The 144,179-nt window shown below is 37.0% G+C and overlaps 3 protein-coding genes and 1 long non-coding RNA gene across 4 annotated transcripts; 3 read left to right on the top strand and 1 right to left on the bottom strand.

Annotated features, from left to right (window-relative positions):
- Positions 1-15,729: 15,729 nt before the first annotated feature.
- Positions 15,730-23,244, bottom strand: LOC108671080 (transcription activator MSS11-like). The gene is made up of 4 exons (XM_018158559.2): positions 23,029-23,244; positions 20,058-21,625; positions 19,439-19,677; positions 15,730-17,358 (listed from the first exon to the last, which is right to left on the bottom strand). The coding sequence occupies exons 1-4, from the start codon at positions 23,099-23,101 to the stop codon at positions 16,455-16,457; spliced, it is 2,784 nt and encodes a 927-aa protein (XP_018014048.1). The 5' UTR covers positions 23,102-23,244; the 3' UTR covers positions 15,730-16,454.
- Positions 23,245-31,999: 8,755 nt separating this feature from the next.
- Positions 32,000-41,942, top strand: LOC108671076 (mucin-2-like). The gene is made up of 4 exons (XM_018158557.2): positions 32,000-32,483; positions 32,932-33,110; positions 39,618-39,893; positions 41,826-41,942. The coding sequence occupies exons 1-4, from the start codon at positions 32,000-32,002 to the stop codon at positions 41,940-41,942; spliced, it is 1,056 nt and encodes a 351-aa protein (XP_018014046.2).
- A 964-nt stretch (positions 41,943-42,906) lies between these two features.
- On the top strand, positions 42,907-52,760 carry LOC125178198. The gene is made up of 3 exons (XR_007156821.1): positions 42,907-42,925; positions 48,992-49,119; positions 52,517-52,760. It is a non-coding gene; the product is annotated as an uncharacterized LOC125178198 (long non-coding RNA).
- A 4,698-nt stretch (positions 52,761-57,458) lies between these two features.
- Positions 57,459-110,347, top strand: LOC108671075 (uncharacterized transmembrane protein DDB_G0289901-like). Its single transcript, XM_018158556.1, has 3 exons — positions 57,459-58,239; positions 58,840-59,016; positions 109,281-110,347. The coding sequence occupies exons 1-3, from the start codon at positions 57,459-57,461 to the stop codon at positions 110,345-110,347; spliced, it is 2,025 nt and encodes a 674-aa protein (XP_018014045.1).
- Positions 110,348-144,179: the final 33,832 nt, after the last annotated feature.

The raw sequence follows: 144,179 nt of genomic DNA, 5'->3' as shown, positions 1-144,179 counted from the left end.
AAGTTTTCAGTCTTTACGTTGCAACAAAGACATGAAAAGCGTGATTGTTACACCGTCTTTATTCTTTACGTTAGAATAGAAGTTTTCAGTCTTTACGTTGCAACAAAGACATAAAGAGCGTGCTGGTGAGGCCGTCTTCGTTCTCTGTGGAGTGTATCGAAGTGAGGCCTGCGTTGGCTCAGGACAAACGGACCGCTTCCTGTGTCTCGGTCCTCAGCGCAACCCGAGCCTCTTTAAAGTAACGCCACCTTGATACGCGCCCTGCGACATGCGACCTGTTTGCGCTGGGAAAGACGCCCTCACAGAATAATATTAGCGAGGAACTTTCAAGGTCGGACAACAAACAAAAATACATTGACTTGGTTTATAATAACGCTTAACGATCAATATTTGCTGCACGAGATCGATATTTGCTGCAGTCATATGTGATGAATTGTAGTGACTTCGTTGAATGAAAGAATTTCAAATTTTCTTTCAAAAATTTATGAACACAGCATGAATTTCAAAATATTGCGTGGATACTACACTTTAAACTTTTTTTTTCGAGCTTTACGAAGCTCCATTTCACTCAACGAAGAGAATTTCGAGCCTCGCTTGAAAACATTCAAATTGTTATAAAATATAAGACATTTGGCCGCTTTGATACATTTTTGTCTTGAGAGCTTCAGCCAAAGAGAAATTTACTCAAGTTATAAAATATTTATTAGAGATTTTGTATACAAACGGATATTCATCTGTGACCCTCATTGCATATCATTGCGTCCAAAAGCGTCGTACACCAGATCCTTGAAGCAACCTTTACTTGTCGCATGTATCAACCTCTCTTCATATAAGTGTCTCCGCTTGCTTTTAAGCTCTGCTTAAATCAAGTAAAAGTCCAACTTCTTGCCGCGACTTAACAAGCTGTGTCTCCTCAAGCTACTGTGTAACTTTTCAAAGAGCAATTGAACTGTCGGGACCGCAAACAAACGATGACTAAACTTGAGATGGTCCATTTCGCTGCTACCACGGTCTTTGCCTGCATGATCTGCCTGGCGTGTAAAGGCAATAGGCTTCAGAGCATGCAATACCGAACGTTCATGGTATTCTTTTCATGTGAAGTTTTCAGACTTCAGAGCATGCACTACCGAATTTACATGGTATTCTTTTCATGTGAAGTTTTCAGACTTCAGAGCATGCACTACCGAACTTTCCTGCTATTCTTTTACAACACTTCTCTTTAACTTCACTTCTTGTTTGTCTGTCTGTCTGTCTGTCTGTCTGTCTGTCTGTCTGCTACAAATCTTGTAATCAAAATTTGATACACTTCTACTTATCCTATCGATCAAAAATTTTGCCCACTTGTGTAAAGTTGGAGACAATGCATGAATCGAATGTCAAAATAAATGATTTTAGAAAATAATTTTTTTTTTCAATATTAAAAAAATTGAAAAAATAATTTTGTCTCCTACAAATCTTATAACTGATATTTGACACACTTTTACCTGTCTAATTGAGCTGAAATTTTGCACACTGGTGTGAAATCAGAGGCAATGCACGAATCAATTAACAGAATAAATAATTTTGAGAAAAAAATTATATATTAAAAAAAATTTATGTATATTTGAAAAATTGAAAAGGTAATTTTTGTAATTTTCGAAAATTAGATGAGAAATTCATCGTACATCTGTAAGATTGAAGATACTGGATTCTTTGGAAGTGTTGTCTTTAAAAAGTAGTTTTTAAACGTATATTATTCATGTGAAGTTTTAAGACTTCAGAGTATGCAGTCTCGAACTCTCATGACATTCTTTTCATGTGAAGTTTTCAGACTTCAGAGCATGCACTACCGAACTTTCCTGGTATTATCTTTATTTGAAGGTCTCAGACTTCAGGAGCATGCAGTGTAAAACATCATGGTATTTTTTTCATTTGAAGGTTTCAGAACTTGGGCATGCAGTGTGAAACTTTCATGATATTCTGTTTTCAGACTTCAGAGCATGCAGTGCGAAGGCTCCATGGCATTCTTGTAACTTGATGTTTTCAGACTTCATAGCATGCAGTTTAAAACCTTCATGATCATTGATCTCATTTTTATTTGAAGGCTTCAGACTTCAGAAGTACGCAGTAGGAAATTCTCCTGTACAAACTGTAGAAAGGAGAATGAAGGCTGATAACTGCAATTATTGACTGTAGCTGGTACAATAACTGCTGTGTCTCCTTCAAAATCTAAAATATGATAGTTGATACTCGTAGCATTGAATGTTTTATTGCTTTAATTTTGATAACTGCTACTAATTTTTTTTTTGTTGTTATGCTCGTACTCGCACGCAGTAATTTGAAAAGCGCGACTAGCAAATAAAAACAAATGAAAAATAAGACTTCCTCGAGTGAATAGATCCAAATTAAGTGGGTACTATAATCATTAAATAATTTAGGCTTCTATTCAGGCAGCTTATCCTTTAACTCCTAAATTAAAAAAAATGTGTGTAACTAGACAGCGCTCGGAGTGTTCCGTTTAAAAATTCTATAGATAATATTATGATTACATATTCAACGCTCCATTGAATATTATCTCAAACTTGGCTTCATTATATTCGGTACTTCAGAGCAGCGTAACTTATTTTCTAACTCTGTATTTCAGAGCAGCATTGCGTAATTTTTTACTCAGTTCTTCAGCGCTGATTAGAGAACTTTCTTACTCGGCACTTCAGTGCCGCGTAGGGTAAAGTTTTAAATCCAGACAGCCGCTCAACACTGCAGCACAAAGAGCCCGGCGGGAAAAGCAGCAATTCGTGGACCGTTCGTGAGAACATAACTTGTTCACTCGTAATAGAAGAAGGCAGAGTGGAGGGCTCTTGGGAGCAATAAGTCTACGGAGTAAAATGCCACTCATTCGCACTTTGCGACTTGGCTGCTCTTGAGGTGTTGCACGAATGAGCCTCGAGTCGTGTTGTTAAGGCATGATGGCTGTTGTCAGCATCACAAGTGCTCGGATCAACGCTGCAAAAACTAATTTGCTTTTTATGGAGTGGTAGTAATTTGTGAAATTTTTACGCCAGTAATTTTTGATAATAAAAAGTTTCTCTCGGCGCGAGAGCAAAAATAAGCGGGGAATAATGCCCAAGAAATTTTCCGATGCAAATTTATTTTTTTTTTCAAATTTTAATTGTCGAAGCCTGGGCTTTGTGGCTGAGTTATTCAATGAAAGTAAACTTTTCAACCTCATAAATGAACTTCGAGAATTTTGTCAGAGCGTCTGTAGCAGGACGAGAAAGAAACTAAAGGAATAGTAATAATTTTATATGAAAATATTTGTCAAATTTGTAACAGAAAGTTTACTTGTTCATATTTCTTGGTGAAATCGTACAGAAATGGAGAAATCAACCGGAAGCAAAAATTGACGATTTAATCTAAGATTTCAACAGAGTACTCAAACAATCATAAAAAATCATATTATGAAGCGACAATGAGTTCTAGTGAACAATAACATAAAACATCAATCAGTACTAAATGACAATAACAAGGCTATGTACAAATAGAATAGAATTACAAGGCTATGTACAAATAGAATAGAATAGAATTAAACGAGTGCGAAGGTGCATGGAATTAACTGGTATAAACCACAACGAGTTCAAAGAAATAACATCAGTCATCTAAAAGGAGTACCATCCAGTACACAACACACAACACGCAGCACCAACAAGAAAAAAAATAGCACACATCCTGGAGCATCGTAACAGCAAGCAGCCGTCATCCAGCAGCTCAGCGAGATGTGCGCTCATAACAAAAGTCAAGGCGTTGCAGTAAAGTCGGCGAGGCGGGAATTGGGCGCCTTTAATTTGCCTGTATTAGCATGAAGAAACAATAAGCGCAGTCTTGCCAGCCAAGCCCCCATCCTAATTAATGTTGCTTGCCATTTTACTGGCAGTCCACGTGTGCCGACGCACTTGATTTTTGATGAAGCATCTCAAGCTAAGCAATCGAGTCATGACTGGCCACGGTGCAAGCTGTGCAGGAGTCTTGGCTGGCCACGGTGCAAGCTGTGCGAGGAGTCTTGACTGGCCACGGTGCAATGCTGTGCGAGGAGTCTTGACTGCCCACGGTGCAAGCTGTGCGAGGAGTCTTGACTGGCCGCGGTGCAAGCTGTGCAAGAGTCTTGGCTGGCCACGGTGCAAGCTGTGCGAGGAGTCTTGGCTGGCCACGGTGCAAGCTGTGCGAGGAGTCTTGACTGGCCACGGTGCAAGCTGTGCAGGAGTCTTGACTGGCCACGGTGCAAGCTGTGCAGGAGTCTTGACTGGCAACGGTGCAAGCTGTGCAGGAGTCTTGACTGGCCACGGTGCAAGCTGTGCAGGAGTCTTGACTGGCCACGGTGCAAGCTGTGCAGGAGTCTTGACTGGCCACGGTGCAAGCTGTGCAGGAGTCTTGGCTGGCCACGGTGCAAGCTGTGCAGGAGTCTTGACTGGCCACAGTGCAAGCTGTGTGAGGAGGCTTGACTGGCCACGAGGCAGGGGAGGTTTTATTAATCACGGTGCTAGCCATGCGTAGAATTTTATTCGGTCACAGTGCAAAATTTATGAGGAGCCTCAACTGCCTCTAAATACATTCAAACATCATGTATTACTTTGTAATCGGTCAGCTACGAAAGATAGTAAAGTTTAGTTTACCGGCGCTGGCGACTCTGATAGAGTACGTTCTTATTAGCCGTACTGCTTATATGAAGAGTCGTTCAGTATATAGCCAAGATGAAATGAACGAGAATTCTTGACGACGAATGACGGTTCAGATTTGTATAGCCATTTTAACATAGGTATCTCAGTTTCGTTATTCACGTATATTTTAGTATGCGCTAATGAACTTAACTACTTAACTTAGCCGACCGTATACGAAATGAGATATAACTTTATTATTTCTCCAACATTAACTTATATTAGCACTTACGTTAGATTGAATAGTTTCTATGGCATAAATTCGCTAATTCAGGGAAAAGTGACACAACGTACAAACGTTGAATGCTTAAACGTTGATAGAGGGAGCGCGGCTTACGCATCACTCATGCGAAAATTAAATTCGTTGCTTTACGTTGTCCAAAAATTACGAGCTCTTCATGTTCAATCGCGAAAATTTATCCATTATAAGGTTAGGAATTATTGATTTCGTAAACGAAGTTATTTCAAAATTGGTACAGTTTTGACATGAAACGCTCGGCCGTTGTGATCTTTCACATATGAAAAAGTAAAAATAATGGAAAAACAATAATTACTCATATTAAAAAAATTCAACGAAGGTTTTCAATGGGGATTTTGTATTACTGGCTAAATCCCTTAAGTACCTGAAAACAAAAAAAATCGCGTCTTCAAGGACCAAAACTCAATTAAACTTCACTCACAATGCTAAGTTTGAGCAGAAAGTTCAGCTGGATTGAGCACTAATCTTTTTCCAGTCATTTTACTGATACAAGAAGCGAGTGTCGACAACTACAGATTATGGGTCTAGATTACTGGTTCGAGGAACTTTCTTCGTCCTTTGAGACACGACATTCATCATACAATCCAAAGTTCCGTAATGGCCGCGCAGAATAATTTGCTCGAACGTCCGGTGACGGAGGAAAGAAATTCTTACAACTCTTAATGGCTCGACCTGAAGTATAAAGAGTGTAAGTCACGTCGGTGGGAGAAGTTTAACGCTTGGGACAAGTATTATCACATATTTTAGTCTACCTATAAACACAAGAATCCCATATTTAGACTTGAATGACTTAAAGAAGGTTTGTTTAATCGGTTTCATTTTCAATTTTAATTTTACGAGTTTTAGCCGCAATAATCATACAGCTTCCAGCTTTGCTTTGAATTATTACTTTGATTCACTCGCTTTCATGCCCAGGCAGATATTAGATGAAAATTCTAGGGTCGTTGATATTTTTTTGCACGCTGAAGCGTTTGTTGAACACCAGCAATAAGCGTTTATTCCTTCATCAATCACAATTTTAATTGTTACTGCAATCGCATTCTTATCGGTATGTTATTAAAATGCTTGTAATTACAATTTTGGCGGCATGAAATCTCCGACTTTAAATAGAAAATTCAATTACAAACAATAAAACGTACAATTGACCTGAACAAAACGAAAGTTCGTGCAACTAGCGCCAGTTAAAAAAATGTAACTCAGTACTCACTGCAGTGAGTGACACAGGTCACATTTTCTCGTCGACTAAACATGAAGTCATGGACGGATGGACGGACAGTCGGACGGACGGACGTACATGGCGAGCACAATAGTGCATTTTTTCCATAAATGAGAAAATGCGCTAAAAACTATAAAATAATCTTTCGCCAGTTTCGGCCACATCGTAAAGATGTCCAGGAGACGAGGCATCATCGTTCAAGAGCTTCCGCCTTCAAGATCAAAAGAACCGAAGACAAATTCTGACGCAGTCGAGTACAATCCAGGATGATGTGAGCCGCTGCTCTTCCATCCTCAAGGTAAAACATTCTGACGGCTAAAATTATACAGAAGATAAAAGAAGGAATTTAAAAGCAAAGAAAACGCCAAGAAAATTCACCATATCGATATTGAAAACGTTTCGGAGTCCAGCTCCATCATCAGTTCGACTAAACTAAAAATGAATAAAATCACTTTAAAAGTCAAAATTGAAAGACAGACATAAAACCTAAACAAGATGGTCTTGTTTAGGTTTTATGTCTGTCTTTCAATTTTGACTTTTAAAGTGATTTTATTCATTTTTAGTTTAGTCGAACTGATGATGGAGCTGGACTCCGAAACGTTTTCAATATCGATATGGTGAATTTTCTTGGCGTTTTCTTTGCTTTTAAATTCCTTGTGAACTTGCGATATAAGCAGACTGATGATATAAGTACTTATAGAAGATAAAAGAATTTCAATTTCGAATCATTATTCTACGTACTATAAATTCAGTTGCATATGTTATGGGAGTGAAGTTTACAAACATGTAAAATACTGGTATTCATGAGATTATAGAAGTAATAGTTTTTGAGTAAAAGAGGGCACATGTTGATGCAGCCTTTTGTAAAAATATTAAGGCACAAATTGGATGGAAATTACTTGCCATAATTTAGATATGAAAGTATGGGACACATAAATCATCAAATGCTTTTTTTCCTTCTAGTTCATGCGTGATTTTGTAATATTATTTCAATTTTAAGAACTATTAATCATGGCATGATCATTGTTTGAACTCTCATAATTCGTGACTACGCCCAATTACTGAACTTGGGAAGCCCCAAAATCGCCCCAAAATAAAAAATCCTATATATTTGCCCTTAATCCTAAATTATCCTACATATTTGCCCCTAAAAAAATCCCACCTTATCCATTATTTTTATTCTCTTCCGCATACAACTTAGGTTCTTAGGTACATCTTGGGATTTAGCGGAAATAATTCAAAGTTTTGTATGAGCTTGCAGGACTAAGCATGAAAGGAAGCCTGGCTCGCCCTCAAGTTCAGCGAGAACGTTTCTGGACTGCGAGGGCCTTTGATGTTCGAACGAAGATGTTTGTAAGGGAATATTTTCGAGGATTTGAACTGCAGATTTGAGTTGCTTGATCTTCTCAAGATTTCTGTTTGGAAAACCAAACGAAGAAGACAAGTATCTTCAGAGAACAAGCGGCTATACTTGAGCAGACTCGTAATTTTGTGCTCGTGTTTGCTTAGAGAAGCTATTTGGTTTTGATGTTACTTTTAATTCAAATATAGAATTATATGCTTGGAAAATTGTCATTTCTTATCATGAATGAATTGATTTTTTTGAGAGAGCTAGAAATAATATCAGTTTAAATAATGAGCTTGACTAAGCATGTCACCAAGTCCTGAATTTGAAAGTTTTCACTTTCCGTTCGGAGTGAAGGTGATCACAAACTATATCAGAGGTAACATGTACATTATTCGTATGTGTGCCTTCAGTGCCCAAGATTCCTTTATGTATCAATGAGGATTATCTGATAACGCTGCAGTCACTTTCTTGGCGAGTATATGTGTAAATAAAATGATATCAATATACAGTTGTCAATAGATGACACGACGTAAAATCAACGACGGTTTTATTAACAATTTGAGAGTTTGATTCTGCACATCACAAATACGACAAAATGTAATTCCTGCATTAAAATAACAGCGTCGTCATGCTGCATGGCAGCGGGCAATTATGAATTAAAAGGCATTTCAGTCATGTCATCCCACATGAATTTGATAGCGCAAAATACCACATTTTAATGTTTAATTTAATTTTAATGTAATGCCATATTTGTATATATTTGCAATTTTGTAAAAATAGCATGATAGTTTCAATTGCTAACAATGGGCAATTTCAACATTTACACATCAACAGAAATAGGATTGTACAATATGTGAATACACATATGAAAGTACTAATTAAAAATAATCTAATAATTCATTCTTTGTATACTTACAACCTGAAAAATTGTTCTGTATCTGTGAAAAGCGACAGAAACGTGACCAGTTCATGTAGATATAAATTAGAGGTATTTCAAAATCCATCTAATACAGTATTTTGGATACGTTACGACAATCTTGTATTTATTGAATACATGAGACCGTCATTGACAAAAAATGAGATTTATTGAACTTTCCCTTACAATTTTGCACAACACAATTATCGAACGTTCACTTATAATTTTGCACAACATAATTATCGAACGTTCACTTATAATTTTGCACAACATAATTATCGAACGTTCACTTATAATTTTGCACAACATAATTATCGAACGTTCCCTCATAATTTTGAACAATTTTGTACATTTTTATAACGACTGTAAAATTTTACAAGACCAAGGAATTTCCATTTCCAAGAATTTTTCAATTTTCCTGAAGGCATTCAGTGTAAATGCCTTTCAGAAATTTCAGACCTATCACACTATTTTTATAATGGCATAAAAATTATTCTGGCCTTCAAAGTCTCGTATCTAAAGTGAAAAACATTTTCGCATCTATGGAGGCATTGAGTCACACGTTTGAATAGGTAGAGAGATTACGCATTAATAAATAGGGAGGATTTCTCATGTTCAAAGTTGTAGAAATGAGCATGCATGAGAAAAAGAAAGCCTCAAGTATGAAAAGATTTAAAGTCATATATGAACAAAGCGAGAGAAAGTTGCGCGTGTAAAAAAGTTCAACATCGCATGTCTAAATGGTGGAGAATATTCTCGTTTAAATGTGAAGAATTTTAGATTTCAACCGCAACAAACATGCAGCCAGAAGAAAGTAAAGTTTAACTTGGTTCACTAAAACAATAAAAGTATTACTTAGAACTAGGGTTCAGGATTATCCATTAATCAGGCTTAGGATTAACCATCAATTAGGTTTAGAATTACCCGTTGATTAGGGGCTTGGCTAGCAAGACTGCGCTTCTTCTCCAAACCTAAACCTCTAAATTAAAATATTTAACAGCCCCAAATGTCATTTTAGTAGTAGAAGTTTGAAACTGTTTTTTCGTAACCTGCATGAATGGACTGTTTTTAATAGGCCCAACTGAACCCCATTGAAGTTCTGGTGTGAAATTACATGTTGTGGCTTTAAATGACTGCAAGTATAGCTACCAAGAGATATTGATTGGTCACTGGGTTGAAAAGCAGGATTAAAGTTTTCTAAATATGCTTTTTACACCTAGTTGTTGTTTTTATATTCTTTTTAAGGAAAATGTGTTCGTTCACAGTTTTTCTAGTATCACATCTGCCTGTTGTGATATTCGTTCGTCTACAATGTTTTGAAACAGTGTAATTGGTTTCTATTCACCGTAGAATTGTCTAAAATCAATGAACGATAAATAAATTGAAAAAATTTAGCTTTAGGTATTAGTTACTAAAAAATACTGTGTTAATGTTATTGGCTACAATTATTATAGTCTTTTAATTTTTTATATTCATGAACTGTATTTGTGCCTCTTTAAATTTGAAGTCAAATACTTCCGATGAGACACCATCTTTGATCTTCACGAGACTAAAAATTTAAATTGTAGGTAATGAGGGGAAAAATCTACGGAACATGAATTTCAAATTTAAGTATCTCCCAACACGTGTGTTCATATGCAACTTGATTTGATTTGAAGTCTCAAATTCAAGATCAAATTCATCTTCTCCAATATTATGCTAAACCCTCTTTTTATTGTTCACCTCCATGAGCTCCATGTAAAACTGAGGCATTTATCATGAAGCAAAGCTTTTGCGCAAACTGGTATTCTTATAATAAAAAATATGACCTAAAAATATCGGAAAAAATTTCGTTTTCTATGCTGAGGTCGGCGAAAGGCTTGAGCTTTACTGGAGTCTGCCATTAAGACGCAGCAGTTCTCCTTAGCAGACCAACCCCTATTACCCCCCACTACTAAGGCCCCCTCACTCTCTCTTCTGTCCCTCACTCTCTCTTCTGTCCCTCACTCTCTCTGTTGTCCCTCACTCTCTCTCCTGTCCCTCACTCTCTCTTCTGTCCCTCACTCTCTCTCCTGTCCCTCACTCTCTCTCCTATCCCTCACTCTCTCTCCTGTCCCTCACTCTCTCTCCTGTCCCTCACTCTCTCTCCTGTCCCTCATTCTCTCTCCTGTCCCTCACTCTCTCTCCTGTCCTCACTCTCTCTCATGTCCCTCACTCTCTCTCTCCTGTCCCTCACTCTCTCTCCTGTTTTTCACTTTCTCTCGTTACCCCTATCCATCTTATCTTTCTCTTATCATGTATCATCGGCTTTTCTTTTTATTTATTAAATTCTTTCTTCTATTTTTTATTCTGTATCCCATATTGCGTAAACCGTTAGATTTATGATAAACACAAAAACTTGAAGTAAAAAGTTGGACCTCACTTAGAATAGCTTTATTTATTTATTTCCTTTTTGCAATTCTTCTAATATGCTACAAGTCATCCTTCTATGCATAACCACGTATATTTTATCCATAGTTTTCAATAATTTTTACCTATTCTTGCTTCATTCAATCGCCTCATTCTGTTCTCAGGTCTTCACTACACAATATATAATGGTTCAGTGCATGCACATAATGTATGTAATATAATTTAATATTATTGTATATAATATAAGGGTTCACTGCAAGCATATAATTTATGTAATATAATTTAATATTATTGTATATAATATAATGGTTCACTGCATGCATATAATGTAAGTAATATAATTTAATATTATTGTATATAATATAATGGCTCACTACAAGCATATAATTTATATAAAATAATTTAATATTATTGTATATAATATAATGGTTCTCTGCAAGCATATATATAGCGTCACCGCCGACCACCGGGTTCATCCCAGTTCGGGTTGCCGCCGTCGCCGGGATTGACCCTATTAATCATGAGGCGTGTTGGCGCTCTCACCCCCGGGGGGACGGGGAGGGGAGGGGAAGTGGGGAGAAAAGGGAGGTGGGAGAATAAAGAGGGGAGGAGTGGAAGTGAAGAGGGGAAGAAAGGGTTGTGGGAAGAGCTAGATGGAGAGGAGAGAAGGGAAGAATGGGGGTGAAGCGTTGAGGAAGAGTTGAGGGAAGAGAGAGAGGGTAAAGAAGGGAAAAGTGGAAGTGAAGCGTCGAGAAAGGGTTGGGGGAAGAGAGATAGGGTAAAGAAGGGAAGAGTGAGAGATGAAGCGTTGAGAGGGAGTCGAGGGAAAAGAGGGAGGGTAAAGAAGGGAAGAGTGAGTGGTAAAGCGTTGAGAGGGAGTTGAGGGGAGAGAGGGAGAGTAAAGAATGATGCTGTATAAAGATTGAAAGGAAGAGTGAGAAGAGGGATTGGAATGAATGGGTAAAATATGTGCATACAATGTAAGCGAAGCAGCATGGTTCGATTGAGGCGAGGAGCTAGAAAAGGAACTAGAAAGGAAGAAATGGCATTGAGGCGAAAAAATTGCAAAACAGTGGAAACTTTTATTCTGGTTCGTATGAACATTGGAGAAGAAGGCTGAAAACAGCCAAATTAATCGGAAAACCATTAATGCTTTGGTGAAACTCATAGTTAAGATTATTTAAATATTCACAAATTTTTCACCTATGAACCTGAAAAAAGTTGCCTTATTCATTAGGCATTACTGAAAAGTCAATGGCACAAAAATTTTCTAACATTTTGCAAATGGTGCGCCTATTGATATGATCCCCATTTTTTCATGTTATCTTACAATCAAAAATATATAGTCCAGGCCCTTACATTGCTTCAGGAGCTCTATAAATCAGTGTCATGAATAAGATAGAACTTCTCAATAAAACTAAATATTTTATTTACGCCTCGATTCTGTATTCAAGAAAGAAACTTTTATGAAATCTGGAGTTGACGAAAACAAAGAGTCGTTGAGTTGTTGGCAGAGTGTGGCACAAACACTTCAAGAAGCTCAAAACCCTTCCTAGGGATATGGATTTTTCAAAAACCTGGATTTTTAGCAAAAGATCTAGGTTACATGTAAGAAATATTAAAGATGTTTTAAGGTTAAAACTTGAGTTTATTGCAGTAGTTATTTGCCGGATTTTCGGCACAAAGTATTTAGGTTACACGGAAGAAAAATTACGGATATCCCAGGATTATAACGTTAGTGTAAGAGTATTTCAGTTATTCTTTGCTAGATTTTTGCAGATGATTAAAGTTACATTCGAGAACTCTTCAAGGTTTTTCAAGATTAATAGGTCAGTTTATTACCGCGAAAAAATATGAATGGAGAGAATAAGCTTGGTCTGAGTTGATATAGATTTTTTAATAAAGCCTGATTTTTGGCAATATATGTATATTACTTAAGAAATATTTTAAAATATCAGAGAAATTAATTAATACGTTAGTGAATTTAAGTGCATTTGAGTGTATAAATCTGGACGAAATCTTGGATCCTAGTGTTATAGTTTTCTGGAAAAGCCTGCATGGTTAGGCAGGGGAGTTTACTGGTTTCACTAAGAACAAGAACATGAACAACGAACACGAAGGAAGGCTCCGAAGGAATAGGAAGGCTCCGAAGGAATCACAAAATTTGACGAGTTAAATCCTTGTGGAAATTAATGCAAACAAAATTTGTGCTCACATTGCGCCAGTTTTTGTGTACCTGATCAACTTTTGCGCTTGTGAAGGTAACGATCAGAAACGAAGCACCATGACATGAATGTTCAGTAGAACGTGTAGAAAATCAAAGAAAAATTAATAAAGGCACAAATTAATTTAAGAGAGTTACAAAACCATTTCCAAAAATCTGCGCAACAAATGATTCGAAAGATATGTCAGAGAACCGAATCCACGAGTCAAGAATATAATCGATTTAATACTATTTTGATAGGTGTCTTAAATACGATCAGTTTCATATAATATATTTTTACATTGTTTATTTATAATTTATTAGCTATCCTAGGAATTTTGGCTTCTTTTGATGTGTGTTTCTTTTTATTTGGACGACTAGCCTCACTGTTTTCGGTCACTTAATCAGCTTCTTTTAACTCAGACACAAGAAATGTTCAATATTTTAAGAAGAAATACGAAAAGTTATTTCACACTAATTACCGTGAGTCCGTTATTACTTCACAATACTTAACAGATTTCGTATTATCCATTCCTTATTTTGTCAAGAGATACTTTCAATTCATCACCGGATCATTCATTCTTTTAATATCATTCGAATCTTTGTCAGTTACAAGCGTCTTTCCTCGCTGCTGTCAGTCTGGCAGTGTCAGCAGTGCTGACAGGCTGGCAGTGTCAGCAATACTGACAGGCAGGCAGTGTCAGCAGTTCTGACAGGCTGGTAGTGTCAGCAATACTGACAGGCTGGCAGTGTCAGCAATACTGACAGGCAGGCAGTGTCAGCAATACTGAGACTGTCTCTTATACACATCTAGATGTGTATAAGAGACAGCCTGTACGCACTCCACTCGCTAACTCGTTATGCGCACTTCACTCGCTAACTCGTTATGCGCACTCCACTCGCTAACTCGCTATACGCACTCCACTCTCTAACTCGCTATACGCACTCCACTCGCTAACTCGCTATACGCACTCCACTCGCTAACTCGCTATACGCACTCCACTCGCTAACTCGCTATACGCACTCCACTCTCTAACTCGCTGTACGCACTCCACTCGCTAACTCGTTATGCGCACTCCACTCGCTAACTCGCTATACGCACTCCACTCGCTAACTCGTTATGCGCACTCCACTCTCTAACCCGTTATACGCACTCCACTCACTAACTTGTTATATGCACTCCACTCGTTAACCCGTTATGCGCACTCCACTCGCTAACTCGCTATACGCACTCCACTCGTTAACCCGTTATGCGCACTCCACTCACTAACCCGTTACACGCACTCCACTCACTAACCCGTTATGCGCACTCCACTCAAACCATGACTCACGACATAACTCATCATAACTCACTGTAGCCGTGCTCCGTAAACTCATCTAATCCTGAGCACTCGAGAGCAAACTGGGGCTTGATCCTTTACAAGTCTCGCGGGAATTACAACAAGATGAGCTTCACTATTATTGAGGCAATACGAGCGCCCTCTGCCGTTCGCTCATGCTCGACAACAGTCATTCCTAGGACAATAATTATAACCGACGTCGAGCCTCTATGAAATGTCGCGTAAATCTTCCATTCAGATAAATTAATTCCTTATCTTATTTTGTTTTTATGTTGTCTGAATGTAAATAGAGTCGTTTGCCAGGAATGGAGGTGTTTGAAGGTGAGTTTTAAATAATAGTGGGGTTTAATAGTTGAATCCTTATCTGCATCTCACTAATCGACTTTAAGTAATTAAATGTCCAGGAGTTAAGACAATTTTTTTTCTGATTCCAAAATGTTCGCTTTCCTCACAATACGTTCAAGGCCTTATCCATTAACATTACAGTGTTCTTTCTTACAAACATGTTGACATAAAATTCATTTGCACCCACTTTGTATTATTAAATACTATCATTATCTATAGTATATTCCCTTCATCATTACCTATACTAGGCGAGATAAAAGACGTGTGTTGGAAATGCAATTTATATATCAGAGATATCCTGACAAAACCTAAATGCGTTTAAAGAGCGATTAAGAATGCTGGGTTAATTTCTTTGGAATTCAATAAGGCAGAATCATTGACGCGCTCCAAGCTTTTCTTCTGCAATTCAAGAATTCCACAAATATTAAGTCAGCCTTTGAATAGTTTAATGGAGCCGAGACTTGCGAGGAGCATTCCGCGTAGGTCGATTTTTTTAGAAGTCAATTCCAAAAGGTTCCATCTGATAAATTTATTTTCTACAATTTTTCCGACTAACCAGTGAATTTAGTCGTGTTTAAAGTGAGCTGCACAGAGTCCGTTTAAATGTTAATTTATGATCAAAAAACTAAAATTCAACTAACCCTGAAAGTATTAAACCAAGAAATTATGCTGAATAGTTAATTACAATTTTATGCGAACATTTACACGTCACGCGGTAATTGAGTCGTCAGCTGTAAGACAACGGTTGTAAGAGTTTTACCTCGCTTCATAATTGGTCTGAAGGAAACAAAAAGAAGTTATAAAATATTTTTTATATTTTAATGAGAATGGATTTGCCTATTTATTGTGTAATACAAATTAAATATTGAACAAGATATTGAAGCCTTATTTCATACTTAATTAGGTAATGGTTTCACCTTAGGTTTATTGCTGCGCGTTTGCTATGTATACTGTTGTTAAATGGGACCCTCCCACTGTTTTTGTTTATTTAGAAAATTTGATGTTCCAAAAATTCCATATAAGATAATTATGAAATATAAAATAAATTAGTCAAAATAAATAAGTTACAATTTATTTTGGGCAGAAACCGCCTATCAATGTCAATGAAATTGAACTTCGAAATTCAAAACAAATAACAGTCAGTTGCATTCAAATCAACAAGCATCATAATTTTTTTTGAATGGTTGAAAGTCAAAATTTTGTCACAAAACTCATTTTTTTTATTCCTCAATAACTGTAATACTATGTAGTGTATGTAGTGTAATACTATGTAGTGTAGTAGTGCCAATGCACGAAAAGATATTTAAATCTTCCTCTATTTCGCGCGTTAGATGATCGATCCTAATTAATACAACTACGATAGACAGTGTTGAGAATGTCGGGGTCTTCATATGGAAAAAATTTAAAATCACTTTTTAGGAATATGTTTTATACCGTGATAATTTATAAATGGGAATATAGTAATCAACTTTTCTCATATCAGGTTCAATTTGAAATTAAAAAAAATCGACTGCATAAGCAGATTTTATCTTGCTGCAAATGGACTTTAATAATAATTAGACGCCTGCTTCATCTGGCCTTGGTAGTCTTTTCTTTTGCGTCAGAACAATATATCATAACAATATATCTCGTCAGAAACAATATATGTTTGGGTGCAGGAAATAAGACACTAAAAATGAAACAATAGGAACAAAAGGAGAAGTAACCTTAAACTACTTTTGTACAAATATACCTACCATTATACTTATAATCTATCTTAAGCTACGAGTCGTTCGGAAATTGCTCGGTCCACCGTCGAAAAAATCGTCCAGCGATTCCGGCACTTCATCTGGCCACGGCCACCTGGAATGCGTAGACTCCAGCCCTCGGGGTTCCACTGGAATTTGAAGTTCCAGGGAAGCGCTTTCTTCATGGTTTTCAATTTGAAGTGATTTGCTAACCGACTTGCTGACTGGCTCATGGAACGGGTTGAAGAAACGAGTACTGACAGAAGATGATGGCAAACGTTGTACAGGTTGATTCACCAGGTTGAACCTCTCCTGTGGGGTACCACTGGAGTCCAGAGAGGGGTAAGGGTTGTAGTCTTCTCGACCTGTAAACTTTACGAGAAATGCATGGGGCGCTTGAAAATTCCTAAATTCGTTTCCAGTTATTAGTCGTTCTGATAAATTCTGTGGTTCTACCTGAGAAAAACCTACTTTGGCCAAAGGGGTCCTTGTGTCCCTAATGATGGGAGTCAAACTTTCTGCGGAAATACCTGCGGTGTTACTAGAATTGTTGATTGTCGGAATTCCATCTCGATTAGAGGAGTTTCTTGAGGAATTTTTCTTTGTTTCATCACTGAAAACTCCAACGAAGGCCGCCCAGACGTTGCCCTCTACTTCATCCGTTTGCTTCTTGGGTTCTTTGGGATACACCCTCTCGCCCTCCATGGTATTTATCAGGTATAGGTTCTTGCCATCTCGGACAAGTTCTTCGACCACTAGCACCGCGTTCTTATCCTTAAGAGCTCTCACATTTTGTTGAACCTCCTGACTCTGGAAAAGACGGAGCGCGGACGGGGATTCCGAGATATCCGGTCGTGTAGCGGATGGCGGAAGAGTTGTGCGTTCGTCCGGAACAAAGACGACGTTCACGATGTAGTTGCCGGGTAGCCTGCGTGACAAGACACGACACATCAGGACCAAGAAACAACGAGGTTAGGTTCGTGTTAAATAAATACATTTTGGCTATGATTCGTTCCCTATATAGGCCTAAAATTGTGGTGAAAATATTAGAGCGAGATTTACGAGTTCGTAACTTTAAGGTATTAGTATATAAACTATATGTATATAAAATAGGTATGTAGGCCTATCAAATAGGTATTTGAACCCATATAAAAAGAGTTTAAATAACTCGCGGAAATGAGGTGTAATTGCTTGCAAAAACTTAAACAATTAAAAACCTGTTAACTAAATATCGTATAAAATTTATATAGAGCTTAAAAAAGAATGAATTAAATTGAAAAAAAAATCAAACGCCTTCTTCAGAAAACCTTGCCGCAATTTTGATTCCCAAAAAAACTTGCCAATACTATTAATAACTACTCTAATACTGGCTTTCTTCCCTTTTAAAGTAATTCACTAAATTGTCTAACTCGCGTGTTCGGCAACAGTGATAAAGTTTTTTTCTGACAACGAAGTCCAGTCAGTGACATTCGCCTCCCGAAATTCTCGGTAATTTTGAGTCACAAAAAATCTCTAACTCTCCTTAGACTGACCGCAATGGTGCAATTGAACTTAAAACTGCCTCTAATTAAAGGTCCCTTCAACGCAAGCGGCTACCAAGCTTTTAGCCGCTCTTTACATTTGCTTCTTTGTTAATTTTGGAGGACAATGCTGTCCTTCGTGGACGACAGCATTGTCTCTTTGCTTGTAATTTGCTTAAGATGCACAGCTAGTGAACGCAAGTATGAATTACGCTGTGATTACCAGCCGTCCCATGAATTATATTCGTGCAACGCTAAGATATAAATTTAAATACGTTGCCAGTCGTCTTGCAGCCCTTCATTACGGTGACTGTAATTACGAATTAGGCCTTTAGAAATGCCTACCTGAGAAAGGGTGCTACCCTCTAGTCATAAAATTAACTAATTATTCGCTATAATCAAGAAAGTTTGTTTTAATGAAGTGAAAATTAAAGCATCCAACTAATATATGTACCAAGAACAAGGATAAACATATCCTGCAGAAGGAAAATATTTCTCGAAGGGGAACGTAACTTTTAATGTAATATCAAAAGGTACTCATATGTAATTATATTGATTTCTCAGTTGAAGGGAAAAAATTTAATGTTTATTCAAAAAGTACTCATATTTAATTACGTTGATATCTCAGTGGAACGAAACACTTTTAATGTATGTTTAAAAGGTACTCTTATCTAATCATGTTGATATCCCAATGGAACGAAACACCAATCCTGCTTATCATGACTGGAATGTAACTTAATTAAGTAACAGGTCGACCTGTCTTCACATTTACTTTTGCATCATGTTGCCGTTGACGATAGTAATATCCATGTATTTAACCAGATTATTTTAATTCATTTAACAACTATGCGATTATCAATTCGTCTCGTAATATTATGTGGTACTTAAGACATTCTCAGAATTCTATTCGAAAATCATGATACTCTCAGAATACTATATAAAACTCAGGATATTCTCTAATTCCTATGAGACAATCAAAATTTTTTCAGCATGCTATGCGATGCAATGAATACTTTAGCATACTGTAAGATTGAAAGAATACTTCAGCATTCAATGCGATGCAAAGAAAACTTCAGCATGCTATGCGATGCGAAGAATACTTCAGCATACTGTGCGATGCAAAGAAAACTTCAGCATGCTATGCGATGCGAAGAATACTTCAGCATGCCTTGAGATGGAAAAAATACTTCAGCAAAATATGCGATGCGAAGAATACTTCAGCATGCTTTGAGATGCAGAGAATACTTCAGCATACTTTGCGATGCGAAGAATAATTCAGCATACTATGCGATTCTCAAGACACTCTCAGAATACAATGCTATATTAAGGAAACTCTGAGAATACTTTGCTATACTCAGGATACTTTGAGAATACTTTGCTATACTCAGGAAACTCTGAGAATACTTTGCTATACTCAGGATGCTCCGAGAATGCTAGTCAATACTTTCTAATGTGATGATTAGTACATTGAATACAACTTGAAGATACCTGATTTTTCTGACAACGAAAGATCCTTCGCGCTGGGGAAACCGAACTGTCGCCTGCAGCAGCTGACCAACACCGCTGATGTTGTTGTTAGTTGTGGTGGTGATGGTGTTGGTGTTGTTGGTGATGGTGGTGTTGTTGGTGGTGATTGTTATGGAAGGGCTTGATACCTGAGGGTCGGGGAGGGCGAGGAGACGAGAGGGAGATGGCAGGCGAGGGGGGAATACGATTGACAGACGCTCCTGAAATAAATTATAGGATTCTATTATGAAATTTTTTAATCAGGGCTGATGATGATAAACTAATAACTTTTTCTTAGTGTGTGGTGCAGGTTGAATAAGTAGTTAGACAATTAGGCAAATAGTCTACAACAATTTAGAGTTAGATTCAAAGTACATCTTTCAATTTGGGTTTATGTATTAACACACAGTTGAGAAACATCTCATCAGAGGCTAAAATTCAAATAACTCATATTCAATTGAAACAAGTGTCAAGCACAAACTAACAAAAATGGTTAGCTTTTTTGCGATTTCCGTGTTATTGTACGAAAATATCATAAGAGATAATTAAAATAATGCTAGAGCAAAGAACCCTTTTAAATGCATGCAAATTATTCATATACCGCTGAAACGGCGTTTAGCGAAACTTCGGATGACGTTGATACTGTCTCCGGTGAGGGGTCTGTAGTGCTGATAGCCGTAGTGCGTTGTGCTGGCCGTTGGCGCTGTTCTTGAAGTTGTTGACGTTGTGCTTGTTCTTGCAGACGCCGCCGTAGTTCTAGGAGTTGAGAATTAGTTCTGTTGATCTCTTTATCTGTTTTGGGGGTTTTCTGACGTTGTAGCCTTGCAACAAGCTCTAGGTGCCTCTGGCGAATAATGTCTTCGGGCTTGGTTCCACTCTGGCTACTTGTACTATGGGTCCCTGCATTCTGAGTTGCAGAGCTTAAGGTTTCGTCAACCTCGGCACCCGCATTCTGGGTCTCAACGCTCAGAGGCCCTGGAGTCTGAGTACTTATGCGGGATGCATCAGCTTCGAGATGAACAGCTGGCTGATTTAACGGTGGTCCCTGTTGCTGCTGCAAGATTTTCTGCTTCTCTTGCAATTGCTGTTCTTGTAATTTTTGTTGTTGCTGGAGGAGGACCCGTTGCACACGTTGTTGGATGCGCTGCTGTTCTTCTGCCACTTTCTGCTGTATGGCGATACGTTGCTGCTCTTCTCTTTCTCTAATGAGTTTCTTGATCTCTAAATGTTTTTTCAGCTCCTGCTGTTGGATCGCAGCCTCGAATTGGTCCTGCAGCCTTTGTTGCAGCCGCTCCTGCAGTTGTTGCTGATGTAGCTGCTGTTTTAATATTTGCTGTTGGAGTTGAATCTGAGGTGGATTGATGACGCGAATCAAAGACTCGCTAATTGAGTTATGAGGATCGAGTAGAATGGATGAATTTTCAGTTTCCGAATCATGAACCTGATCTCGGTTTCTGGAAGTTGTGTTGTTATTTCTTGTTCCAGCGAGTGTCTCGAATATTTGAGCGAACTCGGTTCTACTCGTCAATGATGACCAAAGTTTTTTAATTCCTTCAGCTCGTTCATTGGATTCGAGAGGTAACTGGGAGATGTCTATGGGAAGAGGACGGATAGGAATCGTTATCAATCCGTTCCTAACTGCAGGGTTGACGAGAGCTCGCTCCTCATTGCGGTTGCCAGAGTTTTGAAAACCCCTGAAACCTGAAACTTCAGCGTCTAACGATGAATAGGAAGATACGAGAGGTTCATTGTCAATTGTCAGGTGATTAGACGTAGGGGTTGTTACTGTCACCGGTCTACCTAGCTGACGCGGTATGGTGAAATGGGCAATACCCAAACTCTTCTGAACCACTCTTTGTGGATCAACTGAAGAAATTGGGTTTCGGTTTCTGCCGGAGGTTTCCGGATTGGAAATTGAGATGGGAACCGCAATTGCCGGATTATCTGCAGGAATACTTGATAACGGAACAGCGACATTGCCTCTTTGGTTGATGGCCTCCAGCGTTTCTGGACCTGTTGACGAGAAAGCTATTCTTGGTGAACCAGATTCTGCTTGGGGGCTGGCAGCTCGCGCTTCGTCAGCGGAAGATAGAAAAGGCTCGAACGGATTGAAGGGAAGTTCCAATGCAGTTGAAGGGCTTCTGACTCGGCGCCAAACCCATCGGTCGCCTGCGGAAAAGATGGTAAATTATCAAAGAAAACTCTGCCAATGAGCGCATCAATATCACATTTTTACTTCTCCATCAATGTCAATCAAACGTTTATCTCATTTTACGTATAGCTATGATGTTCTTTGCACTTATCCAAAAGTACATTTTTGAAATGGAAACACCTTCATATCCACACGAATAAATATAATCTCCCTTTTTTAATTTCCGAAAGCACTGACGCACTTGCCGAAAATTTTACGTTTTACTTATTGGGCTATTAAGGTACAAATTTTAACTCCAAAATAATTTTGATCCATGACTTTCTACCTAATATCTGGCTTACTTTATTGGAAGAAAAAAATCTGGATTTTGTAGTTGAAGGATACCCACTAGTAGGCATTCACGTAGAAAAGAACTCTTAAAAGTCAAGCGAGTTTTGCCGCCGCTTTCCTCTTTGAAAGTTTTGAGGGACTTTACAATGAACTTCTCAAAGAATGCCAAAAATGCAAGCTTAACAAGATTTGCCGAAAATTAGGAAATTCTCTCAAAGCTTAATTTTTTACTATACACAAAGGAAAACTTGAGAAAAATGCTTTCCAGAAAATTGGAACCGCGATCAAAGCCATACGAATAAAAATGGCAGAAACTATAGGAGAGCGACCAAAAGTTGAGAGTCTGATGAGTTCTTTGAGAGTAAGAACTTGTTTTGCTCAACTTGAGGGAAACGAGGGGATTTAAGACGAATTTTTGAGCCGTCCCGTTAGAGGGAAGACTTGCAAACGCCACCTCGGTCTTTAAGTTCCGTGCGCCTCAAAAAATTCAAATAAAACTCTTGGAGGTCATCCGGGATAAAAGACGCCTTTTGCGATCACATAAAAAAATGAGCCTTTTATATTCTGAGTTTTATGCTGGGAGGCCTGCAGAGGCGGTAAAAGGCTTAGTTTTTTGTCGCATTGACTCAAGGCAAATCACAAAGTCCATTTTTCACTGCATAATTTAAAAGTTCGTCAATTTTTTATTCGTACTAAGCACTCCAGGAAATATTTGCTAAAAAGTAGTTATTTGAAATAAAAAAAATTCTAAATAATTATAATCAGGCGAATACATATTAAATAAATTTATAATTCTCTTACTTTTTATTTGTTCAAAAAACGTGAACGTTATTTTTCGCTGTCCCCTAATTGGTCACAGTATATTTCATTACCTATACTGATGTGCTATATGAGTAACGTCATCACTTAAAAAATGCACGCATAAACAGAATGAAAACATTTGTGACTCATTCCAACTCAGCGTATGAAACTAATAAACAAAAAAAAAACATATTTTTATTCAAAATGAAAAAATTTAAATTTGTAGTCAAAGATTATATTAAAGTTTTATCTATTTTTAACATGAATATGAGGTTAATCTAAAACTCACCTTGAGCTGACGATTGCGATGATGCGAAGACACAGCCAATCAGAAGCCAGCAAATCGTCGTCAATCCATGCATACTTCGTAACTTTTATTGTTAACGCTCAATATCATAGATTCGGATGCAGAATTTTTAGACAAATAATTTCACATATCTGCTGATACTTATTACGAGAACACATAACATATATGCCTGATGTCCTACTATTACATTTATTATCTGAAAAAGAGAAAGTCATTAATGGGAATGAATTTAATATAAAGTAGATTAAATGGCGCGTGCCACTGAATAATGCCATGGCGAGTGGCCACGTAGCGCAGCCATAGCATGACGCCATGGCGTATGCCACACGATGAGGTGCATGTAGCCACTGCCTGAAGCTGCAGCGTGTAGCCACTGCCTGAAGCTGCAGCGTGTAGCTACTGCCTGAAGGTGCAGCGTGTAGCTACTGCCTGAAGGTGCAGCGTGTAGCCACTGCCTGAAGCTGCAGCGTGTAGTCACTGTCTGAAGCCACCGCGTGTTGCTTTCACTGTAATAAAAATAACAATTAATTAACGAGCAATGAATTCACTCGTACTTGAAACTTCCTGAGAAAGTCAATTAAAAATATGCAAATATGTAAAGATAAAAATATCTCTTTACTCTCGTTAATCCAGATTTTCTTCAATTATTGACTTTATTTAATAACCTGAATGTTTCTGGAAAAATTTGGAAATATTTGAATGGCATAACATTGCAATAAACAATTGAATTAACAACGTATATGTTATGATGGAAATAAAAATAAATCTTATTCTGTTTGGGCTATGAAACAAAATTTTCAATCACTTCGAGTGAAATATTATGTCGATAATTTTTTGTTTAGGTTAAATAAAAACTGCATTTTTAAAGGCAGGAAGACTTATACTGGCCGTCAGTAAGCAAGCCCATTTTTTTACTCCAACCGATGTTTTGTGTTTGGAAGAAAAATTTTGCATTTGAAGAATTTGAGAAATTGTGTACCTCTCTTGTTCGTTATAATAAGAAAAAACAGCTCAGGCAGTAACACCTATTCATGTGCATTAAAAAGTCAATTTGTGTAAACGCGTTGTTTGCATCGCTGCTCCGACCAAACAAAATATACAAAAAATTTAACTCGGTACTCATTGCAGTGAGTGACAGAGAGCGCATTTTCTCGTCGACGAAAACTTGAGGTCACGGACGGACAGACGGACAGACAGACAGACGGACATGGCGAGCACAATAGTAATTTTTTTCCATAAATCAGAAAGTGCGCTAAAAAAAGCCTTTTTGCGCTTCCCATTTTCAATTTTCATGTTTAGTTCTACAACAATTTAGCGAGTTCACAGCACAGTCAGCACAAGGTGGGCACGATAACGTCAATGTTCTGACCATTAAAAAGCCTTGAATTTGCTTAATTCTTTCTCCCGGTCTTCTCAACACTCTCGAGTTCATAACAAGACCTTGGCACTGTCGTAACAGCTCGACATCGTCGAATTATCGGACCATTTACGTGTCGTTATCGCCGAGACAAGCGCGCCGAGAATCACAATGCCGACTTCGGTCTTGTAGACATGCGTCCATTCTTTTTCTGGGGCCCAGCCAGACGCCCCTGGCAAAGGCCTCTGTCAAAGGCCCCTGCCATAGGCGTGCGCTATAGAGGCCAAAACTAGAGAAAGACTTACGCCAGAGGCCTACACTAGAATACTGCAGTAGAGACTTACTCTAAACGTCCACTCTAGAGGCCTACACTAAAGACCTACTTTAAGTGTTCATGCTAGAGGCTTACACGGAGGCTTACGCTAGTGGCCAAGGCCTATGTTAGAGGGTTGCACTAGAGGCTTACGCTAGAGGCATGCAGCAGAGGCCTGAGCTGAAGGCCTCTTCAGAAATCAACTCTGCAGTGCAGCCTGTGGTCACAATTAACGTTATTTGGGCATTACCAAAAGTTCCATATTGTGACTTGTTAAAGCTTCAAATTTGAACGCTGCCATAAATAACAGTGAAGATGTGTATGCTTTTTCGTTTCGAAAGAATTTCACAAAAGTTTGAAGGTACAACGATGAGAAAAATTGAGGCAGCCTTCGCGGGAAAGAAATTTTTTATTATTTGCGCAATTATTTGAGAAATTAATTATCAATGGAAAATTTATGATGCGAAATTTTTTCGGCTTTTAACAATTTCATAAACTATTGAATTACTTTCCTTGAATTCATTCTAGCTCTCCGGAGTACAAAAATTATATACTCGACATAAATAGAAATATGAACTCGGTATAAATCCACATTACGTTGATCCATTTTACGTTGTTTAACTGGAAGTACTAAAGCATATTCAGGCATTGAATTAAGCAAATGCCCGGCTCACTTTAAGCAGTTCACAGCGCGGACTGCATTAAACACTCGTCGTATCTCAAGCAAATACATCAAAACCTGTTAATCTCCTTTCCAGCTCGCAAGTAATTAGTTCACTCAGGTTTAAGATAGCAGATCAGTTTTAAGGAAAGCATCCATCTTACTGATCACGCGTGCACTTTTCGTTCGGACTTGCCAATTACGCTAATCTTGTTGTGATCTTCCCTAATAAATTTTAACTCCGATTCCATTAGATGCACAGGCAAAGGATTTCACTTTCTGTCCGCGCTGAAACTCCGTCCGTTTCACGGGAGGAGACCGCGTTCGAAGCCCTGTAAGTAAACCGAGTTTTTCTTCGCTGTGGATAGAAAGTCTGTGGGTTGAATTGCAAATGATGTGAAGGTTGTGAGCTGAAATCACTGTCTTATTATCACTAATGGACGTTTTTGGGTAAAAATTACGGAATTCAAGCTTCATTTCTCGGAGAACTGTTTGAAAATTAAACTACAATCCTTGTTCGATGAATAAATTTATGCGGGCATGAAAGCATGATCCACTTAATTATACAGAATATAATCAAGTTTTAAATAGTTCTTTCTTTCCGATAAAAGTAATCATGGAATGAAATTATGACCCGATTTATAATCTCTCAATTTAAAACTAAATTTGGTGGTCTCATCTCTGAAGTCATCATACGATTAAATTTACTATTTTTTGTAATTACTCACAATATATACATTTCTAGGCTGCGAGTGTAAAAGTATGGAATAATTTTATTTCTGTATTTGTATTGTCTGTGAATGGAAATTTAAAATGGATGTGCAAGAGATACAATTTCCTAACCAAAATCAGACCGCGGCCACGAGCGAGGCGCTGAGATAAGAAGCGATCGGATCCCTTAAAAGTGTCTTGGCAAAAGAGACCAGCGCTGTGCGTCTAATGAAGCGTGCACGACGCATCTAATAAGAAGAGACAGAAAGATTTCATTAACACGATAATTGAAGTGGACTCGACACAAAGAACTCAAAATTCCGTGCAAGGGGAACTGCAATAAAAAATAAGATGCACGCCGAGCAAAATAAGGCACAGCGACATGGAATAAATTAGACAAGAGTAAGGGTAATGCTATGATTAAAAGCGAATCGCGGAAAATCCAAAAGGAAAACCTTCTGGGTTGTATTTATATAGGAAATGAGAACTATCCGCGATAACTCACAAGCTTATAACCGTCGTAAAGAACAGAGAAAGGAATATTCCTTCTTAAACTCTTTTCTAATTAAGGCTGCTATTAGGTGTTGCAATGGACCTATTTTTACGTATAGCATCAATAATAGGATTGTATTTTAAGCCAACTCTTGAAAAACGCCAAAAAACTCGCGCAAAGTTTCGTACCCCATAAACTTTTACCCAGGTATTCAATTCACTTTTTTATTGACATTGATGTTTCCTAAAAGTCAAGAAGTCACTACGTGAACGAAAAGAACTCATTAAACTCTCATGGAAATATTTGCCAGAAATTTTATACGATGATTCTTAAATCAGCTCATTCCATTCAATGAATGAGAAAATTTCCGTTTGAAATCAAAGCTCAAAGCAGAACACATGCGTAGTTCCAGTTTCAGTGTATAAAGCAGTTTGGAAGGAACACAAGTTTTGTATGAAAGTTGTATGTAAAGTAAGAAAATGATTAGTGTTATCATTTTAGATATTTGCGGCCAAATAACGAAGACAATCAGACATTTTATTCCAACCAGTAATTAGAATCACTTTCTCCACCACCTCAATTGTGGTATTTTCCAATCAAGGGTAAAAAACTTCCGATTCTAACTAAACAATACAGGGCAAATGGCGACGAATATATGAGCAAATTCTGTGTTAAAGTCATAATTATCGAGATGTACAAGAAATTAAAAATAAAATAAACAGTGGAAGTAACATTGTAGAGATGCGGATCAGTAACTAGAACAACAACAACATTCAAAACATGCGTAACCACTCAAATTAAGGAAGGTTACTTCATAAAATCTGAGAAATAAAAACTTCCGCAATATAAAATATCACCTCACAAAATATCGAAAGTAACAACAAAGAATATGAGGATCCATAACATCAATAACAACTTAAAACTAATATGTAATCACATGCACGTAATAACTAGAATGACAACGAAAGCATTCAAGTTAATTGTCACAGTTTCTACTTACCACATAACTACAAAAAAATAGCTAGTACAGCACCAAAAACTTTCAAAAGATATGTAACCACACAAAGTATCTAGGTATAGATGGCATCAGTAGAAATATTATAACAATAGAACCAATGAGCACAACAAAGTTCAGTTGTGCTTCGCTATTCTACCCTCTAAGTTTGGTCATTTTATACTCCACCATCGCATCTCATCCCTTCTTTGGATGAGGGAAGTTTTGCGAGGGCATTTAATGCAATGCGCAAATGAGATGACGCTTGTAGTAGAAAAAATACCCTCTGAGGAAAGAACTGAGGTGCAGCGGAGGAAGATCGGGCCATTATCGCGACCAATATCCAATAATAACATTAATGGTAGGTACTATAAAGAATAATAGTGCATGTGACAACATGCATGAACTTGAAAATTATTTATAATCATTTGGTTCACATGATTATACGTTACTTTATTTGAAATGGCCGATCGTCTAAGACAATCTATATAATTGTGTCTTCGCGTGTTATAGTTTTACTCATAAACATCACATGCATACAAATAAATGAATCAGGTTACAATGTATTCGCTTTTTTTCATTCGTAGTTGGGATAATGAACTTTCATAAAAATTCATCATTGATTTTAAATTATTTAAAATTATTTTTGAATTATTGTAATTATTATGAATGTGTCAATAAAATGTCTAATTAAAGTTGCACATGAGTTAACACACGTAATGTGCTGAGTTACGAATATAATCAGGCCGGTTATTTCACTAAAAATTGTTAATGATCGTTATGAGGTATCACTTATATATGGCAGATAAAACAAACATGCTTAATACTAATTTTGTTATGGCCTTACGTAATAAATTGTACATTTTAAGAATTGCCAACGTTTTCCTATCGCTTGTGCTACACTCATCCCTCTTTCGTATATCGATTTTTGCTGCTAATTACACCATACTTGCACAGCATAGTTCTCCCCCTGCATCTGTTCTTATTTCGTTCGTGTTTTTATGCCTTCCCTCCATCGTCTCAATTCGCCCGTACGCTATATACGCATGACAAGGCTTTGGCTCCCACTTAAATCTTATACATTAAATTTTGAGTCATTTTATTTTAATTTCAGTTCAAGATTAGAGGATGCATGTAAGTGTTCCAACTAGATCTGTTGAACGGTATTCAAGATGAAAGTTTATTCAAAACGTCAATAAATTATTTTTTATCGGGTAACTCGATACTATTTATGTTGAATCTATTTTATAATATATTCGTTTATTAATTTACGCTTCTGATGATTGCAATGTTGCTTACCTGAGAGTTTATTGCATAGCTAAATTAGAGGGCCTACTTCGAGCAATGTATTTCGGTAAGACAATATTTGTAACAAACAAAATGTTTGTAACCAACAAAATGTTTGTAACAAGCAAAATGTTTGTAGCAAGCAAAATGTTTGTAGCAAGCAAAATGTTTGTAACAAACAGAATATTTGTAACAAACAAAAATGTTTGTAAAAGTTAAGTTATAAGTTACATATGAAGGAACTGAACTGTCCGTAAAATATCATCAAAACCTTGCCCAGTTATATACATTGAAAATTTCGTCATGGCCTATAAGGCTTTACGGCCTTTTTTGTTTCAAGTATTCAAGTAAGATCAAGAACCAGGACATTGTTATAACCAGCCAATAATCGACATAAGTTTCACTTATCATCCATTTTCGTGCTGTTATAAAAACCTCTCCCTCTGGTCCCGGTTTTCAATAATTTTTACTTGTAACTTACAAATTCCTTTCAAAGTCCTTTCTTCTGTGCTGGTTAATTACGTTCCTTCTTCTATTTAGTCAACAAAGTGTTTCAATATATAATTATTAATTTTGTCCTATGTGAATATTTTCCTCACCCTTTCTTTCTGTCTCCACAACGTAGCGCTTTCACCGCTCTCACGAAATCCACCCATCCTCCAACCCTTCTCCTGCTCCCCCCCCCCAAGTCTTATCACCCTCTCCACCTCTCTCCCCCTGCTCCTAAAATACTCGTATCCTTCACCCATACTACTCCCCCAAATCAAATCCCTTTCCCACCCCCCAAATTTGCCCCCAAATCATGTCCTCTTCACCCTCACCTGCTCCCCAAGTTAAGTCACCCTCTCCACAGACTCTGCTTCTTCAAATAATGCCTCTCCTTCCCACATATTCCCACAAATAATTTCCCTCCCCCATCCTGCTCCCCAAAATCATTTCCTCCCTCTCCCTTCCCCCTTAAAATGCTCCCTGAAATCTTGCCCCTCCCCCCCTCCCCACACACGTCACACACAGCGCCGTCTGTGCGACGTATCAGTTTACTGCGGTGCTTACAAGGGTGGGAGAAATATATAGTTTGAACATATATACTTTGAAATATATACTAAACCTTCTATATGTTCACTGGATGTGCATAGTACTTAGTTAGTTGTTCCTCTATTTTTTGGGTTGGCGTTCTTTTTTATTGTTTTGTAAATCATTATTTATAAATTGACCTTCAGCATGTATGTGAAAGTATGTACGTCTCATTAGTTTGATCTCATTCAGTGGGTGCAGTTCTCATTCATTTAGCCTCGTTCACTGGGCGCACTTCTCATTCATTTATTCTTATTCACATGGTGAAAATTTATTAATTTTTTCTCCTGTAAAGTTTTTTTTTACAATATGCATCAAGACACTAAGTCTGTTTTTCTTGAAAATATTCCAGTTCAATAATTTGTTGATAGTATTTCTCTGTCTAGGATACCAAACTGCTCCCTGAAATCTCCCTCTTACCCTCTTTTATCACTTCTCCCTCGCCGTCTTCGCAAGCGTTTCTCAGTTCGACTTTTTTCAGCCAAAGCTCGATTTGGCGCGCGATCTTTTGGCGCTCGCAAGCGTCGCATTTTTGCGCGGCGCGAGCCTGAGAATCAGTTTTGGTGCTTTTTTGAATGATAAGGCAATGGTGTTCTTGAACTGTTGAACTATTGTTCCACTGTTGTTGAGCTGGTGAGCTCAAGTTGAACTCTTGTTGAATTGTTGAACTCTTGTTGAACTGTTGAACTCTTGTTGAACTGTTGAACTCTTGTTGAACTGTTGAATTCTTGTTGAACTGTTAAACTCTTGTTCGACTGTTGAACTCTTGTTAAACTGTTGAACTCTTGTTGAACTGTTGAACTCTTGTTGAACTGTTGAACTCTTGTTGAACTGTTGAACTCTTGTTGAACTGTTGAACTCTTGATGAACTTTTGAACTCTTGTTGAACTGTTGCACTACTGTTGAGCTGTTGAACTGAGGTTGAAGTGTGTAACTGCAGTTGAACGGTTGAACAATTGCTGTTACTTTGCTGAAATGTTTTTGAACTGTTAACCAACTGTTGAACTGTTGAACTGCTGTTGAACTGTTGAGCTGTTGTGGAACTGTTGAACTCCTGTTGAACTGTTGAACTCTTGTTGAACTGTTGAACTCTTGGTGCGTTTTTGAATGACAACACAATAGTGTTGTTGAACTGTTGAACTCTTGCTGAACTGTTAAGCTGTTGAACGGCGGTTGGAGTGTGTAAATGCAGGTAAACAGTTGAACATCTGCTGTTAATTTTCTGAACTGCTGTTGAATTGTTGACCCACTCTTGAACAGTTGTGCTGTTATTGAATTGTTGAACCGCTCTTAAACTGTTCAACTGTTGTTGAATTGCTGGTGAGCTGCTGAACTGTTGATGAACTGTTCGACTGTGGTTCAGCTGGTAAACTGTTTAACTGATACTGAATTGTTGAACTTCGGCAAAACTTCATAATTGCGCTGTTGAACTGCAGTTTAGCTGTTTCCGAACTGTTGAACTGCAGTTGATCTGTTGAACTACGCTTGAATGCCGTTTTGAGCTGTTTAACTGTTGAACTGCAGCTGAACTTTGAACTGCATTTTAGCTGTTTTTAACTTTTGGGCTACAGTTGAGCTGTCTTTCAGTTGTTCAACTGCTCTTGAATTGTATAACTGCTGTTGAGCTGTGTTTGAGTAGCTTAACTGCTGTTGTTTTGCTGTTCATGCACTTCTTCCTGAATTTTTCTACTTTACGAGCACTGATTTGATTTTCATGTTTTTATTATGGTATCTATTATGCGTAATGCCCGGTTGTCGTTTAAACTCCTTCAGTTTCCTTGCACATCCTTCCCACTACCAAGAATATCAACATTCCGACAATATTATTTCTTGTAGCCTTCACCAATTTTCCTCATTTCTTGCTTCACCCAGCCCACTCCTCATTCACTTCTTCCCCATACCTCTCATTCCTTTTCTCATCCCTCTCTTCCCACTCTAGCAGCTCCTTTCCTCCTTATGCTTCTATTCCCATCCTTCATACCTCCCATTCCACCCCTCTTGCTCCAACTCCCCCATGCTCCCAACTTCCCCCCCCCCCCCCGCGGCACAATATCGACCCTGGCATGCTGCTCCCTACAGGCGTCTGCGAGAACCTAGGCTCCCATTTCTCAAGGCCTCCCTCCAGACAGCCTCCCGTCACACCCTTCACACCCCTCACTCCCTTCACACCCCTCATTCCCTTCACACCTCTTACACCCTTCACACCCCACATTCCCTTCACACTCCTCACGCCCTTCACACTTCTCACTCCCTTCATACCCCTCACTTTCTTCACACCCCACATTCCCTTCACACCCCTCACTCCTTTCACACCCCACATTCCCTTCACACCCCTGACTCCTTTCACACCCCTCACTCTCTTCACACCCCACATACCCTTCACACCACTCATTCCCTTTACTCCCCTCACTCCCTTCACACCGCTCACTCCCTTCACATTACTCCCACCAATCATACCAATTCTTTCCTCAAAAATTTCTCTCCATGCAACGTCGCTCACTCCGTCACCTTTCATATCATGCATTTCTCAACACCCTATCATATTACGTCAGTTTTAATAATTTTATAGATTATTTCTTCCATTTAGCGATAAAGACTGGTGAGAAAACTTACTGAACTTGTATAAATTTTTGTCCACTCGCATACTATGCTTCACTTGTTTCCTTCTTTATGCATTTTTTCTTTACTATTCTCGGGGACTTTTTCCCTCTTTTTTAACAGCCGTCCCTTCGTACATCCTCCCTGCTTTCTTTACTTATATTCTTCTACCAGCCTTTTCATCGTCCTGTCAACTCTCCGTTTTTTCTCTACATCTCATTTCTTAACTTTCATTTCTAAACTCTCCTACCCGGTTTCCCTTCATCCTTTTTATCTGCGCATTCGATTTCGTCTTTCCTCATTCCCTTTTCTCTTAGTCATCGATTTCACCTTCCTTCTTTTCTCATCCTTCTGTTCACCCCACGTTCTTCTCATTCTCTACTCCCCTCTCTTTGAGCCTTATTTTCTTCCATCTTCTCCCTCCTTCTCTTCTCCCTCTCCCTTTTTTCCCCTCGTCCCTTTCCCCTCGTCCCCGACTACCAAATCCCACGGGCGCTGGGCCTCCATCTTGGCGCGGCAGCCGATAACGGCAAACTGCCAACCTGCCTCCTGATGCCTCATGCACTGCAGCTCACAGTAACTACAGCTGACAGTAACTGCAGATCACAGTAACTGCAACTCACAGTAACTGCAGATAGCAGTAAATGCAGCTAGCAGTAACTGCAGCTGACAGTAACTGCAGCTCATAGTAATTAAATGTAGCTAGCAGTAACTGCAGCTCACAGTAACTGCAGATAGCAGTAACTACAGCTCACAGCAACTGCAGCTGACAATAACCGCCGATGATTTTTTATGCATCAGGTAATTCGCGAATCTGAAATATAGTTTAAATTTCTTTAAACTGCTGCATTTGGTATCGGCAGTTATTTATAACTGTTATAGATAATAAGTGTTGCTGATAATAACAGCCGCTTGTATTTCGTGAAAGTGACATAATTGAAATTTCATACCACTCGCAGTAACGGTTGCAAATTACTTGCAGTTGATCATAACTGTTACAGTTACATTTACTGGAAGTGATATGCAAATGGAAAATGGGATATGCCAATTAAAACGTATTGAAACAAACGGCAAACAGCTCGTACATTAACTCCGCTGAACAGTAAGATATTTGAAATAATTTTTAAGATACTATCTCATGGAGTGACCAAAAATTCCAACTCATAATCAATACTTATCCATTAAGTTAATGGGAATGGATATTAATCATATAAATGCTTAACTGAAGCAGGATATATTTTAAAGTTTTGATGAGTATTTTTAAATTTTTTCCAGCTTTGTTGCCAGCATATGGCTCTTGACTTCGGGCCGCGTAAATCTCCCAGGATGAACAAATGTAGCCTCATTAACAAAATAAAATTTGCAGACTGATTATAAAATAGTTACTGATTAGAATAATAAAACTTTAAGAAAAATGTTGAACAGATTGGGACTTATAAACGAAATATTCGCTTAGTGTGTATTTCATGAATATAAATCAAATTTAGACGAATAGAAAAAATTATGAAACTTGTAGAATTACGATGAAGAAAAATTAGAGAAGATGATAACTAGAAGAAAAATAATTTACTTTCATACTATTTTTTTGGAAGCAAAAGGATGAGAAGAATTATAACAAATAACCAATAAACATATTTACCGTTGACGAACAAATTACTTTTTCTGAAAATCATGAAACTTATGCAATAATGATGAAGAAGTTTAGACTGATGAAAATGGTGAAACTTGTTGAATTTTGACAAACAAATTTGAACTAATGAAAAAAAAGAAACATGCAGAGTTACTATAAAAGCCAACTTTGACTGATAAAAAAAAAAAAACTTCTTCGTTATGATTAACAAATTTAAAAATTGAAATAATAAATCTCGAATAATTATGATGAACACATTTAGACTGAATAATGATGTTGATGACTTATGATGATCAAATATAAACTGCTTCAAATATTTATACTGCTAATATGTGAGTTCTACGTTTGAAAACTTTGTTGTTACTGGTACGCTTAATAGTTGAAAACTTGTTATAAAATATTCTAATTTTTTAATAAAAAATAAAATTTCTAATAAAAAATCTAAATAAAACAGAGTCTGAATAATGAAAACATGACTTAAAATAAAGAATATGAACTGTATTCTGATTAAATTTCTCGATAAAAATAATTAAACTTTTTACATTCAAACGAAAATTTTGTATTGAGTGTTCATGATCATTTTGAATAATATCCTTACATCTTACGGGATGAACTGGTCAATTTCAAGATAAAACTTATTTCATATGTATAATTATTGCATGTATACCACTTCTACTTCCATAAAAAGTACAAAATTATCAACCCCATAAAGTTCGCTACATAATTTTTGCAATTTAAAATGCAGGAATTCGCTCGACTTTGCAATTCAAATAGGATCAAATTTTTGCAAGATGCGCAACATTGCTGAGGCTCATCTTTGATACGCATATTCTTGTTGGAATTTGAAGGCACAAAGAATAAAATTATGCACGGAAAGTTTTTTTTTATTATTTTCAAAACAACCGTGAGAAAACTTCTGGAATTTTAGTTAGCGCTGCTTTTTTGTGTTCAACTCGATCAGGAGGTTGTGTGATATTCATATGAAAATGACATAAATTTGAATACTAGATGAGTTAGTCATGCAGGTATGTGATGGGATGTGAATTCAGATCTCAGTTACATTCAGGTATGCATAATTAGGATGAATTCGCTTCCGAATGAATTATTATTTGGTAAGAGAGAAATGCATAATATTTTTTTTTTGTTTTGACAATATCAGATAAAATTCATTCAAATTTAATAACCCCGCCAGCAACTGAGCTCTGAACATTTAAATATTTTAATTTAAAATATTCCCTATACAATCTCAAATGAAGTTGTACAGAGAACAAATGAATATTTGAGTCATATACCGATAAGTTACTTATTATATGCTCTCTTAAGAAGGAGAATTTTTAATATATCATGAATTTTTTATTATACGTATGAGGAATCGAATTTGCGCCAGCGAGTTGAATAATATGTTTATGGGACATAATAAAATAACTCTAGAAGAGATATTATTTGTTTTGGCAACTATATGCAAAAATTAACAAGTATTAGTAAGCAGTAGAAGTAAGTAGAAAATATTAAAAAGTTGTAGCTTTTTTTAGAAAGTTGTAGTTTTTATTTTAAAGTTTTAGCTTTCAGTAGAAATTTGAAGTTTTTATTAGCAAGTGGCAGCTTTTATTAGAAAGTTGTAGCTTCTATTGGAAAATTGCAGCTTATATTAGAAAGTTGTAGCTTTTATTAGACAGTTGTAACTTTTATTGGAAAGTTGTAGCTTTTATTGGAAAGTTGTAGCTTTTATTAGAAAGTTGTAGCTTTTATTAGAAAGTAGTAGCTTCTATTGGAAAGTTGTAGCTTCTATTAGATAGTTGTAGCTTTTATTAGAAAGTTGTAGCTTCAGTAAGAAAACAGGTATAAGTGAAATTTCATATGAACACAAATCACCTGATTAATTATTATAATCATGTAATTATAACGGAAACAGTTTAAAGTTTAACTCGATTTTCTTCTTAAGTTTTTCCCAGTAGGAGAATATAATTGCATTCTATAATTATAATAGAATTATATTATTTATAATTCTATTCTATTTATTTATTATATTATTATATTATAGAATTATATATAAATTATCTATAATATTATAGAATAGAAGATTATATTTTAGAATGTTAAAACTTAGCCATCATATCGAACGTTCTAAGCAGTTTTCAAGTTCCAAATTAGATCCTGAGGCAAAAAAATGTTAAGGTTTTAACACATGAAGAGACAAATAAAAAACAAATTAAAAATTAAAATAATATTTTTATCTCGTACAGAGTTTCTTTGGACAGAGCTAAATTTTTTTAACACTGCCAAACATACTGGCGTTGAAAATATACGTAGTGGAAATCTTAATATGTTTAAGATATTTTCTTCATTACGATAAGAAATTTGTAATAAAAATGCCCATAATGTAATGGTAATTGTAACAAAATAATGTGTTATCGTGACATGTGTTATCGTGAAGAATTTATACTAAAATGTCAATTCCAAAATAAGAATGAGAGTATACGTTCCATATTATAAGTAAATGAATACTTATAATATAGTATAGGAAATGAATAGTAAATGAATATAGTGTAAATACTTCAAGCACGATACAATTATATTTTGGTACACTATGAATTTTTACGAATAAATTACTTTTTTTAAATGTTCATGAAGTGAATATTTATTCATAAGATTGTACAATGAGTAATAAATTTTAGATAATTTTAGTCATGATTTCGTTAGATTTTTAAAACAAACGTGGTTCGAATTTATTTAATAGAATCATTTCGAGGATCCAGGATTTTTTTTTGGATTTTTGGAAATTTAGAAAAATCTGTACAATTTCCAATAAATTCAAGGTAATAAAATCCATGAAAAATATGGTAAAAAAAACTTATCGTGGGAATTCATTCATTTTTTCAGTAGCGTTTTTTGGTATATAAACCACACAATTAATGTGATTACAAATTTAGAAAAATTAGTCATGAGAATGTTACGGGTGAAAAAATTATGAAACTATAATTATCAGTGTGTTATGGGCCAAGTTGAAGGAAATTTGATCAATTTTCTTCAAAGATTTGATGAAATAAGGATGATTCGTTCTAAGACTATGCCGTATCGATTATATTTGTTCGTGGGTTCTCAATTAATTTAATTTCACTGCAGTGCTTCGTTTCAGACAATTTTTAATGAGAATAGACAAAACCAAATGGTGAAAATAATAATTTCATTCAATTTTATACCTTTTCCCTTTCAACCATCGATTCTTTTAGCCTTGTTCCCTAAGAAATAAATAAGCCTTGTTCCCTAAGAAATAAAATGTCAATAATGTTGACCAGGAAATTAACTGTGTTATTTTATATTCTTACAGAACTTACATTATGCTTGAATTTTTTGGCTTTGCTCTACTTTTCAATGTCTGGTGCGGTGTCGATCAATTTAAAATTTGCATGAGAAAAATATTTAAATTCGCAATCTTGATTTCATGGTCGCAAAATCCCCAATCCTGCGACGACTTATTCCTTTCATAATGAAGTCCTTGTATTTCCCCAACTCCCAGTCCCATGATAATCCCCCTCTATACTCTCCTTCACGAAATCTTCGATATTAAGAAACTCGATTTCCCGCAAAAAAAAACTATTCAAACGTATTTTTACTCTTTTTTTCAAACGCTTCGAATTTTTTAAAACCTCTCCAAAAACGTTTGCTTCTCCGCCACCCTGCCATGTTCACGTCAAAATAAAAAAAAACGTTCGTTTCTTCAGGAACGTTGTTTTCGGAACATGACGTATCACAGATACTCATTAAATCATGAATAAACGTTAGCTTTAAGAACTCTTAAATGTAAGAGAGCTTACGCGCTCTGAAATTATGTCCCGTGGTCTGTAAAATTCGCTAAAGGATTGGGCAGTGTAGCTGCATGATATCGCAGCGTCGTATTATCTTCCAAGATACGCGTAAATATCTTTGAAGAACGGTCGCCTGGCTCGACACGACAGCATTTCTATGTATTCGTAGGCATGTGGGTGCACACATGCATAGTTTACTGCAGAAGACCGAGTTGTTTGCAAAATGAGTAATAGCCTCCCTTATTGCAGCTATGCTGAGTTGGACACGACCTGTTAAATCACCTCAGTCTCTTGTGAATCGAGCTCGCTTGGACGTGGCGAAATGCATTGCAACTTCACCATATCTCGTAGGAATAACATTTCGACGTCAACAATGGAAAGGAAATTCTATAGCGAATAATTGATCCTATTTTGAGTGTAAGACATTCGCTCAGTGGTCCGGACTTGCTCCAATAGGAGGCCTAGATCGATCTTCTTCGAGTTTCATCCAATGCGAGTTCTGCGTCGCTGGAATCTTGGAATCTCGTCCAATGGCGAAGCTTGTTGCTTGGATTCCTAGGCTTTGCACCAATGAGAGATGATGAAAGTTCAAAACCTTGCTTTCGGGCCAATGGGCAACGTTGTCTTGTTAAATCTTGGCAAGTCCTGTGCCAATGAGAAAGTGGGACTTTGCCAAAATTGAGCCTCACGAATTGAGACATTGGAGCGACAATTATACAGGCAGCGAAATATATTCCGAGGCGCAAAAAAGAAAGTCTCAGAAGACAGAGAGAGGCGCAAGGAGCAAACGACGGACCTGGGAAACGTGGCTTATGTCTATGTCTGCTTGAGGGAAGACCAATGCTGAATAATGGTTTGGATGAATTTATTACTATGAATATATGACACGTCAATAATTGCTAGGTTAATATTTGCAGCGGTGAATATATAAATCATACTTAATATCAATTATGGGCAATAATTCCTCATAATTTTGAAAAATTTCAAGCAATTTACATAAATATTCCGGTATTTGTAAACTAATCAAACTGTCGAAGGCTATCATAATACTTTGTATAACATGAATTATTTTTATGCATTGAACAATTCTGGCATTTAATTAGTAACATAGTACAATTCTGTTCACAGTAAAGATTGCAGTAGAACAAATATTGTTACGAGGGCCTACATTTTTCTCTAATTTTGTCGACTAAAAAAATTAAATTCGCTCCTTGATTTCAGTTAAGAGTGTGATCAAGTCGTTGAACTGAACATTATCAATTATTTTAATGTTCAGATAAATCTTAAAGATTTCCCGTCAGAATTAGAGGGGAATGTGTAGATCCTATGTGAGGTTGGCAAGAGGAATCCTCGAGCGATAAGTCGCTCGGCCTCTGAGCTCCGACAGCCCTCGTCTCTATCGCTGGTTTCAGATTTATCCCTCTTCTTCATAACTCCCCTCACTCTCCTCACTCTCCGCTCTCCCCTAATTCTCTTCACTTCATTCACTCCCCTCACACTTCTCACATCCCTCACGCTCTCACTCTCCTAACTGCCCTCACTCTCCTTTCTCCGCTCACTCCTCTCACTCCCCATACACCTCACTCTCTGCACTCCCCTCACTTCCCTCACTCTTTTCACTTTTCTCACTTCTCTCACTCCCCTTAGTCTTCACCCCTTCACTCCCTCAGTCTCCTCACTCCATGCACTCTCCCTCGCTCCCCTCACTCCCTGCACTCCCCTCACTCCCTTCACTCCCCTTGCTCCCCTCACTTTTCTCACTCCCTCACTCCCTTCACTCCCTTCACTTCCCTCACTCCCCTTCACTCCTCACTCCTCTCACTCCCCGCACTCCGCTCACTCATCTCACTCCCCCTCACTCCCTTCACTGCCCTTGCTCCCCTCACTCCACTCACTTCTCTCACTCCCCTTCCCTTAGGCCTGGTCTCACGTTACCCAGGCCTACATGGCGCTCGTGCATCGGCTATGCGCCGGCGAGCTATGGCTTCCAGGCCAGCTATGCGAACCATACAGTAAAATATTGATAACTATCACGCCACAGTGCGATTACTTACTCTATTTGAATTTAATTAAATTAAATACAAGTGCACCCAGTTTACTCCATTTTTTTTTGGTTTACTACAGTTCACTTCACTTTAATATCGTTCACACTTTTCAGGTTCGTTTAATTTTTTTTAATCGCGCTCGGAGTCGCTATTTGCAAGACAAATAAAAGCTATGTTAACGATTAAGTGATGAAGATCACAAATTAAAACACAGCATTATTTTTTTCCTGGCATAAAATGCCTTGCTGGGAGTCTGTCATGCACAAACTTTTCGTACAAAAATTCGACATTTTTAAATTTGACTGATGATTTGGTTGGTACATTCGGAATTTGAAAACGGAGTGATTTGTCCATAGAATACAACAAGAAGATTGAAATTCATTATTTGCTTATCTGTTGAATAAATAAAACAGAATTTCTCCAATAAAGATCATTGCCCTGTTAAACATTTCGCAAGACACTGACTATTCGTCTACGGAAGTCCACCTCCAAGTTTAATTATCGAACTCTTATATGGATAACAAGTTCCTCATGAAAAATGTGAATTCAGACCACATTATTGTTCATTGTAATAGTATTTTCAAGATATTGGATGGGGATTTTAAAAATGCACGTAATTTTAGATATTTTAGAAACCGATTGAAATTACATATTTTCTAAATATTACATTAAATGTGGTATTTATGACACCAATTTTTGTCAATTATTAAAGCTTGGAAGGTAAAGCTCAGGATTTCAATGAATTTACATTCATCATTATTATTAATATCATAAGTTTTAAATGGTCTAGTTCCATGAGCAATAATATTATTATAAGTCTCTTTCTATTATGATTTCGTCAGAATTTTTCGAATTTTCTCTCGCCTATTAAATTCAAAATTTATTCTAATATATTTATACCGGAAACATTTACAAGCTACAATTATCTATATAAGCCCCCAATGTCATAAACCCATCATTGTTTCTCACGCTTACCTTTCCATCAAATTAGTGTGTTGAATATACATATTTTTAACCTAATTAAAAATATAACTTCAAACTTATTTACCTACCAAATTAACGTATAAATCACGCCTCTTTTTCCGGGGATTCTTGCCTTCCATATAATTGGAGGCCCGATAAAATTTCAACTCCATTTTTCTAAATTCGATTGACCTAAGGTTTGAATTCATGGCCTCGAGGAATGAGGAAAATTCGAGTTTTCTTTTTTCACTCACGATCAGAATATCATCTCTGTATCTCGTATACAGGATGAGTCTTGGTGTCATAGAGAAAAATTATCTCATACGAGTGAATAAAAATATCGTAGATTTCAGGCGAATATTAGGATCACGGAGATAAATCTTTGTATAATGTGGCATGTTCCTTGAGGATGCTCGTATGCATATAGAGCAAAGGCACATCGCACTGCTCAATTATACTGATATATGCTACTTATACTATACATATACTGATCACACTGCTCAATTATACAGAATGTTTTGGATGAATAGCTACCTATTTCATGCATGGTGTACACCCTCTTACAAACTATAAGCATCAAAACATAATGCAAACTTTCCATCGCCAACGCCCGCATAATCTAAAATAAAAATGTTCCGAAAACTAACTCCAATCAAGAACATTGCCCCGCGCAGTACAAACAACATCGTCAGTTCATTCATGTTTCCAACGATCGAACTTCCCAACTCACACCGCGCCGTATTCTTTAAATGCACTACGACTCTCCTAAGACTTACGCTACTACACCTCGTGGCCTTCGACTCTCAGCGCGTAAAATTTACCCTCTCTTCCTGTCATCCTCTTCCAGATTCTTTTTCCGAGGGATTTTTTTTTGCCCTCGGACTCCGTCGCTGCCGCAGCTGATTTGGCCGCAGCCGCTGCTACGTACTCGCCGGCTCGTCTTGCCGCTGGTCGCCGCCGCTGAGGTCGAGGCTTGCTAAGCAGTTTACCTTTAATTAGTTTGTGGTCGATTAGGCGAGTGAAATACCTCGTAAACTCATTTATTTATTGCGTTTTAGATCACTCTGGCCTCGTTTATTGCCCAGGTGACGTCAAATTATTAAGTTGCAGTGCAAATCAATAAATGAAGGAATTAAAATTGGGATTAATAAATTTGCGACTTTGGAATAGTAAAGTAAGTAAGATTCATTCTGTGCAATTAATGAATGACGTTTTCCACTGGTAAAATATGTTAATGTGTGTTCATTTTAGTGCACAGCAAATATTTTATTCGTCCGCCGTTTGGCGATGCTTAACTTCAAGATGAAAATATTCAAATAAATATTTGCTATCCCAGCTTTCATCACATGTAACAGAAATAACATGAATATTTTACCATTGAAATGTTCTTCATCGGCGCATACATGTTTTTTTTTTGTTGGACCCTTACATGCATTGCAGTTATGCAGTCGCGGTTACATTCCCCAGGTCACTCATGTGAGTAATGCGTCTTATGTGAGGTCAACTTCTAATAGCGGTCACTCATACAACCAGACTCATTCACGCATTCAAATGAGCAAAGTAATTTTAATAAATTATAATGATAAAAGGAGGTGTCGTAACATTAATAAAAATAGTAAAAGAGCATCATTCTTTTGAATAACAAGACACAATACATCACAGTGTAAATTGTGCAGTCTGGACTGATGAAATCTTTTCCCCTAAATACTTACAGGCACGTCAGTAACATCAGTACAGGCACGTCAGTAACATCAGTACAGGCACGTCAGTAACATCAGTACCTGTCTCTTATACACATCTAGATGTGTATAAGAGACAGGGATGAAGGTGAGGGGGCAAGACAGGGAGGTATGCACAGGGATGAAGGTGAGGGGAGCAAGACAGGGAGGTATGCACAGGGATGAAGGTGAGGGAGGGCATGACAGGGAGGTGTGCACAGGGATGAAGGTGAGGGGGCAAGACAGGGAGGTATGCACAGGGATGAAGGTGAGGGACAAGACAGTGAGGTGTGTACAGGGATGAAGGTGAGGGGAGCAAGACAGGGAGGTATGCACAGGGATGAAGTTGAGGGGGCAAGACAGGGAGGTGTGCACAGGGATAAAGAAAATGCTGATAAAAAAGGAAAGGAGTCACAGAGATTTGGATGAAATGAATAAGGCAAACAGGAAATAAATAGGAAGATGCTAAGGTGAATAAAATAGCGATGGAGGCATACGGGTGAAGATGAAGAAAAAATGAAAGTGATTGATGCAGGCCAAGGAAGCCTACAGAAATACAGATTACGCGTGTTGATATTTATTTAACTTAAATTTGCTGATAAGCTTGATGTCTTTAATCGTTTATCCCACAAATGGTTAAATTTCTCTTTTGATATGTACAGATACATTTTTTAAATTTCATTTTATTGCATAAAAGTAGATAGTTTCCTGATTTGAAAATGGAAGTTACTTATGTTTAACTTATCATTTTTATTTTAGTGAAAATTGATTTCCGGATGGAAGAGAGGAGACAGGAAAGAGGGGAGCGGGGGGTCGAGGGAGCGTCAGAAGGAGTGAAAGGGCCTGGCTAATTTAAGACGGGAGTTTGGGAATAGGGAGAAAGGGAGAGAAGGGAGGGGTGGGGTAGATGGGAGAAAGAGGGGAAGTAGGGAGGGGAGAGGGGAAGAAGAGGGAGTGATGGGGTCTCAGACCAAATTGGTAGCAAGAGAGATGGTTGTTGCAGGAGGCGCTTTGGGAGGGAGAGAATAGGGGGTATGGCGAGAGGGAAGTGGGGGGTGGGGAGTTGGAAGTGGGGAGTGGGAGTGAGGGATTGGGGAGTGAGGGAGTTTGAGACATGATGGAAAAAAAAGCAGCAAGAAAAGAGACTTGGTAATGCCGGTATTTATTATTGGCACGTGTGAATAATAAATATTCTGAGACAAACGTGTTTAATTATTAGTAAATATCCGCAATTACCCCTAAAGTAAATTATATTTCGAAGTAAAATTTTTAGGTCTGGAAGTAATATTTAGATATAAATTTTAACAATAAGCTGTTATCCGAAACTATCACATGTGCGTTGTCTCTGGAATAAAAAATCACAAAACAACTACGGAACAATCTGATCAACATATTCAGCCTAAGCGAAGAGCTAAACTTTATTTATATATTGTTTATTTGGTTCAGGGAAATGTGTTCGAAATTAAATGAGGTACGAGCTTTACTCTTCCGAAATAAGTTATATGTGTGTACATAAAATGTTTTAGGGATACTCAACTATTTAGAAATATCCTTTGTAGACATAATGTTGGGTATGAAAGTTTAAAACAAACTTTGATTAGCTATTAGAAATTTCAGAAATTTGTTAATAGGAGTAATGGAGCTATAGGTGAAAGCCATTTATATAAAGATTTGATGATAATTTCGATAAAAAATAAATGGTTAACATAAAAAAGATATGGAGGATAAGAAATTGACTGAACGAAAGCTAAAAATGAAAGGAGTACAAAAAATGAGACAAGGAGCAGGAGGAAGAAAGGTAATTAAAAATCAGAAGAAAAATCCCCTTGTGTACTAAAACACAAGGGGAATCGCAGATAAAAAATCTGCGATTCAAGCAAACAAGTGATTTTAATTCTGAAGAAAGGTCTAAAGTGAAGGAGAAATGGCAGCCAAGATTAGAAGGGGGGCAAGAAAAGGGGACTGAGGCGACACTGATAAATTGAGGGCAAGGATAGAAAAATGAGGGCAAGCTTGGGGGATGCGCAAGACGGAAGGAAAGATAAATGAAATAAGTAAGCGTTATGAGTGAGAGATAATATTTGATGGAATGTGTAAACAATTAAATTAATTAGGAAGTTATGTAGTGACAGGATGTAAGAAATGCAAATACATTAAAAAAACGGGGAAAGGAAAAACAAAATAACGTCTAATCAGTATAAGTAGGTACAAAACGTCGAAATAGCCAAGAGAAAACTAAGGTGAAACTAAGATTGATCTGGGCGCTTGAAGTGAAAGGAAGAAACCGAGCAAACAAGGTCAGAGAATGGAATATAAATGGAAATAAACAGAGAAATGACGATAAATATGGCCGCCAGAGAACATGCATGACAGTGCGACATGACGACACCACGTCTTGCAGGCGCCAGAGACGTGCGCTAAACTTCAGTTTTATTTCGCTTTGTTCGCGCCTCGAGAATAATATCATTATTCGGTAGGGCGCTTATATGAAGCGAGCGGATTTTTCGCATAATCTTTAAACGTTAGAATCAGGAAAAGAAATTTATTTATTGTAATTTATTTATTGTATCAATTTAGAAATTTTAATACGAGGAATAAGTGAAAACGTCACACCACCTTCAACAAAAACAATCAGGTATAGCTTTGGATTCGCTGATTGATAGATTTGAAAATGCAATCATATTTTATGGAGTATTATGTGCGGTTATATATTATGTAGGAGAACGTGCAATTATATGTTTTTTAGGTCAAGATGCCATTTTCGGTTAATTGTATTAAATTGTAACTTGTTATGAAACACTCGCACTGAATTTCTGTGAAAATGCGCACGTTTTAGGATGAATTAGATGGAACCAGAGAAGAATATATCATTAGATGTTACAGGAAAAGATTTCAATTTTTTAATTCTATGGTTTACGTGACTTTAGTTCAAAGTTTGCCGAAAATTAAAAATTAAGCTAAAACGAAAATTGAAATATCTCTGCGATTTCTCTTTGGTTATTTATAAATGCATATTGTATGTTTGACGTTATTCACCTGATCTAGTATTGTATGCATTTATTGCGTACCAAGTATTTATAGATTATTAAAAATTTGTAATTGAAGTTCAACTCAAGATCGTGTAAACATTCGCGTAGGAAAAAATTTTACGTAAAATCCTAAAACCAAGACTTGTACTTCAAATAAAAATTACTTCGCTAAAAGGATATTAAATCGTTGCTTATGGTTTTGAAAGCTGATCTAATTTACAATATAAATAAAATTCCTTTGAATAGGTGCATGAAATTTTTAATAATTCACTGATAATAATAATAATTTCTGCCACTAAAAAGGGTTTGAAAGGAGCTCTCCAATAAGAAGCCACGTCCAGAGCTCACAAAAGTTCAGGCAGAGTCGCAGTTTTCAAAGAGACGCAATATCCTCGGAGAGGCAATTCAATAAATCAAGCGGGCCAAGTTATTGCTCCAAATTAGAGCAATATCATGGCAATGAAGACAAGATGGCCGCTTTCTAACGACAGCTCTTCCTACCAAAAGTCTCGTCTAATTGCTTGCCAGCCTCTACTGAATATGAACTTTGGCGCACTCGCGCCGTAGAGTTTCATGCGAACTCACAGGGCTCGGGTTAGGTAAAGCCTGTGTTCGAATGACGAGAAAGAGACAGGATAGTTCGAAAAAAATATATTAAGCAATTATTGATATTTTGGACTGAATATTATTGTATTCAGTCTTGAATTGATGTTGACAATAACGGGTTTTAGGTATGATCATTTATTGCAAATTTATTTCTAATTTCTTACATATTGACGCCATTTTTTTACGTTTGGAATTAGTTTGTAATCAAAAATCAAATCGGAATAAAATTTAGAATGAATCGTTGCAAAATTTCTTCGCTTGCTTTTCCCGTGTGTGGAAAGCAAAACTTATTTTTTGTTTCGAATTTAGGAAAAATATGCAAGTTTGTTTAAAAAAATTCATGGCGAACGAAACCACAGTCCAAAAATCAATTGCGAGCAATATCAATCACTCTCTAATAATTATGTAATTCCAAATTATTATTTGTTGCTTGAAATATTTATGAAAATTGAGATGTGCAATGATGTACAATGTCGTGTATATATTGTTTTACTAATGTTTGAATTAATGCACAATAACTTTTGTTTTGGTCGGAAGTATAGGATTATTTAAATAAAATATAAACGAAAATTCTTCGAAATATTTACTTAGAGTGTTTGGATTAATCGCTATTATATGATAAGTTTTTGAATATATACTCATTATTTTAAAATATGATAATATTCAACGAGAGCTTTGATAAAAGCCGCATTAAAGCTTTAATAAGAAAGAAATTAAAAAAAAACTTTTTAGTACATATAATATATTGTATGGTTGGACTTTTGGAATGCTAACTACTTGCATGATACCATAATCTATAATTGGTCAGGAGTGGCCGATATATAGGCGCATATGGACGGGAGTCGTTGTACGCACGGCAGCTCTAAATGGTTCGGCTGTTACAGCAATATCGCTGTTGACGGCAGCTGTAAATAGCTCTGCAGCATCGCAGTGCTGTCTCTAATTCTGCCTCTCTGTTCCTGTCACAGTCGTTATGGCTGCTACGTACGAGACAGAACTTGTCCTCGAGAACATTCTGCTGCCTGACTTGTCACTGCAAGAAATTGCTGCCAGGGGTATTGCTGCCAGGAGTATTGCTGCCAGGAGGTATTGCTGCTAGGAGTATTGCTGCCAGGAGTATTGCTGCCAGGAGGTATTGCTGACAGGGGTATTGCTACCAGGAGTATTGCTGCCAGGAGGTATTGCTGACAGGGGTATTGCTACCAGGAGTATTGCTGACAGGGGTATTGCTGCCAGGGGTGTTTCTGCTAGAGGTATTGCTGCCATGAGTTATTTTGCAAAAAAGTATTGCTGCCAGGAGGTGTTTCTGCCAAGAGTGTTGCTGCAAGGACGTGTTGCTGCCAAACGTGTTTCTATCGTTTGGTAGCAACATTTCCTATCGTGTTTCTACCATATTTGAAATACGATCTATCCGCATCTAACTTTATATGATATAAGATCTATCCATATCGCATCTAACTATATATGATAGACGATATATCCATATCGCATCTATCTTTATGTACTTCTAAGATCATCCATCTCTCATCTGGTCCTAAGTTCTCCCTCTAAGTTCTCGCTCCCTTCCCTCCTAAGATCTTCCATATCCTGCCATCCTGCCCTCATGCATCTCATATGTCTACATTGTTCCCCTCAACTCCCCTCGTCTGGGGCGGCATGTGAAGTAGGAGCTACAGGACTTGTCTCCCTCATATGTCCCCATTGTTCCCTCAATTCCCCTCGTCTGGGGCAGCGTGTGAAGTAGGAGCTACAGGACTTGTCTCCCTCATATGTCCACATTGTTCCCTCAACTCCCCTCGTCTGGGGCTGCGTGTGAAGTAGGAGCTACAGGACTTGTCTCCCCGTAAGCAGTCTCCCTAGGCTGGTCGCGATCAATAAGATGTCGGCTCCTTCCTTGCCTCCTTCAGTCCAATCTACACTCGGCCTTTGCCTTGCCATGCGTTTGCTCTCGTATAAATGGTATGCAGCTTATGATCAGTACATAAAAGGCCGGGCAAATATATGCCAAGGCTATAAATTATGCATGAAAATTAGCCTAACTTAGCCGAAGTTCTTTTATGCGGCGGGTGTTATTATGTTAACTTATTTCCGTAAAGAAATTAAAATCCACGTATAGGTTATAGCACAGGTTATACGGCAGGTTATACAAGTTAACAGCTCCTGCACCTAATTTCCAGTGTAGAGACCGATATGCAAGAAAAGGCTTCCTCGTTTTCGAGTTTAACGCGGCCTACTCAAAAAAATAAAGTTATTAATTATTAAAAGTTATTAACTATCAAGTTATTACCTAGTAAAATTAAACCCTTATTAGGCGCGCGTTTTTGATTTTCGCCGTTTATAGGTCTATCAATGGCCAGAAACTATAGCCATTCATTCAGTCTTGATGGATCTTAACTTTTTCCAAGACCTTATCATCACCTTTTATTAATTTCATTAAATGAATTCATTATTGTAATAATTCACGCACAACCCGAAATTTTTCATGTCGAATACCTTTGATGCATTTACGAAACTCTCAAATTATCTGGAATTGTATCGATTAAAAAAAGAGGATCTAACTTAAACAATATAGCACTTCTAATCAATTTATAACCACATTGATTTTAAAACTCTTGAAAATCCGCGTACGCTGCAATCTTTGACTTACATTTCTATTTCAGGTCATTCCAGACGACGGCAGAGGCTCTCTGGCTTCCCAAAGATGGAATCAGGAATCGCTAATTACGAGCGTCGGCATTCCTTATGGGAACCACTCCCTCTCCTTCGTCCAACCGGGATCCGGATATAGGTGCGTGAGGGACCCCATCCTACAGCATCCCTATATCAGTCGAGGCAACCCTATATCGTATCCCTATCTGGGACGACTAAGCTCCTTCAGCATCCCTATTACAAATTGTAGGTCTCTGCTAATTCGCATCACTGTACACTGCACGTACAAATGTATACTGTATGTACAATTGTACACTGGACAATGTGTGTACAATAATTGTACACTGTGCAGTGTGCACCTCAACCTCCTTCCTTATTCGAAAAAAATTAAGCGTTTTGAAGACATTCTATGCAAGGATATGGAGCATCGTTGGCCTCTCTCAGTGAAGGAAGAGTCAAAACAATTTATTGAATGAACAGTCATACTTTACAGACAACGCAATCACTTAATAAAATAAATTTATGCATCTAATCGAAAAGCACGCGTTGTTATTTACGCAATCGTTCGTCGGCTTTCTCTTAATATTTCCTTCTTTGTACATAATCTTAGCCATTCACTTTTCTATTCTTCGCCAATTGTCTGTCACAACTATGCCAATTTTATTTCCGTTCAGCCCTGCTGTTTTTCCTGTCTCCTCAATCCACGCTCTTAGAGTTTCCACAATTTCTCTAGTCCCCATTCACAATTTTCCAACTCCTTATACCTCATATTCATCATCCCTCCCTTTCACCATCCCTCTTCCTAACCCTATCCCTCCCATTCCTCATCTCTACCATTTCCTCGAGCGAAATTTCCAGCCTTTGAAGCATCTAGCGATTTTCCGCAGCCTGCGTCTCGCAGTGCCTTGATTTGCCCCTGTTCTGCCTTGCCTACCATCCTCCATCAGCCTTTACTGCCTTTAGGCCAACCCACAGCCTGCACCTCTTAGTGCCTTGATTTGCTCCTGTTCTGCCTTGCCTACCGTCCTCCATCAGCCTTTACTGCCTTCAGGCCAACCCGCAGCCTTCACATCGAAGTGCCTTGATTTGTCCTTGTGATGTCTTGCCTACCGTGCTTCTACTGCCTTTACTGCCTTCAGGCCAACCCGCAGCCTGCACCTCTTAGTGCCTTGATTTGCTCCTGTTCTGCCTTGCCTACCGTGCTTCTACTGCTTATACTGCCTTCAGGCCAACCCGTAACCTGCACTTCGCAGTGCCTTGATTTGCCCCTGTTCTGCCTTGCCTACCGTCCTCCATCAGCCTTTACTGCCTTTAGGCCAACCCGCAGCCTGCACCTCTCGCAGTGCCTTGATTTGCCCCTGTTCTGCCTTGCCTACCGTGCTTGTACTGCCTTTACTGCCTTCAGGGCAACCGCAGCCTGCACCTCTTAGTGCCTTAACGATTTGCTCTTGTTCTGCCTTGCCTACAGTCTTGACTGCCTTCAGCCTCCTTAAGCCTTGACTACCCTCAAGTCAAACTCTCCCAGGCTTACTCCCCACAACTTGTTCCCTCGCTTAGCGTCGGCGCCCAGAAAGTTTAAAATCAATGTTATGAAAGTTCTTCATGCAATCCTTCTCTCCTTGCTTTATATCGTGAGAACACTGACTGAAAATTATCCAATGTGAGCTGTTGGTTTTCGAATTCATCCAAATCCCTCGTTGATGCAGTTTTGTTTAATTATGAATAATCTCGTTTTCGAAACAAGAAGACTGTGATCTTACAGAAAATTCGCGGGGATGAATGCAATAACAGTGACACTGCTGGAAATGTAGTAGTTTTTGGCTGCTATAATGTGCGCTGGCAGTGAATACTTTCTAAAAAATAGTTACTTCTTTCGTATAAAGTAAGCTTCTAATATAGACTCATCTGTCTCGCATTAAATTACAATTGTTCTTTTGACGTATTCCGACAAGCATTCAGTAATGATTATTCTCTTAGTTTCATTGATATCTGCGTTTCGATTCATTCTTGACTTATCTATGATCGAATTATTTACACTTTTTGAAACGCATTGGTTCAAGTCTATTATTAAATGGTCCAGCCTAGCTGAGAAATATTGGTTCAAGTCTATTATTAAATGGTCCAGCCTAGCTGAGAAATATTGGTTCAAGTCTATTATTAAATGATTCAGCCTAGCTGAAAAATATTGGTTCAAGTCTATTATTAAATGCTTCAAAGTTGCTGAAATGCAGTGGTATAAGTTTAATTTGAGAAATTCATCCTAGTTGGAATAATTCGTACCCTCACACAACGCAATAGTATACTCATGTCAGTGCACCCAAATTGTGTGTGTCATCACAATTTGGGTGCCTATGACGAGCTGCTATACATCCTCTATATGCCATATATTCTATAGTCACCCTTCACATTGAGCGCTCGTTCCTTGCATATGCCTAGGAGCACATAGCCGTTCATGTCTTTAGTCGCAAGGCTCGCTTTGAAGACGCGAATTACTCGCCTATTCAGAGAGACGACCAATCTGTCTGTCGTATTATTCTTGGTGCTCTGGCTCGACCCGGCCTGTCACTTGCTGTCTACAACACGACAACAAATTCCTCAGATGGAGGAATGGAATCACTTTAAAATTCAGACCGAACGCACGCCAGGCATGATATTCCAACCGCTAGTGAGATTCAACCGCCTAAACTTAATAAAGATACTTTATATTGTAACTTGAATAAATATCATATATCTAGTTTTCTATTCCGGTCGTTTCAAATTTAGAAAGATACAGCTCGTATAAGGAATTTATGGAAAATACTTTAGTTACAGTCAATGCAAGAATATATTGCTGAAATTGTTGCAGTCAAATTAAAACGTTCTTTGGTCAGTAATTTTTTTATAAAAGGCTAGTTTGTAGTATATAAATGCAAATATTTTGATTTTTATTGAGTAGTATTCGAAGTTCCAAGCTTTTGCTTGGAAGTTCCCTAATAAAAATAATACCTTTATTATTAATAATACCTATATTATATTGGGGAATAAACTTGTTAAGATATAACGTCAGGGTAGGTAATCACATCGTAATCTACCATTTGATCAGAAGGTGGCCCGGAGTGATAAAAAAACATTTTTGTCTCATGAGACGAAAAATTTTTACAGTTGTCTAACGAAACTGATTGATTTCTTACAATATCTGCGCCTCCTGATATGAGAACCCACATGCATGCTGCAATATTGTATTTTGCATTCATTTTTTGCTCTATTATATTTTGCTTTATTGTTCTCTCATTATTTTAGTATGCATTGCTATATTTGGCATTATTGTATATATTGAATTATTCTATTATGCATTATTATGTTTGAAATTATTGTATTCACTGCAATATTAGATTTTGCATTATTGTACTTCTTTATATTTTATATATTGCATTATTGTATTTATTGTATTATCATATTATACATTATTTTATATAATTCATCATTGTATTTTGCATTATTGCATATATTACATTATTGTATTCCCTGGTAGAAGTAAGACATGCTCTGTATTACAGACACAGCAGCGCTGGTAGGGACGCGGTGCCCTCACATGATGGATTGGAGGCGAGGGCTGCCTGACGTGCAGCCCTCGGGGGGAGAGACGAGGGGCTTACGAGGGAAGAGGCTCGTGATCAACTCCAGATAATGGGCATCATGAAATATTTTTTAAATATATTATTTAATCATCATCGTTAATTTTAAGAAGAATATATCTCTATAAAGTGGGAAATTAACTCGTAAAATGAAGTTATATATAAAATTATGTGCAAGAATGTAATTATTTTGAATTTATAAATTAGGGACTTTTTAAAATTATTCAAAATAGCTCCGAGTTTAGTGAAATAAATAAAATAATTAAAAATAATAATAATTAAATAAAATAATTGTTAAGCAAGGTTTTCTTTAATATTGAGTCGCTTTACCAGAAAAATTGATCCATCATAAACGTTCTTTTAAAAAGAATGAATGCTTATTAATCCTAGAACAGTAAAAGTCTTAAATCAAGGAAGCATGGCCCAATAAATGCATTGCTGTTAAGAGAATAATTACATCGCTTTCTCGACTTTGTGTGTTCAAGTATTGAGACTTGCGTGCTATTAACGAGTTAGGCAATGCAATACACGCAATATACGCAATAATTAATGCAAGTAAATGTACGCTTATCTTTCCATTTCTCAAGTTGTTGAGACGCGAGTTTTGTGTCAATACAGAAAAGGCATATGTAAAAAATTCACGAACACGAGAGAAATCTGCAAGAATAAACCGTTATGAATAATAACAATTTCATTGATATAAAAGCAATAATTCATTGTGAATGAAAGGTTCATGCTGTTCTATCTATAATTTAATGATAATCTTATTGAGCTTCATGCCGACAAGCACTCATATCTCCAGACCTTGCGTGTTTACTGTAGAAAACGAGCGAGCAACAGAAAACGCTCGCGGGAACGAGAAAGTGTGAATCTCATTATTTTCTTTTTGGCAGAAACTCAAATAGATTGGTTAAAACCGTAAAAACTCTATATTATAGGTCAGGTGCAACATTTATTGACTTTTCTGACGCCATCACCATTATTCCTAATAATATAAAAATTTCCCCATTTAACTTCATGAATAGATCATATGTTGATTTGAAAACGATCAACTACTGGCTTATTGCTACTTCTTTTGATTTCAAACATATTTGGAATACAATCGCTAAATCTATCGCTATTTATAGGTACATGTTTTAAAAGTAGAATTTATTCGAGACAATTTAGAAAGATCAAATGCAATATTGATACAGTTATATTTGGATAATTTTGAACAATGAGTATATTTCCCAATCCAAACTCATATTGATTGCTGCACATTCACACTTGAAATTATATCAGTATCAGTACTCACTACAGTGAGTGACAGAGAATGCATTTTCTCGTCGACGAAAACGTGAAGTCACGGACAGACGGACAGACGGACATGGCGAGCACAATAGTGCATTTTTTTCCATAAATGAAAAAATGCGCTAAAAAGATCTAGTGATATGTCATAATTTTTATGTTCACTGATGATTTAAACAATATTATTTGATTTAAGATGAATAATGTAGATGATTTCTATATACATTATTGTCTGTTAATCCGATTGCTAATACATTACACATTGTCTGTTAATCCGATTCTTAATTATATGGTTTATTTATTATGTATATTCATTGGTGCATTGTATACTTTACCTATCTTTATGAGCGTTTAAATGTATTCGAGTCAAATACACTGTACATGTTCGTGCGTTCCCTATAGATAAGAGTCTTACTTAACACAACTGAAGCTCGACGAAGTGCGTGTCAAGTTCATTTCACCGCAGAATGCTTGCATTCGTCGTTTTATGCTGAGCTGCGGGTCCTTAAAATATATTAATCCCTACTCAAATTACGGTTGAAATTCCTTTTTAGACGAGTTCTGAAACCGCAACTTATTTAATAAATATGAAAACCTTTATGTTAGACTGGAAGTGTCTTATTGTTTTTTTTTTCAAACATGATCGGACTCAGTCTTATATTCCGTATTATTCGTTTTGGGCACCTTAATTTTGAATATTGCTGCTGCGAGTATTTTGCAGCGAGTCAGAGAATTTGTGCAGGACGTACTTAAGGGACAAAATTAAAGCATCTTAATAAACTTAGCCTAGATTGCATGGGATTCGTACATCGATCGATGCATAAGATGTGTTGGAAAAGTATATTATAGAAACATGAGCGTGGGATACGTAAATCTATGAATTACATTCGTAAGAAACGCATATTGATGCATAACATGCGTAGGAACCCCAAATAGATGCATAATGCGCATTGAAAACGGACAACGACGCATGACGCGGGTGCGTGACGGTCACGAATATGCGTGACTACTGTAGTCACTCATCATGGCTCACGCACGCCCTGGCCGTGCTGAGATCCTGTGATGGTGTGATGCTAATGTGATGTATACTCAGAGAAATATATGAGTCCAAATAGTGATGCAGTTTTTACCATTGTATGGATTACTTGACTCAGTTTGGCCCGACTAAAAATTATAATCAGTGCAACATGCAGGAAATGCGCCATGATATGAACAATATGACTCAGTCGTTTTCTGAGTGTGATGATTTTGGCGCAATGATGCGCAGGCTATATGATACGATGAGTAAAATATCACCACATGCACCAACCGCATGCATGTGGATGCCACCTTCAGTTGAATGCTTGACTAAGTTATTTATTTGAATCAATTATACACGTAAACCACAGTCCGTCTTCTCTAAGAAGTCTCGAACATATGTGCAAAGTTCAAGCAAAAAACTCCCGGCTAGGAAATTTCAAAGTGATATTTTAAAATAAATATGAATAATTTAATTTTAATGTATTAGAGTTCAATTAATTAATACATTTAATTTAGTGTATGTCCTTTAATTATACATACATACATGTATATATAAATATTGATTCTTCTGAAAGCTTGCGATGGAAGCAAATTGTGCTGACGCTGCGAGGTCGAGGTCACCGAATATGAAATATTAAGGAACTCCTGGCACTGCTGGACAACTTCGGCATTGCGGAAGCTGTGGACAATTAAAGAGTTAAAGAATATTGATTCAATCGTGAAAATCGTTTTAGCACCTCCGTGATTTTATGGTTTGGTCGATCGCATTAGTTTGGGAGGACAGGCCACTTTCAGAAGATTCAAACTACGAGCTCATACTTCAAAACTGTATACATTACTCAAGGGCATCCCGATTCCAAAATCTAAAAAAATTCCCAATGCCAGTTAGTAGGCATGGAACAATATTTTCGCGACATTTGGTTGCTAAAACAAATTTCAAGCGATAGTTTTGATGGTTTTATCTCAAAGGTACTGATATAATTTTTGAAAGCCAATCCTGATAGGAAATGATATTCGTTGCTGAATTTTTAATAATTTAATACTTTAACCCAGTTGTACCGATATTCGTACTAGCGATCGTACCCTTCATAGCGCCAGCACGTTTCAAATTTCTGGTAAAAATTACACTACTCGAATTAATGCATTATAAACCTACAGGAATTTCCCTTATTACTGTGTCTATATCATGTCTATATCAATCTCTTCTTATAATATAATAAAAAAGTCCTATTTTAATTACACTACAATCGATATTTTATGAGCACTGCCCACTAAATTAAGAAATGCTAAAATCCACTACCCACGAAAAGTTATGAATGCCCAATACCCTGTGATTAGTAAATCAAGGGTGCACTATAATATACGCTTATCCAGTGCTTATGTTTATCCATCAACACTGTCCGTTTAATTAAGAGCGCCCTATCAACACTGCCCACTCAATTAAGAGTGCCCTATCAACACTACCTACTCAACTATTGGGCACCCAATCAACACTACCTATATATACTCAATTAAAAGCGCCCTATCATCACTGCCCACTCACTGCTCAATTATCTCCTTGCTCACTCAATTAAGAGCGATCCATTTACTTCCCATCCACATATGCCCCACGCTTCCTGCCCACTCAATTAAGAGCACCCTTTAATGCCTGCCCACTCAATTAAAAACGCCTAACGCTAACTGCTGCTATCGGCCGCCTCAGCGCTGCTGCTGGCGCTGCTTTCTCTGGACGTCTCCACAAGTTCAGGGTCGTTACGTAGAATAATTGAGATCATCGGCAAATGTCGCGCTTTTGATAAGAATTATTGAACCTTTAATTGATTTACTTATCAATTTTGTTCACTTTTTTGCAATAGAAATCGACAATAGTGCGATTTATGCTGGCCGTGTGACACTATTTTTTACATCGTCTGTTAAATAGGAAGTGAAGGAAAAAGAACGATTGTCACCGATGGCAGGTCCTAAAATTGATATTTCATCGATCTTCTGATGATCAAATTAATAATTACATTTGACCAAAATTACGAGGATTATTTTTTTATCCCAAAAATTACTTTAGAGACGAATTACCAGCAATGAAGGGATCAAAGTAGTAATACTTCCCTGAATAATGCAGGGAAGTAGGACGCAATAAATGTATTCACTTGCATGGTTTATTCACTCAACTGATAAAATAAATTCAGCCAAGTAATTGTATGCGAAGGTCACATTACGTGTTAGTGATTAAGTCAACAGCCTAGAGGTGCAAAGGTTCAGATAATCAATCCTTCCTCATTTTCTCGAGTAAAATGGTTAATTTCTTTAATTATCTGTGGTAGTTTTACAATAAATTATGAACTAAGTAGTTCCTAGTGTATAACCTTCAAGCTGGAAAACAAAAATCCGACTTCCTTGCGCGCATCAATAGGGAAACTTTTCCCGGAAATGAACGCTAATGAATTAATGACAAGTCTTACGAGTCACTCCTGTATTTTGGCCGTGGAGGAGAGCCGAAAACTTGCGTGGAGGCCGCAAAACAGTTCCTGCAATACGCATACTCATCTTCAGAACACGCATGATGACAGCATTACTGCATACTCATCCTCAGAACACGCATGATGACAGCATTACTGCTGTCTCTTATACACATCTAGATGTGTATAAGAGACAGGGCTCCCACAGACTGCGTGTTGCACAGGCTGCCACAGACTGCGTGTTGCACAGGCTACCGCAGACTGCGTGTTGCACAGGCTGCCACAGACTGCGTGGTGCACAGGCTCCCACAGACTGCGTGTTGCACAGGCTGCCACAGACTGCGTGTTGCACAGGCTCCAGTCTCGGACTGAGCGACGCTCAGAAGACGGCTGCCTCTGGCCGCGCAGACCTTGAAAATTCGTCACCGATGATGGCCCGCCGCTTAGACCTTCAGGTGCCTTCGTCAGGTGCCCTCGTCATCTGCCTTCGTCAGGTGCCTTCGTCAGGTGCCCTCGTCAGGTGCCTTCGTCAGGTGCCCTCGTCAGGTGTCCTCGTCAGGTGCCCTAGTCAGATGCCCTCGTCAGGTGCCCTCGTCAGGTGCCCTCGTAGGTGCCTTTGTCAAATGCTTTCGTCAGGTGCCCTCGTCTGGTGTCCTCGTCAGGTGCCCTCGTCAGGTGCCCTCGTCAGGTGTCCTCGTCAGGTGTCCTCGTCAGGTGTCCTCGTCAGGTGCCCTCGTCAGGTGCGCTCGTCAGGTGTCCTCAACAGGTGTCCTCGTCAGGTGCCCTCGTCAGGTGCCCTCGTCAGGTGCCCTCGTCAGGTGCCCTCGTCAGATGCGTCCGGTGCCCTGGCTTCTATGTCAGATGCGTCCGGTGCCCCTTCGTCCGGTGCCCTGGCTTCTATTTCATATGGCGAAATTACATCACAAATCCTATTTGTTCTAAACTTCTTTTAAAATTTTCCTGGAAACAATCGTTCAAAAGTTCCTAATTTGAGATTTTCAACTTCAAGAAGCCGAATAGCTTTTGTTTATTTCACTATCAGGCCTTTCACTAATCTATCACTATTATCGACACGGTGCAACTGATAGTGGATTCGTTGATCTTAATTTCAGGTTACGATTATCATACGATGATTGATTTTGGGAATTTCTTTGAATATTTTAAGCTTCTAAACTTAAGGCTGACCTTAATTAATTTTTTTGCAATTTACATGTTCAAAATGTATGCATTAGTCTGATAAAAAAAGTAGAAGAGAATATTCAATAAAGCTTGTAAAGTAATCGCTGGAGTGATTCCTAGAATTAACTAATTAATTTTTACCTAGTTAATTTTGTAATTTGTAAAATTATAGTATTTTGTAAAATTATTACAAAATGTATTTTTTTTTGTAAAATTATAGTATTTTGCTCCAATGCATTGTTATTCAGCTCGCAATCAGGCAATAAGATTATTATTTATAAAGCTACCAATACTGTCTATGGACAGAGTGCTGGTGCAGTGACTCAGCAAATGCAGTAAAAACCAAACGCAGCAGCTGCACTCAAAGTGTCAAGTGCGACCACTGCCATAAGTGTCAGGTGCAGCAGGTACACAAGTATCAGGTGCAGCAGGTGCAACAAGTATCAGGTGCAGCAGGTGCAGCAAGTGTCAGCTGCAGTAGAGGTACGTCCAGATGCCGAACTCGCTTCCATTTAAGGAGATGAAGTACAAGCAGGCGCGCGAGTTCTCCGCTTGTTGCTGAGATAAAAGAACATTGCTTTTTCCTCTGTTTTTTTAACGCACTCTGGTGTTCCTACTTTTATCAAATGAATTTAACTCTAGAACACAATTTTCGAATTTCCAACAACGTCATTTATTCTCTGAATTAAGTCTTCCTACTCTATAAATTTTATATTTATAACACTAAATCTTCCTATTCATAACTTGGTAATATAATTTTATCCAATTATAATTTTTTTATAGCATTCAATTCTCCTATCATGAACAAAAAACTATTTAAGGCACTAAGTCTTACTATATTATTAGACAATAATTTGTGCACATAATCAAGAAACTGTTTCACAAAAACTTCTTTCGCATTCCTTTTTTCTTCTATAGATTTATTTACATTTGTTACGTACAATTGAGAAGCAAAACAAGCCATTTATGTCTTGAAAACGCCAGTTTTCTAGATAGATAGATAGAACATAGACTATTTATAGAGAGCTAATGCATAACGCCATCTTCATGCTCACCCATTAGAACATAGACTATAAATACTCAGCTAATGTATAACGCTATCTTCATACTCACCTATTAGAACATAGACTATAAATACTCATCTAAGGCATAAAGTCATCTTCATGTTCATCCATTAGAACATAGACTATAAATACTCAGCTAATGCATAACGCCATCTTCATGCTCACCCATTAGAACATAGACTATAAATACTCAGCTAATGCATAACGTCATCTTCATGTTCATCCATTAGATCATAGACTATAAATACTCAGCTAATGCGCAACGCCATCTTCATGTTCATCCATTAGAACATAGACTATAAATACTCAGCTAATGCATAACGCCATCTTCATACTCACCTATTATAACATAGACTATAAATACTCAGCTAATGCATAACGCCATCTTCATGCTCACATATTAAAACATAGACTATAAATACTCAGCTAATGCATAACGCTATCGTCATACTCACCTATTAGAACATAGACTATAAATACTCAGCTAATGTATAACTCGTGAAGGTTCAGCTTGCTTTCAACCACTCGGCCATTTCCTGACCTTAAACTGCAATTCATTTCTCCTAAAGGCGATCTGGAGGAGCACTCAATGCCAGTTTTTCTCGCGCGTGATTAAGAATTTTTTATTTCTTTTTCGCAAAGAAGCCTTTTCCTTTTACCCAAGCATCTCTACTGTTTGCTAACAGGTTTCCCTTCACTTCCTCTCGTGGATGAACTCTCTTACCTTTCACGATGTGATCATCTATTTTTTCCCTCGACGCGGGGAGTTTTCAACCGTGTTTTTGAAGTCGAAAATAACCCAAAATTCCGTATTTATTTGTTATTTCGTGCAGAAATATTAATTTACAAGACGGTCTAATTTTTTAATGAAATATAAGTAAATTAATTGATATTTATATGCGGTATATTTCGCATCTTAAATGCGGAGTTCAATTGATAATTAATCGACATGTAATAATTTTTGATTCAGTTCTAGTCCATTCATGACTATCTCTTACAAGTGGCTGTGTAATAACAATTTATTCATTATTATTAACAATGCACCTCTGTCATTGCATTGTATTCTCAATGAATCGAGCTTACCACAGAGCCTGAACTAATTAACATTCATTTGTTAAAATCAATGGGCCAACAACAAACTAGGGACCTGAGTCTAATTTGGTTATTTTAATTTGTCTTGAAGTGCATTATTTTCAGGCGGTGTTACTTTATCGTTGCATCAAATGTTATTTTAACGTAACCTCTTGATATCACGGCAAGCAATTTGTTTGCCGGGTATTATATTTCATATTACTTTGATACCTGTTTATTCCAAGGTAGCCAGTTTATCACATAAATAATTCCTACTCTGCCAAAACATGACAAGGAAGCAGATTCATGGAGTGACTGCTGGCGACTGAAGAAGCATTTGTCGATGAGGAGCAGTAAATTCATTAATCTTTATCATTTCAGGTACTTTATATAAGCTACCATCTATGTAGCTTCCTCCATTGCTTATGGAAATATTGTGATATCATTTTTGGCATGTTTAACCAAATTAAAATTGAAATTTACAGGCAACAACAGCAAGACAGATCAAACTAAATTAAACTCTACCCAACTATTCAAATTCGTTGAAGGCGACAACGACATTGATTTTTCTGTCAATCACCGCACAGACTTCATAACAGCGAAAATATTTAGAAACTTTCAATCTATGAACACCCAAGACCAAATATCTAAATTCCCGCGAGTTCATTGAAATTCTAGAAACTTTTTAGGTACCTTTTTTGGTATTAATTTTTCTTCAACATTTTTAGCGCATTTTTTCATTTATGGAAAAATGCACTATTGTGCTCACCATGTCCGTCCGTCCGTCTGTCTGTCTGTCCTTCTGTCCGTCTGTCCGTCCGTCTGTCCGTGACCTCAAGTTTTCGTCGACGAGAAAATGCGCCCTCTAGCTGTCACTCACTGCAGTGAGTACTGAGTTATATTTTTTTATCATTTACTACCTCAGCGCAGCGTAATTCGTGTGACCCAATTAACTCGAACTGAGATGCAATCTTCCTTGTATTGCTTGATCTCATTTGTCGAACATGGAGACGCGCATCAAATCCAAGCACAGAGTTCTGCGTTTTCTTTAATTTTTTTCTTTTTATTTTATATATTTTATTTTATTTTTTTAAAGGCCTCCCACATTCACCATTGCAACAAAAAGGATTTATTAATTTTATTAATTTTATTAATAATAATTTCTTTAATTTAATTTAATTAATTTCTTTAATTCTTTAATTTGATGAACAGCTAAATTGACCTAACTTTTTGCCATGATTTGAGCTTAATATTTTCTGGGGATATATTCCCGTTCATTCATTTATCAAGCCTTAGCCTTTCAAACTCAAAACGAAAACTTTCACCAGCATTAACTGCGCTACGTTTACATGCCGTGACCTTCAATTTTCTGTAACGTATTCTATTGATATGAACACGCTTCTTATTCATAGATAATTGGTGACAGTGATAAGATTTTCCTGCATATATTTAACTCATTATGTTCTTTGTAGTGATCTTCAATTCACTGTGAACTTTGATGGCTATCAGTGAGTTTGAGCTCAGCTCACTCAGGTGAAATCGAACAGCTGTGACTTCTGTTATAAGGATACATGAGCAAAAAATCTGAATTATTTAAATTAATTAAACTCATGCAATTGGCATTTTCTATTAGTCAAGTTCTGCTGGGTAGTTCTTCCCGTAATTATATGCTTCAACATAGTATCAATATTACTTATATAGTTTTTTATTGTCAAAATAGTGCATACATCACAAAGTATGTCGCAAAAAGCATGTATTGTCGTGCTAAATAATCAAGAAGTAAAGAAGTAAACTCAGCCCACGGGAGCCTCGTCGTACGACTTGTACAGACTTAAAATTACTTGACCTAAGCACTTTCTTATATATGAGTTTATATATTCATGTTCAATATTATAAAATGACTTCTATTTCATTGAAAAGATTATTATTTTTTTTAAATTGACTTTGAAGAATTTTAGAGAATTATATTTTTCTCTATAAACTTTGAATTACTTTAATATTTAAGATTATCGTTATTGGAGATGATTATCGTTAGAGGGATTATCCTTCAAAAGAGAAAAATGATTTCGAAAAGTTACGACTAGATGATTGATTAGTCTAATATAATCAATACTCGTATGTAATTTTAAGAATTGTAAAATATGTTTTTTATGTCATGCCAGGATGACAATCTATAACACCTTTGAACACCTGACAAGTTGGTGTACAATATCCTCTGTACACCGAAATATTCTTCTTAACATGTGTTTTTTCTGCTTATATTTGCAGAGGGACTTTTTTAAAATTGAGTGTGAAGTTTTAATCGGATTATGAGACGCGTGAACAGCAGGTTTGCAGACGCTGACTCCAAGTTACGTGTCCGCTCTACATGTTTGAATTCCATATGATAATGTTAGCAGTCTGAGCGCCATATATGCACAGCATCTTTGCTGACCATAGGGCCACATGCCGTGTTGATCTGGTGTGGCTAGGCAGCATAAGACCACATATGGTTGATGGAACGGTAGGTCTATAGAATACAGGCCTATAGAGTATCCTTAGTATTCTGTACAGATGTACAGAATACAGGTCTACAGAGTACAGGTCTACATGCAGAGTATAGATGTATAAATTGTAGGTCTACAGAACACAGGTCTACAGAGTACAGGTGTCTAGAGTACTGGTCTACAGAGTACAGGTTTTCAGAGTACAGGTCTACAGAGAACACATGTACAAATTGTAGGTCTGCAGAGTACAAGTGTCCAGAGTACAGGTGTATGGAGTTCAGGCCTGCAGAGAACAGGTGTACAGAGCACAGGTCCACAGAGTACAGGTCAATAGAGTACAGATATGCAGAGTACAGATATGCAGAGAACAGGTCTACAGAGCACAGGTCTACAGAGCACAGGTCTACAGAGTGAAGGTTTACACAGCAAGTTTACGTAGATAAGGTCACCGAAGATAGATTGCAGTGCAGGTTTACTTGTCAAGTTTACACAGCTGGTGTGCAAAATATATATCCCGACAATAAGTATCCATATATTCGGTCTGTCCAGTAATTTTATAACACCAGCATTTCATGTCAGGTATGTTTGGCTGGTCAGCTATTATGGACTAGTTCTGCATGGCAAGTATTCAGTTTTTGCACAACGTCTAGGATCACTCGCAACAGGTTACGCAGCGCTCAGGAATTCATTAAACTCAAGGGCAACTAAAAAAGCATCCGAATTGAAGGCGAAAAAATTGCCTAGAATGAATGGCCTGTTGCGCCTAGTGCGTCTCAGGCACTGAAACTTTCACTGGCCCGGTAAGGGGACCAAATCTAACCACGAGACGCCAGACGCTGCAGTAAGTGTCCGCGAGACATTGCATTATTCCGATAGATGCAGGAAGTATCCGCGGGACACTGCATGGTTGTACTAGATACGGTATATATCTGCGAGACGCTTCATGACTCCGATAGATGCAGTAAAAGTCCACGAGATACAGCAAGATTCTGTTAGACTCGGTATGTGTTCACGAAACAGTGCATAATTCTACTATAGAGGCAGAAAGTGTCCGCGAGACGTTGCGAGATTCCACTAAATGCAGTTAATTAGGGCCCCTCGCGACGCTGTAACTGCCGTTATACAAGGAAAGTGTCCACAAAGCACGGCGATTGTCTGCAGTATACATTAAGTATTCGCGACGTAATGAAAATGTCAGCGAGATTTATTAAAATTGAACGTGGCAAAGCGAGTGTCGGCAGTACGGTGAGACTCAGTGAAATGCTGACGCAATGAGTTATATTCGATCATGCCCTTGCGTCTGCAGCCAGTGTCTTGGCGACAAGCATTCGAAATGCAGAGGTTCATCAATATATTTAAAAAAATGCAGTTATAGAAAACATATCTATATTAATGCAACCGAAATAGGTTTAAAATGCCATTTCTTCAATATATCTCTTTTGTGGTGAATTTCAAAATAAATCCTTTCGAGATCCTGTTTGGACGCATCCCCAGTTATAAATAACGGCGAAGGACAAAAAAGTCGAGTTCCAAACATACTTCCTCTCATTGCGTTATTATGGATATGAATTCGAAGTCGTGTGGACAGGTACAGTATACGACAAGAATTGGCGGGAGTTGCGTCAGAAGACTTTATGAACTGTTACATCAACATCCATAATAAATAATGATAAACACATGTCCAACGATGTAGGTTGACATCCAGATTTTCTGCCGAAAATTACTACAGGAAGAAGGCCTAATTGGTATAGAAATTCTAACCTCTTGGATCGAAGTAGCGCTTGCTTTTTTCAGAATAAAAGGCCTGATTATTTCATGAAAGTCCACGTAAATTATCTACACTTAAAAGCTTCAAATGATAGAGTTATCCATTCATCTTTATCGGCTAATGGGACAGTTGAAATTTATTGTCCCGCATATGAATATTAACAGGCAAGGTTTTAGAAAAAAACACGTTCTCCAGTGGAGAACTTTTAAAAAATTGAGTCGTTTACCTCTTATTATAATGACCCATAAGTTAATCTCTTAATTTCTTCGCAAATGTTTTCAAATTGCTATAGTAGAGCTGCAATACAGTTAACCCTGTACCACCGTATGTCACTCTCCAGGGACATAACTATCAAGTTAAATTATACGTAGACTATTGACTGTAGAAACCTGAAAACGTTTTTGTGCGCAACAGAGAACATCTCAAATTTGTTTTCTATACGGCAGCAACCATCAGTGCAAGTCAGTTTGCGCGCACCAGCAAAGTATCCTTAGTAGGCATGTGACAATAATGTTACGGTTTGTCATCTTCAACTGATCATGGACGAAAGCAATAGTTAGCTACGGTGCTGTGATTTTTTATTTGCTGTTCTAAAGCATCAAGTTCGTTTTTGATGCCTTGCATGGGTTTCTCCTGCAACTCTATAATCAATTTATTGAATACGGTTGTTGTATGTCACTGAGAGTGAACACAGGCGCTCCAATGTATTTATTGTCTGTCACTGAAAGTGAACAGCGGTCACGGATTGCATCGTGTGATATTTTTGAGAAATAATATTATATATGCCTACATTTTCGGATGAATTGATAATTTTAAATGATTAAATGTATAAATTTTCAAATTTTATTCCATGAAATACTTCCATGGCCGTATATAGAGTCAATATACAATTCGTATATATACTTAGACAATTCATTTAAATTTTCACTCTCTTCATTTCCTGATATTCATGATCACTCTCTTCATGAGTTTTCAATCATGTTAAATCTAATGGCTGAAAATGAACAAAAGCTTCCAAACTGAACTTACTAATAAAATAATTAAAAAAGCTAATTTATTTCTTCAGTCGTTGAATCTAGGAACAGAATATTTTTTTCGCTACCTGATTGTTTAATCGTCCTCTTCAGACCGTCTGCATGATGTTCCTATATGAGTGCCACGTATATTATTGACTTTTTTTTTATGATGCATTGAAATTTGAAAAATACTATATATATATGATGTTATTGCATCGCAAGAAACACAAATGTAATGAGATACAAATTATTTCTCCACGATGTCGTATTTCAGGTGGTAGTCAATAAAATGCGATCAGTTCTAGAAGAGCTTGTCAACGTCTGAAGCTAAACCAGGCGAATGTCTCCGTCTCAGTAATGGACTGGAATGCAAAATTCAAGTCCATTTCTAAGTCCCAATCAAGGCTAAAGAAAAAAAAACTAGTCTCTCACACGAATTCTTTTTTTGTCTCCTTCACAGCACGAACGGCGAACCACGAAACTAACCTGACATTTACGCTGAGTCAAATGCCACACCTTAAACCGAACCGATCAACGAGGATATTTTCAATGTATTTTTTTGTGCTTACTTTCCCTTGACACTCAAACCGCGTAAGGTGTTTGGCAATTCTGAAGTGTAATCTTCATATATCTATTCTTTATTAATATATTATTGGGGTTTAAAAACAAGAAGACGTGAGCGAATTTGTGTGGTAGTAAATTAAATACTAATGAGTGTTTAACAAGAAAAGTGGATTAAATTGTTTTAATTATTTAAATTTGATGAAAAAACAGAAAATAGTAAATCAGAATGATCTTTATTAACATTATTGGAATAAAAACAAAATAAAAAATTTAAATGAGATAAATGAACGACAAAAAAATGATATTGCATTAACATAAGCAAATGATTTAGTCAAGTGACTGATTTCCTTAACAAAATTTAGAGTCGCCCCAGCTTCTGGTAATCCAAATCAGAAGCTGCCGCGACTGTAAATTTTCACTGTAACAAAATTTAGAGTCGCCCCAGCTTCTGGTAATCCAAATCAGAAGCTGCCGCGACTGTAAATTTTCACTAGGTTGGGATAGAATTTGTGTTTACAAACCGTAAGATTCGAAAGTTTCACTCCCCCCAGTCAGCATGACTTATAGTAAGGAACGTGTGACTCACCCATGAGTCGCCTCATGGTCCCAGAACCCGCTATGCCAGCCTGACTCGCATGCCTTGCTTTCACCTGCAATCAAAAATGGCCCGGATGGAGAGCGAGGATCATGACGCATAAGTTTTCAAATTTTTGACTTCAGGGTATTTTTGGAATGCAAGTTCCAATTCATTATTTGGACCCAAAATGTTTGGCTTATTACTAATTATGAATCAATCATGTTATGATTGATAACATGATTTTTCAAATTACGTAATAGTATAGTGATGATTGTTCATCAATTGAAAAGCTACTCTTCTTTGTCGCAGCTTTGCAGTGAAAGTTTGAAACTAGCGCAAGGATTGAGTCTAGCAAAGCTTGATATAAAGCTTGAGTCTCCTTAAAGTCATTTCTTCTAACATTTTAGGACGGTATTTGATCAACATGGGCGCAGTGTTTCACGACGATATTCGTCAGTCGTGTTGCGAGTTGCAATACCACATTTCACACGAAAGTGAAGTCATTCAGAGATGAACTCCAATAAATAATATGCTATGTGAATTCATTTAGAATAAACGTGTCGTAGCAAGGGTGAATTGTCTCCCTACACACTTGTTAAAAGGACGAATTTAAAATCAAATTGAATCTGACCTGGCATGCGTTATGTTAGGTGTTAGGACAACATATGGACATACTTTGTTGTAGTCTGCCATAAAACTCTGACGTCGATTCAGAAAACGGATTGGACAGGTGATTCAAAATTTTCTTCGACGGAACAAAGAAAACAATCTCCAATTGGGAAACTACTTTAATTTTTTACTCAACAAAACCTACTGAAATTTCAATGTGAGAATGAGGAATAGATCTATTAGAAAGAAAGTTCTTGCTTCTTTGGACGAAGCGTGGTATACCAAATCCTGTTTCAATTTACCTTCTATATGAGTGGACATCGGCACAAAATAGACAACAGTAAGGGAACATTTAAACAAGCCTTTTACCGAATCATCGGAAAAACTACGTTTCCTCCAGATTCTAGAAGATACCAATACGTGTAGATACCAATAGGCAATAGAGAGAAGATATCAATATATACAAAAAAATGAAATCCGACTGAACGGACGAGGCCGACATCACCTCTCATTGGACATTAAGGGTCGAACCAATTTGCCATCGAGAGAACTCTACAGATCTAAGATCTTCAACTGCGGCATATTAAATTCAGTCATTAAATATAAATTTGTGCGAAACATGATTTCGTGAATGAAATTACACTAACTTTATTATATTTTATGTAAAAAATATTTTATGGACAAATCAAAATAATGCCAATTCAGCTAACATAAAACTACTAGACTTCAGAAAGTAAAAAACATACAGTGACGAACCCACTATGCAAAGTTTGTGAATTGTGTCGCCGAGATGAGATAAGTTTTCCCCTTATTATTATTGAGTATTTCTCGTCAGAATTACCTAAAACTGAAAATATTCCTGCCAAAAATACATAGGAAGTCATAGATTTTAATGCTAATTTATCACCAAGGATCTTCAGATAGTCGATCACTTACTGCACTCTGGCAAGGAAATAGAGATATAATTAGCGTATTAACTGTGCTAATAGATATATAATTAGTTAATACGCTCTCTTCTCTCGCAGTTCAAGTTCTGTATGGTTACTTAAGACGATTATTTTGAAAATTATGCATTATGACCGGTGGACATTTATGCATTAATTATCTGCCTAACAATATTTTTAAATTATTCAAGAGAATATGTTTAGCGCTAATGTGTTTAAAATAAAGCGATGGCAGGATGACCAATTGAGCCCAACAGAAAAATTTAATTAACAACATACCGCAAGTGAGCCAAAACTTCTCGTGTCTGTGAACTCTGACTCGTATGCATTACTCTGCTCAATTTTCATCGTGGTAATTATGTTGAACGAAACGCCTCTAGCCACGATTTTGAGGAGCCGTCTTAAAAAAAAAACAATCAGTATTTCATAATAAATTTATTCCAAACCACGATTTTACAAAAAAAAAAAGTTTGGCTGAGGAGCGTCTCCCTTCTCATGGTCAGCTCAACGACCCTCTGGCATAAACTATGAAACGTGACTCTTCGATTGAGAATAAAATTAAAAACCCAAAGTTTATTCTGGAGGGGCGACCATAATAGAAAATGCCTGAACCTAAAGTGGGTATCATCGGGCACGCTTTGCGCTCACAATAACTCATTTTTCATGTACAACCGGTGGCTTAATGCCCCTGTCCTGCTGCTCGTGTTGCCCATGCATTTTTGCTCTGAGGTTTCATGGAACAAGTTTTTCATAGTTTAGGATCCTTGATCCCAATCCTTCTCATGATCACAGCCACGTTGCTTGTAAGCCGTTGAATTAATTGGACTGAATCACGGTGTTATACAAGCATTGAAATTCATCATTTTCACGATATCGATGAGCCGAATCAGGTAGTGTTCATCACAACCTAATAATTTTGCGATTTTCTCACCCCAAAGAGAATAACACAATGAAATATAACTTGACTGCAATATAATATATATTATAATATTAGTAAGAAATGCGTAAATTTTGGATAATCTTTACCCCTAATTTTCTGGAAAAAATATAGGTAAATTGTTAGATATAATCAGACGGATTAATATTATGAGAGATAAACACTACACGACGATCAGCGACATGTTCTCCATGCTAGTGCACCCCAAAGGGTACATTTTTGCGTCTTTTTCCAGGCATTAGGAAGACTAGGTGAGTCTCCCTTGCACTGCTGGTAATCCCGCTTTATGAGGGCACGCTTCGTCTTCATTTTTGCGTACTCATTCACGGCTGCTTGAGTTCTCAAAGAAGCCACTCTAAATGTTATTATGCGGGGTGTTTGAGGGCACGTAACATGCACACGACCCCTCAAGGATAAAAGCTTAAGTGAGGAATAATTCTGAAAAATATCTGCCGCGCTACAACTGACTTATGGCTGTGGTAATACAATGGCTTGAGGAGAGCTTATTCTGTGGTAAATTTTAGCCAGTCTTTTTGGATGGAAACAAATATGGGGAAAATGGGATGACACCTTTATTTTTGTCGAGGCAAGATTTTCTCCTATGAGTCTGGCCAGGATATGTTTTATCTGGAAACGATCGACCCTAGATTTAATAAGGGTTTTATCGTAAATCGAATATTACAGCTTTATATTCCCAGAAAAATGTGTTCCTTAGAATAAATAGAATATTCCCGATTTATATTCCTGTGCAAAGGTATTCTAGAGCTTATAGAATCTCACCAGGGCTATTTTAAGAAGGCAAGAAGTCATGGAATTTAGCGTGAATTTGAACACACGGGGCACCCTGTCTGTGTCGGTAAAAGTAAAATTTAAGGTAACGTACAGCCTAGAGTCTTTTGAGGACCTGCCTTAGAAGGCAAAAGAGAATTTTTAAGCAACGTGCTTCTTAGAGAGAGTAACATAAGACCCTGAGAAGTGTCTAATTTGAGGCAGCTCCCTCCTGCAGGCTCAGGAAGACCTCTGCAAGTCAGGCAAGAGTTGAAATACAGGACAACACGATGCCTGAAAGGCCTGCCTAGCAGAGCCAGGCAAAGCGCCTGCCTAGCAGAGCCAGGCACTGCGCCTGCCTAGCAGAGCCTGGCAATGCGCCTGCCTAGCTGAGCCAGGCAATGCGCCTGCCTAGCAGAGCCAGGCAATACGCCTGCCTAGCAGAGCCAGGCAATGCGCCTGCCTAGCAGAGCCAGGCAATGCGCCTGCCTAGCAGAGCCAGGCAATGCGCCTGCCTAGCAGAGCCAGGCAATGCGCCTGCTAGCTTTAATGCCACGCGGCCTCCACAGCGCTGGGGCCGGAGGATTCGTCTAATTTTTCCAATACTTGATTAGGCGCGCGGAGGAAAATGGCTGCGCCTCATTAAAATGGAGCCCGCCTCTGCACGAATGGCGTCACTTTATCCCTTGTATTTTGTAATTACACTAGCATTAAGTTACAGCCACTAACTGGTGGTTGTTACTTAAGGGGTCTGCCACTACTGACAACCGAAAGCGCCTGCTTCAAGTGATAGCCACTAATGTGAGGTTGCCGGATGGTTTTACTGGTTTATTTATTGCAACCAAATCCAATTAGCAATTGCAAATGAGACAAGCTGCTGAAAAATACTTATTCTGCATTTCTGCTTATTCCTCCGAATTTTTGGCATCAAGCAAAAATAATTCCCTGGCAGTATAGCCAGAAATATCAGCCGGAATCATTTAAATTAATAATACATGATATACATCTTCTTGAAATTGGTTGCAAGGCTTCAAAATTAATAATTAAAACGTTGAATATCGGAAGAAAGTAGTTCTACTTGAATTTACAGAATAGGATATTGCTTAGCAAAGACATGAACAGTTGAATTCGGACAAAATCCTAGAGCTTACTCTACCCTTCACCGAGTTATCCTCATAAAGCTACAGGATTACGAGGCCATTCTAGGCGTGCTTCGTGAGATCAGTTCACTCGCCTACCGTTATTGTTATACATTTTTTTCAAATTTGACGACTTTCATTTTCATTTCTATCTATAAAAATAGTTATTATAGAAATGAAAATAAACTGTAGAAATAGTTATTAAAGATATTTTTTACGTTATTAATGAAAATTGTCTTTAATATATTTTTAGATTTGGATTTATTTATGTTTTTGTGTTGAAATGCTTATTCGGATGTTTCCAATTATACGACGTCCTTAGTACGATATTCACCTAATTTCTAAAACCTTCTGAATTAATTTAGTGCCAGTTCAAACACACCATTATAAGCATTCACTATAGATGCTATAAAGCATTATTATGATTTATTATTCACATTTTTGAATGATCACTTTTGAAATTTAGCACCGAGGTAAAAAGTGCCGATATTTTTTCGCTTGACTTGAGGGCATTGCAGTCTGTCAAATTTTTTAGGCGTGATATCATTAGAAAATATTTTAGGCTGAAGAACCAGTTTATTTATCGTAAGCTCTGATTCATTTCGGAAAAATATGTTGCAAATGTTTTCGCAAATGTGTTCGAATGAAACAATCAATATATTATAAAAATACTTGCATGATATATGGACGCATATTCTATAGTGCTGAATATGAAATCATCTTATTTGTGACGGTCATCGCATCGATGTTTTTTTATTTATGCACAACCATAAATAAAATGCTGTCTGCTTGCTGCGCGTCAATCCGCAGATGCACGAGGTCCCAACTGCATGCATAGGACAGGGACCTTTTTTTGTCCCGTGGGTCCGTGACGGTTTTTGTCCTCTATTGCTTGCATTTATGGGACGAGCGACCGAAGTATTGTCGGGCCATGGGCAAGCATGCTTCTGCGAGCAGTCGGACAAAAGACTTGCTTTATGCTCAGGTCGAGTGCTTGCAAGCAGCCTTTATACCTTAGGATCCGAGCACCAAAGCATTTGCATGCGAGGCTCCAGCGCCCACTGACCGATCTTAAATCTATAGTGGCAGAGACTGACCAGCGTGTGAAGACCGGGCTGCTTGCGACCACTTGATGGGTATACGCATTATTATATAAGACTCGACGGCATCAACGTGATGAGACAAGCTGATCAATATATAGACGTGATTTCAATGCCCTGAAGGGGTTAAATTATATAGGTTCTTCGAAAGATTCTTAGTGTTTAGTAAGTAATTCCGAGTAAGTTCATTCAATAGTATCCGAAATCTATCAAGATGGGTAATCGCACATTTAGCTACCTAAAAAATATGAATAACAAGCGAACTAAGTATCTAATATCGAACTATATGGATACTTGGCTGCAAAAAGTTGTAGGTGTAACGAAAGACGTGAGGTTTTAAGATTGTTTTCGCTATTCATATATACTAGTTTTATGGTCTATCTAATTGTACGGCTACTGACTATTGTGGTCTTTAGAGTGATTGATTACTATTATCTATTATTAATCGATATTGCTATTTTTCGAAAATTGCCATTGTTTCTCCGGTATTATCGATTATTAATCGATATAATAGCTTATTTATCGATATTATTGATTAGTAATCGATATCATCGATTAGTAATTAATGCCTGATACTGAGTAGCCTATAAAATTATGTATACTGAGGTTGTTCGTTTTAGGTTAGACTCTTATTTCAACTATTTCACTTAAGTTGGTAGAAGTCATGCCTGCTTCACATACGTCGAAATGGCAGGTTACTGAAAAAATCTGCATTCAATGGAGTACTCAGAGTAAATTACGTTAATTAATTTAAGGTGTATCTAAAATTGTTATACAACGAAAAATAAATTAAGAGAATCGTGTGGTTAGAAACATTACCAATTAATAGCCATCAAATGTTTTTTTTGTGAAAATTATTTCTTTTAATTACCATTCAAGTGAATAGAAATTATGTCTTCCAAATACCAACATTGTAGAAGGGACAAAATTATAGCACTGCTCATCAGTTTGCTTCGATTCTGTAGCAGAATCAAAGCCAGCAATGTTCGCTGATAGCGTATTGTAGTTTCTGATTTTTACCAATGATATGATGGCCTATCAATAAAGATCTGTAGAAGAAATTTATATTGTGATGTAGTTCGGCAGGCACTTAGTTGGTTGAAATTTGCCCCATTTCAGCAATTGACATTATATCTCGACCATGATTCTCTCTATACATGATTTCTTATTTTAATTTGTTTCATGAAAGATGAAATTGTTTACCAATAAATTCAGATCATAGATGATACAATCATTATTAAATGAAAACTTATTCACTATTTTGAATGACAGTGTTCAGTTCAGTACTAATTCATAGATTCACTAACACAAAGAACGCGTTGCTTATCTTCTTTTCGAAGGTAAATCCACTACATTCCATTGCATCCAAAAATGCACAGAAGAAGTTTGAGGCGCGTGAAGGCAACAAGCATGCGCTCAAAAGCAACCTAATAAAAAACTGCCGTACAATTGTCACTTTGTGCTTGCTTGCATGCATCACGGCTTTCCTATTTTACAAGATCCTAAACAAAAAATTTCGTATCCCACTGGCCGAGGCTGCGGTCGCTGCTAGAGCTTCATTTTTGCTTGATTGCTGGAAGCAAAAACCATGGAATTTCCTGGTAAGGTGCAGACGGCATAGTTTGAATTCAAAAAAGTTTTTGTATGCTGGAGTGATCATTTTGAAGAGATGAATTTTTCTGCTTTATAATGTTAGGAACTTCAATACCAATCATTGAATGATACCTTCTTGAATGACAAAAACGTTTCGAAAAAGTTGCAAAACCGAGCAATGAAGACTCAAATCTGACAATTATTTTTTAGAAGAAGGGATGTGAAATTTTAGTAGGTAAATTTAAACTATGCTTTCAAAGACTTTCAATGATTGAAAACCGGTTTTATCAACTAATCATAATTGATTCATGCACACATATAAATGTTTTACAATATGAAACAATTCCCCTGGATATAGATCATGACTGACTCGTGCATATCGTATGAAAATATTTGATATTGCCCAATAAATACCGAATTACGATGTTAACTTATAAAAATACTGTGTGATGATAGTTTGTTATTCTCAGTATTATTCGGGTTATATTACCCATTATTTTGTCTGTGCAACACAACCGGTCAGTCACATCCGGTTACTTAACCATTCACTGTAATTTTGAATTATGTTAGAGGCTCATTTATAATTAGGCGACTCTAATAACAATGTTCCAGTTATTAAAGAAAATCTGTGTGTAATTCACAGGAGCACAATTCGATGACAAATTCTGATAAAATTCTAGTAAAATTTAAACTGTAAAAAATGATTAAAATGTTTTTATACTTTTTTGATCTGCCGAAGTATTTTGCTTTAAATCCCTATTCATTGCTTTAAATTTTGCTTGATATCTTCATTATTTTGTTATTCAGACAAAAATTATTATATATTTGTGCCTCTGGAAGAGATAAAATGCTAGTTGGCGAGTACATAAGACATCGACATCACATTCAGCCACCATTTCCATAACAATCGTAGAGACAGACGAGGTATTGCTAAGTCATATATATATATATATATAGGTTATTATGCGTAAAGCGGCAGAGGAGATTTTCAAGTAGGATGTGAAGTTGGGTAAAAATGAAATTGTCATTCAACATTTTTCGTTTAGTCAAAATGGACTAAAAAAATATTCCTACGTAGGATGTGAAGTTGGGTAAAAATGATATTAACATATTCAACCATTATCGTTTAATTAAAATGGACTAAAAAAATTCCTACGGTCGTGATGCCTGTTGTAGCAAGTTCCGTAGTATCCTTAAAATATAATTTTTCGTCGTACGTCGTACACGTTGATGGTTCTATTTGAATGCATAAATACACTAGTTTGGAGAATTGTTTCCTGACAAGTTACCGTTGAGAGTATACTGTGCTTCTTTATTAATTATAATAATAATAAAGTTTGCATGTATAATTCAATTCATCCAAGCCTAATACACTTGATCCACGACTTCTGCCTTTAGCAGAACGGTTCTAGAAACTTTTTGCAGCCAGAGGATTGGAGCAATAGTTTAATGGATGAATTTTAAATAGAATAATGGAATTATGAGATCTTTCATAGTAATATACTATTTGAATGTCTAAACGCGACGATAATGGAAAATATTTTGTTTTTGTTCGATTCCAGCCTCACTGCCATGCTCGATACGAAATCAATTATTTCTTGTGTTATGCGAAATTTAAAACGAGGATAGTTGATAAGTGGAGAAACACCCAAACTAGTGCAATAAGAGAAAATAAATTTCAATGTTCGCTTAAACGGTTGAAGGAACCACACAAATGGAGGAGAAGAAATGATGTGGATAATAATATTGAAGAGGCTTTAAGTGTGGGCGTTGGGTGATGGTGAGGGGTTGGGTGATGGTGAGGGGTTGGGTGATGGTGAGGGGTTGGGTGATGGTGAGGGGTTGGGTGATGGTGAGGGCACGAGCCTGATGGTGAGGGGAGGTGTATACGAGGGAGGGCAGTCGGATCTCCAATAATCCGGAAATAACAACGGAAGAAGAGACACGTTCGCTAAAATTTCTGCGAGACTTTTGTTTGCAGATGAAATGGAAGCGCGGAAAATGGCGGCAGCTGCGTAGACTTTTGTTGAAGCTGCAACTAAAAACTCGCGAGAACTTTTAACAATCCGATGATTTTCCTCTTCAGTGCTGCATTGTTCCGAGCCAAGCTCGCTCTTTTCATGTGAATTTCAACAGAAAATGCACTCAGTTTGCTAAAAAATATTCCAAATTATTAACTGTACCTCATCACCACAAGAAACTTTCCTGTCTTTTTTTCAGGCTGAAAAAGTTTATTCGGCCTTCGTATTTCTATGGGGTTCCAATGACCATATATAATGCGTCATGAAGTGAACAACTACTAATAGTTTCTGCAAAGCTCCTGATTTGTATTTAAATTTACGGAAGGTTTTATTATATTGTTGAACTTTCTGTAATTTTTTATGGCAACATGTTCAGTATATATTCAAATTTCACATCTCTGCAATTAGAGTTCTATGAAATTTCATCTCAATTTCAAAAGGAAAAAAGTCAGCAGGGACAGGTTTAATCAGATGCACTCAATATTACTGAACAAATTAGATTCTTTGGAGCGTACAGCGATCACTGACGTCATCTTAACACGACTGACATTTAATTATGACACGCTGTTCGGCTCTCCGAGGCTCCCCTATCTCTTATTTAATTAAAATGCCAGAGCCGAGTCGGACTTTTCGGATCTGATGACGAAACTCCAGGGCAATTTCTGAAATTTGCTAAAGTAAATTTCTGATTAGATTTCAAATAGCATATGTTTTTGAGTTTTTAAGCTGGAGTAGAAGCAAACATTATCAAATATGACTTCTTTTCTCCTAGTTCTCTTTTAAAATTGCTTAGATGAAAAATCACATAAGTTTTTATTGATGAAGCAACAGGTGCCGAGATATTGAATAAAAATAATGTCGCTGTTTATCTAAAAATACAGAAATGGGTTCGAAGAATATTACGAAACATTATTATAAAAGTCATAATTAATCCTTGTTTCATAGTAACATTTACAAATAAAACGAGTAAATTCAGGGAACAAAATTAGTGCGTTAAATTCGAGCCTAAAAATACGGGAGCTGCTCGCCTTGCCAATTAAAAGGAGGCCCCTAAAATGCATAATGGCTGAGGGCTGTGAATTGATTGAGGGGAGTGTCAATGTTTGCCACCAGCTCCCTCGCTCAGAACAGGCCTACACAACTGGTAGGCCTCTGCAAAACCGCGCTCATAGGCCTAACTTGACATTATTGGCAGGCTTATGGGGCTTAGCAGCCAGGATCACAGATTGACTGCTATGGCCGATGTTACCGACCGGTTTATTTTGAGATTGAGATATCTTACAAATAATGTAGAAACAAGAGTTGATAAATGGAATGAAAATGACTAATTTTAGTTTTTTCATAAATCTGCTCCTGGGTTTGAATTAAGTGTTTCTGAGCTTCATAATTTCATATTAATAATAAAAATATAAGATGAATATATGATAACTGAAGTGCACAGTGTTTGGGGTTGTGACAAATAACAGATATTTATGAAACCATAGGAACATTAGAACCGTCAACAGTCTTAAAATAGTGCAATAAGAAAAAATATATTTCAATGTTCGCTGAAGCGGCTGAGAGAACAGCGGCTGTTCAAATCTTCAAAATCTTTCATTCAAAATAAACATTTGTCCCTTCCCTAGCTATATCAAAGCTTAGTATAAAGTAGTAATGAAAACACAATATCCGTGCCTTGAAATATGAAATATGTTTTTATGAAACAAAGTAAATGATTGTCATGACCGTAATGATTTAGACGACTATGTGACCTGGACAATGATACAGCTTCTTCCAGTAATTGACGTATTTTGCTAGCAAAGAATCGAATTACTATGCCTTGAATGTAATATTATTTATTATGATATAATGATGAATATCACAGCGTCAGATGAAGAGAACTTTTCATTTCCGAACAAATTTTCGTTCATTATATTTTTTGAGCAGTATTGCCTCGCTCTATACTGTATTGCTCTGCGTTATGTATTTGATACTTATAATAAAAGTAATGAATAGTTTCATAATCGGGGATGATTTATCTAAAGAAGTATTTTAGTTTATTCTATTTACGGATAATTCATAAAACAAAGATGGATTAGAAATTGAATTAGGTGTAACTCAGAAAATTTATTTCAAATTCCATGAAATTTGTACATGTAATTTACAAATGGATTTTTATCGGATACAAAATTAATCTTGTCGGTTAAAATTTTAGGATTTGTCCAAAATCTCGTGTCGAAAAATATTTCGGCTGACCATTTTCGAATATCAACTGATCGAAATTTTGTAACGAAATATCTTGTGTGTGCTCTGAAAAATTCATAACACACCTAATGCTTGGAACTCCTTTTAATAAAATATGAGCGCTACTTGTAGAAAGAAAATGCGACGCTTTGATATCGAAAATTCAGGATGAGAAAGAACAACGCGCTAGATTACAGCTTTGCAAAGCGACGTTGTTGAGAACACAGGGAGGGTAAAGAGGGATATATACGAGGGGAGAGGTGGGAACAAGGGGAGGGGGACTCTCCATCGGTGTCAGTTCCCTTGGAAAAAAGGGGAATGTAAAACGAGTGCTAGAAGAGCCTCGAGAGCAGGCCTCTGATTGGCCTAAATTCATCGAGGTTCCAGCCAATAGCAGGTTGGTCCGGATTCCAGGACACGCATGAAAGATTTCCGCATTATGCAGGGCGAAGATGTGAACGCAATTTCTGACTCGAATGAATCCGATGGAAAATGAATTTCCAAATACATTCATGAGGCTCTGGCTTTAGGCGAGTGTTTAGCAAAAGGGACCTTCTATTTTGGCGCGGTACTTTTGCATTATTGGCACTGAAAGAGCTGGTTAATTACCAACGCTGCTTCAAATTCTAATGTGCAGTCCGCCCGCATTACGAGAAGCGTCCGTCAATACGGGAGCGCCGGAGCAGAGCCTGGCGCTGCAAAATGCAGGAGTTTGCATGTCGACGCTGAGATAAAATATAATATAAATTCTGTCTCTACTTTGAAATAATAATGATAATTGAAAAATCATAATCGTTAACTAATAATTACTGATAAAAATGTTTTTCGTACTTATGTGGGTTTAGAGGTAAATGCCTGCAAGTGCCAACAAATTATTGAAAATTTCGATTTTAAATCCAGGAAAGAAATAACTATCTTTCACGTTTCACAAAGAGTTACAAAATTATGTCTCAAATGAGGAAATTACGAGGAAATTTCTCTAAAAAAATATTGTTACCTTAAATATACTGTCATATTTCAATCATTTTAAACTGGATAACATAGAAAATCAATAGCATTGATATTATTTTCAGCCCTTCTGTTTCAAAGCAGTAGATATCTAAAAGGAAATACTTAATCTTAATAAAATCCATAATCATTAATTTTGATTGTACTGAAATACCTTGAATTTCGATTACTATGAACCCACATGCTGGAATGCGAATACCTAGATTCTGGGTTAAAATATATATTAAAATTCTGTGTTAAGTGCATGTGAATTAATTGCTGATCATTACCAGGCATTGTCCAGGATGAAGTTAATTCTTTGAGCGGAACAATTGCTCTCCTCTAATTAGTGAGCTGGTCTCAAAAGCGAGGTTCCTCTATCATAGCGACTAATAAAGCCTTCTTTCTCAATAATTGCATGTAATTCGTATGCAAATTTGTGGAGCTTAGGCACTGAATTGCAATTCCCAATTTCGGAAAATTATCGCAATCAAAGGAGCCACAATGTGTAAGGATGACTAATTTTTTAGCGTATTTTCTCATTCGTGGAAAAAATGCACAATTGTGCTCGCCATGTCCGTCTGTCCGTCCGTCCGTCTGTCCGTCCGTCTGTCTGTCTGTCCGTCCGTGACTTCACGTTTTCGTCGACGAGAAAATGCGCTCTCTGTCACTCACTGCAGTGAGTACTTAGTTATATTTTTTTATATTTGTATAGAGAGAATGGAAGTGAGAAAAATGCTCATAATTTCGAGCTATTGAATTGCTCTCTAAAAATAACAATTATTTTTAATTTTGTGTACAAAATGCCGTTTCATGCATACAGCTCAGTCGCTTTTCAGTTTACCTTCAGTCACATACGCATATATTTATTAAAAATCACCATCAACATGCTCACAAACTAATACTTATGTTAGCCTACACACATAACTCGTGCAAACACACTTCCATGCAAACACACTCCCATACATAAATAGACACCTTATACACACCACTCACACACCATGCACTCTCACACCACACTCCAATGCACACTTACACACAGCTAGCACACACACTACACTTACACCACACACACACACACACACACACACACACACACACATCACTCACACACCACACACGCATCACACACCCACACATCACTCACACATCCCCACTTACCGCTCACACAACACACTCACACGCCACATGCACCGACACGAACATCAAACTCACACCACACACCCACACACGACTACGCGCGTACACCCCAACTTACCGCTCACACAACACACACACCACACTCACATCACACATCCACACTCACATCACACAACACACACACACCACACTCACATCACACACCCACACATGACTACACGTGCGCCTGCGATGAGGACGAGAGGCATGCAAGGCCTGCACCTCAACTGCTCTCGAACAACTCCAATCAGGTTGATTGTTCAATTATTTCGCTGAGCAAATGCTGACTCAGCAGAGTAATTGGCACGATGCTCTCAGCCCTCGACAAACTCTCTGTAGCAAAGTTTAATTGTTCTGCATAGCTCAAAACTTACTGGCTGATTGCCCCATTATGCAACTGTTGTTGCCTACATTTGCCTTCAAAAAAAAAATACATGGAGTTTGTGATGTTATTGAATTTGAAAGTTCCTGAATTGTGGTTTGTTTACCGAAGGAAAAACAGGCTGAATTCTAGCGAGGTTATGGATGCAATGTAATGTTTTTGAAGGGACATTTAATTACTCATACTCATGTCTCTCATGAGGGCGAAGAATAATGTCTGTCTCATGTGTGTAAATTCACTTACAACTCAATAAGCGATGCATCAGCTCAGCTAGAGATCAGGCACAGCAGATTTACAATCGCACATTAGAAGATAAATAGAGCGAATTAATATAATTAATTACGGCTTTTAAATATCTGTAATTGGCGTGAAGAAATAAACCAGTAAAATAAAATTTGTGGGATAATGCGTAAAATTATTTGCTTGGTATCGTATTGAAGAGCAGAAAAATTCATTAAAAATTTTGCGTTACGCATTCCGTGACAGAAGTGCGCAATATTCATGTGAACGCGTAAAACAGAAATGTTACTGCATTTCATTCCGAATAAAGCACTGCTCTGATCAGCCGCTCAGCTGAAATTTAAAAATACACTGGGAGAGACAAAGTTAATTTGTAGAACTAATTAAAGACCTGTCCAGGCTCTCATTAGCCGGGGACGGATGTCAGTGAGGAGGCCAGTCGCAGCTCTCATTAAAATGCAAACGAAAATTGCTGCGCAGAATTGAACCTGCATTTTCTCGTTGGACATGAAATAGTGAAATAGTTTTTCGAAATCTGAATTTCTGGGAATTCCTATTCCTGAAATAATCTTGAATAAAGTTTATTAGGTTTCACGTCTAAAAATGTTAAAAAATATGACGTATTAAACTGAATATAGCATTTAAATTGGTTAACAAAACCTTGAGGTCATTAGGGATATTAATTAGAAATGATACATAAAAGTAAACCTCAAGTGAGGAAATAATTGATAACATTGAATTATAATTATCAGTTATTTTTAACTGATCCCAATTCATTTCTATGATTAATTATGGCTTCAAAATGATGCAAGATTGACAACTGTCAGAGTTAACAGTTATATCCCAATTATATGCACAAGTATTCAGCTTTTTATCATGCAATATCTCAACCCAAAAATTTTAATACACTAACAATGGCCTATCTCTGCTCTAGCTGATATTCCTACAACATCTAATGCCCAAACATCAAGTCTCAAAAATTCCGGAAATTCGTCTCGAAATTTGATTTAAAAATGCATTATATTTCTAATGCAAAGATTCACATTCTCTCAGATGAGAAAAAAAGCCCTCCGAAATCATGCGTATGGGACGAAGTTCTAAGTAAGTCCCTCAACAAGTTTTTGCGAGTCGTCGCTTCTAGAATTCACAAAGAAAGCTGTTCTATATATCAATGTTTTTTCTTAGAAAGATTTGCAGCATGTGCAGTGGATTGGCAACTTTGCCTGAAAAAAACTACGGGTAAATTTTTCAGATTCTTTCGGAATTCCTTTAGTTTTTACTGCGTCCAATGTAGTTTTGAAATTATTCTCTAAAGAAAGGGAATCAATAATAACCAGGCAGTGAAGATCGTGTTTTTTACTGAAATTTTAGAGGATAATAATAAATTTATAAATAGATCAGAAATAAATTTCTTAATATTATCTAAATTGAAATAAAAAGTCGTTTGAATCGAATTGTTTTTGCCGATTTATAACAATTATCAAAGTGAACATCGACTGAAACAAACAACCTAAGAAATCTTCTGAACGGTGGGACTGAAATGGAGGTGAGTGTCTTTTTTAAATGTGATTTATTTTAATAATTTAATAATAATAATTTTAGCTATTGAAAAATTGTACATTAACAGTTCTTGAATTCAAATATTTCTAAATCTTGGGTATTGAGAATAAGAGTGTTGTAATCGAAGTAGGCGTGAAATTTTGAAAATAAGATTTTCAATATCTTTGAAATTCCTTTTTTTGGAAAATATAAATCTTGTAACAAATGCATATAATTAGCTGGCGCATAATCTTTGTAAATCGATTTTTAAGTAAAATTCGGTGATTTTCTTATCACAAGTAATTCATGTCTCATCTAACAAATGAAAAAATAAATTCTAAAGGCTTGGGTATATCACGGAGAAAAAGAACGGACTTGAAGGTACCTGAAATATTCTATGGCGGCTGCTGCAGTATTCGTGATGCAGCCGTCAAGTGATGGAGAGACGCTATGAAAGTTCTTCAATATTTAAGCGACGCTCAAAAAGAATGCGATCTCCCTGAGTTATCTGTGGTGCATGTCCAATTTCACGATGAAATGGCAAAAAATATTCAAATTCTTTGGAATTTTCAAAATTTGAAATTTTTAAATTTAAAATTTTTGGCACAGACGCCGAGCATCCAAATCGGGCATTTGTTTAACTAAATCACTATTTCCATATTGTTATTATTAGTCGAGTTTTAATTCATGTATTGGACTGACATAGATATATCAATATAATTTTCAATAACCTATCGGTTGATGAGGGTACTTATCATGATTGAGTAATAATTTCGCCTTGGCAATTTCTAATATCGTTATATAGTCATTTCTCTAATGCATCGCCGTCGAGTATTGCACGTTTTTTTTGTTCTCGGAAATAAAATGCCTGGCCTCCCTCACCCCACCCTCGAGGGGCCTTATGAACGAGGGGACCTCTCCCCATTACGGCAGAATTATCGGAAAATGGAGCCGTGTTTACACGCTGGAAACACGGCGCGCTCGTCTGCTCCGCACTTTGCAAATACGGCGGACGAACGCCTCTCTCATCCGGCCGTTTTAATTGACGCTATTTCTATGTAATCTCCATAAGTGCGTGAGTGAAGCTACTCCAAAAATTCAGATGATCCTAAAAGAGTCTAATATTGTGAGTGTTTATTTAGTTCTGGCAGGAAAATGAGTTTAAGTTTTTATCGTACTTCGAGAATATAAACGATATAACGAAGTGAAAGAAGTCTTCATTATAATTGTTGAACAAAATGCATTGAATAAAGAATGGAAGACGAAGATCGATGCACAGTTGAAGATTCTCGACGAGCACAATTAATTCTACGATTTTAATTAAATTAGAGGACTAACCAATAATTTTTCCAACGACTCTCATTGATGATCGTTGTTGAAATTCATTCGCAAGTATCCAAATATACTTGAAATAAATAGTGTAACCTGGAGTGTAATCACTTTAAAAAGAAGGTTTGCGGATTCTACTGTAGAAAAAACTAATAATTTTTCCACCAAAAAAATCGTTACTTATAATTGTATTTTCATTACCCATTGATTTTTCATGGTTACGTTTTCAGATGTCATACCTTAGCAAAATGCTATTTCCATAGCTAGAAGATGCTATTTCCAATGTTCCACTTAATTCCTAAAAGAGATATTGATTGATTCATTTAAATGAACCGTGGAAATCATTTTTAAATGTAATCTCATTAGGTTTACACAATGTCAGAGAAAACAGCAGTAAATTCTACAAAGAAGTTTCAAGTAAATGAACTGAACGAGTCTGTGAGAAAATTCGAATGAAAAATGTAGAGAGTGCCCGGGCACCGAATTGACATTGGAACGGAGCGAAGCCGTCTGGTGTTACCAATCAGCACTGAACAATGACAGCAGCAATGCTTCTCTTTCCATGGGTAACTTGACTGTCTTCATCCTCAGATATCACAAAAATAAAATTAGTCGCTTTCAATAATCGTCATTCTGTCTGATATTTTTCCGCTGTCTGATTAGTATTCATTTAAAAAATGTGTACATAAAACAATTTTATTTGTGCGATATAACAACTGTATAACTGTTTTTGAATGACTTTCAAAAATAAAACCTGTGTACTCAAAATTTGCAATGCAAAGGTGTTGGATGATTTTTAAGTAGAAACTTAAGCACCTAGAACAAAATGTTATGTTTGTAAGCAGTAAAAATTTCTCCGTGAATGTGAACCTTTTAGGTGTACCTTCATGAACTTATCTCAGTTGTCACGATGAATTTATAAACACAATACAAAGGCTGAAGCATTTTTGAACACACAAAGGCTGAAGCAATTTTGAACACACAAAGGCTGAAACATTTTTACACATATTTCAACCAGACCCTAGAAATATTCTTCTGCTGGGTGAGACAAAATGGCGAGAGAGGTGCAAATTTCCCGTAATGGTTTCACCTTTTTCCAAAATCCAAAAACTCGTCCATTTTGGGCGCTCGTCGACGCTGCTTGTGATCATCAATACTGATGAGCGAAGCCACGATTATTCATATGAAATTTATGCCACTGTTAGGGATTCTTCATTGGAAATTTACGGGCGAATTATTCAGGCAAGCGGGTCGTAAAAATGAATCGTGCGTGCAGCGATGTTGGACCTACTAATTAAAGCACATCTACAGCTTCTCATTAGCAGCTTCAATGGTGGTCGTTTTAATGGGTTGCCTTATTAGTGAGAATGTAAAGGCGGGTGTGAGAGGCATGAACCTAGTGAGCTATAGCAAGAGAAAGGTTTGATTGGCTTCTATGATCTATTGGAGGCCATCATTAATTTGAGTGAGCTTAGTATGTGTGGTTCATGCCAGCGTAACTAGTGTGATATTCGTTGGATTGATTTGGTTAAACTTAGTTATTTCCAATAAAATAATTTAATTTCAATTTCATATGACCGTCCAGTTGGTAAAGATATTTAATGCAACAATTAGGTAAGTAGTACATGGATATTGTGGCAAACAGTTGCTGACACACTTAAAAGAATAATTGTATCGATATCACCAGAAGCAATAATCAATCAAGGCTCAATTCTGACAAGCGCCCGTGCCAAAAGTCTACGGGCATTGAATGTGAAATTTAAGTTACTTCACTTCATTACCGCAACTATATGTGTTTTTACATGAAACATCAAAGCTTCATCAATTTCTTGGGAAAATGGAAATGGTAGAAAAATATCAATGGAAGAAAACATATTGAGATTGAGCTCTCTTGGGAATCGCGACGCAACCTCAATTTTGAGAAATTCCTGCAAAATATCATGAAATTTTTTTCTGGTCGTAAAATATTGCCGGTAAGTTTTTTATTAGTTAATTTCCTCATATATACTTCATGTTTTCATGATAAGATTTCAAAAGATAAGGACACTACGTAGCATAGAAGTATCATAAATAGACTATAGAAAATACTTCCATCAAGAAAAATTACAAATTTTCCAATTTACAAAAATGAGGTCCGCCTAGATAATAAGCAACGTGGAACGGGTTAAATTTCGGAAGAAATTTCCAATTAGAAATTTTATTTATTATTATAAATACTATTAAAATGATTACTATTAAATGTTGATTAAATGTATGTTAATATTACTGGAAATATTATTAAATGCTGATTAAATAAATTGGATCAAAATATAGGTATAGCATAAAAAGTTTCATGAATGTACTACATGAGAAATCTTGATCAGCAGATAATTTGAGGTCAATATAGTACTTACAAATGATTTCATAAGATAATACAAGGTAAATTTCAAAGCTATGCATTAGATAAAATCATGTAAATATTTATCCAATCCATTTATAATAAACGTGAAGTTAAGTTATAATTTTTCACTAATTTTTAAATTGTATTATCGTTAATACTTTAAACATGATATTCAGAGATAGAATAAATTTTCTCAGGCAATGCAATATTTCAATGCTTCGCCTTTGAAATACCGGAAAACGTCATCACAGTCGCAACTTTCTAGCAGACTTTTCGATTAGTTGCTAATAGTTTTAAAACTTTTGTATTAACTAAATTGACCTCAAATTGAGGCAATTAAAATTCTCAAGGTTTCGAAATGAGACAAGAAACAAAGTTTATATTAATGAATACAGTAAAATTACATGCAAACATCCCAATAAAGTTTCCCCGCAAAGGTTCATTGGTAAGTAAATTTGTCATGAACGATCTATTTAATGGTAAATACTTATACTCAAGTTTCATATTAGTTTGAATACACTAAATTCTCACATATCTCAGAGACGTGACTCGACATGTGTGTTTCAATAGCTCATTGTAGATTCATAAATTTATTGACAGACAATAAATTTTAAATCAAACAATGTATATTATATAAAATAGGAAAACGTCCATTTATTTTTACATTCGAGTTTGAATTTTTCCGTATATCCAGCTGCCAGATTCGCTTTTAGTTTTCAAATCCTTGCTAGTGTGAAAAACTTATTCTGAGCTTTTATAAGCTTCTACTAAGCCATGGATTGCGATGGCGATGTAAGATGGGGCAACGAAGCCATATTTTTGTGCCCAATCTTTCACTTTGGCTGCAAACTCGTGCATTTGCATTGTTATTACAAGATTTTTTATGTCAAATCCCCGCCTCGACTTGAAATCTTGCTCGCTGTGCATTTGAAAAGTCTCATCATTCTTTCTGTGTTATTCGCATGTGATCCTGCACATTTATACTTACGGAGTTTTCTGCTAGCATTAGTCATATCTGATATTGAGCTTTATCTCACCTCCTATTGGCTGTGTCAATCGGCTCTTTCATTGGCTGAAGTTAATCCATACTTGGGATTGGCTGGAGCTTCTGTGCGTGACACGACACGCACATGACATGATCGTACACTATTTTGTGCTCACGCTCGGTGACATGATTCGTACATGAAAAGAATGTGCGTGTGTGCCCAAATGAACGTTGCAAGCCTTCAGTAATGAGCACAAGCGGAATTGTGTCCTGGAATTCAATAGGAACGCTACTCTGGAATGCTAAAGAGGGGAAGGTAAACTGGAATCGTATTAACGTCTGATGAAGCGACCGCCTGAAAAAGCATCTTTTAATTAACTTTGCAGCGAGTGAAAATAGTATGAGGAATGATGGTGTAGCCTCGCTCTGTAATTATTCTTAACTAAGCTTCTCAACGACTCTCAGAAATGTTTTGAATAATTTATTAAGCGGAATTTGCCGATAAAATAACTTGACGAGGCATTTCATGCCTAACCCCGTACTTGAAATGCGAAAAGAATTTCATTAAAGGGAGGCTTTTCACTGAAAGAAGTGTTTGGAATACTCTAAAAGATTGAAATTGCAGGCGATTATAAAATTTTATAAAATAAGGAATAAATACCACCTGCTCCTCATACTACATAACGCAACCTTCAAACCACTAAGCATATTCCTCTGAACAGTATAATTAATGTCGTCTAAAATATTATTGATTCGAAATTCAATCTTTATTGATTTTCAGTAAATAAATTACGCGTGAATAAAATTAACTCATTAGATTCAGATGGACAATAATTACTACGCTCATCAGATTGATTATTTTTAACCTGCTACGGTTAAAAAAATATAATTTCTGGCTTTGTGTAGGGACCTTTAACCTTTCATGCAGAGATAAAAAAAATTAATCAGGAGAGCAGGATCTGAAAAATTTGAATGCCGGGCATACTAAATCCTGAGCGCGTATATTATTTATTAAAATTGAAGAAATATATCCAAAATAACTCTACATTAACTTCAATCTAATTTTTAGGGATATTATTCCTCCTTGGAAATCAATGTGAAGACAAAAGATTCGGAAACATAATATTTTTGCTAACGATGCTTCTTCAACAGCCGCAATAACCGACGCTTCTTTTGCGGCAATGCAAGCAGAATTCCCGTAGAACAGTATAATATGATGTAATTTCTGATATACTGCAATGTATATAACGTGATATATATATCCCATTTCAATGCTTTCAAAATACTGAAGATTTTTTCGGAAAATATGGCTGTATTTTAAAATAAAACTACAGAGTCATGCAGTGGAGGCCCCCCAATAATCCAGTGGAGAAGAGCTAATCTCCTAACGACATTGCCATGCACTGCCCGAGGCCAAATGTACTTATCAACTGGGTCGGCATTTCGGCAAAAATCCACGGCAACTGCAATCCTCCTTTGACTGCAAAATCTAATCACGCCGCGCGCAAACAAAAGCTTGCCGTTGCTTAATTTCAATGTGGAAAAGCTCAATCAATTTCTGAGTAGATCTCTTCACCTAGCAGCACTAAGCCCATGGCAGAAATGAATATATTGGATGAAAAATACGCACATCAATGATTAGAAAATAATTACGAAATAATTATATGTTATTTTCTTAAAACTAACAGATGAACATCGAGGTTCAGATTCATCTATTAGTTATTTTGAATGCAAATACTCATTTTACTTTACCCTTGATAAGGACATTAATAAAATAAACATGATTAATCGATGAATGCAGAGAGCATTCACTCCAGAAATCTAAATTGGTTAGGTATGCAATACATGAGTGGTCAAGAAGTACTAAAATAATAATTATATATACACAAAAGGAAAAAGTAATATTGATTTTAATTATAATAAATAAAAATAAGTTAATGCGAAGCAACTATAGCTGTTCCCATGGTTGAATACTTCAGACGTAGGTTAATAGTGATGAACTGGATAAGAAAATTGAGCGGCTGGCGCCGGGATAAAACATTTTAATTTGATAATATACACGGTTCATTATCAATGAAACATAAATGATTGCAAACTGCCTACAAACTAACAATTACAACTTGAAAACCTTAACGGTAATGAAAATTTTGACCCTGGATCAAATCCGAAATTCGGGAAAATCAATCGTAAAGTTCTGTGCCTTTGTACTCGTAATAAAATAAATATTTTTCTGGAATAATTCAATACGAAAATCGTCATATGCGTGACCGACTGCTGTGATGTAGCCGTTTTCGAGCGCACGTCTTCCATCTCATTTATTTATGGTTGAAGAAAAGTCGTGCAGGACACCATGTCGATCTACTATATTTTATTTACTATCTTAATCTTAAAAGAGCTATTAAGTTATTTTTCTGTAATTCGTGATATGGCGGCACAATATTCCATGATGAGAAAGTGGCCCAATGAGGATGAGTATTGTCACGAATATTAATCATTGATGAATATATTTAATTTTATAGTCTGATACAAATGAGCGACCTGTTATTGTTCTTGTACAACCTCTCAACCCTCCACGTCTCTTCACGTACTGCATCACAACCCTGCTCGTCTCTTCACGTACTGCATCACAACCCTGCTCGTCTCTTCACGTACTGCATCACAACCCTGCTCGTATCTTCACGTACTGCATCACAGCCCTGCTCGTCTCTTCACGTACTGCATCACAACTCTGCTCGTCTCTTCACGTACTGCATTACAACTCTGCTCGTCTCTTCACGTACTGCATCGCAACTCTGCTCGTCAGAAGTGATAATATCAAAACCATTATTAACTTCGTCTGGAGAAGTTATGAGATGTTCGTCGGATTTGTGGAGACGTAACTTAAAGTACAGTTGTCGGCCAAATTAGCATACGAGGGATGATACGTTCCGTGTTTCGCAGGCTTGGATGCTTCCAGTAATAATGAGGACAAATTTATCATTTTTTAACTGTACGTAGAAAAAGTGCGTACATGTAGAGTATTTATTAAACTTTGTAGTTAATGCTGGATTTAGTCTGTAGTAGAACATTAGCAGTAGAAGTAGAAAAATTAGCATATTCCAATTACGAACTATCCACTACGTCTACCATTCCACACATTCACTACCGTATATATAATTTTCCCTAGCCATCCTGATAATATTTATCTAACAAAATTCAACACAAATCTCCGAGGAGACATATTGGTAACATTACGATAGCTGAGCAGTATAACACTCTCAATATTAGTATTTTAAATAGACCATGTGGAGTGATCAACTGTGAATCCTGTACTTTTGATGGCTGAAAGCTGAAAACTAGAGTGATTATCATGACTTGATTTCTTTACCTTCCTCTTTTCGTTCTTAAGTGACTTCAGGTTTCATATGAATGACTCAATATAATAATTCATAGTACCTATGAATTATTCTGAACACAATTCTGGAAGTATTACAATAAATTTAGTATCCAATTTCAAAAAGTTTATGAGAATTCACTATACGAACCTACTGGTTATAGAATTTATCTATATGAACATTCGCGGAATAGGATAAATAATTATTAATACCGATTGATATTTCGCTCACAAGAATTTAAAGTCAAGACGTAGAATTCAGGAAAAATTATTTTTAATAATAATGATAATAATAATAATAATAATAATAATAATAATAATAATAATAATAATAATGATAATATATAATAATAATAATAATAATAATAATAATAATAACAATAATAATAATAATAATAATAATAATAATAATAATAATAATAATAACAATAATAATAATAATAATAATAATAATAATAATAATAATAATAATAACAATAATGATAATAATAATAATTATAATTTGCCATGCGCACCGATTACAGCAAAGCTCAAATTCCTTCTACGGCAAATGTTTTCAGGATTCATGCCGTCGTTTTCCGGCAGACGTGATAACGTGTTTGGTGACATGATAATACTAACGAACCTAATTATCTTGTTTGCATTCACGGTGAAAATTATAAACGAGTGCTAGTTTCAACGCAAGATCTATTTTCAACAACAAACTTATTTGTTGTCTTTTTATAATGCAAAAAAAATTGACGCTCACTATCATATATCTGAAGAAACTTCGTGTGATGTAATAGATTTCATGTTATTTATATGTCATATAAATAACACTTAATGAAGGAATAGAGATACTGTAGTAGTTATATCTGTAATACTGTATATCAAATACTGTAGTTGGTATATCGGCAGCCCCTGCAAGTATATGTAGAGAAACCTTGCTGTCCCAGTAAAATCGTTTATTAAGCACATAATCTATGTCCTTTCAAAATGACGATCACAGCAATGGTTAATTTTGTGTGAAACGTGGCATTTAAACGGCTTTTGCGCGAACTGTGGGCGAACAAGTTTTTTTACTGATATTTGAAGAGATTTTTAACACACACCTGCTCATAATAACATCAGTCATTCTTATTTTAAATAACAAAATAATTGAAAAATATTAAAATACAAGCCCTTCTAAACAGTTTTATGCCGTAATTATTAAAAAATCAACAATCTCAAAGACTATTTGCTGTATAACTTTATTGTGATATAATTACAACTTTTCATGACGGCTCCAATACATATACATTAGGTGGACATGATTGTGATATACATAATGATAATTTTCTTCTATACGTTACATGTAATATAAACCCATAAGTTTCGTGGGCATCAATCAAACGTCAGAAAACTTTATAATAAGTAATCCAATTATTCTTTAAGGGGATTTCAATAATATATATTTTACGCAATCAGGGATAATTTGTATAATTAATATAATTTAGATATAATTTACACGCTTATTAGTCATGTATGGACGCATAGATTTTCAGTAAACCATCAATCCCTTGAAACCGCAACTTGTCTCACCTACCAACATAGACTGAAAGAGTTAGACCAACGGAACATGAATTATTGAACATTTCCTGGCTTTGGAATCCAATTATTACCAAAATAGAATATTTGATGCGAGTAAATCTCTAATTTCATCCAGTCACTTATCAAATAAGCGAAAATTATTCTCACGATGTGAAGCCAAAATATGGGTGGCGAAATCGTTTAAACTTTATCTATCATCGAACTCAGAATGAGAAACAGTACGTTAAATCGATTTTATTTCTGCAATTTCCTAAATTCTCAGAGTGAAATATTCAGGTTGAAAGTTACCTTACAACAAATTATAAATTTAGTGTTAATTACTGAAAGAAGAATTATTTATCATCGGATTTTAATATTTTAAACTTGATAAATATTATTAAAAACTTTTTATTCACCGGATAATTAAATATGTTTATCTGAATTTTACAAATAAATGAAATATTTTCACCGAAAACGCTCGAATTCCCACAAACTAAAATGTATTTAAAATCCAGAAAAAAATCTGTGATCATTTAGAAAATCTGACCTACGAGAGCCATTATCAACAACATATCTTCATTCACGTGAACTCAGTATAGTCTATTAGCTTCAGCAATCCGAACCAAATATAAAAACTAAAAACTTGAGAAATAAAATTTTGACCCGCAAAAAAATTCAAATAGAAATTATATCTAAAAACTTTGGTGTCAAATATTCCTGAGGTTGATATTTATGTGATCATTTCCTTCATTTGGTAGTTTTTTTCAGCGTGAAACTTGAATTTCGAATATGAAACTCGATATCCATATTATTCACATATTCGATTATTGTTTACGGTCTTGGCTTAGAAATTGTATTTTGATGGCTGTTGGGCTGTTGGACTTAATCAAACATGAACGATATGATTTATTATAAATTTCACTGTAACAATAATATAAAATTCGGAACAATAAATTTAAAATTGAGAGTTGAAATTTTGAAATTATGCAATTATTGAAATAATGCAATTTTTTAATTTTTCCTGGAGATCTGCTGATGTGCTACTAATCACCGATAATTTGAGTGCAATTTATAATTTTAAATTTTAGTTAAATTATCCGACGTAAACAAGCGTTAGCCCACATCAGGCCATCAGAGTTCCATACTTGGCCCAGGCAACTATACACTCAAGCAATTAATGTTACATGTTCAACGATGCACTTTTGCTGTTACATAGGTCACCTTGACCCAGTTTAGTCAGAAAAAAATCTAACTCAGTACTCACTGCAGTGAGTGACCGAGAGCGCATTTTCTCGTCGACGAAAACATGAAGTTACGGACAAACGGATGCACAAACGGACGGACGGACGGACATGACGAGCACACTAGAGCATTTTTTACATAAATGAGAAAATGCGTTAAAAAAGACGTACCAATACTACTCGCAGAAGGTGTTTAACTATTTAGACAGTATACCACATCTACTTCTTTGAATGTAATTCTCATGAACAGATAAAAGTATTCGATATAAAGCCTAAGGAATGATCGTAAAATGCTCCTAACCTTCTAATTCTCTCTTCGTTCCTCCTTCTTTTCCACATTTCACGCTGACGGTTTTGACGACAACATAAATTCAATTTTTGCGTTCGATATCAACAGATTCTTTTCCTCAGACGGCGACAATCTGCCAAGAGTTTTGAAGAATAAATTTTCAAGGGGTTGATCTTACGATGATATTGGTGCATGCAATCAAGATAACCAGAATATCGTTCATTTTATAAACGATAATGTGTTTGAACCATGTTAAATTATTTCCAGTTGTACCTTTTGCATCTAGTGTAATATGGAGCATCTGTATTTTCTTTCTGAACACCATAATTCGGGTGATATTAAGCCATTTCAAGGAGGCTTTAACAAAACTAACCCTCGCCTTGCACCGCGGTCACAAGTTGGCAGTTTGGTGGGCAGAATGTCTTCAGTAAAAGCGTTTCTTCGCTTCCTTAACGACCGAAATGACGACCCAGGCGACTTGCTTTTAGCCGTTAGTCTGATCGACTTATTTGGGTTCCCCTTCGAAGAAATTTTTTTCTGGTTTCTTGCGTCGTTAAAATTTATCGCTTGCTCATCTTGGGGCGAGGTAGGAATTTTTATCTGTACTAATTGAATTGTCACGAGCGTTGGGAATCGTGTCTTAAAAAAATAAAATCATTGCCATATCATGCGGCGATGACTATATACTGATATGAACAGTAAAGCTATTTCTAATTGATTTAATGCATATAAAATGCTGAAATAGAAATATTATAAGCGGTATAATAATTCGATTCTTGTAATAATTCTTGTAAGAAAAAAAAATGTTTTTTTTTTGCCAAAATAGTTGTTATTCTTATAATGCAATCAATTAACTGCATTACCTGAAAACGATTTTCCAATTAATAGTTTTAGATCGATTCATTAATTTTACGTATATTGTAGTTTAAAATATTTAACTGATCAATATAGAAGGTTTAATCGATCAATGATTTGCAGTTTAGTGTCAGCCACGCACAACACCAACGCCAAGCCAGCCGCCAACTCTGAAATGGATAAAAAATGCAGTCGTAGATTTTGATTATGGCAGAAAAAATCAGGCACATCATTTCCAAGGGCAATTCCCAATATCGACCTGTGGATTTAAGACAGGTTCTTAATATATTTTATTGACCGTAAAGTAAACGCAATCTTTTAGCTTACCTAATGCAATAACATTCAATGCTTGCGTTTTTCCCCACTTGTCTCTTAATTGACTAAATGCACTTGATGTCTGGACGTCTAAATACGTGCGGCTTTGTACTAATTTTTGATAGTTTGAAAATTTTGAAATATGACAACAAGATGAAAATTAGCGAGATATAAAGGAAGAAAAATATTTTCGCGATGAAAATTTTCTCTCTATCTTCTCAAAATTAAAAACGTTCACACGTTCAGGAGCATCCAATGTTCGCAAATGACATCGATTCGACCCTCCTTTAACGTCTAATTAGATTGATATGGCAAAGCAATCATATTTTAACTCTTGATTATTTACAAAAATATATTCAGAGTCATGTATCATATATAGAGTTGACTTTTTGAACTCTTTGCGTTGCTTTTCTGAGACATTAGAAGAATTGCTTTGCAAAATTTCAGTTTACGGACTTACCGATGACTCCAACATGATTACAATTAACGATCTACCACTTAAAGCAGGTGTTGTGTGTCGAAGAATGTTCTACTCCCCTTTGCTAACTTTAATATGTATTGGTGTAAATACCTCCATGTTCAACTATAATACCCACGTGGCTATAAGCAAGCTATTTAATCACCCTCATGATTTTTACCGACTTAAATGCCCGTTGCTAAACAGCCATTCACTTGTGGTAAAATTCTCTTCACCTCAAAACAGATCCTCGAGAGTCACCCCTGCGAAGCGTGCGAGATATTTTTGTCTTCTTCATTCAGTGCCTCACCCTCGTCTATTATGTTGTGCAATTGTGTTGGTAAAAATCGTCCCGTCGTGTGCTTCTTTGTGGATAATAAAAATAAGATAATCAAGGGCGTCGGAATGATACATCCAAATAAGATCATAGCTCGTGTTTTTTTACGTATATTGTTGGAGTTGAAAGGAAGACGGGCTATAGGATTTTTGAAGACGTCTGGGAGGGTTTGTTAACACAAACCAAAAGAGTTTTTTTTTGCTAATAGTGATTTGATTATAAAGGATAACCTTGCAATTTTGCGATGAAAGGTTGATAGACTACACATTCCGTAGAAAATGAGTATGACGGTTTTCTTATCCATATTGCATAATGATATTTCCTTGAAATGAATACTTTATTATGTACATTTATTGTTGATTGTTGCACAATTCATCGAATATCAGATATACAAAAATCTGAAATTTATCTAATAACTTTTTTAATTTGCGATAGGCCTACAAATTAGTTTTCCGGAATATCTTCTCCATTTTCGTAGATCGTACGGACCAGAATGGTATATTCTAAAATTCCCGGCAAGGAGTGAAGGACAATTTTCCCTACATTATATGACACATTCATTCATTTTTCTCTTAGATAAATGATTTTCATTTGACAGTATATTTCTTTCGCCCAAATATCCATTTCACTTAAATTCCTGTTTAATTCAAAACGCGAGTAATATTGCATTAATACTTATTTTGCTATGCAGTAATACGTATTTTGCTATGCAGTAATACGTATTTTGCTATACAGTAATACGTATTTTGCTATGCAGTACTACATGTGCTTCCAAATCATCCGATTTTTTCAGCCTGTTTGTTGCAGTTTCACCCGCATCTCCGCCCCTCGTGTAGAGGCTGGCTACATGCGCGATGGTTCGCACGCCACTTTTTGCAAAATTTAGGTTTTGGCATAAAAAGGCCTGAGCCTCGGCGCCTCATAGAAAATGGGAAATGGTAAATTTTGAGCAATTCCTCAATAGTTTGGAATAGCGTACGAGGGATACAATGAAGGACTCAGAGCAGAAATTTATTTCAGTTATTATATATTAATTGTATACTATGTTCGAGCATCGGGAATGAGATTTTTGTTAACTTCGATTTAATTTCTCTAGTCAAATCAAACTAAAAAAACAACTGTAGGTTTAATTTCCGTGCTAGTATAGCGTCAATTGTTTATTTTGCCATTTTAATATTTGTATCGAGGCTGTAGCACGTCCATTAAAAAGTTATAAAATTATTCATAGTGTAAATGGGCTCGAAACGCCTATTACGTTTTCTCATTTATTCTCTTTTTTTTTATTTAATCTGACTATCACGCATGCCTCTAAGTTGTCGATTTTATAGTGATAGATCGAATTTACTCTAAAAATGTTTTCCTAAACATTCTATTGAGTAAGTCTTTCAATTTTAATTTTGTCCAGCATACACAGTCACAATTCTAGCTGGAAAAAGAATTCAATTCAACAGTTTTCCCCAAAGAGTGGAGAACCTTTTTCCTACTCCATTGCTTTGATAGGCGAAGGAAAAATGTCTTTAACATTTATTTTCTAAACGCAACTCTGAGCAAACAAATCGACCTTGAAAGAAAATTAAAAGAAACGATTATATCGTGGGAATTGCATCGCATTTATTTGGTGATATTGCATTTCTTAAGAAAATTTCGATGACATTCGTGTTTGTTTATTCAAAATTACCTTTTCTCTCAAGCTGCGCATCTAAACCCCAAAAAATCAATTCAATTAACATTTACAGACTGCTCTCTGATGCTGACATTTTTCAGCCCTGCATAGCCTACATGTAATTAATAAATTTTACATATGTTGTGGTGACTATGGAATTCCTGTCCCTAATTGGCTTCCATAAAGTGTATTCCATATCGCCTCGAAAATTTAAAATTAAGTACAAAAAAATAAATTAAATTTAAATTTTTCAACAAAACCAGAATGATTGCCCCTGTTATAAACGAGAATATTTTCCTCTTGGATTCTGCTCATTCTCAACCTAATTGTGCACATATTTAAATTTGAACCATATTTACGTTTTTGAAGCACCTCTTGATACGGCATGGCTCCTACAAGTAAAATATTTTAAATTAAAAATTCTTACAAATATTTAATTTTCCTGAAAAAAATATTCATGCACTCGTAATTGGAATTTATTTACATGTGTTGGGCTGTTTGTTTGACATTAGACGCCTCATTTGTTCGGTAATGATGATGTGCTTAAGAATTCCAAGATTTTTTTCCGACAAAATACATTCTTCAGAATTGCAATTGTTTCGGTGTCAGACTTAGAAACTGAATCATATTTCTAAAGCTGAAAATAAGTAATGTACTGCGATTTTATTAATTATGTGATCTAGATAAATTGTTGATTATAAATAATAAATAATATTTCATATAGATAATTAATTTTTGAATGAACGAATGAATGAATAATGAATGAATCTCTAGAAACCAGCATTTAATAACCAAGATGATTCTCTCAAACAAAATCTTTATAAACGACATTCAAGTCAAAATCTGCCTATTTTAAACAATAATTCAAGCAAAATATTTATAATTTCAAGACAAGCTTATAGGCATAGAAATAATTCTATAATATTAACATATGACAAAAAATATTTTAGTAAATTTTTGAATGATTTATTAAATTTTTTGAATGATATTACAAAAAATATTGTAATAAATTTTTGAATGATTTAATAAATTTTTAAATGATATGACAAAAAATATTTTAGTAATTTTTATAATGATTTAGTAAATTTTTGAATGATATGACAAGAAATATTTTAGAAAATTTTTGAATGATTTATTAAATTTTTGAATGATATGACAAAAAATATTTTAGTAAATTTTATAATCATTTAATAAATTTTTGAATGATTTAGTAGATTTTTGGACGATTTAGTAAATTTTTAATGATATGACAAAAATATTTTAGTAAATATTTAAATGATTTTGGGTAAATGAAGAGAATTCAGCCGCCGCTCTCAGCCTCCGCCGATCTTTACCCCCGCCTCGTGTAGGCCGCGCAGCTCAGCCGTCGGCGACATGTACTAGGCTCGGCTGCGTACAACGGGACTCCTTCAATACAAACTATGATAATTAACTCAAAATTAACCGTCTTAAATTCAAATTGTTATTTGATGTGTATTTACTCCATAAATTATTGTATTAGAGTCATACGTATCCATTTATACAAATTTTTAAAGAAGCGTCTTAAATGTCCTGAATTGCATTTAAGTTGAAACACATTCGGAACACTTTAGACACAAAATATATACATTTTTGTGTCATTTAATTATACGAAAATTAGACATGAATACAATAATAAATATCCGCGTGAATGATTGAATGAAATTTTTGGTCTTCAGGCCCAATTATCATCTGATGCTAGAGCATATTTTCTCCTCCCATTCAACAGCGATGTTATTTTCCGTTGATAATGAAATAAATATTGGCTTCTTTGAATTGCCTCAATTGAATGAAATGAGTTGTTTCGGAAACTTGAATTGTTACATTGAACATAACCTCAATTGTTGTTGAGGTTATGTTAATTGAAACATAATTTTTAAAAATTTTTAATTATAATTTTCAAGAATTTTTAAAATAACTTTAAAAAATTGTAAATATAATTTTCAAAATTTTTCTACTGTGGGTTTAATTGGGTAATTTTACTCCAAATATTTTATTCCAAATTTAATCGGGTAATTTTACTCGAAGATGATAATTTCTTCAACTCTGAAAATATTTACTTCCTTAAGCAAGAAATTTTTGTGTACAAACTAAAATTACAAAACAAACACAGTGTAATGAATTTTTCGTTTGAGACAATAATTTCATTAGATGTTTTTCTAAAATTATCATGGTTATCTCAAGTTATAATCAAAATTGCTTAAGATATTCTAACGTGATTGATAAATTCACTTAATTTTGATGGAATAATTCAAATAAAAGCGTTATGCAGTCCCTTTCAATACACAGCATCGAGACTTATAGGGAAAACTCAAGAAAATGACTACATGCATCATTTGTCTCTCAAGCATCTGCATGAGAAGATCATTGCAATAAATAATTAGGCTTAAAGGAGTCTAAGAAAGGTTTGATGGTCAAGGAATTCATGAATAGTTTACAGAATAAGTTTGCCATTACGTCTGGTCACATAAATTCAGGTATATGATTAAGGCGAATAATAATTATCTGCTCTTCAATGAAATATAGTTATTTATTTATAACCATCGCTTCTGTCAGTTTATTACATATTTCCTGTTACATGTAGCCATTTATTTTAAGCCGTTGGTCATGATAAATTCTTCAATAATATGTTCAAATGTCTTGAGAGGAAATAATACGTTATTGATCGTTTATGTAACAATTAATTAGATCGGAATAGTGATTAATAAAATAACTTGATGTTATGCAATAAGAATATTGTGAACATTAAAAGAATGCTCACAAAATTATAAGCCAACTTCACCGTTTCTTTGAAAATGCATTGGCATGACTAAATATCGCACTCTACATTTTTTTTTAAATGAAGCTTCCATTAATTGACATCAGTTATAACGAAAAATTACTAAGTAAACTTTTTAAAAAAAAATTTAATTTACGACAAAAATTTAATTTCGAGAATAATAAAACAAGCTTTGGCTTCTTCTGAACAGACTATTGTACAAATTCATTTCACATGAATGGTTTCATCAATTGATGTCATGGTCAATAGATTGATAGGTTATGACACCAACGAATTTTAACGTCATTAGAAAATTTAAATGTTTTTTAATTGAGGTCCTTTTAATAATTTCTAGTGCTTATTTACCTAAATATTTAGCTTTGATCGAATGAGATTTATGGAGTACGAAAAATCAATGAATAATTATTCTCACTGATGACAAAAGAATGAAAAATGGAAAAATCCGTAAAAAAGTATAACTTATAGACAAAAATCCGGTTTTAATTTCTAAGCTGTAAATAAAAATAAAAATATCGCCTCAATGATTAGAAAATTTGGGATTGGCACTGATGAGGAAATTCAAACAACACAAACAGAACAGAAGAAGCAATTCCTGTAAGGCTGCAAATCCTTATTGAAAATAAAGAAAAGCGGTATTAGAACTGAAAACCTATATTTAAAGCACGGAAAGTATGTTCATCAAACGTGTGAGAATTCAAACAGGAAACTCTTCCATAAGAATGACATTCAATCAAATTGGATAAAAAAATTTATTAGAAATTTAAATAATAATAACAAATTATTATAAATAAATAAAAATAAAATAAATAGAATAAAAAAATAAATAAATACAATTATTAGAGAATCCGACAGAGAAATTGTACGAAAATAAATTTACAGCAATTTTAAGTCACTCATAATAATTATTAATACGAAACTGGTGGAGTATTAAATGAGATAAAATTATTAGAAAATCTGAGAGAAAAATTTCTTAAAAATAAATTTATGTCAGTTATAAGCCACTCTTACATAATAACTAATATGGATCTGGTGGAGTATGCGGATATAGAGCTGGAAAAGAACCCGCCAGAACTGGAGACAGGTTGTCTTGCATGTTTGACAACAAGCAGTTAGGCAAGCCAAGCCGACCGAAGCATGTGGCAATACTGATGTGGCAATATTTTTTCCCAGTAAGCAAGCTTCCCACGCAGGCAAAAGCTCTTATACTTGGCTGCCGTGGTCGCGAATTCTTCTGATTGACCATTCCAACCGACGGCAAACTTTTTACAAGACGACTTGCTTTCGCAAATTTTTTCTAGCTTTACCCAACTCGAGGATTTGAATGCAGTAGCTCGTAGTTTAACGGTAAGGCGAACCGCAAAAACTAAAAGTGAATATTTTCGTTATGCTTTCGAGATTGTTGCATAGATCGCTTAGAATCGTTTCCTACGCAATCTATAGTGGCTTTGAAAACAGTTTAGAATAAGTGTGGTTCCTTAGTATGACCTGTCGGTGATCTGTATTAAGGTTTTCATAATTGATAGATTTTATGATGCACTATCAACCATCACTTTTTGGCTAATGTAGATAATGTATATCCATTTTCACAAGCATAAATGTTTGAATTAGCAACCATATTTATTTGTTAGAAATAGAATTTATAATAATTTAGAACTTTTATATACCTTCGTCCATCAATATGCTCATCTTTCTCGACTTGCAGCCTATTTATATAATTCATGGCCAATTTTGCATTCTATGTTTCTACAATTATATATTTTATTTATTTTTCAATTTCTTGCTATTCCACTACCCTTGTCTCCCCTCCCTTCTTCCCTCGCGCTCTTAGAAAGCATGCGGTTTCTCTCCCCCTTGGTTGTTTGTGGGCAGCTTCTGATTTGATTTGCTGCGGGTTACAGTTTTATTTAGTTTGCCCGAGCCGAGGGGAGATGCAAAAAGATGTTGACGGTCTAAAGTAAACGAAGTGTGTGGAAAAATGATAAAGTTACGAGGCGGTGACGATAAATGGTGCAGGGAGAGAGAAGGAAACCAAGTGACCATATGGGGCAATGATCCATAATATAAGTGCAATTTTCGATCGAATTTGACCAATGCGGGTTGGTTCGGTCAGTGCAAAAATAAGTTAAGTGTGAAATAATAGTCAAATACTTCAAAATTTATCTTCAATTTGCATAATTGAAAAAAATAAAGACTTACAAATTGCTCCTTAATGGTCTTACAATAAATTGAGCGTTTTCTGGCTATTTGATGCATACATTCCTAGCTATTCCTTGGTCATAGTTTTTCCTGGTGGACAGTAAAAAATATAGGCGTGATGGCAGCCTAATTAAGTACAGTTAAACTCAAAATGCGCACGAGAATTGCATAGGTATTTATAATGCAATTTTACAGCCATTCAGGTACAGAGTTAAATTAATATTTCATACTGGCGTACATTACCTCAATATATTTCGACAGAGAATCAAATGCAAAGACATTCTGATTACGCAGGTTTAAATAGGGTAATTATATCTGTAAGAGTTTTAACTAATGTATTTCTCACTTATGATGTTGAGTACCTAATAGAAAAGTGGCTTTCGGAGTGTTTACACAAAACTTGTATAGAATGGGAATAATTTTAAAATTTTCCCGTTTTTATACTGAAATTCAGCAATAGATTAAATATCTAATTGCTGATTATTTGCATTTATATTCCCTTGTTTCATAGTTCAAAGGAGAAATGGGTTCAAAGCCTAATAAACTCATCAAATATTTCTCAGATTTCCTCCTAAGATCCCTCAGAATTTATAGCAGAATCCAAGGGTTGCTGCAAACCCTCGGCCGTAACACGAACGAGGGGAAAGGCGAGCCCAGGATCTGCTATCGATCTGCTTCAAATCTGCGTACGTTTACCCTCACTGCCTTACCCTCACCCTTTGCCCACCCATACTGCGTTCATTTTCTGCATCATTATCTCTTTCTATGTTTGCATCCTTATTCCATCTCTAGCATTACCAATTTTTTATTCGTTCTTTAAAAATCTCATTATTTCTGTATTATTTTCTAATTATAATATTTTAAATTCAAAGGCTGATTTTTGTTCGTTTATATAGCTTCATGTCTATTTGTATTTCCCTCAGTTTTACACAATGATTGCATTCATTTTATTCTATTTCATTTCTCTTCCACTAGCCATCCTTATTTTCCTTCTCGTCTTGCACATCTCTCTCCCTCCTCCATTACTGTGATCATCAATGTTCCTCACAGCTTCCGTCCTCCTTCAACTCATCCTGCTTCCCACTATCTTTATTGATGTTCTTCGATTATTTCTTAAACCGCTTACACCTCAGCGCATCATAGTTCAGCTTAAGTTCTCTTTCTGTCGCTTTTATTTTGTTTTCAAGTTACTTATACTTATATTGAAAGTGAGCTGCAACCATAACTGTGGTGCGTCAGCTGCAACCATAACTGGTGGTGCGTCAGCTGCAACCGTAAATGATGGTGCGTTGGCTGCAACCATAACTGATGGTGCGTCAGCTGCAACCATAACTGGTGGTGCGTCTGCAGCTGCAACCATAACTGGTGGTGCGTCAGCTGCAACCATAACTGGTGGAGCGTCAGCTGCAACCATAACTGGTGGTGCGTCAGCTGCAACCATAACTGGTGGTGCGTCAGCTGCAACCATAACTGGTGGTGCGTCTGCTGCAACCATAACTGGTGGTGCGTCTGCTGCAACCATAACTGGTAGTGCGTCAGCTGCAACCATAACTGGTGCTGCGTCAGCTGCAACCATAACCGGTGCAGCGTCAGCTGCAACCATAACTGGTGGTGCGATTGCAGCCATTACAAAATAATTGCTGATGCGACAGAAGTAATTTTAACTCCTAATGTGCTAGCCGTGATTTTAACTGCAAAGCCATCACCAGCAACTGTAACTGCCGTGCCTGCGCAGCTGCAGCTTCATCCGTCACCGCAGCGGCAGCTCCTGCACTCGACACAAAAAAGTCAAATTAGATTCCGTGAGCAAAAGTTGGAGGCGCCACCACGAAAATTTGACAGACATTTTCGAGAGTGCTTGGCTTGAGCCAAGAGGTGGAGGGTAAGTGGAGAGGTGGAGGGTAAGTGGAGAGGTGGAGGGTAAGTGGAGAGGTGGAGGGTATGTGGAGAGGTGGAGGGCAAGTGGAGAGGTGGAGGGTAAGTGGAGAGGTGGAGGGTATGTGGAGAGGTGGAGGGCAAGTGGAGAGGTGGAGGGTAAGTGGAGAGGTGGAGGGTGGGTGGAGAGGTGAAGGGAAAGTGGCGAGGTGGAGGGTAAGTGGAGAGGTGGAGGGTAAGTGGAGAGGTGGAGGGTAAGTGGAAAGTTAGAGGGAAAGTGGAGAGGTTGAATTGGGAAATAGAAAGGTGGAAGGCAAGCGGATAGTTGGAGGGTAAGTGGGGAGGAGGGATGAGGAGGTGGGAGCTGGATAGGATGTGGATAGGTGCATGAAATGAGGAAGTGGGTGGTAAATGGAAAAGGAGATTGTCGAACAAAAAGATGGAATGGGATTGAAAGATATGGGATGGAAAATGGTGGATATATAAGAAAATGCAGCTAAGAAGTTCAAACTATACGTTAAGAATAGCAATAGAGGTCGAAGACAAGCGGCGATAATTAGGGTTATGGAATGGGAATGTTGAGTGAAGACACTGAAAAATAAATAGTGAAGTGAATACTGAGTGGAGAAGGGAAATGAAAAGGAAGTTGTCCGGAATTGAGAAGATAAATGGGCAATGGAAAGGATGAAATGCAGTAAGGGTAGAGAGGAGGAATTTACTGAACATAATTAATCCTTATATTATATTGCCTAGCATTTGTGATGCATTTTATCTATTACTATTACTTGTAATATTACATGTAATATTACTTGTTTAGTTTGACATACCATAATTGCACTGTACGTTTCCCCCTTTCTTCTGCGTACAATTTATTACTTTTTAGTTCCTCTTGTTTCTATTTTTCATATTTTTGCCTCTTGTCTATTTCTTTCTTTTAGTCCCTCATTTCTGGCTCACTATTCTTCCCTAATTACTCATAAATCACCTGTTCATTATTAATTCATGAATCGTTCCTCATTCTTGTTCGAGGTTATCTCCCCTCTTCTCAATATACTTAATTTCCATCGCCTATCCTTCACTCCCGTAAACCTTGACGTCCCTCTCTTCCCTCACTTCCCTCGGCTCCCTCACTTCCCTCATTTCCCTCACTTCCCTCACTTCCCTCAGTTCCCTCACTTCCCTCACTTCCCTCACTTCCCTCACTTCCCTCACTTCCCTCACTTCCCTCACTTCCCTCACTTCCCTCACTTCCCTCGCTTCCCTCACTTCCCTCGGCTCTCCCTCATTTGCCTGATCTTCATCCTCGTCGCTGTCGAGGGTCGATAACTGCTGGCTTGGTCGGCCATTTTGTTCCCCTCATCTCAACAGCCCTCGCGACTTATTTCTTTATTATCCTTCCCTTAGAGCTTTCTCCGTTCCCTCAGATAAGGAAGGAAGGAAGTGCGAAAGATCTAAAAATCATCTTGTTAAGACTCGCAAGAATCGAATGAAAATTTAACTTTTAAATTTAACTTTTTAACTAAATAAATTGTAGGAAGTTCTGAAAAATAGGAATATTAGGAAGTTCAGAAAAATATTATGAACAATTCATCATCAGAAATACTGGCGAATACAACTGAGTTGATTGTTTTTGATGCTCAGTTGCTTGTCAGTTGATACATTGTGATGCGTTGTCACTCAGATGCAGAGACTATTGGAGAAAAAATTGGCTTGAAAACATTTGCTTTTATGAAAATCTGTTGTTCAGTGAGCAGAGAAAAAATGTTGCTGAAAAGTAAGTACTCGTAGAAATCATCAAAATCATCGGCAATCACCACTCAGAAGTCAATCATTTGCCAGCGATTCACATGCGGTCAAAATTTATAAAATTTCATCTCTGAACCTCTTGACCAATTTTAAAACGCATTTCAGAAACTGGTTTTATAGTCCACTCGTATATTTTGTAGATGAAAATTATTTAATTTATTATGTGGCAAATTTTCATTATTTCTAATTTTATTATTATCCTGAATCGAGTTATCCTTAATCCCGTTGTGTATAGCTGTAAGTCATACGAGTATATATATATCCATCCTTCTTCACTTCTTTTCTGAAACTAAACTAAATAACTAAATATGAAACTAAAATCCAACATTCTGAACATATTCTACTCCAATTATCCCACTATTCTCACTATTCCAACTATTCTGCACTATATATTTTCGGCGAATAAGACACAAACAGACTAAATAGCTCCGTGTACAATGTACACGACTCATGTAGCACCGTGTACACGACTAGTGCAGCACCGTGTACACGACTAGTGCAGCACCGTGTACACGACTCATGCAGCACCGTGTACACGACTAGTGCAGCTCTAGTGCAGCACCGTGTACACGACTAGTGCAGCACCGTGTACACGACTAGTGCAGCACCGTGTACACGACTAGTGGAGCGTCATGCTCCAGTTGGAGCAAGATCTCCATTTGAGGATTAAATCCAATAGAGCTCGGAGCATTAGGTTGCCTCGAGCACAAATCCTATTAGGATCTTCGCTGCCTGTAACCTCGGGACTGACTTTACCGCATTGTGCTACAGTAGCTTGACTTCACCTGCGACATTCATGCACGATCTGCTCTATTTTAGTGCATGTGGCAATGACTTGAAATTACTCTCAAGATATTATTACTTTTTAGTTTTCCTATTGAATTGCTTTAAAGAGTATAATAATAATTATTCTGGATCATTATAACATGAATTTATTTCCAAATTCTGTATTTTCCATGAAATAAAATGAGTTTTTTACCCTAAACTGTTGGAAAATATTACACTGATAATATTTTTTATGAGACTGAGAATATAAAAAGCTGAAATGGTATAGTGACATAAATTATATTTATATCCTGCTTTAAACACATCAATGTGCAGGGTTCAAAGAGAAACTGCCTCTTGCTCGAAAGTTACTCTTAGATGTTACCCTGAATGTTACCCTGAATTTTACCTTGATTTTAATCGAGCCTGATTGTATGTGCAGTGAAATCCTTTGCCTATAGCGATGCCATTGCGCGTTTGCTGCAGCTTTTACACATACAACCCCTGCCTGATATTCAATGCTCAATCAGCCTTAAAATTATCGTACTATAAGTGGCAGCCATAGATTAATTATTAACAGATACCAGCTGTCAATCATACAGATGGAAAGAATACTCAATTTTCCTACTAGTATTTCGGCTTCAAATGAAAGGTATTATTAATGACTGTGTCAAGGTATTAAATATTTATACGCTCAACTTCAACGAATATTTAAGCTGGAAGAACGATCACCGTACTAGAAAATGCTAGACTTGCGGCTTCATGAACTATTTTCAGTCTCAATTTCCGTCGGAAACTGAACATTTTTGTCTAAGTAAAATTGAAGTGCTCTATCAATTATCGTCCATGATTATTTATTCTTCGAAACAAAATTTTTTCTCGTCGGCATCAATACGTTTGAAAATAGTAATAATAAATAGTCTACAAGCACATACCAAGAAAATTTTCTCCATAAGATAACAATTTATAGACACAACATGTATATTTGCTCAACTTCATCGGAATTATCAAGAAAAAACAATGTTTCGGAGAGATTTCAGCTTATGCCGTCAGATGTCGCCACAGTTCACGCAGAAATAGTGGTTTAAAAAATATTTACAAGAATAGTTGTGGTTCTTGCTCTCGTGCATGTGTTTTTGACGTATAAATTATAGTGCAATACTAAAAATTTTTGAATGGTTCGTAAAATTTCGTCAACTGTTGGTCAAGTAAATTCTAACATTGTTATCCCATCATACTTTTTATAGTTAAGCATATATTGTTATAGTTAAGCGTATTAGAAGGATTGGAAGTTTTCAACCAATGATCTATAGCACTGCCTTCCATCAGAAACAGAAGTACAGCGAACGGAAGACAATGTGAAGATGCGGGCGAAAAGTACGAGAGGGGAATGGCGTGTTTTGAGGGGTAGCGAGGGGAAATTTTCAAGCAAGTGATGGGTGTTTGGGGAGTTAAATTTTGCATCCCCTGCGCAGGCCTGAAAGCTGGAGGAGGAGCGTGAAAGGGGCAGTGAGTAACTCCGGACGTTTGAGGATATTTTGGGGAGGAACGGAACAATTTTTTGAGGGAATAGTGAATGTTCATGCGCGTCATTACCTAGATTGCTCATTGAATTCACTCAAATTCCAGGGGCTGATCCAAAATACTTTCTTGCATTCAACAGTGACTCAAAATCTGGATGAATGTGCAAGAGTGCATTCTAAAGAGCCTTGAATTTCTTGAAATTTTACTTATTTAACAAAAATATTGAAGTCTGTAATTTCAAGATAACTATCATAGCCGCACGTAGCGAATAAGGTGACCAGAGACAACGGGACCAGCGCATGAGGTGGACAGAGACATCGAGGCCAGCGTATGAGGTGGCCAGAGACATCGAGGCCAGCGCATGAGGTGGTCTGAGACATCGGGACCAACGCATGAGGTGGTCTGAGACATCGAGGCCAGCGCATGAGGTGGTCAGAGACATAGGGACCAGCGCATGAGGTGGTCAGAGGCATCGAGACCAGCACATGAGGTGGTCAGAGACATCGGGACCAGCGCATGAGGTGGTCAGAGACATCGAGATCAGCACATGAGGTGGCCAGAGCCATCGGGACCAGCGCATGAGGCGGTCAGAGACATCGGGACCAGCACATGAGGTGGTCAGAGACATCGGGACCAGCGCATGAGGTGGTCAGAGACATAGGGACCAGCGCATGAGGCTGTCTCTTATACACATCTAGATGTGTATAAGAGACAGGTGCACCGTGTACACGACTAGTGCAGCACCGTGTACACGACTAGTGCAGCACCTGTCTCTTATACACATCTAGATGTGTATAAGAGACAGGTGGAGCGTCAGCTGCAACCATAACTGGTGGTGCGTCAGCTGCAACCATAACTGGTGGTGCGTTGGCTGCAACCATAACTGATGGTGCGTCAGCTGCAACCATAACTGGTGGTGCGTCTGCAGCTGCAACCATAACTGGTGGTGCGTCAGCTGCAACCATAACTGGTGGAGCGTCAGCTGCAACCATAACTGGTGGAGCGACAGCTGCAACCATAACTGGTGGTGCGTCAGCTGCAACCATAACTGGTGGTGCGTCTGCAGCTGCAACCACAACTGGTGGTGCGTCAGCTGCAACCATAACTGGTGGAGCGTCAGCTGCAACCATAACTGGTGGAGCGTCATCTGCAACCGTAAATGATGGTGCGTTGGCTGCAACCATAACTGGTGGAGCGACAGCAGCAACCATAACTGGTGGTGCGTCGGCTGCAACCATAACTGGTGGAGCGTCAGCAGCAACCATAACTGGTGGTGCGTCAGCAGCAACCATAACTGGTGGTGCGTCTGCAGCAACCATAACTGGTGGAGCGACAGCTGCAACCATAACTGGTGTTGCGTCGGCTGCAACCATAACTGGCGGAGCGTCAGCAGCAACCACAACTGGTGGTGCGTCGGCTGCAACCATAACTGGTGGAGCGTCAGCAGCAACCATAACTGGTGGAGCGACAGCTGCAACCATAACTGGTGGTGCGTCTGCAGCAACCATAACTGGTGGTGCGTCAGCTGCAACCATAACTGGTGGTGCGTCAGCTGCAACCATAACTGGTGGTGCTGTCTCTTATACACATCTAGATGTGTATAAGAGACAGCGTCGCAACCATAACTGGTGGTGCGTCAGCTGCAACCATAACTGGTGGTGCGTCAGCTGCAACCATAACTGTGGTGCGTCAGCTGCAACCATAACTGGTGGTGCGTCTGCTGCAACCATAACTGGTGGTGCGTCTGCTGCAACCATAACTGGTAGTGCGTCAGCTGCAACCATAACTGGTGCTGCGTCAGCTGCAACCATAACCGGTGCAGCGTCAGCTGCAACCATAACTGGTGGTGCGATTGCAGCCATTACAAAATAATTGCTGATGCGACAGAAGTAATTTTAACTCCTAATGTGCTAGCCGTGATTTTAACTGCAAAGCCATCACCAGCAACTGTAACTGCCGTGCCTGCGCAGCTGCAGCTTCATCCGTCACCGCAGCGGCAGCTCCTGCACTCGACACAAAAAAGTCAAATTAGATTCCGTGAGCAAAAGTTGGAGGCGCCACCACGAAAATTTGACAGACATTTTCGAGAGTGCTTGGCTTGAGCCAAGAGGTGGAGGGTAAGTGGAGAGGTGGAGGGTAAGTGGAGAGGTGGAGGGTAAGTGGAGAGGTGGAGGGTATGTGGAGAGGTGGAGGGCAAGTGGAGAGGTGGAGGGTAAGTGGAGAGGTGGAGGGTATGTGGAGAGGTGGAGGGCAAGTGGAGAGGTGGAGGGTAAGTGGAGAGGTGGAGGGTGGGTGGAGAGGTGAAGGGAAAGTGGCGAGGTGGAGGGTAAGTGGAGAGGTGGAGGGTAAGTGGAGAGGTGGAGGGTAAGTTAGGGACCAGCGCATGAGGTGGCCAGAGACATCGGGACCAGCGCATGAGGTGGCCAGAGACATAGGGACCAGCGCATGAGGTGGCCAGAGACATCAGGACCAGCGCATGAGGTGGCCAGAGACATAGGGACCAGCGCATGAGGTGGTCTGAGACATCGAGGCCAGCGCATGAGGTGGGCAGAGACATCAGGACCAGCGCATGAGGTGGCCAGAGACATCGCGAGGTAGAAGTGTTTGAAGTGGAAGAAGCATGGCTCTATAGGTACAAACAGATATTATTAGCAGCAGATGAGAATAATAATTATTAGCAGATGAGAATAATTAATAATCATAATTATTTAAACACATTAATATCTTAGCACTCACTTTCTTGTTTCTCTTTACCCATTTAATATCAACTAATCGAATTTTCAGTTATATTTGTATCGCATCTACAGTCCCATTACGCCTCCTTACATTGTCGGGAGATTTGCAAGAAGATTGTAAAAAAAAAGTATCATATGATAGGCGCCTGCATGCAGGCAAGCTGTACGGTATAGCTTCGTATCCTTTTCTCTACTTAAACCCACAGGCGATTTTTCCCCGATTTATAGTTGGCCATTCGGCGGCCACCAACAACAACGCCAAAAATTTTTGACTGGGAATTGCAGCTCAAGCAAACGGAGAGTAAAAAATTTCGCGAGCAGGAAATGAAGCTGGAGATGGAGAGTTGCGAAGGCCTGATATGCCGCGGCAGGGAGATGGCAAATATCGATCCCAATTGTAGGAACTGTCGTGTTGGTGCGGAAGTGTTGGTACCTTTGTTGTGTTGTTTCTGGCCTTGAGTTGAATTCAAAGTTGAGATAATCTTATTCGAGACTTATCATAATGTGTATTTTATGTGTACATATTAAATGTGCTGCATATGTAAAATTATTTCTTTGAGCTATTTTACCATCCATTACTAATCACATGGCTTATCGAATACTAGTATAATCAATATATGATTAAAATTTAAGCAGCATTTGAAAATAATATCATCAAAATTTACGGAAATTGTCGGTCAAAATAATTTAAATGATCATGTCTTGCGTATGTTGTGAACCCTGAGTCGCAAGTAGAACTCAGAGCAACATGGTTATACTTCTTTCGCGTATCCACTACGTTTATTTACGTTTATTATTTCTCTCACTTAAATTGTTATGCATAGTAATTTTCGTCGACATTCATATTGAATTCTATATTGCAAATGCGCTATGAATTGAGATCTTCAATTGTGAATAAATGCTATTTAATTTTCAAATTACTTGTGCAAATCTTTTTTGCTTCTTTTACTTCGTACCTGGAGACAATTGCATTCAATGCGCACGCTTAGATTCGACGAGCATGCCTTTCCCGCATGTCCGCTGGCCTCCTGCTAGGCATTTTAACCATAAAAATCTGGAGTGTTATTTTACTGATAGATGTTCGAAGCAGCTGGAGACCTAGCATCAGTGGAGAGGCTATCATTAGAAGCATAATGACAACCATTAAGTTGGACTAACAAGCGGCAACATGACCGCCATTTTGAAGCTCGTACTCGACCCTCATTTACACAGCAAAGGAGTCACCCCTCGAGCCTCAAAAACTCCAAATAACTGCCGAGAAATTTTCCGCATATTGATCTCCGTCGTAATTGGGGCCTTGGCGAAAACACGACGCGGCGTCAACATATTTTTTAGGAAACAGAAAAGTTGAAATTTAGTCTTGCTTTCTTTATTGTGAATAAATTGTAGACCAGTGCAAAATTTAAAATAATGGATAAAATTTTGCTCATGGAGTACGAATTTATGTTGATACTTGGTCACTGCGTCCGTAGATTTTCAAACTCAGCCACAAAGTATTCGTCTTCTCAATCTTGGGATGAAAAATTAAAGAACATGCAGTGAATATTTTTACCAGCCCATAATTTTGGGAAATTTGACATAGATAAACATCACTAATGCAGGTATATGATATTTTCCTTGTTGTTCATCTTGTCAAAAATGTTATCTGAAAGATCAACTTCAAATATTCAAGCCATAAATTTTTACGAGTTATAAATATTTACCCTAGCTAACCAATAAAAATCGCGGCTTAACAGTCCCTCTAAACTCGCATATTCAAATGAACTAAATATTCCACTCATCATTCAGTCCAATTTAGTTCAGAGAAGGATGTAATCAAATGAAAAATATAGGCCTCTATTTTTTGTGAGTATATGCGATATTGGAAACCAGAGTTTTGCAGCTCAAGTAAACCCTCGCTTCTCTGGCAGATCGCACTCGCTCTTAAGCACTCAGCGCGTACCTCGAAAAAATCCCTTTGCTATCTCATTCCAATTCTGAAAAATTCATCAATTCCCGCGAGATTATTCCGGAATTTCCATTGGCACCATTTCGAAGATCATTTTTAGCTCTTTGAAGCAGCAAGGCTTCGCTCTAAGGGATTCAGATTTTAGTGGATTTGGTGAAATGCAAGTTCGCGGCTCTGGTGCAGAGCTGGCGCAGTTTTCTAGGCATTAAAACATTGGTGGAAAGGGTAGAGTCGAGGAAGAAGTAATGGGAAGTGAGGGATTGACGGATAATGGAAGGAAATTGAAGGTAAATGCGGGACTTGCAGGTGAACAGGCAATTGCGAGAAAAAAAAAAGTTAGAGTTCATTTCAGCGGGAAAACTTGTGAATTTATTTTAGTGAGATGAAACTGATAGTGATTTCATGTAAACGTCAGGAAAATTTATAGCACCAAATTGCCAGTTCAAACGTGAATTGAGGACAGAAGCTCGTATAATGAATGGCAGGATAACTGAACAAATGTGATGAATAAAAAATTTTCCTAATTCAAGAGACTAGTGACTTTTACGATCAACTCGGTGAAAGAATTCGTGCGATTGTGAATTTTGTGAACTTGTGCATATGGGGAAAATAAAGAGAATTGTAAAAAGCGTCTATAGTACCTAAATGAGAAATTTCGAGGAAAAAGGATGGTAGAATAATTACCAATAGTCGATTAACAAGAAAAAATAATTTCATTTGGACATAGCAAGACTTAATTTGTGTAGAATTTTTCTTGCACATCAGTGACGAACATTTGATTATGATGAGTAACACAAACTTGAAGTTGAAGAATTTAGTTAAGGCTTTTTTTGTAGCGTTTACGATGAGATGTTATACAATTATTAGGCTAACGAACATATTATAAAGCCTGCAAGAATTAGTCTTTCAGTATGCATTAAATCATAATATATCCTTTCTTAACATTTGTATATATTTTGAATGAATCGTTGTGGAGTGTTCTGCGCTCGTACATTTAGGTCTCGGTATATTATATCATTAAATTATAATTTGATCGCCAGTTTTCATCAATGCTTTATCGAATTTTTAAATTGAAATTTCCTATTCAATGTGGAAGAAAATTTATTATAGTAATAAGAATGATGAATAAAATTATATTATTGAGGAAAATGATATCAATAGAATATTCGTAAAGAATTTCGCTACCCAAAATTCTAAAAATGCACTGTCGTACTCAACTTATGTTGAACATTCATTATGTACTCTCGTATGTGAAAATTCGTACGATTGAGCAATTGGAACTTATAAATTTGTACTTTTGCGTAGCCCTTCTTTTCTTTTTATCTCTATGACCTTTAAATTTATTTTCCCCTCCATCTCCTTCCTTTATTCTATAACCTCATCCCCCGTCCTCGTACACCACCAGCAACTGCAAGCATACAAGCACAGCTCCTAACAAAGCCTTGGACTACGAAAAATTTCAAATTACAAGATTTTTTTACTTTTACATGAGAATCTGAGCGAGGCTTCCACTTTGATTGGTGGAATCGAAAACGGACGAAGAAAGGCGTGGTTTTGCGATGCCTGGGGGAGGAGGTATGAGTTTTTATGTTAATGTGGGATGGGAAATTTCCCGCTTGCAAGCAACGGTCAAGCAGAAGGGATTGAAATGATAATGAAAAATATTTAAAACGCAGGCATATTACTATAGCCCATAGGATTTTAATTAGTATTATGCACATTATATTGTATAGGAGTCCAGTACTATAGTATTGTATACTATTTTTAGTATAATTAGGTCTCAGTCATGTATTAATTGCTAACTTCATCTAAAGTAACTCGATTTGTAAGAAACGCATTGTGAACCGCTTCGTTATCGAATATCCAGCCATTTGAATCTTAAATAATACAGCTCCGAACACGAAGCAAAGCAGCACCGAACATACTTTTCTGTTGTTTAAGAAGTCGTAGAAAAATTCACCCTGATGTTTCGATAAATAAGTCGGCTGTAAATAACATCGAAGTCGGCTGTAAACCCCGGTGCTTGAAAGCATTCGTTTCGATCGCCTACACCGAAACTTGAGCAAAAACTTTTGCTTGCTGCTCCTGTTCTCCGCTGCTACTGGCTGATGCTGCGTGACGTCATCGAATGAAAGCGGCGATGTTTAGAGAAGTCCGCCCTACCTCGGTAAATTAAATTGATCAAAATTTATATGAATTGGATACTTATTATTAGAGAATTAAGAATATTCATTAGTTTAAAGAGTTAAATTTCAAGACAAAATATTGTATCAATGAAAGGATATTACCTTATATGAATGTTATAAATTTAGGACAAATCTTCGACCACATGTTTTTTTCATAGGAAGATGAAATAAAAAGCTGAATGTGGTAACTTTTAATCTTAATTACATCTTGAAATTAGTTATTAATTTATAGGAAGAAGAACGTAATTAAGTTAGTGTGCTATATTTACTCCTTACACTAATATTATGTTATGTGTGATAATAGTATTTTCAGTGATTATCAATATTATCAAAGAGTCACTGCCGCGTGATATGAGAGGCCCTATAAAAAAGACATAGGCGTATTATTCAAGCCAAGAAATTCATCTAGGTTTTTTTTGGGGGGGGGAGGCTGCCAAAAAAATTTTAAAATTTGAATTTAATTTCAGAAATCATAATGAGAAACATTCATGGCCTTTTTGAATTAGAACACTTGCATCCAAAATCACTTTAGTTCGCGTTGTCACAACTTTATCAATTCCGTTCCATCTTTTCCCATCGCAAACAATTAATTCTGAATCACGACGCAAATTTAATACAAACAATTAATTAACTGAATCCCTTTTTCGCGGTTCAAAGCTAGAAACAGAACCAAGGTTCTAGCAAAATTGTATAAAAATGTTTAAGTTGATACAAGAATGGAACGCGGCGACGTAGATCTGGACGGCTTGCCGTGTCTTTCAACAGCAGTTAGTTATTGGGTGCACTAACTGTACAGTTTAATCATCATTTAATGTGGTGCAAAAAATGGGCAGTTTCGTCATCTGTTATTACGGTGCACAAACTGTGCCGTTTCATCAAGGAACTAATTGGTGCAAAAACTGCGCAGTTTCTTCATCAGCTAATAAAATTCAAAAGCTGTGAAGTTTCATCAGCAGTGTCTAAGTAGCTGATAACTGTGGCGTTCCCTCGTTAGTTGTTAAGGTGCAATAACTGCGCATTTCTTCAATGATTCTTGAGGTTCAAAACAGTGACATTTCATAAGCAGTTCCTATAAAGATGGGAAAACCGTGCCGTTTCATCAGCACTTCCAAGGTGATAGAAATCGCGAACTTTCATCAGCAGTTGTTAAGGTGGTCTTCACCGTGCCCTCTTATCAGTAACAATTAAAGAGCAAAAACCGAGCTTTTCCATCACAAAGTACTAAAACCGTTCCGAGCTCATAAATTTTGAACGATCGCATATACCGAAATGCGTAGCATGATGTCGGTAAACTATTGTTGCTGCAAGCAATTTAGTATCGAAATTCTTTGAATTTTTTGGTGATGTTCAAAAGAATTTTATGGCAATAATATTTCAACACGTTTTCTCTGCATACAGCATAAATGCTGAACCGACATTAATTAGACTTCAGTATAATTATTGACCTCGCATAATATTTTTCCATTCGTCAACGAATAGCAATAGTTCCTCGAAAGAAAACTAAATAATATGGAAATAAGTTTTCGCATTGCTAGTATGAAATCGGAGTATAAAATCGGTTCAACAGTCTAAGAGAAAATTTTCAAGCCCACCAGTGAAGTTCGTATTACACATCATTGGATTTAGCTCCTTGGAATACATATTTTGCCTGTCCAATCAGAACAGAATGCCGATCTCATCTCAGCCAATAGCAGGGAAGCTTGCAGGGGAATTCGTCCCAGGCTGGTCCTAGTCAACGCAAGCAAAAGTTTTGCTTGCGAGGCATTGAAATCTGCGGTGCTTGTTTGCCTGCAGTCTTGCAAGCCTGTGACGTCACGCCGAGCCAACCAATAGCAGGTCCAGGAACTATGAACTGCTTGCACGCATGCAATGAATAGAGCGCTGCTTGAAGACGCTGACAAGCCCGTAGAGTTGTCAGTTGTTGTTGATGTCAGTTGAACTGTTCAATTTTTAAAATTAATTCAGCATTTTAAATTTAAATTGTTGGAATGATTACCGAGAGTTGTAATCAATGTCAGTTGTCAGTTGAACTGTTTCAACTGACAGTTGAACTGTTTCATCAAGTTTTAGATCTCGAGACTGCTATTGAATGCTGGGATGAACCTCAAATAAAATTAACTGTTTGAATAATTTTAATAATCAGGTTTTTTGTATCTAAAATTTTTGTAATTAATCAACGAGGGCAAATATTTCATTCATAAAGGAAGAAGTGTAATTTGATTTCAAATGTACATTCAATTTTCATAATGATTGGAACCAATCATTAGCGTTGACTTTATGTAAAAAACAGAATAATTTTTAACCCCAGTCAGTATGAATTTTGAAATTTTCGATAAATGGACCTTTAAAAAACTATAATTTAATAGATTTTAATTTGTAGTTCCTTATTTTATGTCCACACCAATAGTGTATACGTAAAAAAAATTCATTAATTTCCACAGAAAACGTTGTGGATAAAGCACTCTCTTCAGTTCATAATTTCAAAAAACAAACAATAAAATAAAGTCGAAAGAACTGCATTATTTATAGGGAGTAGTGATTAATTGAAGAATAAATTTACGTGTAAGCCTAAAATAGCCGGATAAATGGCAAACTAACACAAAAACCTAGCGTTGATCAATTTTAAGCAGGTAACAGTTATCAACGTTGTTTACTCAAAATAAATCTACTTTCAATTTCTTGGCAATAAAATTTCGGTGAATTTATGTTTTAGATAACTTTTTGCATAGAAGCATAATTAAGATTTTAACTAGTAACTAATTTCGAAGAGCGCCTACCCAGATAAAATTGCTTTAGAGAATGATCAGTTCCACATTGATTTAGGATCCAAAATTCCATCAAATATTCCCCATTCAATCTCTTTCTTTCTCCCTCTATAACTGCATTCAGACCGAGAATGCTTTGCTTGCTGGACGTTGAGTAAGTCTCATTGCCTCATTCCCATGCATTTTTGCAAAATTCGACTTTTTATCTGACTTGTGTCTTGAAAAACCGGTTTATTGGAACGCAAATTCCACGTGGCAGGTTAAAACAGGTCCTGAAAGGCGGCTATGAACCTGCTGCTACTTGTTATTCAGACGCCTATCATTGCAGCCTTTGATAAGCCTAAATATGCCTATTGAAATGCAAGTTTTTAGAAGCGTGCCGCGAATATCTCGGTTCTCAAAAGGACATGGCTCAGCTTTGAAATTCTAGTTTCTATCATTAAATCTAGTCTTGTATTATGTCACCACGGAGGTGGAAGGTTTTGATGTAATTTTAGCAGGTATTAAATTTTTTGAAACGTTGAAACAATTTCAACTAATGCGTGAGAAATGTTCAATGTGGATAATTCCATTTAATATGTATGCTAACTGTGGGTATATATACATAGTAACAATATGCCAATCGAAGTATAAATGACACACAATGTATATAAATTTGGTAAAGTTTGTTTCCTTCATATAGCGAGTGATAGCCAGAAAGTTTTACGCAATATATCTCATAATTCGGATCAAAACTCATGCAGAAAGCCAAAAATTGGCATTTTATTTTCGACATTAGAGTTAGTTTAAATGCAAATACTATTTTATTATTATTTGATTAGTTTGAGCCAAGAATATCCAAGCAGTCAAATTGGGTGTGAGCAACTGTAACGGATTCTAATTTGAAAACTTATTTGGAAAAGTGAAAATAATGCAAGATCTCGACACTCCAATTGAATGTTGGGATTAGCCTCAGATAAAAATTACCTGCTATTGCAGAAAAAAATGTTGGGCTTTGGATGGGCAGACTGAAAGTTGAGTTCCAAGTGGAATTTTCAGCACTACAAATATGAACCGGTTTTATTTCAAGCATGTAGAATACTGAGCCATGCTGTCGAATTTGAGAAAAAATCAAACAGTTGTTCAGGAATGAAGACTTGCAGGATTCATTGTAGCCACTCAACGGACTCGCCGTCTGCCAACCAACATAGCACTTCGTGATGTCTTTTGAAAAAATTGAAGAAAATGTGCAGACTCTTTCCAAAGTGTGTATTGCAAATGTTTAATTTTCCGTATTTTTTTTTCGTCGGAAAGAAATTAAATAAAATATGTGCGATCTTTCCAAATTAGAATGTGCATGCAATTTTTTTATTTCTCGATAGGAATGTGTTTAAATGTAATTCATTGTATAATACAATATTTATTTCTACTTTGTGAAATGCTGCTCAATTCAAAGCCAAAAAAATTCAAATTCTAGCCGCATTGCAATTTATTGATCATGCGTACAATTTTATGACATCAATTTATTTACATCGTGGCTTAAGACTTTAGAATTTTTGAGATTCCATTTGACTCACACAATCTTTTCGGCAAAAATTTGTTCTTTTTTATTTATTATAACTGTATTCCTAATATTTAGATCCTATATTAGCTGATCATCTCCGACGAACTGTGGTTAAATGAATTGTGAATTTACCTGTTTTTCTTGTTTTTAAATTATTAATTGAAAGGTGATTTTATGTACTGTTAAACCTATCATTTATTTGTACAATTTTATCAAAACCTCTCAACTCAATTAAATGTTCTTTTTCTAATCATTCAGACTGACTACGGCAACTCAGATCAAAATGCCACCCTTAATTTTCAATTGAAATGAGCCGCTAAGATCCATTCGCATCCAAAGAATTTCCTGCAGTGATTTTTCACCAACATATTCCTGATGCTTTCCTGCTTGCAATCGTGTGCTTGCAAAACTTTCTGAGCTCGTCCCATTATCTAAGTCTATGCTTGTTTGCTTGCACGTATTTGCATGTGTTTACTCATCGCTGATTGGACGACGATAAAGTGCATTCGTCCAATCAAAGCCAAGCTTTAGAATCTTTTGAAAGCATCCATGCTTTTGCCGTTGCTTTCAGGGGTAGTTAGGCTCTGGAGAAATGACAGCGTAATAAATATTGTCAATGAATTAAATGTAAAGCGTCTACACACATACCATATATGAATGTTTGATTATTTGTGAGGAAAAGTTTCTTGGAAATATTTGGTAAAATATTTAATGACAGCTCGACACAAGCGCTTTAATTTTGTACAAATTTGAGATTTTTAACTTATTTTTAACTTAATTTTTTGTGTAACAAAATTTGGGATTTGGGAATAGCGACAACATTTGAGGTATGCAATGGTTATTCATTTTGTTGCAATTATTGCTCAATAAGGAGCCTACATGCAATAGTTATTTCGAATTAAAGTTGAAATTACTTCGTTTTATTTCATGTTGATTAGATTATTTCCATTAATTTTATAATTTCAGTTTTATTCGCAATCACAAGTCTTAGGTATAAAATAATAATATGAGTAATAATAAAATAATAACAATAAGAATAATAATAAAATAATAATAAAAATAATAAGTAATAAACGCCCTCACTATAAATCATTCATTATAAAATACTCATGTTCCAAAAATTCACGGATCATCACAAAATCAACAGACGATGATACGAACAAAAATTGATCACTACAAATACCGTTTTTATACCTTCGCTTGCAAACGCCATGTAGACGCCGCTGCTTGCGTCTGTCGTTCCTCTAACTATAATAGACGCAATTTTTTCCTGGCTGTGCAAGCGAAGAAAGAGAAAGAACAGCTGCTTGCAATCATTTCTTGTGCCTTCCATGCAGCTGCTGCTTGCGGGAGTGAAGGCTGATTCATACATTCATGAATTATGGCTGATTCATACATTCATGAATTATGGCTGATGCATACATTCATGAATTACGGCTGATTCATACATTCTATTATGGCTGATTCATACAATCATGTATTATGGCTGATTCATACATTCATGAATTATGGCTGATTCATACATTCATGTATTATGGCTGATTCATATGTTCATGTATCATGGCTGATACGTACAACGCAATAATTCATCCAAGCTTGTAACACACCAGCACAAACATTGCGACTGCATCTTTAATGTTGAAAATGTTTGGGATAAATAGTGTTTAAGCCACGTGATGTACGTGTGACCATCCGATGTTTGTTTGTTGTACCGCATCTGGGGCTTTGGCAGATAAACTTTTAGTTTTCCAACAAAAAACTTCGTTCATAATATTTATGCCAATCTTAAGCTTCCAATGAGATTTTCGACGTATAGATTATAATGAATATGAACTACGAATCACGCATTCACCGGACGTAAGTACATCGGTGAATAAATATATACCGCTAGATACGACTATATGAATTTTACGTGAGATGTAATAGGAAAATTCCACTACATTTTTCCATATTAATGCTAATTATCAACGCCGACTGTCGTACACGCTCACTAGCGGTTCATGTAGCATTATTTATTATGCTTATATCATTCGTCTGCTTGAATAACGATTTCACCAAGAATTCAGAAGCAACGAAAACGCTAGGAAATTCAATGAGTTTTTTTTTCAATTTTGTCTAACCGAGTCAATTTTTGTAAGGTTTTTTTATTTCAAATTTCTGGTTAGTTAGAATATTTTAACATGAAGATTCAGGACTTCTTCAATGCAAGCAAGAAGAAGAAAACATCAAACGTGTAAAGTTTAGAGCATTTGATGATCCCGAAGCAGGGTTTCGCTCTGGGCTCACTGCAGGCAATGTTCAGTTTGGTGAAAGTCGGCGCCTGCAAAGGTGTTTAATTCATATAACGTTGTACTGTAATGCTAATGTTCTACTGTACGTGTAGATATTGTGTTTTACTTTTCTACTACAATACGATTTGAAAAAAGTGTGAAATTATGAAGTCTGCAATAATATCGGACCTCATATAGACTATTATTTTTTTTCAGGAGCTAATCGTATTTATCGTTACCAATCATGCCACTCCTGTGCTACGAATTAACTTTAATCTAGTTTCTTGTATTTAAGTTAGTTGTGATTCATGTTGTTCGTCGTTCTTGCTCGTCATTCTGGATAATAAATACTTGAAAATAGGTAATTTTTAAAACCTCGGCACGGAAAATCCTACAGCCCACATTAAGCAAACGCAAAGTTTGCTTTATGTGGGCTGTGGGCTGTGTGGGCTGTGGGCTCCCAACACAATATGTACGACTCACAACACTAACTGTCCTTCTCACAACGCAAACCGCACGTCTCACAACACAAACTGTCCTTCTCACAACACAAACTGTCCGTCTCACAACACAAACTGTCCGTCTCACAACACAAACTGTCCTTCTCACAACACAAACTGTCCGTCTCACAACACAAACTGTCCGTCTCACAACACAAACTGTCCGTCTCACAACACAAACTGTCTGTCTCACAACACAAACTCTCCGTCTCACAACACAAACTCTCCGTCTCACAACACAAACTCTCAGTCTCACAGTACAAACTGTCCGTCTCACAACACAAACTTTCCGTCTCACAACACAAACTGCTCGTCTCACAACGCGAACTTTGCTTCTCACAACACAAACTGTCCGTCTCACAACACAAACTGTCTGTCTCACAACACAAACTCTCCGTCTCACAACTCAAACTCTCCGTCTCACAGCACAAACTGTCCGTCTCACAACGCGAACTGTCCTTTTCACAAAGCAAACTGTCTGTCTCACAGATCAGACTGTTCGTCTCACAACACAAACTGTCCTCATAACACAAACTGACCGTCTCACAGCACAGGCTGTCCGTCTCACAACACAAACTGTCCTTTGCACAACACAAACTGTCCTTCTCACAACACAAACTGACCGTCTCCCAACACAAACTGTCCTTTTCATAACGCAAATTGTCCTTCTCACAACACAAACTGTCCGTCTCACAGCGAAAACAGTCCATCTCTCAACACAAACTGTCCTTCTCTCAACACAAACCGTCCATCTCACAACACAAACTGTCCTTCTCTCAACACAAACAGTCCATCTCACAACACAAACTGTCCTTCTCACAACACAAACTGTCCGTCTCACAGCACAAACAGTCCATCTCACAACACAAACTGTCCTTCTCACAACACAAACTGTCCTTCTCACAAAGCACACTGTCCGTCTCACAGCTCAGACTGTCCGTCTCACAACACAAACAGTCCATCTGTCAACGCAAACTGTCCTTCTCACAACACAAACTGTCCGTCTCACAACACAAGCTATCCATCTCAACTATTCCCATCACTACACATACATTTTCCCTCACCACACAAACTGTTCGTCTTTCAACATAAACTTTGCCCTTCACTATATAAGCTGTTCCAGCCAACGGAACACTAACTGCCATACAAACAGCGCTGTAGGTGAGCATCAAGGAGGGATTTAAATTTTATTTATTTCCAGAAATATTTATTTCGAGTTTACATATGTGATTGTAAGGAAAATTAAATTGTATATCCTTCAAGATGCGATTTTTAACTTAATGATTATGTAATTAAATTGTCATTAAACTGAAATATTTCCGTGACTTTTGTTTCAGTTTGCTACCAGACTGTAACTTCAACTTTGCCTAATCGTTGTTTTTGGGCCGCAACCTGCGCTCAGAATATCTGTAACTCGAGAAATAATACTTATTTGTGAATTTTGGCGTAATATTTATAGCATGCAATGTTCAGAAGGTTATTTATCAATACTGAACAAAATTGAAATCTATTAATTGGTCTTAAATAATCATGAGTAGAATTTCTGCCATGAGTTGTTCCTAAAAGAGAAAATTATTAAGCGAACATAAAAACAAGGGACTCCAAAAAAATCAACATTTCCCTAACTTACTCACATCTGCTGACCGCCTGCAGAGCTACTGATGATGTTCAGGCGTCGTGCTAGCGGTGACTTAATTAAATGCGTTCATGATGGATCTTTATAGCTTCTTTTTCCAGCCCTGTAATATTGCCTAGTTATTCTGCCCATAAAATCCGCCAGCTTTAACTAAAGACAAGAATCAACATATATACATTAAACTGCATGAGAATCACACTTTAATTCTATTAGTTCAAAATTCATCAGTTGAAGCGTCATACATCACCAGCGTCACCATGCATCACCAGCGTCACCATACATCACCAGCGTCACCATACACCACCAGCGGCACCATACATCACCATCATCACCATACATCACCATCATCACCATACATCATCATCATCTCATCACCATACATCACCATCATCACCATACATCACCATCATCACCATACATCACCATCATCACCATCATCACCATACATCACATCATCACCATACATCACCATCCATCACCTTCATCACCATCCATCACCATACATCACCTTCATCACCATCCATCACCATTATCACCATCATCACCATCATCACCATACATCACCATCATAACCATACATCACCATCATAACCATACATCATCATACATCACCATACATCACCATCCATCACCATCATCACCATACATCACCATCATCACCATACATCACCATCATCACCATACATCACCAACAGGACGAACCAACTCATCAGAATGCGGCTCGGCATCACAAACTTTCTGCCGTCATTAGACCAAAACATTTCCTATTTAGATCCTCATTTAGAAACTTTTGGAGGCGACGCCTGCAGGCGCCATGTTTTAGGCGCGCCTTTTTTGCCGGCAACTCGAAAGGCTTCTCCAACAAAAGGAGGATCCACGTCCACGCGGGCGTTGAACTAACGCGATTCGAGATTAAAATTTTTATTTACATGACATTGAGCTTTGTATTTGCATACTTGATCGAAGTACATTGGTTTCTTGAGATTAAAAATGAAGTTTGAATTAGGATACGATGATTGAGAATGAAATATTTTTGGTTTTTACTTCATGGAGCCGCTTGCATCGGTCCTTGAACGCGAGAACCCAACAGAAATGAGCCCTTCGAGCGACGCCATTTTGTCCTTATATCTGGGCGATCCTTTTTAACTTATTTTGAATTCGGAGAATATTCAGGGGCGGAATATTTTGCAGGAATTCCGTAGAGTTTAGTCACAGAGAGCGAGTGAGCGCCGAGCCTTCCTTTGAAATTAAATGAGTTTGTTTTGCACGGACACTGATGCTTTCCTTGCCAGAAATTACGCGCGCCTGCCAACCGTGAAATTAGACGCCCGCTCTGGGGAGACTCGCGCAAATGCAGGCCTTTGAAATCGAGCACAAAATCTCTCTGATTTCTTGAATATTTTTGCGTGATACCTGCCACGGAAATTCATGTGCTTCTTCACAAAATGAGTCGAGGGTTTTTTGGATTTTATTCAGGTACGACATGATGGCTGAAGGTTAAAATGTAAAAAATATTTGGTTTAATTTTGGTGGGATTAACTGTTTAAAAGTAATTTCGGATATCAAGTGAATAAATTAATTATATTTAGAATATACCAGTAATAATTAAATTATATATCACTAGAGTTATTGATATAAATGATTACTTTCGCAGACTTTGATTGCTTTAAGAAGTCAATTCGCCATAATTGGAATAAATTATATCAGCACATAGAATGATTGATAATTTTCACTTTTTTCTCATTCATATAAACACAAAATCACTGAATATTTACTTTAATCGCTATTTACACACCATCACCAAGATATATCGGAATAACTGAGCAGGGTTATTCCCTAACATCGGAATATTTTCTTTGTTAGAGTCTCATCCTGCGCTCCTTGTAGACGTTCTGAACGTTTGAGTGATGCTCGATCGTGACGAAGGATACGCATGAGTCGTGAATTTAGACATCAGGGCATATACTTTCAAAAAAAGTTAAGAGATCGTATGTTCATGAACCAATCATTGGCGGCTTTTTAAGCAAAATCCACCAATCATGGACTAGAAAATAGAGCGATAAGTACTTACGTTCACTTAGCGCTTTTTGAAAGTATGGCCCCAGGACCAGGAAACTTAATAAAAGTATATAAGTAGATCGTGAAAGAGCTTTTAATTAAGAAGAATTAACAATATTAATTATTTTTTAACAATTGTTCATTGAAGTGACAAATGACTAAAGATGTTCGAAACATGTGTTATCTTACACTGAGAGCAGCGTTCTCCAAATAGAATTTTTTAGCTATAATTATGCCAACGAGGTTCTGCATTACCATATGATCAGGATAGTGTTGGTAATGAAGGTGTTGATATATAGAGTTTGGTAGGTTGGAATAAGTGTAGATAAAGATAAACAAGTTGGTGTAGGTGTAGGTAAAGTTAGGTAGGTTAGAATATGTATAGTTAAAAGATCGATAGGTATGTTGGTGTAGGTATAAAGGTAGGTATACGTTTGTAGGCTGGTGTAGGTGTAGGTAAAGATAGGTAGTTTAGCATGTTGCTTTAGGTATAAATGTATATAGGTACGTTGGTAGGTTGGTGTAGCTGAAGGTACTGCTTGGCAGGTTGATAGGTTGGTGTAGGTATAAAGGTAGGTACGTGACCGTACGTCGGTAGGTTGGTGTAGGTGTAGATGAATATAGGTAGGTATATAGGTCGTAGGCCTTTACCTACAAGCTGTTGTAGGCAAGGGCCATGCAGCGATGGTATACATACCCTATATATGATGACCACGGTGGTGTAGGTGAACCGTACAGGTAATGTATGCATACCCTACATGTATGATCTCGATGGCATGAGTGAGTTATAACAAAGGTGCATGGGTCAGACCGGCACGAGGGGCCACGGATGTCGTGTCGTAATGCTGCTAATTATCATCTTGCTCGAGCTACACTGGGGCGTGTAATAGCCAATACCGGCCCAATTACGAGCTAATTTACGACAAAATTGGCTTAATTAGAGCAGACTAAAAGAAAAGAGCTCCAGAAGCGCATCCCCAGCGCACGAAGCCTAAAACTTTGCAGGCTTCACTTTCCTCTCAAATTACCGAGCTCAATTGCTTCAGCCTGCGCAGCGTTATCACGCGACAGCATTTTAATCTTTAAGGCAAAATATGACGTTAAACTCAACTGGGAGGCTCAGAGCTCTGCAAATATTTGATGCATTTTAAGCCGTTTCTTTATTAAATATCGTGTAATAGTCTCATGATATAAATATGCGGTAAAATTTCTTCTTTGAATATTTGGAGCATATGAAGCACGTTGCTTCTCTTGATAAATGTGTGGAAATGTTCTTCTTTGAATATTTGGAGCATATGAAGCACGCTTCTTCTCTTGTAAAACATGAGGAAAAGTTTCTCTGTAAATATTTGGAGAATATGAAGCACGCTTCTTCTCTTGTAAAACATGAGGAAAAGTTTCTCTGTAAATATTTGGAGAATATGAAGCACGCTTCTTCTCTTGTAAAACATGAGGAAAAGTTTCTCTGTAAATATTTGGAGCATATGAAGCACGCTTCTTCTCTTGTAAAACATGAGGAAAAGTTTCTCTGTAAATATTCGGAGCATATGAAGCACGCTTCTTCTCTCGTAAAACATGAGGAAAAGTTTTTCTGTGAATATTTGGAGCATATGAAGCACGCTTCTTCTCTTGTAAAGCCTGCGAAAAAGTTCTTCTTTGAATATTTGTAGCATATAAAGCAAGTCTGTTTCGGTGATAAACATGCAGTTTAAGCTCGTCTTCGAATGTATGCCATAAAAAGCTCGTGTTTACTTGTACAAATCAGCGGTACATTTCTCGCTGCATCTCAAATTAGGGCTGAGCTGGTCTTAATTTGAGCCTTGATGTAAATTTTTAATAGTATTCGAAATTAAGCAAAGTTTCAGGATAGGAATTTTTCATTAACGAAAAGAGAATAATTTATATTATTGCAAGTAAATTTCAAGAGTAATTTGAACATTTGCCCAACTTTTCACAATTTTATGAATTCTTCCAACGAGAACCGTACAATCTACAGTTACATTGAATAAAGCTTTAATTTTAGTTCAAGTATCAATAGCAATATCAATTGTTGAATATCAAACTTACAAATAATAAAATCAAATATTGCAAAACTTTCTTAAAGAGAAATATTTACAACGTTTATGAAATGCCATCTATCAAATTCTCAATCTAGTCGATCGAAAAATGAAGATATTGAATAAAAATATTTATGAAATTAGGCTGAGATAAGTCAGTATATAGCAATGATATTGCTACCGCAACGATACCGAGAGGCTACTTAATTGCTTTGCAAATTCTAAGACATGTGTCAGTTTCAAAAATTATTTAATTACTTCAATCAGCCACAATTATTAGTTTTCATTGTATTTCAGATAGCACGAACCTTTCCCTCTTGTGCTCCTCTTGTGAACGAAGAACAATTAAAACCGTTGAGAGAATGGGCTAATTCTAGCAGCTTGAATAACTTGTGAAAATGATTTCAAATAATTTAGAAATTGCCCTGTGAAAATAAGTAAAGACTTACACAAAATTTGCGATGTGATATGTCGAACTCCTCAACAATAGAGAACGGTGTCCTGATTTCTAAAAATTTCATAGGTATATTTAATGAATTGGCACATTTACAACAGGAGATTATATTAAAGCATCGATTCTCCTTATATCATTCAGAAAAATCAATGAACCTGTTTGAGTCTGGAACATCTTCATTCGTCATCTGGAACATTTGTCCAGATAACTAAGAATTTACGAAATTCTCTTCGCATTGTCATTAGTTTAGCTTCAGTAAACTTTTGATTACGCATTTTTTTGATTGATTTTCCCATTTCAAAATGGGACGTCCAAAAGAAAGTCTGCTGAAATAAAGGGGTGTATATGTAAATGCTCACTATATGACTGTATAGATATTAACTTCTAATTGGCATGTGGCAAACGATATTTATGTTCTCATCTCGATATCCGTAGAGAAATTTCTCGAAGTGTCCAGGAGATTTGGATAAAATATTTTTGAATAGCTTCTATAGAGTCCTATTGTGCCCCTTCAACAATTATCAAACTATTATTAAACTATTATAAAACTTGAAATGCGACATAAGCGAACATTCGTTCAGGTTAATTTAGAAACACGGATGAACGTAAATGAACATCGAATGAGGCAGAATATGTTACGAAATAATTTGCTAATACCACCAAATTTGATTACATTTTTATACAAATGAGCTAATTTTGTATAAAAAATATTGTAAAATATTTATACAACATTTATGTAATGTCGTATAAATTAAATAAAATCAGGTGAAAAAATATTCGAGAAACTGATGCTTATATAATGAATAGTTAAAAGAATGTAATCATGCATTACTTTGTGGCATTTATATTTTACTTTGTCATTTATATTTATTTTTATTGTTCATTTATATTTATTTTGTGTTTGTTTCTGCGCTGTGGTATTGATATTTCGTGTATTTTGGATTAAAATACGCGAAAATTAAAATTTTGTCAATAAAAAAACAAATTTCGATTACACAATGTATTAGACTATGTTTTCTTCGGCGAAATTTGCGGAACTAGGGAAATCTCACACAAAAAATGAAACCATGAGACGAGTTCATGAAAATATTACTAAACACACTTTTTTCACTTCCCTGATTACCCATGAATACATTTTGTGACGATATATCTCGTTCACACAAACTAATTGCACTATTAATTACTAGTTATATGGAGTCCGTTAATGAATCACTAGCAGTTTAATTCGATGGCTAGACAATAATTAAATTTCTTTATGCATATTACATACAATAAACGTGGAATGATACTGAATGAGAACAGCCGGATGAATATTGAAATTTATTATTGTTTCTATAGGAGCCCTTAACCCTATTTATTAGTATAACTCTGTATTTATTTTCAATAGCTAGATTCGAAAATATCGATGTATATAGATGAAAGCCTTTCAGTAAATTAGTTGTAGGAAATGAATGGAAAGTGTGAAATGTTTGAAAAATAAGTGAAAAAGAATGGTATGCATAAGTAAAATTTGTATGAATTGTTATTGTAATAAATATCTTGTAAATGGTGCCGTTAAGTCGAAATCAATTCATGGCGTTGTATGGAAAAAAGAGAAATATAGTAAAATTTATATTTAAAATATAAAAAATAAATAGCAATAAAAAGAAAACTCTGTGAAAAAAAAAATATTTTACCTAAAAAGTGAGTACAATTCATACCAATTGTAAGTGAAAGTAATTAATTATATTAATACCAATGGTAATCCAAATAAAAATTATAGAAAACCTAAATATTTGCACAAAAAAAAGATTGCTACGGCGCCTGCTTTTCGTGGAAAAGGTTATAATATTGCATAAATATCCATGGTATAATATTTAACTTCCCAAAATGACTATTTACCATCAATCAGACCAAGCAATAATATTGAGTTCAATTACTTTATATCATATCTTATAATATAAAACAATTTTTAAGTACCAATTATAATCCAACTATTTCGTTGCAAAGTTTAAGGAAAAAATGGTAAGAGGCCCCCTCTAATTTAGACGGAAAATTTTCAGTTCCGTTTTCTGCGCTTCGAGCCCCGGCGGCGCCGTGACGCGCGGTGCAGCGTAGCAGGGAAAATGCAGTTGCTTGTGATGCCTGCAGTTAACTGATGCAGTGTGCAGCTGATGGTATTTGTGCAGTAGATTGAAGTAGTTTTTACAGTTCACTGATGCAGTGTGCGCTGATGGATTTTGTGCAGTTGACTTAAGTGGTTTGTACAGTTAACTGATGCAGTGTGCAGCTGATGGATTTTGTGCAGTTGACTTAAGTGGTTTGTACAGTTAACTGATGCAGTGTGCAGTTGATGATATCTGTGCAGTTGACTCAAGTGGTTTGTACAGTTAACTGATGCAGTGTGCAGTTGATGATATCTGTGCAGTTGACTTAATTGGTTTGTACAGTTAACTGATGCAGTGTGCAGCTGATGGATTTTGTGCAGTTGACTTAAGTGGTTTGTACAGTTAACTGATGCAGTGTGCAGCTGATGATATTTGTGCAGTTGATTGAAGTAGTTTGCGCAATTCATTGATGCTGTGTTCAGTTAATGTAATGTTTGCAGTTCATTGAGGCGAATTGTACAGTTCAGTGCTGCAGTGTGCAGCTGATGCTTTGTTTGCAGTTAATTGAAGTGGTTTGATAAGTATTGAGATTGGTCTGATGGCAATTGAAGTCGAACACAGTTCGTAGCGATGTTAGTGGCAGTTAAGTAAATTAAGTCAAAGTTCATCGCTATACTATAGTTTGCGTTCTATGAATTTATTGCCTATAAGTCTTTGATATTCTTTAAATTTGCGATAATTTATTTGTTATAACTGTTAAGATTTCATTTCATCACAGCCCTTAATTTATGTCTATTGTTTCAGTGGTGTTTCGCATCGTCGAATTTCCTTCAGTTTATTCCATGCATAGAACCAATTGATTGCTCCTCGACATTTGTTTCCGTGCCAGCACTTATAATTGTCTGCATGCGGTTATCTTTTCATCAAGTGCCGTCACATTACGAAAGAAAAGTTATTTATAGAAATATCTGCATGTTGCTATAGCAGCCGTTTTAAGTCTTTCTCTACTTGATACAGATGAATTCGAAGGCTGTTACTCTCATTAGTTGATTGAAAATACTTCCAAGTTCTTGAAAATTACTGTAGATGTCGGATGTGCAGTGCGGGTGATCGTTAATTTCCAGTTTCTGCATTCACGAGTCGCTTGAACTTTTTGATGCTTTTTTACTGCTGTAATTGCCTTGCTGATACCTTGCTGCTGAAAGACATGCTTATATTAGATATGCTTCTATTATTAAAATTGCTTTAATAATACTAAGTGAATACACGTGATCATTAGCGGACAGTTGTTGTTTCATTTTTTTGTGCATTGCTGATCCTATTATTGCCGTGTTTACTGATTTTGGTCTCATTACTGCAGTCTACCTGCAAGCGTGGCTGCAGCCGTAAAAATGCGCGCCGTGCGTGTGCCATGCATAAGCTTGCGACGCACAAGCGCAAGCAAACCATCGCGTTTTTGCTTGACAATCTCCTACACGAATCGTGCAGGCACGCACAATGCCCTGAGTGGGTAAAAACAGCAGGCAGATGTTCAAGCAATAATGCGTTGGACTATACGAGATGTTCAAACCAAGTCAAGTAACGTAGTAGGTTCTCATGTATTCGATGCCCGTGTTGGGGTAACTGGGGTAGTATGATGCCAGACTTGCGGGCCTACGGTACGAGACAAAAAGTGGTTGCTTTTAAAACCTGGATTTTGATCAGACTGAGGTCCGCTGGTCAGTTTAAGAATGATCGCCAAGTTTTTCAGGGGCGCCCGAAAAACTTGCAAGCAATTGAAAGGCGTGAGACTACAGTGAACCATCGGCTCATGCCTCACGGTCATATATGCTTGAAGGATCTGAAGCTACATAGAAAACGGGAAGCGAGAAAAAGGAAAACGTTGCTTTCAGGGAAGACTGAATTTAAAAATAAGGATATTGTCTCATGGGTTATATTATGAACCTTGGGGTTTCCAGTTATATGAAGCTACAGACAAAGCAATTCTATAGAATGTATCATTGAAATTATCATCTAAGTATCCATTAAATGTTAATTTCAACTGTTATCTATTAGATGATTATTTCAATTATCATTGAAATTCTCATCGAAGTATGTATTTAGGTATATTAAAAATAATTTTGTGATTACATAGCCTCTTTAATTCTGGACTGCAGGATTAATCATTTATAAATAAAAGTTTGGTGTATTTCCCTTTTGAAAAAACTTGTCAACAAATTCACGAGCTTAAGATAACGGGAGATGATAATATTTATATTATGGGAGATAATAATATGAGACTTCATATAATAATTTTCCGACTATCTGACGGAGAGAAAGCATTATTCTTCGAGTAAAGAATCAAGGATTTTTTTAAATACCCAAAAAATTACGCCTGGAAGTTTTTGGTTGCGTTCAATAACTGAAGAGTGTATCGGAAAACCTAGTGATTAGTTTCTATTTGGATTAAGTTTTCTTTCTTCGGTCATTCCAACTGATTTAAAATATTTATTCAATGCGGAAACACTTGCTCTGCTCTCTCCACCTTTGTCAATATTTTGAAGTGCATCACAATTTATTGATATTACCACATATACGCTTCAATTACGTTAATTTAAAAAATTCAATTGTGTTAATTTAAAAAGTTCCTTGTTAATAAAATAATTTTCATCATCAATAAGAGGAAAATTGAGTAATTTTGAAATTTACAGCCTCGAGAGCAGTAAAGAAGAATAGATAAATGAAAAAAACATCATGAAGAACTAACAATCACCCCTTAACTTCATTAATTAAGAAAAGCATTAAATTTATTATATATGGAAATTATCTTCTGTTCAAATTTGAGTTTCTCAAATATTTCATTTCCTCGACCTGTCTTTCTTGGCGCTCTCAGTATATCTCTCGAATTTCCCTCGCAAGGAGAATGAGTTTCTGTAGTTCTCTTTGGCTGAAATTTTTAAGTTAACCATCCCCTTTCTTCATTCCCATCACTCCATCTCCCTCCTTTCCCCGGCCACTTTCGTAAAAGACGATATGGCAACTCGAAGTTTTCATTCAAATGACCACTCACAGGCGGTATAACAAGCAGTTTGGCCCTCCCAAAAGAATTTTAAATTACTTGAACAGCCAACCAGAGTTCCGGGAAGGAATTTTTGATCGACCGCATCAGCCAACCAGCAGCGCGGATGCAACTTACCCTCAGCTTGTTCAGCCAATCAGGGTTGAGCTTTCATAGCGCAAAACCGACCCTCGAGTTTGTCGATAAGCATAAGTCTTCTTGGATCCGAAAACTTACCGTCACGCAAAATCTCTTGGAAAAATTTTTGAATGGCTTTCTTCAAGAGTTCTTTGGAATTCTCTAGTTTTATTCCCATTTACAAAGAGCTGATGAGATAAGGACTTAAACAAAAAGAGCTTAATGACGTCCAGTGATGCAGCACATCCACTAAAGCCTGTGCTTAGAAGACGAACGGCTCATGATAAACGCCGCCGACCAATGACAGGCCGACTTACAAGCCGCTTGGACCGCAGTTTCCCGTAGGCTTTTACAGAGGCCACCTCATCAATCTTACCAAGTTGCTTCTCTCGCTCCTTTCTATGTATCCTTACTTAGAAAATTCCCTTTAAAATCCATCTGTTGCCCGGTATCTCCACGGAACCCAGCCACCTAAAGTGGAACTATAGAAGCTCTGGGACTAATATTTATGTTTATCTAATACATCGAATTCTGTGTTGATCTACACAAGTATTGACTTATCTCTTGATCTACACAAGCATTAACTTACCTGTTGATCTACACAAGCATTGATACCTTCTTCTCAACTGCTCATCCTGCACAATCCCATCACCTTCTGTTGTTAAACCTTTTCTCTTGTCTTTCATTTACTAATTCCTTCTTTTCCAACACATGCCTTAACCCGCTTCATACAGCCTTCTACAATATAATAAAGCTCCCTCCATACAGGTATCTCGATACAGCTTGCTGAATACAACTTTCTCCATACAGCTCGCTCCATACAGCCTTTTTGATACAGCTTGCTTCATACAGCCATCTCGATATACAGCTCTCTCCATACAGCCTTCTCGATACAGCTCCCTCCATACAGCCTTCTCGATACAGCTCCGTCCACACAGCCTTCGAGATACAGTTCGCTCCATATATACAACCTTCTCAATATACAGCTCGCTCCATAGAGCCTTCTCCATACAGCTTTCTCCACGTAGCCTTTTCGCTCCATACAGCCTTCTCGATACAGCTGGCTCAATACAGCCCTCGAGATACAGCTCGCCCTATTCATCCTTCTCAATACAGTTCGCTCCATACAGCCTTCGCGATACAGTTCGCTCCATTCAGCCTTCTCGATACAGTTCGCTCCATACAGCCTTCTCGATACAGTCCGGTCCATACAGGCTTATCGATACAGCTCGCCATAGAGCCTTCTCTATACAGCTCGCTCTATTCAGCCTTCTCGATACGTACAGTTTGCTCCAGAGAGCCTTTTCAATACAATTCGCTCCATACAGCCTTAGCGCTACAGTTCGCTCCACACAGCCTTCGCGCTACAGTTCGCTCCACACAGCCTTCGCGATACAGTTCGCTCCAAACAGCCTTCTTGATACAGTTCGGTCCATTCAGGCTTATCGATACAGCTCGCTCCACAGAGCCTTCTCGATACAGCTCGCTCGATACAGCCTTCTCCATACAGCTTGCTCCACGTAGCCTTCTCAATACAGTTCTCTCCATACAGCCCTCGAGATATACAGCCTGCTCGCCACAGCCTGCTCGCCACGGCCTGCTCGCCACAGCCTGCTCGCCACAGCCTGCTCGCCACGGCCTGCTCGCCACAGCCTGCTCGCCACGGCCTGCTCGCCACGGCCTGCTCGCCACAGCTTGCTCGCCACAGCCTGCTCGCCACAGCTTGCTCGCCACAGCCTGCTCGCCACAGCTTGCTCGACACAGCCTGCTCGCCACAGCTTGCTCGACACAGCCTGCTCGCCACAGCNGGAGGCTGGGACTACAGGCCCTGGGGCTGGGAAGGCTGGGACTGCAGGCCCCGGGGCTGTGGAGACTGGGACTGCAGGCCCTGGGGCTGGGAAGGCTGGGACTGCAGGCCCCGGGGCTGTGGAGACTGGGACTACAGGCCCTGGGGCTGGGAAGGCTGGGACTACAGGCCCCGGGGCTGTGGAGACTGGGACTGCAGGCCCTGGGGCTGGGAAGGCTGGGACTACAGGCCCAGAGGCTGGGGAGGCTAAGACTGCAGACCCTGGGGCTGTGGAGGCTGGGACTGTAGGTCCTGGGGCTGGGAAGGCTGGGACTGCAGGTCCCGGGGCTGTGGAGGCTGGGACTGCAGGTCCCGGGGCTGTGGAGGCTGGGACTGCAGGTCCCGGGGCTGGGGAGGCTGGGACTGCCTGTCACGGTAGCTGGAGATGAATTTATCCACCTATTCATCAATATACCTGCATATTTGTCCATTTATCTTCTAATCTATCCATTTATCCTATACTATCTGTCCTTAAATCCACCCAGCTGTACACATGGTCACCTACATATACTTGCTTCTTTCGCATATTACATTTCAATAACAATTGCGTCTTGTCAGTAATTCCCAACTATATGAAACATTTTTTCTTCCAAATCTATTATTAAATTATGAAATCCGTGCGCCCTCCTCTTCCCCCTCCTCCACCTCCTCCTACTTCTCTTCCCCTCAGGGATGCATGCGCCTTCAAAGGCCTTCCCTCAAAGTCTCCTCTTTAAAATTCATCTTAATGTTTTGGCTTCTAACTTGCCTTTGGTGCAGCCCTCATCCCCTCCTATTCCCCAACCCTCCTCGTCTCTTCCGCTCCTTTTCCCCTCCTCTCCTCTTTCTCTCCTCTTCTCTTCCCTCCTCTACTCCTCCCCTCTTCTTTATTCAGTGATTCCCTACCTTCTTTCTTTTAATCTAAACTCCTTGCTCTTAAACGTCACTAAGCAACGCAATCCTTTACCTTAAATATTTTGATTCGTTGTTCGGAAAACTAAATTATTTGCATCATAACTATTTCTTCTATTTATCATCTTTGTTCTGCACTCCAAACTTAAATCTCAGAATTTCTCTCTAAACTTATAGTTTAGTCTCACCATCTCCATTAATTTTCATTATCATTTACAGTAACTTTTTCAGCCATAGTAGGTGTAAAACTTTCATGGAAATTAAAACTTTCAGTAGGTGCTAAAATGTTTTAATTTCCATCTTTATTTGTTCATCTTAGTCCAATTTACGCATTTTCTTGCTAAAAGCGAGTTTGTCTTCGTAGCATTACGATTTATTTATAACGAAAATGATTTATGAGACAGCATTAATTCGGAATTAATTTCAATTGCGTATCAGGACTAATTTCTTCGTCGCATATAACCGACTTCTCGACTGTCATGGCCAAATGCGAGTTTCGTTTTACTTGTCCGAATTCCTCGTACAATTTTGGGAGTTTGCGCCCATTCCCCTCGCTCTCTTACTGAAATATACGCGTCCTCATTCCCCTCTTTCCCCTCATCCTACCCCCGCTTTTAATATTCAGGGGGCGCAAGGCGGTTTTTTGACAGCTTCCAGATTAGCAAAAGGCTTCCAGCGAATAATTAGCGAAGCCTTCGCAGACCGGAGCCTCCATGTGGGGTCTGGAGTACGGGGGAGATTGTGTGGGGGGAGGACTGGAGTCTAGGGAGGTGTGTAGCTCATATGGGGTTCAGGTAGAGGGAGATTTTGTTGGCGGAGCTCTGGAGAACGAGGGAGAAGGGAGAATCTGGAGCATAGAATTTAACCTATCGCCTAAACATGGAGTCTGCTGCTTACGAAAACACTGGAGATTGGAGAAAGTCATACACTGTATGAGCATAATAGCATGGAGAAACATATAGCAATGCTAAAATTTTCTTAATTTACTGACATAAACTGTGGACATTACTCATATTTTTTACTTAATTTGCAATATGGCTAGTGTCATAGATACGATATATATTTACATTTCCACATGCAAGTTGCAGCAGCCATGCATCAATGTCTGGGCAAAGTGCATCAAGTCTCACATCAAACCCTCTCTTTGAAGCGACTTGATGACCCACGCTGCAATAAAAGGTAATCTTCATGCATAAAGAAGCCATGGCTTTCCATCGTCCAGCTCTGCTACAGTGAAAGCTTCGGTCAAAGATTAATGCTTCTCCTGACGTCAACCGCGCCTGAAAAACTGGAAAATCGAGACGCGCGAGCTTCCTACTGCGATTATATAAGCAAAAAGCATGTGATGTTGCTTGCCCTGTTGAGCAAATCCCACTATTTAGGCAAAAAATATCGGAAATGTGGCGTACATAACGGCAAAAATGAGCGCGTGCCCTCCTGGGTACTCCTGAACTGGTACCTCATCCACCCATGCAGGAATATGGTGGTGGTTGTGCGGGTATACCTCAACTATTTACCATTGATGCATGTAGGAATATGTTGGCGGTTGTTCGGGTATCCCTCACATATACTACTTTGGGGCTCAAAGGAATATGCTGGCGGTTGTTCGGGTATCCCTCACATATACCTCTTTGGGGCTCAAAGGAATATGCTGGCGGTTGTGCGGGTATCCCTCATATTTACATCTTTGGAGCACAAAGGAATATGTTGGCAGTTGTGCGGGCATTCCTCAAATATACCTCATTCACGCACGTAGAAATATGGTGGTCGCAGTGCTGATATACCTCATGTATACCTCATTAAGGCACCAATGAATATGGTGGCAGTTGTGCGGGTATCCTCCAAGCACACCTCACTAACGCACGTAGGAATATTATGGCGGTGCTGTAGATCCTCTCCAATAATACCTCACTAACGCATGCAGGAATATGATTGAGGTAATGCAGGTACCCCTCAACCATCCCTCAACCATCCCTCAACCATCCCTCAACCATCCCTCAACCATCCCTCAACCATCCCTCAACCATATACCAGCCGGTGTTTGCAGGGTGTCGATAACTGAAGATTTTTGTGGCGCAACGGTTCGTGTGCGAGCAAAAACTTGCTTGCCACAAAAACTCGCGACTGTAGCAAGTATTGAACAATTCTACCGTCCTGCTTGAAACTGCCTGTCCCAAGCCTGAACATTCGAAGAGAGGCAAAACTGTGATGTCTTATCGGCAGTCAGTTTAACATCTGAAATTTTAAATTTTTTCATTATATGAATGGGTAGCCTATTAATTTTTTACAATCTACAGTCTCGAAATCGTTTTCTTTTTATTATATATGTCACCTGCAGCTGCTTTACTCTCGCGTACGGTCATAGTTTTTGATAAATAATTTTGAAGAATGTTATTTTATTCCTTGCCTAAAATTTCACCAAATCATATTTAATTGGAGAAAATTTTCAATGTTTATATTATATCAGTACACTTTTGTGGCTAAGATCGGAAGTACAAGCCACTGCTGCTACATCTACAAGAGTTTGTTAATATTTTTAGATCTGCCTTAACTACCATCAACAATTACTGTCTAATCTTTGATTAATGATAATTGTACTCTCAAAAAGAATAAGTTTACTTGATTTTTATCATCAATCTAATGAGTTTCTTAAGGACCAAATTGTTTTTAATTGACATTAACAATCTCGTCCTGTTATTTTTTCATGATATTGCCAAAATCAGCAGGTGTTTAACACTAAATCTTTTCTCGTATACGTATAGTAAGTGCTTCCTAAATTCATGAAAAGTTTAGTCTTAGAGAGAACGCATCTCTCGATTTATCAAAGAATTTAGCAATTTTTAGCAAATCAAACCAGAGGCAGTGTACTCGCTGGCAAGACTACTGCAGTCTCTTCCATTTGTATGCAAATGGACGTGCAGAAACTTGCTCGCCATGCCTCACTCCGGCTCCGAATTCCCGTGGCAAGGAAAGCAATTCTGGGCGAGGCATACGAACGAGAAATGCCGAAGAGAAATTCGCGCTGACACAAGAAATTTTGACACTTCAAAGTTCTGATTCACCGAACAAGGAACTATTCAATCTGATTCACTAAAGCAGGGAAAATTGAATCTCGCGACAAAAACAGTCAATGCACCAAAGTACGCAGAACTTGAGAGTAGAAAACTACACAAATACGAGCGGAGACGAAATTTGTGGCATGAAAAACGTTTGTTTGGAAGTTCTTAGGATTGAAATTTTCGTGCTAATTAGGATAGCGGCTTGTATAGCATTAAATTTAATGCTTTGAAAATATTTAGTATTATTTGTAAAAATAGCTCATTCAATATTTTGTCTTCAGCTTTTAATGACATACCAGAGAATATAAGGGGAAAAATAAATAAATAATAAGTGTACCAAATGAACTAGGTTTGATATTATTTAAATATTTAATATTGAAAATTAATTACTATTGTTCAGAGGTTAGAGCGACTCGGACATTATTGCTACTTCTCTTAAAAAATTGAAACTCAGGTTTCCGACTTTTCAATTTCTGTATTCACTCAAACCGCATAAAAAATTTGTTTAAGTTGTTGAAAGAATTTTTATGCAAGATTAATTTCTGTTGAATATTCATCTGAAAGAATAATTTATATTAAATATTCTTCTGCAAGATATATTTCTGAAGATGAAAGAGACTAATTTTACAGATGTACGCAGATTAGCAGGTCATTCAATTGTATATTCTCGTATATAATCATCCCTTTCATGACTTCGAATTCGAATTGCATGAATATTTATTAAACGCAATTAAAGTTTCCAAGGTTGGAGCCCTTGCGCTATTGAGCGTTAAAAGCAATAATTATAATCTAACCTTAAAAATTTTGGCAATCACGTTTTTATAAATATTTTTTATGATTTCTTAAGAAATCCTAAATCATCGAATATTTCATTGCTCCATTCCAGATTATCTGATCAATTAGCACATGTCAGTTATCATCTGACTCCGTTTATTCCAGACATGACTTGGATACATGAATGCAGAGTGCATATCTTGAACCAAAAACCTTAGATCGCAAATCGCAGATCTTGAATAGATGATGATAAACAAAATAACAAACGTAATCTGACGTTTTTTCAAGTTTCTTATGAAATTCTCAGTATTTTGAGTTCATTCCCATCGTATTTTCACTTGCCGGCATTGGCCTGTCGTTCTATGCTGATTATAATTTTAATTTAATTTAATCATATACTTAAATTATTCCAGCAAAGTGAAACTTATAGTTTGAAACTATAAAAAAATGCAATGCCTTCCTAAAATTAGGGGCTTCATATGGCACTTGCATATCACGATGATAAACGCACGCGATGAAATCTTCATGTCGTGAACAAAGGAAAAAGCAGCTCATTTGTCAGCTCAAATGCCGCGCGAGTCTTATAGTTAAGAGACAAACTTAAACTCGGACAAAAATCAAGGGTAAATTAAGAGAAATGCAGAGCAATTTCGAGCAGCAGAGAATTTCTAAAGTGGCCGCTTCTTTTGAAGCTTTAAAGCTGGGCCAGAGAATTAAGGCAAGTCGTAAAAAGTCTCCTAAATTGAGCCGTTTGTTTACATTTAAAATGATGGCTGCCGTAACGGGTGGCACGCATTCCGCGCTACGACTTTTGCGCGCCGGAAAATTGAGGTTTGCACGGTTGCTCACACTGGAGGCTGAGGCTACGTCAGTCTTACAATTATTTATATTATCAAAATTTTGCAGGGGTTAAAGAATTGATAAAGTTATTTTTTGTATAGGGTTAAATTCATGAGTCATCTAATATCTATCTCATACAGTTATAAGCGCGCAATTATCAAAGCTGCAAGTAGTCATTGTAACGTATTCAATTAGCATTAAATTTAAACTATATAACACTCATTTCAAAGTAATCGACCATGGTTAAGACCAAGTAATTCGCATAGATGACTCAATTATTTTTCGTATATGTTTTCATCCTAGGAGTGGCCGATGGCCTATAATGCATTTCATTCTAAAAAGAAATATCATCGAGGTATTACAAGGGCATTATGATCGCTAACACTTTCTACAAAACAAAGGCCAGTTTTGATTAGGCCGAATGATATTTACTTATTTGAATCAATGTATTTGGCAACAGGGAATGGATGTGAGTGATGTTAAATAGTAACATTCATTATTTCTATGTACGCTGAAATTGAATATTGTTAGAAAATAAAGCAATAACATTTTTTGTGTGACCTCAATATGGGATTTCCACATGAATGTTGAAAGAAAACATACCGACTACTCCTTTTTGCATCTGCTGAAAGTAAAATTTGAGCATGTGTTGATAGAAGTTATATTTAACGACTTTAATTGTCTAGATTTTATGCGAACATTCGTCTGATGCAATTTTTTTACTAACCGATTTGCACTAATTCGTTCGCGCGCTAATTCAATCTATGAGAAATCGTCGATCGTGCGTTCGAACGTGGATAGGGAAACAGAAAAATTAAAGCCGTATAACGAATAATTATACGTTTTGCGTAAAATTATTCTAGTCGATGTAAGTATTTCAAGCAAAAATACCGTCACTTTCCGTTTCATGCAAAAATAACGTCAAAACAACCATTATTTGTTCTGATATACCTTCATTTCAAGCCCGTTTTTCTTTTTAACGAGAAAAAATAAACTCGTCGGCAATGTTATATCCTGATATTTAAGTTGTTATTGAAGGTAAAAAACGTCAAATTGTCAGAGAAATCCTCTAGATTATGGTTATTTGTGCTGGATTTAGGGACAAGGAAATGGTTGAAAGATTTTAGAGTTGCAGCAGGGAGCACAGCAACGACGCCAGGATTACTCGCCTGAGGAGCTTTTGAATTCGCAGCTTCGTGCGAACATCGATCGGGTGAAGGGGAGCTCTGAATTCTTGAGAGAACATGGCAGATTGCTGGAGCACTGGGAGAAATTTTCTCCGCGATATCGTAGGCCAACAGTACCACGAGCTGGTGCTGTAAAGTGAGAAGATTAAAAGGCTATGTGCGCATGAGTGACCATTTAGCTTATATACGGTTTCCGTATAAGCATATGGCTAAAAAAATATTAAATTCCGAATGATTGTTATAAAATTATCTCAAATTCGGTGACAAATCAACCAAAATTTTTATCACAATCGTGGCATCTTAGCCGGCAAAAAGAAGCATCTGGTTCTTATTCGCAGGCGACAATAAAACTTTGAACATATTTAAAAGAGTAAGAAAAATTTTTGCTTGGCAGCATGACTTCACGCACTTTTTTTACGGTGAACAAGAATCAAAACTTTTAGACAAAAGCCTAAATTTAGGCTCGAATAAGAGTGAGGTTCCTTTATTGCACGTTAACAAGCATTGTGAGTGGGTAGCTTGTTAACATAAATATACTATACTAAAACCTAAGGAATTAACGTTCAATCTTATCAAGCATTTATATTTGGTCTTTATGTAACAGTAATTTCGTTGCAAGGAACCACTTATCAAACGGGAAATGAGTTCGGCGTAGATTTTACATTAATCTGAAATGAGACTGCATTAATCTAAAGTCCCATCTGCTGTGCCGAGGATGAATGTGCACTTCTCGACGTTTACTCACGACTCGCGGCGTAAGCCTGACGACGCGGTACTTGAACACACGAGGCTAACAACATCCAAAATAATTCATTCATCCTGAGAACAACACAAACTTGCAACTAAAATCTGGGCGGCCCCGATCACGTATCACAAAAATAATGGGAACGCCTGATCAGCTACCAATTAGCCGACGAAATTTAACCAATTATTTCAGATTCATTTACAACAGAGACAGATTATCGCATTAGAATATTTATTCACCTTACATCTATAATTAATTAATCATATTATTATTGTTATTATTTTGTCAGGTAGGCCGAGATATTGTGTGCACGAAGATCGAAGATGTATGCAGCAGGGTCGAGACCTAGATAGCTCTAAAAATTTTGCGATGCTTCCGAGAATCGGCGAAAGGCGACATAGATAAATAATCAACTCTGACACCAATAGGCATCCATTCCTCACTCTCTCTCATTCGCTGAATTCGTCAACATTTCGTAGCGAAGACGATATCAACTTTGTTTTGGCTCACCCGTTGTTCTAGATGTAAATTCATGTATTTAATCAACTTAACTGCACAATTTATCAGGTTTTTCTGATCTTCACTTTGTATAGGCGTTTCTTCCTAGAGTTAGGCAAATAAATTCGCCTAATTCAGGTCCCGTCGTCGATATTCTTCTCTTGAATCTTGAAAATTCTTTTTTGAACCTCATTACCTTAGAATGATCCCTAATTAACTTTCATTAAATTTGAAGATAATATAAAATAAAAGAGTTTATAGAAATTTCGGGGTTCATTTTTATTTTATTCTCGGCATTTTATTATCGAACGCTGATTATGATCATGAAATTTTCCCTACCTTACCTAGATTGGAATTTCCTCTAATAAACGAGACACTGTCACAAAAATTAATCGCCGTCATGGTGGCCAAAATCTCTCACCAAGCCTGCGTCGCAAAACAAGCCTTAAA

The sequence above is a fragment of the Hyalella azteca genome, unplaced genomic scaffold (genome assembly GCF_000764305.2).
Source record: "Hyalella azteca isolate HAZT.00-mixed unplaced genomic scaffold, Hazt_2.0.2 contig7784, whole genome shotgun sequence".
NCBI lineage: Eukaryota > Metazoa > Arthropoda > Malacostraca > Amphipoda > Hyalellidae > Hyalella > Hyalella azteca.
Note: the sequence above shows the minus strand (reverse complement) of the source record. Positions and strands in the feature narration are given on the sequence as shown.

Bases quoted from the DNA above. Each gene is read 5' to 3' on its own strand.
- LOC108671080 (XM_018158559.2), bottom strand. From the start codon at position 23,101: ATGCATGGATTGACGACGATTTGCTGGCTTCTGATTGGCTGTGTCTTC. The intron at 21,626-23,028 runs GTGAGTTTTAGA...TCTTTTCCGCAG, and splicing joins ATCGCAATCGTCAGCTCAAG to GCGACCGATGGGTTTGGCGC. The intron at 17,359-19,438 runs GTATCTTCAAGT...CTTGTCACGCAG, and splicing joins TTCGTTGTCAGAAAAATCAG to GCTACCCGGCAACTACATCG.
- LOC108671076 (XM_018158557.2), top strand. From the start codon at position 32,000: ATGCTGCTCCCTACAGGCGTCTGCGAGAACCTAGGCTCCCATTTCTCA. The intron at 32,484-32,931 runs GTCAGTTTTAAT...CCTCTCTTTGAG, and splicing joins TCAACACCCTATCATATTAC to CCTTATTTTCTTCCATCTTC. The intron at 33,111-39,617 runs GTAACTACAGCT...CACTCCCCTTAG, and splicing joins CTCATGCACTGCAGCTCACA to TCTTCACCCCTTCACTCCCT.
- LOC108671075 (XM_018158556.1), top strand. From the start codon at position 57,459: ATGACAGCATTACTGCATACTCATCCTCAGAACACGCATGATGACAGC. The intron at 58,240-58,839 runs GTGCCCTGGCTT...GTCTATGGACAG, and splicing joins GTCCGGTGCCCCTTCGTCCG to AGTGCTGGTGCAGTGACTCA. The intron at 59,017-109,280 runs GTACGTCCAGAT...TATAAGAGACAG, and splicing joins AAGTGTCAGCTGCAGTAGAG to GTGGAGCGTCAGCTGCAACC.